Source organism: Coregonus lavaretus (assembly GCF_964263955.1).
Source record: "Coregonus lavaretus genome assembly, chromosome: 21".
Taxonomy (NCBI): domain Eukaryota; kingdom Metazoa; phylum Chordata; class Actinopteri; order Salmoniformes; family Salmonidae; genus Coregonus; species Coregonus lavaretus.
Genome location: NC_140008.1, coordinates 33,666,531 through 33,788,426, shown reverse-complemented (window position 1 = coordinate 33,788,426; position 121,896 = coordinate 33,666,531). Strand labels below are relative to the sequence as shown.

At 42.7% G+C, this 121,896-nt stretch overlaps 1 protein-coding gene across 2 annotated transcripts; it reads right to left on the bottom strand.

Moving 5' to 3' along the window:
* Nucleotides 1–829: 829 nt before the first annotated feature.
* Nucleotides 830–102,545, bottom strand: pbx1b (pre-B-cell leukemia homeobox 1b). Of its 2 annotated transcripts, none has more exons than XM_084185952.1 (9): nt 102,315–102,545; nt 100,908–100,981; nt 13,481–13,728; nt 7,951–8,141; nt 6,470–6,647; nt 5,166–5,325; nt 4,432–4,544; nt 3,892–3,981; nt 830–1,037 (listed from the first exon to the last, which is right to left on the bottom strand). In XM_084185952.1, exons 1-9 carry the CDS (start codon nt 102,497–102,499, stop codon nt 945–947), a joined length of 1,332 nt encoding a protein of 443 aa, XP_084042078.1. In that variant the 5' UTR covers nt 102,500–102,545; the 3' UTR covers nt 830–944. The 2 variants fall into 2 exon arrangements, with proteins under 2 accessions (XP_084042078.1, XP_084042079.1); XM_084185953.1 differs by having other exon boundaries at nt 6,512–6,647.
* Nucleotides 102,546–121,896: the final 19,351 nt, after the last annotated feature.

The following is a 121,896-nucleotide window of genomic DNA, read 5'->3' as shown; positions in this document are numbered from 1 at the left end:
CTGTTACTCTTATAATGTTTGCTTATGCATTGTTGATCACTCATGCTATGTTGCATTCAGTATGAGCAGAAAACATAGGCTACCATTCTTGCAGTACATTTTTTAAATGTCTTATTGCCCATTGTAGAAGATCTTAAACGGAATGCCTAAAATGAGTAGGAAAGGTTGAATCTCCTTTTCAAAGCATCCTGTTGATACGCTACTAACATTAAATGTAATTAAATACAGTAATGAAACATTTTTCATATGAAATGTCAGAGGGATGTTTTTTTTACAAGCACAATTAATATTATTAAAATTAATCTCCTGTGTTGAACCTTGGCACTGGACAATTTTATAGAATGTATTTTATGTTGTGAATAAAGTAATTATGTAGGGTAAAACTTGCCACAAAGGCAAAACTGTCCTAAAAACAAGCCTTGAGACATGACAAGAGGAGATTGGGAGCTACTGTCAATACCAGTAATTACAAAAACAACAACGCTTATTTAGAAGATTGTTGTTTTCTTGTTATTTTCAATAGAGGTAGTGTGAAACGCATTTCAATCTACAAGATATGGGCCATACTGTATATACGTGTTGTAACTGTTTGCCTACTGTGTTATAAGTCAGATGATCACACAGTGAGGCAACACGGATATATGGTGAAGAAAACTGTACAAACAGACAGTGAAGGGGTTGTAGATAGGTGGAGGATAGAGCCCTACTCAAGCTACTGACTGACTAACTGTGTCATGGTTGGTTGTTGGTTGTAAAGAACTATCTGTGGTGGTGATGGTGTTTCATTTTGTAGTCCCCGCCGTAGAGAGAGGTCTCCTGCCCTGTGACGAGACTAGTGTGTCACCTCCAGTCCTGATGGGGGGGGCTGGCTGGGAAGCTGGCTGGATGATCGAGGGTGGAGGTTAGGGCTGTCTGGACGGTGGTGGAGGAAGAGGGTGGAGGGATCAGTTGGACGTGTCCGAGTGAACACTTCCGGGTCCTTCTGTGGGTGATGTCACTGACGAGGGGGTGGTAGCATCCTGCCAGCCTCCGTTTGCCTGAGAGAGAGACAGGAGAGACAGGAGGAGAGATGAAATATGAGCACAGGTATAGGACACTAATTATAGCCATAACATAGGTTTTCTATGTCTTTGCTTCTTCTTTTTCTCTTCTCTTTCAGAGTACATATTCATTATACAGTTCAATAGGTTTATAATATCATCTTATCTGCAGTATTGAATGCCGTATCTGTGAAGTCCTGAGGACACATGTAGTAGCTACGGTATGAGCTTTACTAATGCTAGAACGACCCTTAAACAACGAAACCTACATTCCACTAAAGCCTCAAGCCAAATTGGAAGAACATCTGATTCACTCAAATTACAGTAACCTAGACCTCATATTTCAGAACAGAATTGTCACAAAAATGCTACTTGTTTGAAGCAACTGAAAATTCTGTAAACCACACATATACCTTTCAGATCACATGCAGTATGCTCAAATTTCTATAATGAAGACAATTTTGTCTTCACTTCAAAACCAATACTGCATTCTTGTATCACTGGGGTTGAGATAAATGCCTGTTACATTCAATGACACACATAATAACAGTGGCAACGTCTTAAAAGGACCTTAAAACCAAAGTCACGAAACAGTCATAAAAGGAATCAATGGTCGCCAATTGTGACATTGGGAGATTGAATGAAAACACAATGAGAGACGCGTAAGCCATTTCCAATCCCGGAGACAGGCCTGCTAAAGAGCTTTGGGATATTAATAGCAAATTTCATGCCATCAGAAAAACTGGAAATGGTCCTTGACAGCCTTTCATTTCAAAGCCTGTTATTTCAGCCAGAAGAAAGTCTGTAATCAAAAATGGAGGAAAAAGAAACATCTTAAAATGTCTGACTTTGGTGACACTCTCTCTGTCTTTTCCAAACTGTAATTACTGCCCTAGCCTACCAGAAAACCCATTATGTAACTGCTCAGTCATTATCAACACAGAGAGACGGGAGTCTTCTCATCGTTTCACAGATAGGACATACTCGTTGATACACTGTTTCTAAGCAGACAGCTTTCCTGGGCTTTGCTTTGTGAATAGGTTTGATACTGGGGTATCAAATTTCACAATCTTTCAACTTCATATTCATCATCTCCAGCACCACCCCAACATCAACATATGTGAAAATTGCACGTTTCTATGTTTTGTATTAAAAAAGATAGAGGAAGATAAGTGTTTCCAATGACATCATCGGTGTGCATCGTGTGATGTTAGCCAATTATGAGTAGGCATTGCCTACTAATTGCCTATTAATTGATTGATGATGTCATTGGAAACACTTATCTTCCTCTATCTTTTTTAATACAAAACATAGAAACGCGCAATTTTCACATATGTTGATGTTGGGGTGGTGCTGGAGATGATGAATATGAAGTAAACAAATTGTGAAATTTCTAACAAATACTATTGCAGTAAAATGCTGCAGAGGCAAGGAAATAAACTAGTAATCAACCCCACTCCAGAATACTAAAATGTAGAAATTATTTCTGTAAGATATGATTACATGTATTATATCTCCCCGAATCCTACATTAAAAATGGGGAACCATATTTGTATGTGATATTGTATAGATTTTTTTTAACGGAAAACAATGTAGGCCTTGTCTGCTCTTACATTTTTATTCCAAACATCACTGGTTATAACAGCTTACCATACAGATAACATTATATCCTTCTCTTATTATGCAGTAAGAGGGTTCTTTAAAAGCTATGAAAGAGAATATTGTGGCATTTTAGGACGTGGTACAGCAAGCAAGGGGTCCAAGGATAACCATATCCATGAGGTCAGAGTGCTGTCTAAGAACAGGGATTGAACACGTTAGTAGTGCTCTCTCAGGGTTATCACAGCCTGTTCTGTGGGAGGGAGATGAGTGGAGAGCAAGCCGGGAAAGGAGGGGGGATTTGAATACACACTACATACCCCAACATTTTTTACAGGAGGCATTTCATCTCATTATCATATGGCCATTGATGCACGACGAGCGAGGCGTAGGGACGGGAGAGGAAGCCAGAAGCCTAGCCGTGTGGCTGTGTGTGACTGTGACCGTCCTCTCTCGTCGTAGCTCTCACCGACCCACACTGCCTCGGCTCGCTGTCAGGGCCATTAGTGTGGCGGGAGCATGATCTGAGCAATGCGCTTGGATTGCTGTCCCAAGTCCACACTCCGCTCTCCTTGTGTCTGTCTTATTGATTTTCCCTTTTACGACACGGCTTGTCGCTGTGAATTTCCCTGCTGTTTGCAGCCGCCAGCTAACCCCCCCCCCATCCTCCCCTCCTCTCCCCTCACCCAAAACAAACACACATTCCCCCAAACCCAAACCCCCCACCCCCATCCCCTATAAAATAAGAAAAAAATATAACATGGTGGAAATACGCCCCCATGTTATGCCCCTCAGTGCTCTATCTAGGGGCTAGCAGTTTGGCTAGTTTTATTTTTAATGTGACTCTACTCTGGGGTTGTTCTGATAGGGTTTTAACAGGGCCTTGCGATCCGCTGTGATAATAAGGGTCAGGTGGTTAGTGGGGGTGTTGGGGGCGTCCGATCCACGCGTCAAAGGATGTGTCACCTGTTTGTGCCATTCCTGCACGGCCTTATGGCCGTGATTGGCTGCAGGTGCTACGGGAGAGCTGATTGGACATGACAGGCTCAGGCGGCCACTCCGTGTGTGTGTGTGGCCGGCCCCACGCCGTTCTGGCGTTCTGCCTGTGGCGCGACCGATACAGAAGCAATCAACTAGGTGACTGTGTTGGAGCTGAGACAAGTCCTACTAAGTGGCATTCTGAGCCCTATGGCTTTGAAATAATTGGTAGGGGAAGAGAAAGCAAAAAAAGCTTGTGGTTTTCTCTCCTTACATTGATGCCCTGCGGACTGTACATCTGGCTGGCTGTGAGGCCCTCACTGTATCCGCCTGTCTGACTGATAACATGGCGAAGGGTATCCACCTGAAAACACAACAGAGGAACACAAACAAAGCAAGGTCAGAGAACAGAAGATAAACACTGCAAGACAAAAACAAGAAGGAAGAACTATACAGTAAAGGCAGAGAAAACACACAGGAAATACATCCAGCCATGGACAATAAAAAGCAAGATAAGCAAAACATGTTATTACGTATTTAGAAGACTGTCGAAAGGATGAATTAATAATAGCTGCAGAGAGCACTGAATTATTTCATCATTACACTCACTGTAATGTTTTAGTAACAATGGTGGAAAACGATACTTTTGAAAACCCTATGGTGTGGTGCTATTATCGGCCCATGGGGATGTAGACACTGGAGGAGTACTGAGATGCCTCTGGTGCGTTTAGGATAGATTACAAGGCCTATTCTTAGGGAGGTGGGTCTGTTCCTATAGTAGTATCTTCTGCACTGCTTAGTTATAGGGCCCTACCTGTGACTGCACGTTGGCTCCCACCTGAGCCCCTTGGTACGAGTCCCCATTGAGAGACTGCACGCTCATGAACAAGTCACCGGAGTTTGACATGTTAAAAGATCCAGCAGAACCTGGAAGAGGAGAGAGGGAGCACTGGAATCACAGAGCAGAGAGAAATAGGAGCAAGCAGAGCAGGATTCAGCCACTTGGCCCCGTCCAGGGTTAGACCCGGAGAAGCACCATGCAAAGTGTTAGCAGCCAAACAAATGCAGTTAGCGCTAGAGAAAATGTTAGAAATAGAGCTAGAGTTAGGGTTAGGGCCAGAGCGAGCAGACAGATTACAGAATGGCAGCATAAAGCTGTGGGAAGTCGAGTACAGCCGTCAGATGTGCTGTTGTGCCTATTTGTCAACATGAAAGTAGAATGATAGTATGGTTCTACAGTCAAAGTATTAATGAAGATTAATGAATTCAGTAAATTCAACTGGTACAACACAAATAAAATGTTCTGTATTGAGATAAAGTACAAGAAAATGTGTGTTAATTGAAAAGAAGACAACAGGGAAGAAAGCACTGGGAGACTTGATATGGGGTCCTGGTATCCTACTCTTGGACAAAGCCATTTTTCATTTTTTCCTTTTGACTTGAGCATAGAAAAATGCCCTTGACTGATATAGAGTGTATTCAGAGCCTTCCAAATATTGTAGCCTATCTGTAAAAGGGTAACCCATTGGTATTGTTCTTTAGTCTCACCTGCAGAATTTGGAGTGGAGGGTGAGTTAGCCTGGCTTCCGTGTGAGGAAACGTTGGTCGCGTTCACGGCAGTTTTGGCAGCGTACATGTTGGCTTCTTCCTGGAACTTTCCAATGTTTTTCTTGTATCTGATTCGTTTGTTTCCGAACCAGTTGGAAACCTGTACAAACAACGTGCAAATTGTAAATGCTTACACAATGTTAATGTTACACAAATCATTTCCCACATTTCTAATGAGCAAATTGTGAGTGTGAAATCAGAATCAGAATGAGTTCTGCATGCATGGCCCTCCACTGTCTGGCATATCCTATCTGACACTGAAGAAAGACTTTTTTCTGCGTCCCAAATGGCACCCTATTCCCATTGTAGTGCACTACTTTTAACCAGAGCCCTATGGGCCCTGGTCAAAGGTAGTGCAGTACATAGGGAATAGGGTGCCATTTGGGACACAGCCTTTGAGGTAGTAGTGAGCGCTACCACTCGCTACATAGACCGGTGCTGTGAATCCACATTAGTGGCAGAAGGGAATGATTGCCAACAACAGTCTCATTATGTCAGTATGACTGCAGCTATCATCAGAGCTCACGCTAGCACCAATCAGTCAACATCCGCTATCTAACACCCATTACAGCTAATGGACTCCCCGATGAAGCTACCAGGATAAGCCAGCTAGTGCTAATGATAAACAATATTAAAATAAAAACGAAATCAATCCTGTTGCTAAGTTTGAACAAATGCAGAGAGAAGGTAGGTAAACATGTTATCTTATTATAGACCCAGGAACGCATAGGATGAGTCCCAAATGCCACTCCATTCTCTACGGGAGCTGGTCAAAAAGGGCTCTGGTCAAAAGTAGCGAACTATATAGGGAAAAGGGTGCAATTTGGGGCACAGACAGATGCTCAACTAATCATTCAGACACTGAAGCCCGTTGTTTTCATCAATCAACGCCCAGATGCATCCTCAAAATAATTTGGTATAAACTTAATGAAACCGTTTGAGGAGATGATGGACGTGAAACACATGACATTACTGCTGTTTACCTTTATTGTTAGTGCATTCTTAATAACATTATCAATCATCATATTACACTATTAATTTAGTCCCTGCGATGTAGCCTATGAATGAAGAAAATAATGTAATCTTCATATCTTGAAGGCCCAGTGCAGTCAAAAACCTGATTTTCCAGTTTTGAATATATCTTTCCACACTATGAGGTTGGAATAATACTGTGAAATTGTGAAAATGATAACAATGCCCTTTTACATTATCCACTACTGCCTCTAGTCCTGTTCTACATGTACTGTGGCCTTCCTGAAGACAGGTGGCACTGTACTATACTGTACCTGTGAAACTGTGATGGAGCACTTCTTGGCCAGCTCTTCCTTGGCCTCTTCACTAGGGTAGGGGTTAGACAGGTGTGAGTAGAAGTACTCATTCAGGATCTCTGTCGCCTGTTTGTTGAAGTTCCTTCTTTTCCGTCTGCAAGGAGAATTATATAAATTGGTTAGTTAGGACCAGAATAAACACTATGTAAAATAGATACAGTTAATACCGCCCGGTCAAAGCATATACAAATCTGAAGCCTACATAGAGTAAATGTGTCAAAGCCACTTGCGGTAAACAGGCAAAACTGGGGCACCTCATAAAGTAACAATACAACTACCACCCAATTCGATCCAATACCTTCCATACAACTGCCACCCCATTCAATACAGCTGCCTAAGCTGGTATGAAATATGTTTTCTTTGTGGAGGTTCACTAATAGAAATGAACACTGCCTGCAAATCCTGACAAACAACAGAACACTGCCCTTCCTTATTAAAGGATAGAAAACGTGCTGTAAGCATGCGCTGATGCTAGTTCAGTTCACTGACCCCTCCATCTCTTCCTCCTTCCCCATCTCCACCCTCTATCAGGTTAAGTCTGCATGTGCCACAACTCATGAGAGGGCTTTACATAAGCTAGGTAGGGAACCCTGTAAAATGCTTGCTTCCATGCATCGTATCGATTGACTGGTGAAAGAGATTTGTGCTGAAATCTTCGTCCCGCACTCCAAAAGCCTGCTTGAGAATATGTAAATGTGCACAGCATGGTGCTAGGGCAGGCTGCAGAGTAATCAGTAAAGCTGAGACTGGTTGGGAGGCAGTCTCTCTCTCTCTCTCTCTCTCTCTCTCTCTCTCTCTCTCTCTCTCTCTCTCTCTCTCTCTCTCTCTCTCTCTCTCTCTCTCTCACTCTAACTGAAAGCCCTTCCCTCCTTCCCCTGCCTCCCTCCCTGCACCACAGCCACAATCATTTGCAAAATAATAGAGGGGGAGCTTTGTGAGAAGAGCACAAGCCTAATTTAAATGTTATGCTTCCGACTCAGAGTGAGATTTATCCTCAGAGAAATGTATGCAAATCCAAAACATGCATCAAAAGGAACAAGGGATTATATTAAAAAAGGGAAATATTTAGCGTTATGGAGCCTGGAGAGAGGAGAGAATTGTCAGTGGCCAAGCAGCCATGTATGTGCTGGTCCAAATGGCACCCATAGATGTACTGTATGTAGGCACAAAGCTTTGGTTGATTTTGGAAGATCAGTTTTGATGATGTTGTATAGAATGGTGGTAAGCTGTAGAGTAACATGCTGTGAACATGACTGTAAAAGCACCTTATGTGAATAATGCAGTTACAGGTAGGCAAATACTGTAGCTAGCTATGCAAGTCAACAAAACATTGCAGTGGTACAGTGACTTTGTATATGGTAATTTGTACCGCTGTAGGCACACACACAGACACACACCTGGCGTCGAGGAAGCGTGAGCGCAGGATCATGACGGCTTCGCAGGTGCTCTGTTTGAGCTGCATCTGGATGGAGCTGAACTTGCGGTGGATGATCCCCACCATGCGTTCTATCTCCTTGGGAGAGATGGGCCGCGTGCGACTCTGCTCCCTCAGCAGGTTCATCACATGGGTAGTGAACTCGTTACAAGCCTGCAGAGGGGGGGAAAACAGACAAAGACAGAGAAGGGGATCAGATAGATAGAGCAATCTGGTTTGTTACATTTACATTTTAGTCATTTAGCAGACACTCTTATCCAGAGTGACATCAGTTTTCATCAATCTTGATGACAAAATAAATGTTGTTGGTGAGAGTTTTGATAGCAGCCACACCATGATGATGGTGACATACTATATGGCTATTGCCAGGCTGGGTGGTGTCCTCTAGCATTAGACTAAAGCAGTGTTTGCGTACAGCGCAAAAATATACTGTATGGTACTCTATATCAATCAAGGTCTTGCACAAAGACAGAAAGGAAAAATTAGATGCAAATCAAGAGGTGTTTAATGTATTTAGTTCTGGGAATGCTTCCATGTTGTGAAGCCAAGGAGGAAAATAAGTGGTGATATTTTTTATATTAAACAGAAGTGGCAATGGCAACTGTAAGTGTCGTTTTTCAGAAAGGAGACATGGAGAAATGACAGCTGCTAGTCCCTGCTGACGAGCAGCAAACCTTCTCTTCTCACCGCAGTAGAGTCGCAGCTGAGCGGGTTGAGAGATCAACATGCCATGATGATACACTCACCCTCCTGTGTGGCACCAGGCGTGAACCTGACATGATATTACAGTATGCCTCTGTCTCTCTCCCTCTTTCTCTCCCCATCTTTTTCTCTTCCTCTCGAACTCTTTCTTGTTCTCTCTCTCCCTCTTTCCCTGTCTCTCTCCCAGTATTTTCTTGTTCTCTTTCTCCTTCTAATTCTCTCACTCACTTTCTCTTTCTCTCTCTCCCTGTCACTTCAATATGTCTGTCATATTCACACGCATCTCAAAGGGCCTTTACTGACATGAAAGCAATAGTTATCAAAGCAGAAGGATGTGAATGAAGAGAGACAGTAACAAGACAAAGGACAACAATACAAAAATGTTTGTACAACGAATGTAAATGACAGTGAATAGGTGGGGATGATATGAGAGGTAAGGTGCAGAGTGGTCATGCGGTTAGTGTCATACAGTGATGCATGGGGATGACAGTGAAGCCATCTGGTACAGCCCCAGATAGACTATAGACATAATGTCATCATAACAACATTGGTTAACACACACACACAGACCAAGCACAGAAACGTATATCCTGGTTCTTGTGTATGTGGGCCTTATCTGAAACAAAATACATGCAAACATGGTATAGTGCAATGTACTGCTTATGATTCTACTGGAAGCATCTAAAGCGAGCAGACATAGCATAAATTACAAATGAACATATATACATAATTAAATATATAGAAAAATTATAAATAAAAAACCTGTTAAATCACTACTAAATTGTGGTAATAAATTATAAGTGAGTTATAGTATTTTTTCTCCGTAAGCAACACTACTGCTTTAAAAGACTGGGTTGCCATCCAGTTCCTAATCCTGAACCTGACAGTGAAGGTCTGTTCCCTATCACTGAGATTGTAAGGGAGGGAAGCGTGGTATAAAATGCTGGGTTTGAAAGCTCTGGGTTGTAAATAAAAACACTGGAGCCAAGTTCACATTAGATTTAGTTACTAACCAAGCTTTATAAATACTCGTCAGATGTGAGAAATGTCCTTGATTCAACACATCCCAAAGTGTGTCTATTTGTTAAACAACCTAACCAAAGTAAAATAATGTTATTAACTAATGATATTATGACTATAAAATATATTATCTCTCTATATAGTGTATGGTAGGGCAGTGGTCTGCAGTGGAGGAGTACCTTGTTTCCGTTGCCATGACTCCCTGTGTAACTCTCCCCCCTCCATCCGCACTGGGATACCATCTTAAATACAGTATATTACATATATATTACATATTATATATAATTATATAGCACATTGTCAGCATGTAATGGTGGCATAGTCACAGGACTGTTTTCCACACTACTCCCGACTGCTACAGCCCTGCCAATTGTATATGGCTCCGGGGTGAAGTTTCCCCTAGGTACAGATCTAGGATCAGCTTCCCCTTCTCCAATCCTAAACTTAACCATTAGTGGGAACAATGCAAAACCGACCCAAGATCAGCGTCTAGAGGCAACTTTACCCTACTCCACTGTATGTGTGTTTCAGGATGGCAACCCTGTCTACAGACTAGACTAACATCACAACACTGAACCATGTCTACAGACTAGACTAACATCACAACACTGAACCCTGTCTACAGACTAGACTAACATCACAACACTGGCTTTGCTTTTTTATATAAACAAAAATGTAAGCAATGTCTGGGACTATACGGAAAATACATTTGCATTTCATCAAACAGGGCATGCATTCATTCCAGCCAGTCAGGGCCTTAAAATTTGACTGTGTGTATATTGGTTAGAAAGTAGACAACGTTATGCAGTAAAATCCACTCTGATTTATTGGCATGGTAGATAATGACATGGAGGAGAAGAGAAGGAAACTGCACATTACATAGGGATGCAATGGAGATGAGAGAAAATCAGTCAAATATTTTTTTCACATCTTTAGATGGATGCCATAAATGTAGAAAGTCTCCTTCCATTGGTATGTAAATCTAAAAAAATATATGGCTCAGTTGTTAGAGCATGATGCTTGTATGCCAGGATCGTGGGTTTGATTCCCAGGACCACCCATATGTAAAATGTATGTCGTTTTGGATAAAAGTGTCTGCTAAATGGCATATACAGTGAGGGAAAAAAGTATTTGATCCCCTGCTGATTGTGTACATTTGCCCACTGACAAAGACATGATCAGTCTATAATTTTAATGGTAGGTTTATTTGAACAGTGAGAGACAGAATAACAACACAAAAATCCAGAAAAACGCATGTCAGAAATGTTATAAATTGATTTGCATTTTAATGAGGGAAATAAGTATTTGACCCCCTCTCAACCAGAAAGATTTCTGGCTCCCAGGTGTCTTTTATACAGGTACCGAGCTGAGATTAGGAGCACACTCGTAAAGGGAGTGCTCCTAATCTCAGCTTGTTACCTATATAAAAGACACCTGTCCACAGAAGCAATCAATCAGATTCGAAACTCTCCACCATGGCCAAGACCAAAGAGCTCTCCAAGGATGTCAGGGACAAGATTGTAGACCTACACAAGGCTGGAATGGGCTACAAGACCATCGCCAAGCAGCTTGGTGAGAAGGTGACAACAGTTGGTGTGATTATTCGCAAATGGAAGAAACAAAAAATAACTGTCAATCTCCCTCGGCCTGGGGCTCCATGCAAGATCTCACCTCGTGGAGTTGCAATGATCATGAGAACGGTGAGGAATCAGCCCAGAACTACACGGGAGTATCTTGTCAATGATCTCAAGGCAGCTGACACCATAGTTACCAAGAAAACAATTGGTAACACACCACGCCGTGAAGGACTGAAATCCTGCAGCGCCCGCAAGGTCCCCCTGCTCAAGAAAGCACATATACAGGCCCGTCTGAACTTTGCCAATGAACATCTGAATGATTCAGAGGAGAACTGGGTGAAAGTGTTGTGGTCAGATGAGACCAAAATCGAGCTCTTTGCCATCAACTCAACTCGCCGTGTTTGGAGGAGGAGGAATGCTGCCTATGACCTCAAGAACACCATCCCCACCATCAAACATGGAGGTGGAAACATTATGCTTTGGGGGTGTTTTTCTGCTAAGGGGACAGGACAACTTCACCGCATCAAAGGGACGATGGACGAGGCCATGTACCATCAAATATTGGGTGAAACCTCCTTCCCTCAGCCAGGGCATTGAAAATGGGTCGTGGATGGGTATTCCAGCATGACAATGACCCAAAACACACGGCCAAGGCAACAAAGGAGTGGCTCAAGAAGAAGCACCAGTCTCCAGACCTTAATCCCATAGAAAATCTGTGGAGGCAGCTGAAGGTTCGAGTTGCCAAACGTCAGCCTCGAAACCTTAATTACTTGGAGTAGATCTGCAAAGAGGAGTGGGACAAAATCCCTCCTGAGATGTGTGCAAACCTGGTGGCTCCTGAGTGGCGCAGTGGTCTAGAGATCCTGGTTCGAATCCAGGCTCTGTCGTAGCTGGCCACGACCGGGAGACCCATGGGGTGGCGCACAATTGGTCCAGGGTAGGGGAGGGAATGGCCGGCAGGGATGTAGCTCAGTTGGTAGAGCATGGCGTTTGCAACGCCAGGGTTGTGGGTTCGATTCCCACGGGGGGCCTGTATGTAAAACATAATGTATGCACTCACTAACTGTAAGTCGCTCTGGATAAGAGCGTCTGCTAAATGACTTAAATGTAAATGGTGGCCAACTACAAGAAACGTCTGAACTCTGTGATAGCCAACAAGGGTTTTGCCACCAAGTACTAAGTCATGTTTTGCAGAGGGGTCAAATACTTATTTCCCTCATTAAAATGCAAATCAATTTATAACATTTTTACATACATTTTTCTGGATTTTGTTGTTGTTATTCTGTCTCTCACTGTTCAAATAAACCTACCATTAAAATTATAGACTGATCATGTCTTTGTCAGTGGGCAAACGTACAAAATCATCAGGGGATCAAATACTTTTTTCCCTCACTGTACAGTGAGCTTCAAAGGTATTGGGACAGTGACATATTATTATTATGTTTGGCTCTGTATTCCAGCACTTTGGATTTGAAATGATACAATGACTATGAGGTTAAATTGCAGACTGTCCACTTTAATTGGAGGGTATTTTCATCCATATCGGGTGAACCGTTGCGAAATAACAGCCCTTTTTGTACATAGTCCCCCGCATTTTAGAGGACCAAAAGTATTGGGACAAATTCACTTGTATGTGTATTAAAGTAGTCAAAAGTTAAGTATTTGGTCCCATATTCATAGCACCTAGTGATTACATCAAGCTTGTGACTACACATTTGTTGGATGCATTTGCTGTTTGTTTTGGTTGTGTTTCAGATTATTTTGAGCCCAATAGAAATTAATGGTAAATAATGTACTGTGTCACTTTGGAGTCACTTTTATTGTAAATAAGAATAGAATATGTTTCTAAACACTTCTACATGAATGTGGATGCTACCATGATTACGGATCAATTCTGAATAAACCCTGAATAATGATAAGTGAGAAAGTTACAGGCGCACAAAAATGCTAACCTCCCCTGTTAATGTAATTGTGAGAGGTTTAACATGTCTTGGGGGTATGATATTTGTGCATCTGTAACTTTCTCACTCATCATTATCCAGGTAGTCATAGTTTAATAAATAATCACTGTGATGGGAATGGTGATGGGTGGAGCTGGTGCGTTTGGGTTAAAGGGTTAGAGTATGTGATTATGGTAAAAGGCACCAAAGACAGTAGTTCTCTGAGGGGTGACTATATCCTGTCCATTCTTACCTGTTCGTATTTCTCCAGCTCTGTGTGGTAGATCTGTCTGATCTGAGAGAGCTTGGCTCTGTAGTCCGAGTGTTCCGCTGAGTTATCCACTCCTGCCCCACCTCCTGAGGCTGCAGCTGCAGCCGCAGCCGCTGCAGAACCGCCCCCTTTCTCGGGTCCAGACACGCCCTCCGCCAGCAACATGTTGTCCAATCGCATGAGCTGGGCATCTGGAGGCTCCTCCTCCTGGGCGCCACGGATACTCAGCACTACAAACGACAGGAAGGGTCAGAGGTTAGAGGTCAGTCATGCAGGTCACCAATCCCAGCGTCATGACGCCATAGGTCACTCAAACACAGCGCTGTGATACCGTAACAAGCTGTCGGCTGTAGGCAGCGCCCCACGTCTTGCCTGACTCCACGCCTGACACACACAACACACACACCATGCCTAACACATACACACACACACCACGCCTGACACACACAACACACACACCATGCCTAACACACACACACACACCGCCTAACACGTCCTCCTCCTCTGGTCTGGAGAGCAACGGTGCAGCAGAATTGTTTTCTTTTCACCACGGTAACACTTGATGGTGCATCCATGTGGACCGTAAAAGCCAGCAGTATGTGTGGAAACAAGTAACGACCAGGCTCAGATTGAGACTACTAGAGTACAGTGTGTAGTGTAAATGGCAGTGGTAGTACATAGTGTAGTGTAGCTGGCAGTAGGACCTCCCTGTCTGGACGGGGATCATCCAGTTGATAAATCACTTGCCTCTTTATTGTCTCTTTGCCAGAATAAAGGCTACAGCGCTAGACTCTTGCAAGACTACACTATAATAAAACTCAATTTATATAATTAACTTAAAATGCAACTTCAATAATAACTACCAGAGCATTGGCCAGGACTGTTTGGTATTCAACACGTATGTCATAAAGCAATTTGTGATATTGGAGGAATAAATAAACAAATACTATAAATGGGGGTTACACCCTGATAATGAATGAGGCATAGTCTCTGAGGAGTCAGTTAGCATCCCAAATGGCACCCTATTCACTTTATAGTGCACGACTTTTGACTATGGCCCATAGGGTTTTGGTCAAAAGTAGTGCACTATATAGGGAATAGGGTGCCATGTGGGACACACACTCAGTGACATCATTGGTGTCTTAGATGCCTTATGTCAGTATTGGGACACATTGAACTATGGATAATGGTGGTTTTGTACTTCAGTGATTTCCAATTCAGTATGTAAATGTAACCTCCATGCACTCACACAGAAAACACACACTGATTGTTGCTCTTACAGTGGTGCTTGGTTACTATTCTTACAATGCCCTAACAGTGCTGGTTCTTAAAGCGTAAGGATCTGGGCAACAACTGAAGCCTGTCATTGAGCGATAGTGCACATTGTGAGGTCAGAAACAGAGCACTGGACTTGGCAGTGTGTGTGCAGTGGCAGAGCAAAGGTATTCATGCTGTTCCCTTTCCTTCCTCTAGAGGTCTCCCTCGCTGTTCTTTAGGGTAGACAATGCCGACCTTCCATTTTCTGAAATAACACACACTCACAGATGCTACCTCCTCCTGCTATCCAAGAGCAATGAGTCTATCCATTCCAATTACAAACACCTTCTCCCACTGTCCATGAATTCAAACTGATAACATCAAATGTAGCATACACAATGTAATTACTTTAAAGGCTACAGCCACTTATGCAGTGTCTAAATATGACTTACTGACTTTAAGGCCAATGTTTGTCGATTGCTATTTAAAATGTTAACACTCCTCACATGTCTCATTGTCTCTGAACGAAATGGAACAGGCAGGGAACACTTCATTAATCCAGAGACAATGGGAGTAGCTTGGTGCATTAACCCCAGACTAGACCGCTGCCCCAGCCATGGAATGGGATGGCTGGGGTGGGGTGATTAGGGTGGGGGTGGCTGGGCTGGGTGGGGGGTCAGCGGGATGAGAAAGAGGCAGGCTGTACGGCCAGAGGGAGGGTACCCCTGCTGCTCTCCCCTGTGTCATTATAGAACGTCCTTCATCACACTGAAAAGGTAGGGATAAGGTGGAGAGAGGGGAATCCCCCTGGGTGTGTCAGGAAGGACACCCTATTCCCTATATAGTGCACTCCTTGCCCTGGTCAGAAACAGTGCACTATATAGGGAATATGGTACCATTTCGGACACAGCACTTGTCTTTTACAGCCACTACGTTTCTCTATCTCCTGGCTAGACTACGTCTGCCTGGTGCATTTTTAAACACAAATGGTGTCATCAATTTTAATAAGCCTGTCCACACTATATACACCCCCCTATGTATTTATTTGGACAGTGAAGCTAAAACATTTAATTTGACTCTATACTCCAACATTTTGGATTTTAGATAAAATGTTCCATGTGAGGTGAAAGTACAGAATGTCACCTTTAATTGTAGGGTATTTTCATACATATCTGTTTTACCTTTTAGAAATGAAAGCACTTTATGTATCTAGTCCCGCCATTTGAAAGTGTCAAGTATTTTCAGTGCATTAAAGTAGTCAAAAGTTTAGTATTTGGTCCCATATTCCTAGCATGCAATGATTACATCAAGGTTGTGACTCTACAAACTTTTAAGATGCATTTGCAGTTTGTTTTGGTTGTGTTTCGGATTATGTTGTGTCCAATAGAAATTAATGGTAAATAATAAATTGTGATATTTTGGAGTCACTTTTATTGTAAATATTAATAGAATATGTTTCTGAACACTTCTACATTAATGTGGATGCTACCATGATAACAGATAATCATTAATGAATCGTGAATAATGTGAAAAAGTTATATACAGTTGAAGTCGGAAGTTTACATACACTTAGGTTGGAGTCATTAAAACTCGTTTTTCAACCACTCCACAAATTTCTTGTTAACAAACTATAGTTTTGGCAAGTCGGTTAGGACATCTACTTTGTGCATGACACAAGTAATTTTTTCCAACAATTGTTTACAGACAAATGATTTCACTTATAATTCACTGTATCACAATTCCAGTGGGTCAGAAGTTTACATACACTAAGTTGACTGTGCCTTTAAACAGCTTGGAAAATTCCAGAAAATGATGTCATGGCTTTAGAAGCTTCTGATAAGCTAATTGACATCATTTGAGTCAATTGGAGGTGTACCTGTGGATGTATTTCAAAGCCTACCTTCAAACTCAGTGCCTATTTGCTTGACATCATGGGAAAATCAAAAGAAATCAGCCAAGACCTCAGAAAAAAATGGTAGACCTCCACAAGCCTGGTTCATCCTTGGGAGCAATTTCCAAACGCCTGAAGGTACCACGTTCATCTGTACAAACAATAGTACGCAAGTATAAACACCATGGGACCACGCAGCCATCATACCGCTCAGGAAGGAGACGCGTTCTGTCTCCTAGAGATGAACGTACTTTAGTGCGAAAGTGCAAATCAATCCCAGAACAACAGCAAAGGACCTTGTGAAGATGCTGGATGAAACAGGTACAAAAGTTTCTATATCCACAGTAAAACAAGTCCTATATCGACATAACCTGAAAGACCGCTCAGCAAGGAAGAAGCCACTGCTCCAAAACCGCCATAGAAAAGCCAGACTACGGTTTGCAACTGCACATGGGGACTAAGAACTTACTTTTTGGAGAAATGTCTTCTGGTCTGATGAAACAAAAATATAACTGTTTGGCTATAATGACCATCGTTATGTTTGTCGGAAAAAGGGGGTCGCTTGCAAGCCGAAGAACACCATCCCAACCACAGGGGGTGGCAGCATCATGCTGTGGGGGTGCTTTGCTGCAGGAGGGACTGGTGCACTTCACAAAATAGATAGCATCATGAAGAAGGAAAATGATGTGGATATATTGAAGCAACATCTCAAGACATCAGTCAGGAAGTTAAAGCTTGGTCGCAAATGGGTCTTCCAAATGGACAATGACCCCAAAAATACTTCCAAATTTGTGCCAAAATGGCTTAAGCACAACAAAGTCAAGGTATTGGAGTGGCCATCACAAAGCCCTGACCTCAATCCTATAGAAAATGTGTGGGCAGAACTGAAAAAGTGTGTGCGAGCAAGGAGGCCTACAAACCTGACTCTGTTACACCAGTTCTGTCAGGAGGAATGGGCCAAAATTCACCCAACTTATTGTAGGAAGCTTGTGGAAGGCTACCCGAAATGTTTGACCCAAGTTGAACAATTTAAAGGCAATGCTACCAAATAGTAATTGAGTGTATGTAAACTTCTGTCCCACTGGGAATGTGATGAAAGAAATAAAAGCTGAAATAAATCAATCTCTCTAACTATTATTCTGACATTTCACATTCTTAAAATAAAGTGGTGATCCTAACTTACCTAAGACAGGGAATATTTACTAGGATTAAATGTCAGGAATTGTAAAAAACTGAGTTTAAATGTATTTGGCTAAGGTGTATGTAAACTTCCGACTTCAACTGTATATAAATATCATACCCCCCAAAAAATGCTAACCTCCCCTGTTATTAGTAATGGCGAGAGTTTAGCATGTTTTGGGAGTATGGTCTTTGTGCCTCTATAACTTTCTGGAATATGGGACCAAATACTAAATCTTTGACTACTTTAATACACTAACACGTTAATTTGTCCAAATACTTATGACACCTTAAAACAGTAAGAACCTCATACCAACAGTCAAGCATGGTGGTGGTAGTGTGATGGTTTGGGGATGCTTTGCTGCCTCAGGACCTGGACGACTTGCCTTAATAGAAGGAACCATGAATTCTGCTCTGTATCAGATAATTCTACAGGAGAATATCAAGCCATCTGACTGTGAGCTAAAGCTGAAGCACAGCTGGGTCATACAGCAGGACAATGATCCAAAACACACAATCAAGTCTACATGAAAATGGTTAAAAAGCAACAAATTTGAAGTTTTCGAATGGCCTAGTCAAAGTCCAGACCTAATCCCAATTGAGATGTTGTGGCAGGACTTGAAACAAGCATTTCATGCTTGAAAACCCACAAATGTTGTTGAGTTAAAGCAGTTCTGCATGCAAGAGTGGGCCAAAATTACTCTACAGCAATGTGAGAGACTGATCAACAACTACAGGAAGCATGTGGTTGCAGTCATTGCAGCTAAAGGTGGCACAACAAGTTATTGAGTGTAAGGGGGCAATACATTTTTCACACAGGGGAATTGGGCGTTGCATAACTTTGTTAATTAAATGAATAAAATAAGTATCCATTCCCTTTATCTAATATTAGGTTTTGGTTAAATCTGATAACATTCAGTATCAAAAATATGCAAAAATAAAGAAAATCAGAAATGGGGCAAAAACTTTTTCACGGCACTATATACAGTGGGGAGAACAAGTATTTGATACACTGCCGATTTTGCAGGTTTTCCTACTTACAAATCATGTAGAGGTCTGTAAATCACATTGTATGATTTTTAAGTAATTCATTTGCATTTTATTGCATGACATAAGTATTTGATACATCAGAAAAGCAGAACTTAATATTTGGTACAGAAACCTTTGTTTGCAATTACAGAGATCATATGTTTCCTGTAGGTCTTGACCAGGTTTGCACACACTGCAGCAGGGATTTTGGCCCACTCCTCCATACAGACCTTCTCCAGATCCTTCAGGTTTCGGGGCTGTCGCTGGGCAATACGGACTTTCAGCACCCTCCAAAGATTTTCTATTGGGTTCAGGTCTGGAGACTGGCTAGGCCACTCCAGGAACTTGAGATGCTTCTTACGGAGCCACTCCTTAGTTGCCCTGGCTGTGTGTTTCGGGTCGTTGTCATGCTGGAAGACCCAGCCATGACCCATCTTCAATGCTCTTACTGAGGGAAGGAGGTTGTTGGCCAAGATCTCGCGATACATGGCCCCATCCATCCTCTCCTCAATATGGTGCAGTCGTCCTGTCCCCTTTGCAGAAAAGCATCCCCAAAGAATGATGCTTCACGGTGGGATGGTGTTCCCAACCATGCTTCACGGTTGGGATGGTGTTCTTGGGGTTGTACTCATCCTTCTTCTTCCTCCAAACACCGCGAGTGGAGTTTAGACCAAAAAATATATATTTTTGTCTCATCAGACCACATGACCTTCTCCCATTCCTCCTCTGGATCATCCAGATGGTCATTGGCAAACTTCAGACCGGCCTGGACATGCGCTGGCTTGAGCAGGGGGACCTTGCATGCGCTGCAGGATTTTAATCCATGACGGCGTAGTGTGTTACTAATGGTTTTCTTTGAGACTGTGGTCCCAGCTCGCTTAAGGTCATTGACCAGGTCCTGCTGTGTAGTTCTGGGCTGATCCCTCACCTTCCTCATGATCATTGAGGCCCCACGAGGTGAGATCTTGCATGGAGCCCCAGACCGAGGGTGATTAACCGTCATCTTGAACTTCTTCCATTTTCTAATAATTGTACCAACAGTTGTTGCCTTCTCACCAAGCTGCTTGCCTATTGTCCTGTAGCCCATCCCAGCCTTGTGCAGGTCTACAATTTTATCCCTGATGTCCTTACACAGCTCTCTGGTCTTGGCCATTGTGGAGAGGTTGGAGTCTGTTTGAATGAGTGTGTGGACAGGTGTCTTTTATGCAGGTAACGAGTTCAAACAGGTGCAGTTAATACGGGTAATGAGTGGAGAACAGGAGGGCTTCTTAAAGAAAAACGAACAGGTCTGTGAGAGCCGGAATTCTTACTTGTTGGTAGGTGATCAAATACTTATGTCATGCAATAAAATGCAAATTAATTACTTAAAAATCATACAATGTGATTTTCTGGATTTTTGTTTTAGATTCCGTCTCTCACAGTTGAAGAGTACCTATGATAAAAATTACAGACCTCTAAATGCTTTGTAAGTAGGAAAACCTGCAAAATCGGCAGTGTATCAAATACTTGTTCTCCCCACTGTATGTGAAAATACCCTCAAATAAAAGTTGACATTCTGTCCTGTCAGCTCATATGAAACATTTGATCTCAAATCCAAAATGCTGGAGTATAGAGCCAAATTAAACATTTTAACTTTACTGTCCAAATAAATATGTAGGGGAGTGTGTCTGTAGAGGCCCTGCTCCCCTACCACAGTAACACTGAGGAATGTGGTATAGCAACACGTTTCCTGTGGTTACAACCTCATAAATACCTCATGGGTAAACTGGGTGTGAAACAGGGGTGAAAGCATAAAATAAGACAGGAAAATAACCTCTCCCTCAATGTCAACAAAACAAAGTTGCTGATCGGGGACTACAGGAGACAGCAGAGAGAACACGCCCCCATCCATATCGACGAGGCCGCAGTGGAGAAGGTCAAAAGCTTCAAGTTCCTCTGTGTGCACATCAATGACAACCTGAAATTTGATTTGATTTGATTTGAAATGGTCCCATCACACAGACAGTGTGGTGAAGAAGGTGAAACAGCGCCTCTTCAACCTCAGGAGGCTGAAGAAATTCGGCTTGGCCCCTAAGATCCTCACAAACTTCTACACGTGCACCATTGACAGCATCCTGTCTGACTGTATCACCGCCTGGTACGGCAATTGCAACGTCCGCAACCGCAGGGCTCTCCAGAGGGTGCTGCGGTCAGCCCAATGCATCACCGGGGCCACACTGCCTGCCCTCCAGGACATCTACAGCACCCGGTGTCACAGGAAGGCCAAGAAGATCATCAAGGACCTCAGCCACTGGAGCCACGGCCTGTTCACCCCGCTACCATCTAGAAGGTGGAGACAGTACAGATGCATCAAAGCTGGGACCGAGAGACTGAGAAACAGCTTCTATCTCCAGGTCATCTGACTGTTAAATAGTCACCACTAGCCGGGCCTCTGCCCAGTACCCTGCCCTGAACCTTAGTCACTGTTCTAGCCGGCTACCACCTTGCTCTCTACCCTACACCTTAGAGACTGCTGCCCAATTTACATAGAGTCATTGAACACAGGTCACTTTAATAATGTTTACATACTGTTTCACCCATTTTATATGTACAGTTGAAGTCGGAAGTTTACATACACCTTAGCCAAATACATTTAAACTCAGTTTTTCACAATTCCTGATATTTAATCGTAGTAAAAATTCCCTGTCTTAGGTCAGTTAGGATCACCATTTTATTTTAAGAATGTGAAATGTCAGAATAATAGTAGAGAGTATGATTTATTTCAGCTTGTATTTCTTTCATCACATTCCCAGTGGGACAGAAGTTTACATACACTCAATTAGTATTTGGTAGCATTGCCTTTAAATTGTTTAACTTGGGTCAAACGTTTCGTGTTGCCTTCCACAAGCTTCCCACAATAAGTTGGGTGAATTTTGGCACATTCCGCCTGACATAGCTGGTGTAACTGAGTCAGGTTTGTAGGCCTCCTTGCTCGCACACACTTTTTCAGTTCTGCCCACAAATGTTCTATAGGATTGAGGTCAGGGCTTTGTGATGGCCACTCCAATACCTTGACTTTGTTGTCCTTCAGCCATTTTGCCACAACTTTGGAAGTATGCTTGGGGTCATTGTCCATTTGGAAGACCCATTTGTGACCAAGCTTTAACTTCCTGACTGATGTCTTGAGATGTTGCTTCAATATATCCACATAATTTTCCTTCCTCACGATGCCATCTATCTTGTGAAGTGCACCAGTCCCTCCTGCAGCAAAGTACCCCCACAGCATGATGCTGCCACCCCCGTGCTTCACGGTTGGGATGGTGTTCTTCGGCTTGCAAGCAACCCTCTTTTTCCTCCAAACATATCGATGGTCATTATGGCCAAACAGTTCTATTTTTGTTTCATCAGACCAGAGGACATTTCTCCAAAAAGTACGATCTTTGTCCCCATGTGCAGTTGCAAACCGTAGTCTGGCTTTTTTATGGCGGTTTTGGAGCAGTGGCTTCTTCATTGCTGAGCGTCCTTTCAGGTTATGTCGATATAGGACTCGTATTACTGTGGATATAGATACTTTTGTACCTGCTTCCTTCAGCGTCTTCACAAGGTCCTTTGCTGTTGTTCTGGGATTGATTTGCACTTTTCACACCAAAGTACGTTAATCTCTAGGAGACAGAACGCGTCTCTTTCCTGAGCGGTATGACGGCTGCGTGGTCCCATGGTGTATATACTTGAGTACTATTGTTTGTACAGATGAACGTGGTACCTTCAGGTGTTTGGAAATTGCTCCAAAGGATGAACCAGACTTGTGGAGGTCTACAATTTTTTTTCTGAGGTCTTGGCTGATTTCTTTTGATTTTACCATGATGTCAAGCAAAAAGGCACTGTGTTTGAAGGTAGGCCTTGAAATACATCCACAAGTACACCTCCAATTGACCCAAATGATGTCAATTAGCCTATCAGAAGCTTCTAAAGCCATGACATCATTTTCTGGAATTTTCCAAGCTGTTTAAAGGCACAGTCAACTTAGTGTTTGTAAACTTCTGACCCACTGGAATTGTGATACAGTGAATTCTAAGTGAAATAATCTGTCTGTAAACAATTGTTGGAAAAATTACTTGTGTCATGCACAAAGTAGATGTCCTAACTGACTTGCCAAAACTATAGTTTGTTAGCAAGAAATGTGTGGAGTGGTTGAAAAATGAGTTTTAATGACTCCAACCTAAGTGTTTGTAAACGTACGACTTCAACTGTATGTACTGTACTCTAGTCATGGCTCATAGTATATATATTTAAAAAAAACTATGGATTATGTGTGTATTGTTATTTTTATTGCTAGGTATTATACTGCCATGTTGGAGCTAGAAACACAAGCATTTCACTGCATCTGCGATAACATCTGCAAATCTGTGTACCCGACCAATAAACGTTGATTTGATTTGAAAATAGTATAACCCTGTGTAAAGAATTTTGAACAATATCGTTATCACCTATAATTCTTTATAGGATAATCCCACAGGAATACATTTCTAAAATAGTGGGAATTAAATACTTAATGATACTGGGGACAGATAGCTAGCTGTATGCAAGTTAAACTACATGTTGGACTTTGAGTCAACCTGGATGATTAAACCAAGTCAATTGTTTACTGCAAGTTCACATTATCTTTCCTGTCCCTTGGTTAAAGGGCAGGGATAAGGACTTCCCACTAAATCTCACAGTTAACTGAATTTTGGGACTCAAAGAGCACACAAAAGCTAGGGAGGACGCTCTTCTCCTCTTTACAGCTGTTTGCAGCTGAAAACTGAGGCTCACAGATTTCTTCCCAAAGTCATAAAATGTCTAGACTGTCAAATGAAAATGGAACATAAAGGGTATGTCCCAAATGACACTCTATTCTCTTTATAATGCAGTACTTTTGTAGTGCAAAAGTAGTGCACTCTATAGGGAATAGGAGGCCATTTGGGACGCCTCCAAAAAAAAAACTCCTACGTTCATGTAATGATTTGATACTCATCTGCCAATTCTCTGAAAAGTTCAGAAATTGCTGGAGTACGTCTTTAACATTCACAAAGTGCTTATTTTACTTGGCCTGAAGTACCTCCCCCATCAGTCTTATAAGGTCAGAGCTTATAAGATCTTTCTCAGAGAGAAAAACAGAGAGGGAAAATATTTGATCCACATTTAGATAGTGAACTAAGAACAAATGTGCCAGAAAAATGAAAGATTTACTTGATACTGTAGTTAGTAGAAAGTAGTTATTTGTGGAAGGCTAGGGATACAGGAATACTACAATTTTTTATGAATAATACAAAATGTGTCATTTAGTTAGCATAATCTGAACATTCCCAGCGTTTCCCAACGTTTTCATACGTGATGCAAATATACAATTGTTTTCTGAGCAATAGCTACAAGAAACTGTCACTGTTCAAGCCCTTAATTCCTCCCTGTATCCTGGTTTTACTGTGGAGTTATTTGGGCATTTGGTTTACACAGACGGGACCCCCAGAGGAGCATTATCAGGTCGTATGAGAGACAGAACCAAAGGACCTGCTGCAGTGTGTATCTGCCTCCAAGGATATTGGAGTATATCATTTAGGTATGTACAGTATATTGTATAATATAATTTATATTTACAATATTGGAGTTATTTGGCTATTTGGTTTCCACAGACTGGAACCCCTTACGAGCAGCCGGCAGAACTAGGGAGCTGGGACCTGCGTGTGTCTGGCTGCCTCTGCCTGGTCTGGAGGCGATGCTGCCCTGATGGAGGCAAATTATGATTTATTTATTCCGCCCTGAACCTAAAGCACATAATTAAAACCACGGAACGGATTATCTTAAACAAATACAATGAATAAAGAAAAGAAAGAAAGGAGGGGGGAACAATGTGCCTCTTTAAAACAGTCTTTGCTGTGGGTCATAATTACACGAGTCATTGAGGGCCACTTTAGTGGCTAATGGCAGGCTAATTGATTCATCCTAATGTTTCCCAGCCTTGGGTTTGTTTTGCTCCAGACCTGGGTTCAAATACTATTTGAAATAATTTCAAATACTTTAGCTGGGCTTGATTGAGCTTGCCTGTCGCAATGGACACATAGAATAGTCACACAACTCTGGCCATCTGGCACTCCAGGCAGGCTAAAGCAAACACTTAAAGTATTTGACAGACCTCGAATAGTGTTTGAACCCAGGTCTGTTCTGCTCTGTTCTCCCTGTCCAATAGTGCTGGTGAACTTACTTAACCACCCTCAGACAAATATTGAGGGTTCTCACAGGGATAAACAATTATCTGTGTGGGATGTTAACTCCTTCCCCTCCCCCCTACTATCTCCCCCTTATCCTATCTCCCTTCCTCCTCCTCCTGTCTACTCCTCTTCCTTTTATCTCCCCCTCCGATCTATCTCCCCCTTCTCCTCCGTCTCTCCCTTCGCCAACGAACATCACGTTTGCTGTAACAGAGTCTCTAATGGACTCTGTTTCCCTTTCCCTTTCATTGATGGCTTGTTGTCTGTCTGTGTGCGTATGTGTGTGTGTGTGTGCGCGTGTGCGTAATGCCTTCATTTTCGGAGTCCCCCATCACTGACATGTAATTCCCACTAGGTATAGGCCATAAGCCAACCTTTATTCCTGCACAATACTGTATATTATTGTGCCATAGCAGGCTGATAAGTTTATTGATACCACCCAGCATCTCTCTCGCTCTCTTTCTGGAGAGATAGAAAAGTGTCTGAGAAAACAGTGAGAGCAGTGTTTAGGCCTAATCGACTCCCTCTTGGTAGGTAGTCTCTTTGTTTGCCTATATAGACAGTGAGCGGGCAGGCATCAGTGTGGATGGATGCATACTGTTCGCAGTGCAGGGTCAATGGATCAAGCAACAAAGGCCAGACTGACGACAACCATTAGTTGGTTTCGTCGTCACTGCAAACACACAATCCAGGCATCCAGGAAAAATGTCACCCACTGAAAATAAATTAAAACTAAACCAATGGGAGATCATGACATTAATTCAACACTGGCCTTTTATAAATCAAATCTATATTTCATTAAAAAAATAAACCTGGGGGCACATGGCTTTTGGATAAGTGAATTTTTAACTGTCTGGTCGTTTATAGGAGAATATTTATTTCCTTTCCAAGAAGCCGCTCAGGAAACAGCCATGTTCTTTGAGGATAAACTGGGAATATTAGGCATTGTGATGATTTACAGCTCTATTTGGAGAGGTCTGCTTCCCTAAGCCCTCTCTCTCGCTCTCGCTCTCGCTCTCTCTCTCTCTCTCTCTCTCTCTCTCTCTCGCTCTCGCTCTCGCTCTCGCTCTCTCTCTCTCTCTCTCTCTCTCTCTCTCTCTCTCTCTCTCTCTCTCTCCCCCTCTCTCTCTCTCTCTCTCTCCCCCTCACTCTCTCCCCCCCTCACTCTCTCCCCCCCTCACTCTCTCCCCCCCTCACTCTCTCTCTATGTCCCTCTGTCTCTCTGACGTTCTTCCCCTTGTTTTAAACAGTGGTATGTGTAACATTCTTTCCATCTCCCTGTATTTTCCATTTACCAATCACCCAGCTACAGGCTCATGGCTGGCTGTGAGGGCAACATCATTGGATGTTGAAATATGAATTAAACTGCTAGAACCGAGCGGTAGATCATTTCAGCTTAACCCTGAGTTTGGGGCGAGCCTTAATTGAACAAGGACAAGGGACACATCTCCCTCCTCTCTCTGAGAGAGACTGAAGCGTGTCAGAGAGGAGGAGAAGAAGAGAGGAGGGGAACGGTTGTGGGAGACAACATATGCAGACAGTGGCAGGGTATAACCAGCTAATAAAGGAAGGAAAATATTCACTTGACTCTATAGGCCACGGTAGTAATTGACAAAATAAAGGAATATCCTCCACAGGCACTGGAATACCAGTCACAAGCCTGTTTTATCCCAGTTACAACAATACTGGATAAACAAAAACATCCAAAATAGTTGGATTGAAAAACATAAACGAACTGGGGGAATATAATAAACAATACAACAGAATAATAGAGGATCTATCTTCCACCTTCCCAAAATATACCAGCTTTGTGTCTGTCTGTCTGTGTTTGGACAGCAGTGACAATATTTGATAGTGTATCAAATCAAATCAAATTTTATTTGTCACATGCGCCGAATACAACAGGTACCTTACCGTGAAATTCTTACTTACAAGCCCTTAACCAACAATGCAGTTAAGAAAATATTTACTAAATAAACTAAAGTTTAAAAAAAAAGAACACTATAAAATAACAATAACGAGGCTATATAAATGGGGTGCCGGTATCGAGTCAATGTGCGGGGGTACAGGTTAGTCGATGTAATTGAGGTAATATGTACATGTAGGTAGGGGTAAAGTGACTTTGCATAGATGAAAACCGGCAAGTAGTCCGGGTAGCCATTTGATTAACTGTTAAGGAGCCTTTTGGACGAACACTTGGCGCTCTGGTAACGCTTGCTGTGCGGTAGCAGAGAGAACAGTCTATAACTAGGGTGGCTGGAGTCATAGACACATTTTAGGGCCTTCCTCTGACACCGCCTGGTATAGAGGTCCTGGATGGCAGGAAGCTTGGCCCCAGTGATGTACTGGGCCGTACGCACTACCCTCTGTAGCGCCTTGCGGTCGGATGATGAGCAGTTACCATACCAGGTGGTGATAAAACGAGTCAGGATGCTCTCGTTGGTGCAGCTGTAGAACATTTTGAGGATCTGTGGACCCATGACAAATCTTTTCAGTCTCCTGAGGGGGAATAAGTGTTGAGGTGCCCTCTTCATGACTGTCTTGGTGTGTTTGGACCATGATAGTTTATTGGTGATGTGGACACCAAGGAACTTTAAGGTCTCGACCTGCTCCACTACAGCCCTGTCGATGTGAATGGGGGCGTGCTCTGCCCTCCTTTTCCTGTAGTCCATGATCGTTGAGGGTCTCTGACCTCCTCCCTAATTGCTGTCTCATCATTGTCGGTGATCAGGCCTACCAACGTTCTGTCGTCGGCAAACTTAATGATGGTGTTGGAGTCGTGCTTGGCCACGCAGTCGAGGGTGAACAGGGAGTACAGGAGGGGACTAAGCACGCACCTGAGGGGCCCCCGTGTTGAGGATCAGCGTGGCAGATGTGTTGTTTTCCTACTCTTACCACCTGGGGGCGGCCCGTCAGGAAGTCCAGGATCCAGTTGCAGAGGTGTTTAGTCCCAGGGTCCTTAGCTTAGTGATGAGCTTTGAGGGCACTATGGAGTTGAATGCTGAGCTGTAGTCAACGAACAGCATTCTCACGTAGGTGTTCCTTTTGTCCAGGTCAGAAAGGGCAGTGTGGAGTGCAATAGAGATTGCGTAATCTGTGGATCTGTTGGGGTGGTATGCGAATTGGAGTGGGTCTAGGGTTTCTGGGATGATGGTTTTGATGTGAGCCATGACCAGCCTTTCTACTCACATCGGCTACGGAGAGCGTGATCACACAGTTATCCGGAACAGCTGGTGCTCTCATGCATGCTTCAGTGTTGCTTGCCTCAAAGCGTGCATAGAAGTAATTTAGCTCACCTGGTAGGCTCGTGTCACTGGGCAGCTCGTGGCTGGCTTCCCTTTGTAGTCTGTAATAGTTAGCAAGCCCTGCCACATCTGACAAGCGTCAAAACCGGTGTAGTAGGATTCAATCTTAGTCCTGTATTGACGCTTTGCCTGTTTGATGGTTCGTCGGAGGGCATCATAGCGGGATTTCTTATAAGCGTCCAGGTTAGTGTCCCTCTCCTTGAAAGCAGCAGCTCTACCCTCTAGCTCAGTGCGGATGTTGCCTGTAATCCATGGCTTCTGGTTGGGGTATGTACGTACGGTCACTGTGGGGACGACATCATCGATGCACTTATTGATAAAGCCGGTGACTGATGTGGTGTACTCCTCAATGCTATCGGATGAATCCCGGAACATATTCCAGTCAGTGCTAGCAAAACAGTCCTGTAGCTTAGTATCTTGCTCATCTGACCACTTCTGTATTGAGCGAGTCACTGATTCTTCCTGCTTTAGTTTTTGATTGTAAGCAGGAATGAGGAGGATAGAATTATGGTCAGATTTGCCAAATGGAGAGCGAGGGAGAGCTTTGTATGTGTCTCTGTGTGTGGAGTAAAGGTGGTCTAGAGTTTTTTTTTCCTCTGGTTGAACATGTGACATGCTGGTAGAAATGAGGTAAAACGGATGTAAGTTTTCCTGCATTAAAGTCCCCAGCCACAAGGGGCGCCCACCTCTGGATAAGCTTTTATTTTTTGCTTATGGCCTTATACAGCTCATTGAGGGCGGTCTTAGTGCCAGCATCGGTTTGTGGTGGTAAAAAGACAGCTACGAAAAATATAGCCTAGATGAAAACTCTCTTGGTAAAAAGTGTGGTCTACAGCTTATCATGAGGTACTCTACCTCAGGCGAGCAAAACCTTGAGACTTCTTTAATATTAGATTTCGTGCACCAGCTGTTATTGACAAATAGACACAGACCACCACCCGTCATCTTACCGGAGGTAGCTGTTCTGTCTTGCCGATGCATGGAAAACCCAGCCAACTGTATATTATCAATTTCGTCGTTCAGCCACGCCTCAGTGAAACATAAGATATTACATTTTTTTTTGTCCCGTTGCTAGGATAGTCTCGGATGGAGATCATTCAGTTTATTCTCCAATGATTGCACGTTGGCCAATAGGATAGATGGTAGAGGCGGGTAACCCACTCGCTGACTAATTCTCACAAGGCACCCGGATCTACGTCCCCTGTATCGGCATCTCCTCTTCAGGCGAATGACGGGGATTTGTTCATGGTCCGGGAGCAGCAGTAAATCCTTCAGTTCGGACTCGTTAAAGATAATATCTTTGTCCAGTTCAAGGTGAGTAATCGCTGTTCTGATATCCAGAAGCTTTTTTCAGTCATAAGAGACGGTGGCAAAAACATTATGTACAAAATAAGTTACAAACAACGCAAAAAAACCACACAAAATAGCACAATTGGTTAGGACCCCGTAAAACGGCAGCCATCCCCTCCGGCGCCATTCTGTTCAAAGCCTTCGGGAAGGGGAGCTATAGCTAGCTCTCTTCCAGGACACCGCCTGCCCGCCTGCCCGCCTGCCCGCCTGGCTGCCTGTCTGCCTGCTTGTGTTCCTTTTCCAAGTGGTTCAGCTCTTTTTAAAGTAACTGTCCAGTGTATCAAGATTTCTATGAAATATGACCTATAATTCATTACAATATGAGTGAAATAGTTTTCCTTCCAAAAAAATTGAAATTAAGTATAAAATGTTATGTGTTGGAATGGTGTGGGCGTACCCCACAACAGAATGGTGTGGGCGTATACCGGTCATAAAAAAGTTTTATATCCTCAGGAGAATTACATCATCCTCTGTGAGGAAATAGCAAGCATTTTTTAAACGGTCTGTTTGAGATACAAGTTTGAGGTGGGGTTCTTTAAAAGTTTTTTCTCTAATTTATGCTTTGGCCACAAATACGTGTATAGGATGAGTCAACAACATAATCTGGGTATGAATTAACAGAATATTAACTTTTAAAAGTGAGATTTTCACTGGACAGGTAATTTAAATGGCATAACAATATCAGGCCCTGATAGTTACAGCACAGTACACCCCGTACCCACCACCCTCCACGGTCCAGATATCTTATCCTATCGGGTTAGGGGAGGGAGGCAAACCAACACCAACGACAACGAGTGGGGCTGTCAAAAGCTATTACCATATGTAATCCCAAACTAGATTTCTCCGACATGTCGACAGGGAATTTCTGCGTGGACGCTCGCCATGGCAGTCTGATGATAGGGGAAACCCTGATGTTTAATTAATGATGTTTGGTCGTTCTGTTAGAGACATGTATGATCAAGGTGTGTGTATGTCTGTGTCTGTGTCTGTGTCTGTGTGTGTGTGTGTGTGTGTGTGTGTGTGTGTGTGTGTGTGTGTGTGTGTGTGTGTGTGTGTGTGTGTGTGTGTGTGTGTGTGTGTGTGTCGGAGGAGGGTGGTGGTAGGAGCTAGTAAGTGTGCATGGTGTCTAGTAAGGGACTGGCCCCGCCCTGCCGACCCTGACGTAACACAGCAGATCACGTTACAGCATCGCTATGCAAAATGGAGAGGATCCAAAGGTGTCTGTCTGTCAGCCCACGCAGCTTGAGACCGCAGCACAGCGACCCATCTTCTCTGTTAGACGCACCCTGGGCTGGGGGGCCCCCTCTGTCACACGCACACACACACACACACACACACACACACACACACACACCAGTGTAGGCTGGTGGGAAGAGCTATAGGGGGACGGGTTCATTTTAATGTCTGGAATGGAATTAATGGAACGGTATCAAACACATCAAACATATGGAAACCACATGTTTGACTCCGTTCTATAAATAACATTCCAGCCATTACAATGATCCCATCCTCCAATAGCTCTTCCCACCAGCCTACACTGGTGTGTGTGTGTCTGCCTCTGACAGAGAAGATGGGTCGCTGTGCTACGGTCTCACGCACAGGACACACACACACACACACACACACACTAGTCTGGTCTGAATAATGATTAGGACTGAGTAGGGCACAGGGTCTGACATTATAGTTAGCATACGTACTGTAGTGCTAAGGGTAGCATTATGAAAACAGGGTTAGGTTAGTTGTGTTAACTAGCAGTTAGGGAAAAGGTATGGTGGTCATGTTCACTAGAGTAATACACAAAAATGATTTGAGTAAATCTATTTTTTTTTTTGAAAAATATTTTGTTTAAAAGAGATAAGATCAAAAAATATAAAATATCTCAGCATAATTTAGAAAGAAACATGTATGATCAGATGAAAACATTTAATAATTCAAATAATTATATTGATAGGCATAATGTATATGGTTCCTAATGTTGTTCTCCCTCCCGAAGACAACTCAACTATAAAAAACCAACAACAACCCAGTTAGCACATACTGTTCTGAGAACCATATGTTTCTTAGAGCTTGGTGAGAGCGTGGTTGTCCTATGGTTATTTTGCATACAACCTTCCCACAACTTTCTGGAATGGTGAAGGATAGTTGCTTGACTTTCAAATCAAATCAAATTTGGAACATTCTCAACACATTTAAGGAACTTCACAAAAACAGACAGTTTCCTAAAAGTTCAAAGATTGTTACATTTAATTTCAATTTTGTTAATGTTCTAGGAATGTTCTCCAACTGGTTTGACATTGGGAATGTTACCAAATAGTTTAGAGAATGTTAAGAAACAACATTCTTCTGTGGGAATTTCAGCTTCATCATAATGTTTCCTTACAGGTTTCCTCATAGTTCTATTTAAATTCATGTTCTCAAATTGTTCCGAGAATGGTAAGAAAACTTTTCAGAAAAACCACTAGAAAACTTTAGTAATGTTCAGAGAATGTTCTAAGAATGTTATTTGATAACATATACATTCCGTTCTCAGAATCAACAAAACTCTCTCTAGCCTCTATCTTGTTAAGTGTGTTCAGGTGTGTTGGCCGCGCCCACTAATTGGCCACACTTGATCTTAATGAGTGCTTGTTTCCTTTTAAATGGGGTATGTTTGAATAAACAAAAATGAACAACTTTGTATGAGCTAAAAAATCAATGCATGCTAGCTCCATCCTGGTGGCGCAGTGGACTAATTCCATGGAAAGAGAATAGAGGTTCATAAGATCAAATCTCACTGATGCCATGCCACACTGAAACATCAATGTGTTTGCATGATTAATGCCTAAGCAAATTAATTTCCATGTGTTCTATCTGCGCTTGGAGTTCAAAACAGTTAACCTAAGCTAGCAGTGTTATTAAGTCTTATTGAACAATGTTCTCTGAACATTATTTAATTACCTTACAATAACCAACATTTCTGTTCTCAGAACATTAACCTTTTCACACGTGAGTTACAAATATCTATTTTCACAGCGTGAGTTGTTTTATGCACATGATGTCAGAATGCACTCACTGTTCCAAAATGTGATTGTTATGCAACAGGACAGTTAGCACCTGCTGCCTGCTAATTATCTATAGCCTATGTTTCAACTTGTCAATTTCAATGTATTTTCTAACAACAGTTTGAATTGAGGTGTGTTCCGCCTCCTCATTCATTTACTGAGCCGGACAAACTTCTCTCTTCGAGGAGAGCCCAAGCACGTCTTCACCAATGTTTCCGCAGATCAAGTATGCAGACATTTGCGCAGTCTTGCACGAATTGGAAAATTTTCTGGCTGGCGCTCGCATTGCCTTCCTTGTTGTTTTCCTTACAAATAATAACTTTGGGCATGTGTTCATTCCTATCGAAGTAAGTGCCTTATTTTCTATATATCGCGTTGTCGTTTCTACTGTAGCATACAGTTTGTATGTATGTACACTACCATTCAAAAGTTTGGGGTCACTTAGAAATGTCCTTGTTTTCGAAAGAAAAGTCCATTAAAATAACATCAAATTGATCAGAAATACAGTTTTTAATGGAATATCTACATAGGCGTACAGAGGCCCATCATCAGCAACCATCAGTCCTCTGTTCCAATGGCACATTGTGGTTGCTAATCTAAGTTTATCATTTTAAAAGGCTAATTGATCATTAGAAAACCTTTTTGCAATTATGTTAGCACAGCTGAAAACTGTTGTGCTGATTAAAGAAGCAATAAAACTGGCCTTCTTGAGACTAGTTGAGTATCTGGAGCATCAGCAATTGTTGGTTCAATTACAGGCAAAACAACAGTCTCAACGTCAACAGTGAAGAGGCGACTCTGGGATGCTGACCTTCTAGGCAGAGTTGCAAAGAAAAAGCCATATCTCAGACTGGCCAATAAAAATAAAAGATTAAGATAGGCAGTCTGAGATATGGCTTTTTCTTTGCAACTCTGCCTAGAAGGTCAGCATCCCGGTGTCGCCTCTTCACTGTTGACGTTGAGACTGGTGTTTTGTGGGTACTATTTAATGAAGCTGCCAGTTGAGGACCTGTGAGGCGCCTGTTTCTCAAACTAGACACTCTAATGTACTTGTCCTCTTGCTCAGATGTGCACCGGGGCCTCCCACTCCTCTTTCTATTCTGGTTAGAGACAGTTTGCGCTGTTCTGTGAAGGGAGTAGTACACAGCGTTGTATGAGAGCTTCAGTTTCTTGGCAATTTCTCGCATGGAATAGCCTTCATTTCTCAGAACAAGAATAGACTGAAGAAAGTTATTTGTTTCTGGCCATTTTGAGCCTGTAATCGAACCCACAATTGCTGATGCTCCAGATACTCAACTAGTCTCAAGAAGGCCAGTTTTATTTCTTCTTTAATCAGCACAACAGTTTTCAGCTATACTAACATAATTGCAAAAGGGTTTTCTAATTATCAATTAGCCTTTTAAAATGATAAACTTGGATTAGCAAACACAACGTGCCATTGGAACACAGGACTGATTGTTGCTGATAATGGGCCTCTGTACGCCTATGTAGATATTCCATTAAAAATCAGCCGGTTCCAGCTACAATAGCCATTTACAACATTAACAATGTCTACACTGTATTTCTGATCAATTTGATGTTATTTTAAATGGACAAAAAAATTGCTTTTCTTTCGAACGGTAGCGTATGTACAGTTGAAGTCGGAAGTTTACATACACCTTAGCCAAATACATTTAAACTCAGTTTTTCACAATTCCTGACATTTAATCCTAGTACAAATTCCCTGTTTTAGGTCAGTTAGGATTACCACTTCATTTTAAGAATGTGAAATGTCAGAATAATAGTAGAGAGAATGATTTATTTTAGCTTTTATTTCTTTCATCACATTCCCAGTGGGTCAGAAGTTTACATACACTCAATTAGTATTTGGTAGCATTGCCTTTAAATTGTTTAACGTTTCGGGTAGCCTTCCACAAGCTTCCCATAATAAGTTGGGTGAATTTTGGCCCATTCCTCCTGACAGAGCTGGTGTAACTGAGTCAGGTTTGTAGGCCTCCTTGCTCGCACACGGTTTTTCAGTTCCGCCCACAAATTCTCTATAGGATTGAGGTCAGGGCTTTGTGATGGCCACTTCAATACCTTGACTTTGTTGTCCTTAAGCCATTTTGCCACAACTTTGGAAGTATGCTTGGGGTCATTGTCCATTTGGAAGACCCATTTGCGACCAAGCTTTAACTTCCTGACTGATGTCTTGAGATGTTGCTTCAATATATCCACATACATTTCCTTCCTCATGATGCCATCTATTTTGTGAAGTAAACCAGTCCCTCCTGCAGCAAAGCACCCCCACAGCATGATGCTGCCACCCCCGTGCTTCACGGTTGGGATGGTATTCTTCGGCTTGCAAGCAACCCCCTTTTTCCTCCAAACATAACGATGGTCATTATGGCCAAAAAGTTATATTTTTGTTTCATCAGACCAGAAGACATTTCTCCAAAAAGTACGATCTTTGTCCCCATGTGCAGTTGCAAACCGTAGTCTGGCTTTTTTATGGCGGTTTTGGAGCAGTGGCTTCTTCCTTGCTGAGCGGCCTTTCAGGTTATGTCGATATAGGACTCGTTTTACTGTGGACCTGTTTCCTCCAGCATCTTCACAAGGTCCTTTGCTGTTGTTCTGGGATTGATTTGCACTTTTCTCACCAAAGTACGTTCATCTCTAGGAGACAGAACGCGTCTCCTTCCTGAGCGGTATGACGGCTGCGTGGTCCAATGGTGTTTATACTTGCGTACTATTGTTTGTACTGATGAACGTGGTACCTTCAGGCGTTTGGAAATTGCTCCCAAAGATGAACCAGAGTTGTGGAGGTCTACAATTTTTTTTCTGAGGTCCTGGCTGATTTCTTTTGATTTTCCCATGATGTCAAGCAAAGAGGCACTGAGATTGAAGCTAGGCCTTGAAATACATCCACAGGTACACCTCCAATTGACTCAAATGATGTCAATTAGCCTATCAGAAGCTTCTAAAGCCATGACATCATTTTCTGGAATTTTCCAAGCTGTTTAAAGGCACGGTCAACTTAGTGTATGTAAACTTCTGACCCACTGGAATTGTGATACAGTGAATTATAAGTGAAATAATCTGTCAGTAAACAATTGTTGGAAAAATTACTTGTGTCATGCACAAAGTATATGTCGTAACTGACTTGCCAAAACTATAGTTTGTTAACAAGAAATTTGTGGAGTGGTTGAAAAACGAGTTTTAATGACTCCAACCTAAGTGTATGTAAACTTCCAACTTCAACTGTATGTATGGATGTTTTGTACAGTGGGGAGAACAAGTATTTGATACACTGCTGGTTTTGCAGGTTTTCCTACTTACAAAGCATGTAGAGGTCTGTAATTTTTATCATAGGTACACTTCAACTGTGAGAGACGGAATCTAAAACAAAAATCCAGAAAATCACATTGTATGATTTTTAAGTAATTAATTTGCATTTTATTGCATGACACAAGTATTTGATCACCTACCAACCAGTAAGAATTCCGGCTCTCACAGACCTGTTAGTTTTTCTTTAAGAAGCCCTCCTGTTCTTCACTCATTACCTGTATTAACTGCACCTGTTTGAACCCGTTACCTGTATAAAAGACACCTGTCCACACACTCAATCAAACAGACTCCAACCTCTCCACAATGGCCAAGACCAGAGAGCTGTGTAAGGACATCAGGGATAAAAATGTAGACCTGCACAAGGCTGGGATGGGCTACAGGACAATAAGCAAGCAGCTTGGTGAGAAGGCAACAACTGTTGGCGCAATTATTAGAAAATGGAAGAAGTTCAAGATGACGGTCAATCACCCTCAGTCTGGGGCTCCATGCATGATCTCACCTCGTGGGGCATCAATGATCATGAGGAAGGTGAGGGATCAGCCCAGAACTAAATGGCAGGACCTGGTCAATGACCTGAAGCGAGCTGGGACCACAGTCTCAAAGAAAACCATTAGTAACACACTACGCCATCATGGATTAAAATCCTGCAGCGCACGCAAGGTCCCCCTGCTCAAGCCAGCGCATGTCCAGGCCCGTCTGAAGTTTGCCAATGACCATCTGGATTATCCAGAGGAGGAATGGGAGAAGGTCATGTGGTCTGATGAGACAAAAATCGAGCTTTTTGGTCAAAACTCCACTCGCCGTGTTTGGAGGAAGAAGAACGATGAGTACAACCCCAAGAACACCATCCCAACCGTGAAGCATGGAGGTGGAAACATCATTCTTTGGGGATGCTTTTCTCCAAAGGGGACAGGATGACTGCACCATATTGAGGGGCGGATGGATGGGGTCATGTATCGCGAGATCTTGGCCAACAACCTCCTTCCCTCAGTAAGAGCATTGAAGATGGGTCGTGGCTGGGTCTCCAGCATGACAACGACCCGAAACACACAGCCAGGGCAACTAAGGAGTGGCTCCGTAAGAAGCATCTGAAGGTCCTGGAGTGGCCTAGCCAGTCTCCAGATCTGAACACAATAGAACATCTTTGGAGAGAGCTGAAAGTCCGTATTGCCCAGCGACAGCCCCGAAACCTGAAGGATCTGGAGAAGGTCTGTATGGAGGAGTGGGCCAAAATCCCTGCTGCAGTGTGTGCAAACCTGGTTCAGACCTACAGGAAACATATGATCTCTGTAATTGCAAACAAAGGTTTCTGTACCAAATATTAAGTTCTGCTTTTCTGATGTATCAAATACTTATGTCATGCAATAAAAGGCAAATGAATTACTTAAAAATCATACAATGTGATTTTCTGGATTTTTGTTTTAGATTCCGTCTCTCACAGTTGAAGTGTACCTATGATAAAAATTACAGACCTCTACATGCTTTGTAAGTAGGAAAACCTGCAAAATCGGCAGTGTATCAAATACTTGTTCTCCCCACTGTATGTGTGGAGCATAATGTATTTACAGTTTTATTCACGTTTTCAAGTACTGGTGACAAATAATGCATTCCGATTATTGCATAGATTGTAATGGACACCTATGATGTGTGTAAAATACTTTTTTGAAGGTTCTACTGATTATAATGAGCTAATGCTAAGCTATTTGCCAGCTATGTGTGGCGCCATGTTTGTTGACATTATACAATGCATTCTGGTTGTCACGTAAATGTCTGTCAGACCAAATATGTTATAATGAGGTGAAGGGTAAACTTCCGGAAGTGAATGAAGGAAAGTGAATGATCGTAGACGACACACCCACTTCAACATACATACTGCTAACAGACCAAACTCATCTTGTCTCCTCTTATTATCTTTGGTAGACGTGAAAAAACGAACATGGTGGCGTGCACAAACTACCAATCGTCTGATTACCTTCGATTTCTAGAAAGCATTTTACTCAATTATTTCAATCAAAGGTGAGCTCACCTGTGATGTGATGAATTATAAATAGTAATTGCTATTAGCTAATTCATATTGTGGTTTCTGACAGCCGAGAGTTATCTAAATATGACTGCTTGTGTTACGTCAATCTTTCCTCAGTTAGCGCTATGACTAATAAAATATAAAATAAAGGGAACACTTAAACAACACAATGTAACTCCAAGTCAATCACACTTCTGTGAAATCAAACTGTCCACTTAGGAAGCAACACTGATTGACAATACATTTCACATGCTGTTGTGCAAATGGAATAGACAACAGGTGGAAATTATAGGCAATTAGCAAGACACCCCCAATAAAGGACTGGTTTTGCAGGTGGTGACCACAGACCACATCTCAGTTCCTATGCTTCCTGGCTGATGTTTTGGTCACTTTTGAATGTTGGCGGTGCTTTCACTCTAGTGGTAGCATGAGACGGAGTCTACAACCCACACAAGTGGCTCAGGTAGTGCAGCTCATCCAGGATGGCAGATCAATGCGAGCTGTGACAAGAAGGTTTGCTGTGTCTGTCAGCGTAGTGTCCAGAGCATGGAGGCGCTACCAGGAGACAGGCCAGTACATCAGGTGACGTGGAGGAGGCCAAAGGAGGGCAACAATCCAGCAGCAGGACTGCTACCTCCGCCTTTGTGCAAGGAGGAGCAGGAGGAGCACTGTCAGAGCCCTGCAAAATGACCTCCAGCAGGCCACAAATGTGCATGTGTCTGCTCAAATGGTCAGAAACAGACTCCATGAGGGTGGTATGAGGGCCCGACGTCCACAGGTGGGGGTTGTGCTTACAGCCCAACACCGTGTAGGACGTTTGGCATTTGCCAGAGAACACCAAGATTGGCAAATTCGCCACTGGCGCCCTGTGCTCTTCACAGATGAAAGCAGGTTCACACGTAGCACATGTGACAGACGTGACAGAGTCTGGAGACGCCGTGGAGAACGTTCTGCTGCCTGCAACATCCTCCAGCATGACCAGTTTGGCGGTGGGTCAGTCATGGTGTGGGGTGGCATTTCTTTGGGGGGCCGGGAGGAGATCCCTCAGGAGACCATCCGCCACCTCATCAGGAGCATGCCCAGGCATTGTAGGGAGGTCATACATGCACGTGGAGGCCACACACACTACTGAGCCTCATTTTGACTTGTTTTAAGGACATTACATCAAAGTTGGATCAGCCTGTAGTGTGGTTTTCCACTTTAATTTTGAGGGTGACTCCAAATCCAGACCTCCATGGGTTGATACATTTGATTTCCATTGATCATTTTTGTGTGATTTTGTTGTCAGCACATTCAACTATGTAAAGAAAAAAGTATTTAATAAGATTATTTCATTCATTCAGATCTAGGATGTGTTATTTTAGTGTTCCCTTTATTTTTTTGAGCAGTGTATATGCTGTCGCTACTTCTGTGAATGTCTGAACATTGCATCCAAAAAATAAACTGGTCACATTCAGGAAATAACTTTGTAAGGACTGGGTTTGTGCAAAATGTTTCTGTGAAAAAACAGTGTGGCTAGCTCAAATGCTGACTGTTGCGTCAATCGAAACTGGACGTTCTAAATAAGCATTCTAATCACACCGGTTTGAGCGTATGCTGCAGGGACCACTGTAGAATGATCACACACGTTTTTCTTATTTTTATTTTTTATTTTTTGGGGGGGTAGATCAGCTTTAATATTGTAGATAGATTGTAACTTCCATCAATGTAATTGTCTGCATCACTTCCAATCCCCCATATATATTTTTTCTCTCGCATATATATACACATACATACACATATATATATATACACATACATACATATATACAGTGGGGAAAAAAGGTATTTAGTCAGCCACCAATTGTGCAAGTTCTCCCACTTAAAAAGATGAGAGAGGCCTGTAATTTTCATCATAGGTACACGTCAACTATGACAGACAAATTGAGGGGAAAAAAATCCAGAAAATCACATTGTAGGATTTTTAATGAATTTATTTGCAAATTATGGTGGAAAATAAGTATTTGGTCACCTACAAACAAGCAACATTTCTGGCTCTCACAGACCTGTAACTTCTTCTTTAAGAGGCTCCTCTGTCCTCCTCTCGTTACCTGTATTAATGGCACCTGTTTGAACTTGTTATCAGTATAAAAGACACCTGTCCACAACCTCAAACAGTCACACTCCAAACTCCACTATGGCCAAGACCAAAGAGCTGTCAAAGGACACCAGAAACAAAATTGTAGACCTGCACCAGGCTGGGAAGACTGAATCTGCAATAGGTAAGCAGCTTGGTTTGAAGAAATCAACTGTGGGAGCAATTATTAGGAAATGGAAGACATACAAGACCACTGATAATCTCCCTCGATCTGGGGCTCCATGCAATATCTCACCCGTGGGGTCAAAATGATCACAAGAACGGTGAGCTAAAATCCCAGAACCACACAGGGGGACCTAGTGAATGACCTGCAGAGAGCTGGGACCAAAGTAACAAAGCCTACCATCAGTAACACACTACGCCGCCAGGGACTCAAATCCTGCAGTGCCAGACGTGTCCCCCTGCTTAAGCCAGTACATGTCCAGGCCCGTCTGAAGTTTGCTAGAGTGTATTTGGATGATCCAGAAGAGGATTGGGAGAATGTCATATGGTCAGATGAAACCAAAATATAACTTTTTGGTAAAAACTCAACTCGTCGTGTTTGGAGGACAAAGAATGCTGAGTTGCATTCAAAGAACACCATACCTACTGTGAAGCATGGGGTGGAAACATCATGCTTTGGGGCTGTTTTTCTGCAAAGGGACCAGGACGACTGATCCGTGTAAAGGAAAGAATGAATGGGGCCATGTATCGTGAGATTTTGAGTGAAAACCTCCTTCCATCAGCAAGGGCATTGAAGATGAAACGTGGCTGGGTCTTTCAGCATGACAATGATCCCAAACACACTGCCCGGGCAACGAAGGAGTGGCTTCGTAAGAAGCATTTCATGGTCCTGGAGTGGCCTAGACAGTCTCCAGATCTCAACCCCATAGAAAATCTTTGGAGGGAGTTGAAAGTCCGTGTTGCCCAGCGACAGCCCCAAAACATCACTGCTCTAGAGGAGATCTGCATGGAGGAATGGGCCAAAATACCAGCAACAGTGTGTGAAAACCTTGTGAAGACTTACAGAAAATGTTTGACCTGTGTCATTGCCAACAAAGGGTATATACCAAAGTATTGAGAAACTTTTGTTATTGACCAAATATTATTTTCCACCATAATTTGCAAATAAATTCATTAAAAATCCTACAATGTGATTTTCTGGAAAAAAAAATCTCATTTTGTCTGTCATAGTTGACTTGTACCTATGATGAAAATTACAGGCCTCTCTCATCTTTTTAAGTGGGAGAACTTGCACAATTGGTGGCTGACTAAATACTTTTTTCCCCCACTGTATATACATACATATCCTTTAAAATATATATATATTTCCCTTTATTACTTTCCAACCCCACCATCCCCTCCCTAATTGGAGTAAACTAGTGAACAACAATGCTTAGGCCTCTACTTCATGCTTATACATTCTATATACATTTTATGGACACAGTCAATAATTATATTTTGTTTGTTTTTACTCCTGAACTTCCTCCGATCATTTTCGCATGTCTTACACTAGTTATCTTGTTGTTATTAGTTGTTGTTATTAGTCCCATCCTTCAGCTCCATTCAACACCTCCCATCTATATCTTAACACCATCCATATTGGATTTCTATTTGCCATATATTTTTCAACTGTACTGTGATGTTTTACAAAAGTTCTGAACCTTTCTATTCTCATAGTTTCTACAGTTTGTGAATTGAAAATAAACATCTTTGCTAAAAGTATTATTATATTATTGATCGGTTGACTATGACTTTTCAGATCACCCAGTAGTGTTATCGGCAGGGTCAGCTCCATGCAAATATTGCAATCATTCAGCCATTCCTGGACCTGTGTCGAGAAACAAGCTACAAATGGACAGTACCAAAACAAATGATCAAATGATTCTGTCTCTTCACAGCCAAATCTGCAGAGCTGGGAAAATTGTATCCCCTATACAAATAACATTCTATTGGTAGCAAGAATTTTATATAATAATTTAAATTGACAAATTCTAAGTTTTGAATCCGACGTCGTTTTGCGTATCAGTTCATAAACACTATTCCATGGAATCAGTACGTCAAAAATCTCTTCCCAACTATTTTGCAATCTATATATATATATATATTTTTTTAGTCATTTAGCTGACACTCTTATCCAGAGCGACTTACAGGAGCAATTAGGGTTAAGTGCCTTGCTCAAGGGCACATCGACAGATTTTTCACCTAGTCGGCTCGGGGATTAGAACCAGCGACCTTTCGGTTACTGGCACAACGCTCTTAACCACTAAGCTACCTGCCGCTGTCAATCTTTTGGTCCTTAAATTAAACTGGTAAACTTTTTTATTTATCACAATTTTCTTTAACCAATTATGTTCTTTAATGCAAGGCCGACAGACAAGTTCCTTACTTTTTCCTCCTTCCACTTTCCTCTTCCATTTTTGCGGTAATGCTGCAATTATTTGGTTGTAATTTTGGGTAGAGCAGACATTTCCATATGTTTTTGTTAGCTGCATGTGCGACATAACTCCACCATTCCTATCGATAATATCATTTACGAAGAATATACCTTTTTTTTTTTTTTTCTCAAAAAAGAACGTTTTTTTATCAATTAGTATATTTGAGTTTAACCACAATATTTGTTGCAATATTTGTTCTGTCATTTCTGGAGGATTAAATTGAAATTGCAACCAACTTTCTATGGCTTATTTTAGAAATAGTGATATTTGGGAGATTATTTCCATTTCAAATACCTGAAAGTGAGGGGTTGTAATCTGAATAAAGGGAAAAAGTCCCTTCTTGAACATTGGGTGAGACAATCTTACTAGTTTGCTAGAGAACCAGTTCGGATTTAAGTATAATTTTTGTATGACTGAAGCTTTTAGTGATAGGTCTAATGCTTAAATATTTAATAATTTCTGTCCTCCTAATTCATATTCATTATATAAATAGGCCCGTTTAATATTGTCTGGCTTGCCGTTCCAAATAAAATTGAATATTTTTTTCTCATATAATTAAAAAAACTGTTCACTAGGCGTAGGCAAGACCATAAGCAAATAGGTAAACTGGGATAATACTAAAGAGTTAATCAGGGTGAATTTTTCACAAATTTACAGGTATTTACCTTTCCATGGTAGCAAGATCTTATCTATTTTTGATAACGTTTGTTGGTACGTGTGAAAAGTTGAATAAACCTCCCAAGAAAACATTCAGGGAACCATAGTAAAACATTATCAGAACCTCCCTGCAACCTTATAACTAAAGGAAATGTATGTCTTTATTCCCAGAACCAATAGGAAAACAAAAACGTACATTCCCACAACTTCCAAGAAACAAAATGTGCTTGCTGGGAACATTGTGGTGTGTGTGGCTAAGCCAAAGTCTTTTGCATAATTAATTCTGGTTGGGGGGTTGTAGTGGGCTTGTCTAGATTAATTTACAGTGACACCACTGGCCCTATTTGTTGGCATTGGTGATTCAGTGGGCACACTTCATTGTGGCTTTAGAAGTTAATAAATCACAGTGGCCCCCTCTCTCTCCCAAAGCCAGTGAGGAGTGTGTGCCGCGGTGGTCATGTCTCAAGGCAGGCAGCAGAGCCGAAGCGACAGCTACATGCTAATTCAAAATCGGCATAATTCATTATACAGTCGCGAGGGTAGTGGAACGGAAAGGGAACCAACACACACCGGGAGGATGACGACAGGCATCAAATTGTTAAAACCAGGCCAGGTCAGTCCTTTAGTACTGTTGTCTGTTCCCTCTCTGTGCCTTTATAAAAGCTGAAGCATGTAAACTGAGCCAGTTATCAGAGGTGAGGCTGCAGCTAATGGGTGATGATGAAAATAATCTATAAAACATATAATTAAGACAGAATACATCCATGAAAAATACAAATATACAGACATATAAAACATTTATGATCGTAATCATGATCAATTATGTTTACAGTCAATAGCATTTTGTTTTTACTGGTCTGACATTTTATTTCCTAAGGATGATTTCAAATTGATAAAGGCCTACCATTTTTTAAATTGTAAACACAGAGGGCTCTGGCCTAGTGTAACAGCAGTGAGAGAAGGGAGCCTACTCATGCCATTTAAATGCCCATTAGTTACATCGAGGAAGATACTAGAGCAGACACACAAAAGGTACAATAGATGAAGGCTATTAACCTAAAGGAGATATTAACAATAAGATAACATGTCAATTAAGAGAATAATCCCCTGTGCTCTTCAGAAGGTGACAGGGGGCAGGAGAGGAGCTGACATGCGTTGCATTAACCATTAGCCTGCTTTGGTGGCTTCTTGTCATTTACGCGGTCCCACAAGTTTGTGACCAGCAGTTCCAAAGTGAGCAGATCCCAGCGAGCGCGAGCTACACTTTGTGTGTGTCCCAAATGGCACCAGAGGGCTCTGGCCAAAGGTCATGCACTATATAGGGAATAGGGTGCCATTTGGGACGCAGCCTACATTTTGTTTGTGGTTTGATCTCACCCTCTTTCACTGCAGCCCAGCCACCTCTAACATTGACAATTATAATCAGTACAAGCCGTAGCCAGGCCTACGGGCTGGTAGTTATGATGCAGTCCCTGCTGCAGTGGAGAAACGCCCGGTCCACCGCTCCTACGAGCAGGGATCTTAAGTGAAAGGCATTCAAAGGAGAGACAATATATTGGGCCTCCAGTCAAATACATTTATTCTGTCTAGCTCCTCTTTCTTTTATGAAGAAGCTTTCAATATATGATTTGAGATGCTTGATCTGATCACATTTGAGTTCATGGTGTAAGATACCATTAATGCAATAAGAAGAAGCCTTAGGCTTCATGGAAGTTCGTGCTGTATTAACATCTATGAAGCAATGTTAAAGAAACAACGGAATATCAAGTAGTCACTCTATTCTATCCATCCGATTGACTGATTTTTAATGAGTAACAAATAAAGGCTGATCAATAGACTTTAATAAGGGCTGTTTAAAACATCAAGGAATATATATTTCATTACTCATTAGAGCTGATATTGACTGCTGATCTGATACAATTGCTGCAAATCTCTTCTATATGTGAACATAACCCAGTTTCCAGTCAATAGAAGAGCCAGTCAACTCTGTAGTGTGGTCTAAGTTAGCGTCCAGGCAGCATGCACCAGACTGGGGGATGTGTTGACTGGGACTGGGCCATGTCATTAACATTGGCCTCCCACTCCTCCCTACCTCCTCCCCTTATTAAAGCCATTCCTTCAGGAGATCAGACGAGCATGTCACTGATGCCTCAAACCAGGCCAGAGAGCTAAAGGTGACTGTGCACACTGCCACCATGACCACTGAGACCAAGCAGAGAGATGAGCACTCACTCAGCCTATGTTTGGTCACTACCAGATCTCTGTGATTCTCTTGTCAGTGTGATTTAATGGCATTCAAGTGGTTCTTTGTCCTCTCTGTCCTTCTGAAGGGTGAGTGGACGGTCAAACAACCTCTCACTGTACGCGACCACCATGGACCACCCAGAATGACAGATTGAAGGGCAGAGACAGATATGCTTTTGAGATCAGCATTCTTTGGGAAAACAAAAACATACACTACCAGTCAAAAGTTTGGACACACCTACTCATTCAAGGGTTTTTCTTTATTTTAACTATTTTCTACATTGTAGAATAATAGTGAAGACATCAAAACTATGAAATAACACATATGGAATCATGTAGTAACCAAGAAAGTGTTAAACAAATCAAAATATATTTTATATTTAAGATTCTTCAAATAGCCACCCTTTGCCTTACATTTACATTTTAGTCATTTAGCAGACGCTCTTATCCAGAGCGATTTACAGGAGCAATTAAGGTTAAGTGCCTTGCTCAAGGGCACATCGACAGATTTTTTTTTTTTCACCTAGTCGGCTCGGGGATTAGAACCAGCGACCTTTCGGTTACTGGCACAACGCTCTTACCCACTAAGCTACCTGCCTTGATGACAGCTTTGCACAGTCTTGGCATTCCATCAACCAGCTTCACCTGGAATGGGGTCTTTTAGATGTCACTGGAGTGTGAGTGGAGTGCTCATTGGTAAAGTGGATAGACAACATCCCACGCTGACTCTCTGTAAACCCCAGCAGCATGGAGAGCATGGCTGCCTCTCTTCCTCCCTTTCCACTCCATCCCCCGATCTATCTGACTGTTTTAACTTGGGCGGTATTTCTCATTCAGCACAGCTCTCCTACTGCCAACCAGTTTATGTAAAAGTGATTAACAGTAATTAATCCTTAATCACCATGATTAGCCAAGTCGCAGTAAATTAGTCCACATCTGGAGCAGATGAGGGCCTGTGATTGAAGTAGAGTGAGAGAGTAGAGGCTGGGATAGTGTCTGAGTTTGGCTAGCCTGCAGCCTATACTGAACTGAAGCCTACCTGGTACTGGAAGTGTTGCTATGTTTGGATGAACTACTGTTCATAATTTTGTGCATATAATGGGGTTGTTACTGTATATGGGGTGTGTAATGTCTTTAATCAGCTGGAGAAAAGTCCTTTAAGCTATATGCTCAAACACAAATAGATCACACATTGCTTTGCCATTAGGTCATCTCCTTGTCTTGCTAGCTATATAAAGGCTGTACATACATCACATTATGAAATTGTGTGCTAAGAAAGCATATCTCCAGAGATTCCAAAGTGAGAACACTCCAGAGATTCCGTCAACTTTTCTCAACCTTACCCAACAAGTAAATCTTATTTTAAAGTGCAAACAAGCCATTTGCCACAAGGGCCTGCCATCATTCACTTTGAACTGGACTTCAGATCATTAGAACGCATTCGGCAAAAGCCACAAAATACACTTGAATGGATTTCTGCAAATATGTAGCTAAATACCATGGGAGTCCTCTTACATTTGGGAACTTTACAGTCCTATTGATCAAACAACCATAAAAAGGTCGCTATCTTTCCCTATATGCACATCAACAACAACACGATCAACAACTAATGCTAGCCAGAGCAAGATTAACTAAAATCTAATGAAGGAACATTAGATAAACCCTCTCAAACTTTTTCAGCTAGTTGGCCGTCAAAATTGCACTGATAAACGTTGGGGAATATCTTGCTCGTCCTTCTGCAGCTTGCCAATGCATGCGTCCCAACCAAGCACCCAAGCTAACTGGCTAAAGTTGGCTAGCTTGCTAGCTAGCTTCTTCCAGACACAAATGAGAGAACACCTCACTGACCATTTTACTCGCCCTAGCAGAGCAGGTTAGGCTGTTTACATGTTATATAGAGTGTTCGTGACTAACTATTTTGCGCGTTCGTAAATTCATCAGTTATTCTGTGCTCTGGCACACTCAGACAAGAGTGCTCTGAAATCGGAGTAGATAGCTAGCCAGAGTGAATTTGCGAACGCAAGAGATATGATAACTGGATAACAGTCATTTAGCATAGCTAGCTAGCAAAGCGATTCACATTTCTTGCTAGCTAACCAAATGACACATTCATCTCTAGCTGTGTAGCCACCGAAAAACAATACAAGGGGAAAAAGTCAGTCACTCACCCACTCCTCCAATTACATTACACCCTCCTAGAAGCTAGCTAGCTATCTAGCTAATGTTAGGCTCTGCGTTTTTAGATTGCTACATAAATAGATACGCTAGCATATTAGCAACATTATTACTGACTTGTGATCATTGCCCTTGCTAGTTTGATTGTATTGACATTCGCAGCCTTAGATACATTCGTCCGTTTTTGTCCAAAATATTGAGTCATTGAAACAGAAACAGTGCATCCCGAATGGAGGCAGCAAACAATGTACCAGGCCAGCTGTGATTTATAACCTGATTTAGATTTTTTGGGCTACTTATATTAATCATGCATTGAACTGCATCCATCTATTCTGCCAATAATGCCTTAGTGTATGTCATGGAACGTTGAGTCAAATATAACCTGTTTTTAAAACCTCTTATGAAGTTGATTTTGTAGCATAAACTGGGAATTTGATATTTTTGACTGATATTATGATCTTCTGTTTGTTTCATATCTGCAAAGTAGTTAAATCGCTGTCAGTTCCACTTTAAATCCATATCCACATTAGAAATGTTATCCAAGATATACTGACCTCAGCATGCATTACAAACAGACACACCAAAGCATGTTCCCCCATTGAACAAGGACACACACAAACACACACATGCATTCACACACAGACTTTCAAACACACCCCTCACCCTCTGCACTCTAGTACACATGCTGCATTCTTGATTGTCTGTGATGCCTGAAGATGTCTCTGTACATGCCGCACCAAAGTCCCCAAAAGAACACCATGGGAGCTATAGTTATTAATAATTAATAATATAGTGCATTACCTCCTGAGTGGCGCAGTGGTCTAAGGCACTGCATCGCAGTGCTAACTGTGCCACTAGAGATCCTGGTTCGAATCCAGGCTCTGTCGCAGCCGGCCGTGACCGGGAGACTCATGGGCGGCGCACAATTGGCCCAGGGTCGTCCAGGGTAGGGGAGGGAATGGCCGGCAGGGATGTAGCTCAGTTGATAGAGCATGGCGTTTGCAACGCCAGGGTTGTGGGTTTGTTTCCCACGGGGGGCCAGTATAAAAAAAATATGTATTCACCTAACTGTAAGTCGCTCTGGATAAGAGCGTCTGCTAAATGACGTAAATGTATATTTATCTCTCTCTCTCATTCTCTTTCTCTATCTATTTATATTCTTCCATTGAGACATTAATGATGCATCAGACATGGTTGTGTTGCTGTGGAGGCTGGCTCCCTCATAGTGGGGGGTGTTGTATCTCTCTCCCCCCTTCCCTCTCGTCCTACTCCCCTTATGGTGCGCCCCAGTCTATCCCTGTTACACACAAGGGGCCAGGGTTCCGGTCTAGAAGCATGGTTTCAACTGCTCCTACAGTCTTGCTTCGGTACTGCAATTTAACTGACACCCGGCCCAGGAAGACTTATTTATATTTGAACATATTTGAACATTCCTAATAAGTCATATTTTAACATTCCTAATAAGATACTTTAGTCATCACATTTGTGCACAAAATATGTGCACAAAATATCCACTGAATTATTCTAACAATTGTCGCTGAGGCCCAATTTTGTTTTCATCACTCAGCTGAAGATATGAACATTTTATATTCCCCCAATGTCTGCCATGTTTTTGGATGATGTGATGATGTCGACAATGCTTACGCTGCATCCTGTGTGCACTGAGTGCTAAAGCGCATGTGAAGTTGGTCCGTGCAAACCGGATGCAACCCGGTTATACACGGTCCATGAATTGGCGTATGCGAACGTGAGTAGATTATGTTATTTTATACCTTAGTGGTTACACAGCTCCCTCTTCCTCCTCCTGCTCCCCCTGTTCCCCCCCTCCTCCTCTTCCTCCCTCTCCTGCTCCCCTGGAGAGTACAACTCCAGCTCCCTCCCTAGCTCCCTGTCCCCTGGTGAGCCTCCCTCCCTGCCGCCTCCCCTCTCTGTTTCTCCCCTGGGGTGCCCCAGTCTCTCCCTGTTACATGGCCACGGATTAATTACACACTTTAATGAGCTGCATTATTAATGGGGCTCTTACTTGGCAGTTTAAGAAAGCGCAGCGGAGAGAGAACTCAGTGTTGAGCGTCACATCGCCACGGCAACAGGGCCTTCCAGACAGCTCTCTCTTCTCTCTCTTTCTCTCTTTCTCATTTAAACATCACAATGCCGCTGGGAACCCTACCTGTTATTTAGCCAGAGAAATAATAGGTTTTGTGGTACTTTACATCACAGTGAATACAGTACAGTATATACTGTAAACAGTAATGGATCCAATACAGTCCACTGCAGGGGACTGTTCATGACATGGGCTGCATCCCAAATGGCACCCTATTCCCTATATAGTGCATTACTTTTGACCAGAGCCCAGTGCACTATATAGGGAATAAGGAGCCATTTGGAATGCAGACAATGTCATTATGATTGCAGGCCCATTCAGCCAGGGAAAATGAAAGCGCGTTCAGTACAGCCGCTGGAAAAGGCTCCCCAGCTGATGGTTCATAGCAGATAGGAACATATTGTCTGAAATGAAATGGAGTGGACTAGAAAATGGATGAACGAAAAGAAACAATAATTTCAAGGAGAATGTGGCAGTGTTAAAAAATACATTTGCAGTGTTACAGTGTATTATTAGTTTAAAGCTTGTGACAAAGGCGCAGAAATCAGCCATTTGCAGTGCACAGGTTGTCTGTCTGCGTTTGTTAAAATCCAGGAGAGAGAGAGAGAGAGAGAGAGAGAGAGAGAGAGAGAGAGAGAGAGAGAGAGAAAGAGAGAGTTCAGTGAGGGTTTAATAATTAAAGTTATAGGGTTTTGTACACTTGGTGACACTAATACTATCCAGCTCTAAGACGGCAGACTATAAGTAGTGAAGATTTACTGTGAGTGGCTGAGTGAACTGGCTCATTACAGGAGGGTGGGAGAAGGGAGAGGAGGGGAGGGGAAGGGAGACGAGGACAGGAGAGCCCTATCTGGGTCACGGAGCAGATGCAAATTTAGGTCTAGACGAACCCCTGTTGTCAATCAAGAGACAAAAAAAGAAAGGAGTGGAAGAGAGGAGTAGCGGAGGGGTGGAGGGAGGGAGGGAGGTAAGTTAGAGTGAGAGAAAGAGAGAGGGTTGGAGGAAGAGGGGGAGGGAGAGGGGGTCAGGGGAGGGAGAAAAGAGAGAGTGAGAAAGAAAGAAAGAGACTCCCTGGAAAGGGTGAGAGATCAGGCCTGCTGCACATCACAGCCTGTCCCTCCCAGAGGAGAGGTGTACAAAATAATATTAAATGATGAAGCAGGGTGAGAGGGGGATTGGGAGGGTAGTGGTGGCACTGATAGGGACGGTTCACAGGTTGAATGAGGAAACCTAACACAGCATGAGACTCATGCTTTGTGGGGCTTTGACTTCCATTACCCTTTAGTGAGTGAAAATCTTTTTTTAAATTATTATTATTATAGTAATAGTTAAAACTATGATTTCCAATAATATTTTAATATTATCAGTAATTATTGGCTAATATTGGGTAAATATATATAAAAGACCCTGATGGGTTTTGAAGAGGAGATATTTTGTTTAACTTCTGTGACGCTAAGCTCTCAGAATCTAACATGGTTCACAATAACATCCAGCTGATGCTGGTATTTTGAGACATGCTTTTTATTTGAGGAGCTCGCTGTATCATAGTGTTTTCACAATCAGGTTTGCTTTTCACTATTGGTTTGTTGAGCCCTTTCCTCTCCTCTGCATACTGTAGAGCACTGGCTGGATGATAAAAGCAGTAGTCTGACCTACATGCTACAGACCCTCCTGAGACTCCTGCCTGCATCCAGTCCCTCTCTCTCAGCTCCTCTCTCTCTGCTCCTCTCTCTCAGTTCCTCTCTCTCAGCTCCTCTCTCTCTGCTCCTCTCTCTCTCTGCTCCTCTCTCTCTGCTCCTCTCTCTCTGTTCCTCTCTCTCTGTTAATCTCTCTCTGCTCCTCTCTCTGCTCCTCTCTCTCTGTTCCTCTCTCTCTGCTCCTCTCTCTCTGTTCCTCTCTCTGCTCCTCTCTCTCTGCTCCTCTCTCTCTCTGCTCCTCTCTCTCTACTCCTCTCTCTCTGCTCCTCTCTCTCTGCCCCTCTCTCTCTTCTCTCTCTCTGTTCCTTTCTCTTTGCTCATCTCTCTCTGCTCCTCTCTCTCTCCACCTCTCTCTTTGCTCCTCTCTCTATGTTCCTCTCTCTCTGCTCCTCTCTCTCTGCTCCTCTCTCTCTGCTCCTCTCTCTCTGCACCTCTCTCTCTGCTCCTCTCTCTGCTCCTCTTTCTCTGCTCCTCTCTCTCTGCTCCTCTCTCTCTGTTCCTCTCTCTCTGTTCCTCTCTCTATGCTCCTCTCTCTCTGTTCCTCTCTCTCTGCTCCTCTCCCTCTTCTCCTCTCTCTCTGCTCCTCTCTCTCTGTTCCTCTCTCTCTGCTCCTCTCTCTCTGCTCCTCTCTCTCTGCTCCTCTCTGTTCCTCTCTCTCTGTTCCTCTCTCTCTGCTCCTCTCTACTCCTCTTTGTCCTCATCTCCTCTATGCTGCACTACACAGGCCTGTCTTGGCCACCGCATCTAGCTGAGAATGACTTCACCCTGCAGAAGGAGCAGCTGTTGTCATGTGAAGTGAACTTACCAATAGTTGGAATCATCTTGAATTTTTTACATATTTCTGAAGAATGAGGCATCTAATTGTTTATTTCAATGGACTTTAAGTGAACGATCACATGCCAGATGTAAAAAAAGAAAAAAGAAAAAAAAAGATTAGCAGTTCAGCATTTTTAGGCAATTCAAACTCTTCACCAACTTCCCAAAGTCTTGACTGAAGTCACAGTCTTTACCCCCCTTGTCCGCCCACTCCTGATAACCCCACTAGCTCACACTGTGCTCTGATGCAGAGGGAACTGCTAAAGGCTTGACACTTACGTGAATAATGGTATGCTAACGCTTCAGGCTACCTGTATTTACCCCTAAGTGCAGAAAAAACTCTGTTGATTGCGGGAAAGCAATTTTCCTGAAAGTGGGAGAGCGAGAGAGAGAGAGCAGGCAGGAAAGAGCGATTGAACGAGAGCGGTACGAACGAAAGGTATTCTTTAAGCTACAGGAAAAGTACAGGCAATTTATAGAGGATGACAATTTTCCTCCCCTGCCTCTGAAAGGAGGGCTTTAAAATCGTGCTGAGGCAGAGACGTCATGAGTTGGGTTTTGGGTATACCAGGCAGATACACTTTACCAAAGCAGCCTCAGAAGAAGTACAAACACAAAGATTCACATTAAATCGATAGTATGATCAAGTTAACCAAGGAAAATTATCTCCACTCTCTGTTAAAGTTAACTAAGGAAAATAATCTCCACTGCATCTCAAGAGTTTTGTATCGCCCAGTAAGTATTAATAAGTTGCATTGCTTAAAAGCATACTTAAAGGCCCAATGCAGCCATTTTATATCAATATTTAAAAAATGTTGGGTAACAATTAAGTACCTTACTGTAATAGATTCCCATTAAAATGGGAGGAAAAAAAACTATTTCTCAGGCAATAATTTTACTAGGACTGACTGGGAGTGGTCTGAGTGGGGAGGGGAAAACTGAAAATGTTAATTGGCAGAGAGGTTTGGAACTCTCTTTGTTATTGGTCTATTAACCTGTTTGTGATGTCACCACGGAAAGCCGAAACTCCCGCCCATGCAAACCTGCTGATTAGAAGGTACTGTGTAGATTGTATTTTCAACAAGCAACTATCAGGAAATAACACTGAACACATCTTTTCACACTTTTACAGTGTTAGTTTCATCAGCTGTTGTACAATATGATACAAAACACAGGAACATTTTTATTTTGACTGCACTGGGCCTTTAAATATGGCACAGTAACCATTTCATTGTTCTTCACTGCCGGTCTTATATAACCTCAAACTTCCTAGTCTTTAGTTTCAGACAAACCTGTACTGCTGCACTCCCACCATTCATTATTTACCAACTTGTAAACAAAAGCCCCAATGACGAATGCGAACATGGTCCTTTTAATTTGTCTGTCTGCCGGTCTCCATGTTGCCTCTAAAGGCAGATGTAGAAATTGATTGCTCTTTCCGGCAGTGTGTCTAAGGGGGACAGGGCTTCTAAAAATAACCGTGCAGTAGAACCGTGTGTGCGTGCGTGTGCGTGTGCATGCGTGAGTGTATGTGCGGTGCCAGATTGGGGCTCGGTGTTGTGTTGTACTCTGCCCTGCTCGTCTCGCTCTGGCTCTGCCTTTATCTGGCTGTGTGATAAAGCTGCTAACAGGCCTTTATCGGGTAGCTGAGGGGAAATATGCTGCTGCCAGATTAGGCCCCAGACTCTGCCAAGGTTATAAACAGCCTGTTATCTCAGGCCCTAACACAGTAATCCACGCTCTATCAGCAGCCAAACATATGGGCCACACAGAGCACAGATAGCTCTCTGATGGGGACACACACACACACGCACAGCACAGATAGCCCCTGACGGACACTTCCCTTGAATTGCAACAAGAGCCACCAGAGCAGAGCATCCTGGGTAAAAAATAAAATAAAATAAAAACCCAAAAGAGAGAGGGAATGCAGCCCTGTTTCAAACCAGCCCAGGCTCACAGAGACCTACCTTTGACCTTTCTGCTGTACTGTCCCTGTTCCTCCTAGATATCATGACTGGGCAGAGCAGGACCACTTCAACGTTACACCTCCTCCTGGCACCAATTATAGTACCATGGGTTTGTTTGTTCTTGTCTGCATTTCCTCTGGTGTCAGTTTCATGTCTGTCTGTTTGTTTTGTTATCTGCATGGTCAATTAGATGGGGAGGCCACTGTGAGTATCCATGGCTTACATCAGGCTGGTGATGATATGATGGGAGATCTTTGGCTGTTAGCAGAGCTGCGTCTAGACAGATGCCTCTTACTCAGATGCCTCACTTCACCGAAACAACAGCTAGGATTCTCTCTCAGACGCTCTCTCTGTCTCGCTAATCAATACCAACTCTAACGTCCACAGAGCCAGGCTGGGTAAACAACATTAACTCAGACACACTCTCAGACACACTCTCAAAACAAAAACAACTTTGTGCTTCTCAGACAGACACATTAAAAGTCTTGCTGAAGTGAGAGGAAGTAGACAGGTAGAGAGGTACAGGGATCCCATAAGGTGAACAGGTTCAGACTATTGTAGCATAAACAATGTCTGCGTAGCATAGCAGGTGACTTGACAACACTCCCAATGGTGAACTTAGCAAAGAGGCACAAAACTATGTTGTCAAGATGTACAGTATTCATTCATGTAAGGTCTGCAAAATACCAAACATCTGTGAAATGATTTGGAGAAAATGAATCTGTAATTCACATATGGGAGATGATTCAGTGAAGAAACACACGTACTGCATCTTGTCAAAAACCTATTTCTGTCCCTGTGAAAACACTGTGGAGTTTTGACTAAGAAAATCTTGATCAAAGATGCCTTTGACAGCCCCAGAGGTGAGTGTAGCTGGGGCTGCAGCAGCCCTGCACTAGATTCGTGGGATGGTGTAGGCTCTGGGCTTCAATAGGATCCTGTAATAAAAGCATCTCCCCAAAGATTAATGATCTTGGGGGAAAACAGACTTTACCTGAGAACAGCACATGTTACACACTAGACTAGAGGTCAGCCACACACACATTTAATATACTTTGACAGTGAGACAGTCAAGTTTATCATTCTGGTTTCTAAAAAGGTAAAATAATGATCCTATGTTATGTATCATTGTCCACATAAGTAGTGGTTTTAATGAGATGTTTGGTTGTAATTCAACATACCCTCCCGACTATACTTTTTGCTAACCCTCAGAAAGTGTTCAAGGTATCATCTAAAATTCACACAGACCCAAGACGAGCTAGGCAGTAAAAAGGGACTGGTACGTTAATGAGTTCTGAGGTAAATCTGAGGTAGATGTAGGCCCTCTCCCACTACTCTGTCTCCTTATATACCTGTAATCAGCAGGCCTCTTTGTCTCTCTCTCTCTCTCTCTCTCTCTCTCTCTCTCTCTCTCTCTCTCTCTCTCTCTCTCTCTCTCTCTCTCTCTCTCTCTCTCTCTCTCTCTCTCTCTCTCTCCCTCTCTCTCTCTCACCTTATTGACTTCCTCCTACCTTCCTTTCCCCACAGGGCAGAGCCTCAGCCTACCTACCTATATACCAAGCTCCTTTTAGATTCTCCTCTCGACCGTAGCTGAGGCAGATGCACACCTGCCTCACGATCACACAGCCATCTTAGCAAAGGGATTCTATACCTGCTCCTCCCAGCTACCAACACAATATGTGCTGAAGAACTACAGTGCATTCGGAAAGTATTCAGACCCCTTTACTTTTTCCACATTTTGTTACGTTACAGTCTTATTCTAAATTGATCATCATTGATCTACACATAACACCCCAAAATGACAAAGCAAAAACAGTTGGGTTTTTTAAGTTGCAAAAATAAATTTCTGAAATATCACATTTACATAAGTATTCAGACCCTTTACTCAGTACTTTGTTGAACCACCTTTGGCAGCGATTAGAGCCCCCGAGTCTTCTTGGGTATGACGCTACAAGCTTGGCACACGTGTATTTGGGGAGTTTCTCCCATTCTTCTCTGCAGATCCTCTCAAGTTCTGTCATGTTGGATGGGCCACTCAAGGATATTCAGAGACTTGTCCGAAGCCACTCCTGCGTTGTCTTGGCTGTGTACTTAGTCGTTGTCCTGTTGGAAGGTGAACCTTCACCCCAGTCTGAGGTCCTGAGCACTCTGGAGCAGGTTTTCATCAAGGATCTCTCTGTACTTTGCTCCGTTCATCTTTCCCTCGATCCTGACTAGTCTTCCAGTCCCTGCCGCTGAAAAACATTCCCACAACATGATGCTGCCACCACCATGCTTCACCGTAGGGATGGTAACAGGTTTCCTCCAAACGTGACACTTAGCATTCAGGTCAAAGAGTTCAATCTTGGTTTCATCAGACCAGAGAATCTTGTTTTTCATGTTCCGAGAGTCCTTTGTTTCAATTTTCGCCTAAAATGACATACCCAAATCTAACTGCCTGTAGCTCAAGACCTGAAGCAAGGATATGCATATTCTTGATATCATTTGAAAGGAAACACTTTGAAGTTTGTGGAATTGTGAAATTAATGTAGGAGAATATAACACATTAGATCTGGTAGAAGATAATACTATTTTTTTTATTTATAATACTTTTTTTTTTTTTTTATCATCTTTGAAATGCAAGAGAAAGGCCAGACAGTGATGTCGGATTCTATGTGTAATTTAGATGTTGTCCACAAGATGGCAGCAGTGTGTGTGTGCAACGTTTCAGACTGATCCAGTGAAGAATTACATCACTACACAATCTTTTTTTCATCAAATCTGCCAGGATTTTTCCCAAATGAGCCGAATTGGTAAATGTATACATTTTCATGTACATAACTATAGAGAACATACAAAAATGCTATGGTAATACAAAATTAAAGTTTACACACTCCCAGGAATGTCATACATGATGGATCATTAGCTTCCCTACAGAAAAGAGCTAACCTTCACACCTCTAGATGGCCGCTGTTTTTTCCCAAACAAAACTACACTACATTTTATCTCTGGGATCCTCAGGATTACAAATCAGAGCAAGATTACTGAATGTAAGTACATTATTTACCTTCAGAGGTGAATGTATCAAACCAGTTGCCGTGATATAAGTTTTTTGTTGTTGTGCACTATCCTCAAACAATAGCATGGTATTTTTTTTGCTGTAATAGCTACTGTAAATTGGACACTGCAGTTAGATGAACAAGAATGTAAGCTTTCTGCCCATATAAGATTGAAGTGGAGTCCATATTCAGAGACTCAGAGATTCAGTGTTTAATAGTCACATGTACACAAGTGACATCAATAAGGGATCATAGCTTTCACCTGGATTCACCTGGTCAGTCTATGTCACGGAAAGAGCAGGTGTTCTTAATGTTTTGTACACTCAGTGTATATCATGTTTGGTTTGTTTCAGCAGCTGTCTGGGAAATACTATTTATATTTACAGCCTGTAGTGCTGAATGAATTACTCATTAGAACATTAGATAGACACACAGACTGGGGTTGCAACCCAAATGGCACCATATTCCACATTTAGTGCACTACCCTATGGGTCTTGATCAAAAGTAGTGCACTAGGTAGGGAATAGGATACCATTTGGGACGTAAACTGAGTTCAGCTGGTTGCGTCTACAACACAATCGTTCAATCACCATGCAGTCTACACATACAGGGCACAAAATGAAATAAATTCCTCAATTCATATACTTCCTCCAGATTTCAAAGTCTTGTCCAATAAAGTTTTAAATGTCACAGAGGGGTTGTAACATAAACAGTGTAAACCTGCGCCTGGAAAACCATACTGCACACTGTCACCTGTCCCCCTCCTTTTACCCAATAAAGTTTTATATCTTTGAATCATCTATAAAATGGTTTGAAAACGGTCGACTGAGGAATAATTGGAGCTGTTTTACTGTTATCATTATAGGTCTCAGGAAACTGTTCTCTATGCTCCGATCTGGCTCAGTCGGACACCTTCGAGGAAACCCCAAAGTTGTAGAGTCGCTTTCTAAATATGATACATTATGATATATTACTGATCTACACTTTTTCCTCAGAATGCAATCCACACTGTAGGAACTGGGAGGACATCGTTTTTTAAATTGATCATTATTACATAGATTTCGGATTAAGCTGATATTTCTGACATTTACCAAGCAATACCTTAAAGAAATATTATTGATATATGATCAATGAAAAATGTAGACTAGGGTTCGGTCAGGTTCAGTCAAGAAAAGTCTGGTTTAATATGAACAAAGCATGATAAAAAACGTTCCGTCATGGTTATCCTTGACCCTAAAAAGCGACACTATCCCTCTTTTCAGGATTTCCATTTTGTGACACTCTGATGGAACAAACAAAAGCAGACCAGCATCTCTAAGGTGCTGCATTTCACACTTGGGTAGAGGCAGAGGACGGCCCTTTAATGACACACTGTCCCCCCAGTCACCTAGAATGAGAAGCAGTGCTGGAAATAGACCGGAAACTCTGCCAGCCTCCACACTGCCTCCTCTCAGCCCAGGAACCAATCCAGCGACAACTTACTCCCTGCCTGCCTGCCTGCCTGTCTGGCTGCCTGCCTGCCTGTCTGTCTGGCTGCCTGCCTGCCTTCCCCTCACAAAGGCATAATAGAGAGATACTAAGACAGTAGACATCACATGAACTAAATGCTATCATAACATAGTGTATCATACTTGTATATTGTAAATATCACATAATTTACAGTACGATACTATATTTGTGCATGGTTACATCGAGTGAGACTGTAGGCTATCTGTATTAAGCTAAGTGGCCAGCGATGTGTGAGCGCACAGTGCATGGCAAAATGCCCATTCCAGGCTTTTCCACCCAGTAAAATCTATACATTTAGAGAGTTCAGTCTACTCTCACATATGCGAGCAGATTACATTGGGGCTTACAGGATTCATAGATATACTGTATGTATAACACAGACTCATACACATACATCTCAACAGTAATGTCACTCACCCATGCTTCCCTCATGTACCCACCACCTCATTCCTATAAGTTGTGCGTAGGCAGTGACCTTTCTAGTGCCCTTGGCAAACCAAGACAGGTACAGGGAGGGAGTCACAGGACTCATACTAACGCTGCAGCTAGCACTGTGGGCTCTACACACAGGAGTAAACACAGACAGGTTGCATGTGGAGTAATAACTATAGACTATTCTTATTCCACATATTTAATATGACAACTTGGTCACTGGCACAATATACACTAATCATTGAATGTCTTCATATTGATTATATTTCCCCATTAATGTATAAAACATATACAGTGCAGATATAGTGGTAACTTAAATCTTTCTGACATTAACTATACACCTGTACCTTAATGTACTTATCCTACAGTCCATCACAAATTGAAAACACTGACTTCCCAGTTCTTCCATTCTAAATTCCATGCCTTCTATTCACCTGCAGTGACAAAGGCACCAGTACAGTGAATGCATACATTATTGTATGTATGTGACTCCTGGAGGAACTGAACCTACGACCTTTGTGTTGCTTGCTCCACACGCTTACCAATTGAGCCACAGAGGACCACAGTCATCCCAGTCTATGGCTGTTGGCCAAATGGTACCTTATACACTACATAGTGCACTACTTTTGACCAGGGCCCATATGGGTATCCGCGGTATCTAATGAGCTCCTCTGTTCCAGTACGTTGCATAAACCCATTACCTCCCTGCACATTACTTCATTCATTTCGTATATGTGGATGGCTCCCCCTCTCTCAGGACAGAGGATGTTATGGAAGCTTCAAGACACGGCTCATGGTACACACACGCACAAATCCACGCACACACAGGCACACACATCCACGCAGGTGGGCAGGCACACACAGAAACACACACACACACACCTCCCCTCCCCCTCGGTTGTTCTATAGATCACAGTTAACACTCTGACAGTAAGAGTCTATAATGTTTCTATTCCACAAAGCCATCGAGTCGACCCTGAGACATCACGCTAAGATGGAGGAAAATAAAAAAAATAAAAACCCTGGCTGCTGGCGGGAGATACATAATTCAGAGAGAAGGAGAGAGAGAGAGAGAGAGAGAGAGAGAGAGAGAGAGAGAGAGAGAGAGAGAGAGAGAGAGAGAGAGAGAGATAAGAAAAAACAGAGGCCTCTCCTTTTGAGCAAAGAATTTCCTCAGAAATTCCTTCATACATTTTAGCATGCAGCCACTGACTGTCAATGCCCCATGTGGCAGATGTTCACGCATTCTTGGGGATCTCACAAGCCGAGGCCTATGCAACAACAATACATTCAGCAAAAATAATAGTCGTTCTCATAAAACTAGTGGAGGCAAGACAGATCAAGAATACTGGACTCACAGACAGTACATAGAATCTCTTAGTACCAGAATTCCAGAACTCTGGGAATCGGAATTTAGAACATATTATTTTGGATGACACCCATGTGGATAATGTATGACAATCAAATACATATGTTTCTTTCAAACAGCAAAACCACTTCAGAGTTCTGTGTTGATTGATTGCGGATGAAGCTGAATAAATCTAACTGTGTCTGTGAATCAATTATCCACTGCTAATCCTGTGTCTGTCTTTTGTCTGAACGAGGGAAATCTTATTTATGTCTGTTGGGATGAGGAAATGACTCTCACTTTCACGGCACTGAACAACTGTTTCCTATACACGTCTCCAAACATCAACATGCATGTTCGCTTTTACTTACAGAAGGATTCAAATTTATTGACAGCTTGGTGGGACAACGAAGGAACATGAATTTCAATTTGGCGTTTGAACACTTTAGTTTGTCACCGTAAATCACAAGTCAAGAGAAAACAATGGGCCTATTATTCAAGCTAAAAGCTTATTCCTTTCTGACTCCAGCTCAGGCTGTGCCCCAAATGTAGTCCATTCCCTATAGTGCACTACTTTTGACCAGATCCCTATGGGCTAACCCTGAGCACTGGTCAAAAGTAGTGCACTATAGGAAATAGGGTGCCATTTGGGAGTGTGATGTCTGTGACTCTGAATAAACTGCTCAATATGGGACGTGTGTTTACATGGATATCAATATTTAATTGCAGTTTTGAGACAGCAACAATTCAGACAGACAATGGATGGAGTTTATAAAAAATAATATTGTTGCCTGAAGCCAGAAGACTTCTCCGTCGGGTCTACTTCAATACTTGAATGAAAAAGTAAACCATCACATCAAGGCTCTAACACAGCCAATATATAACTGAATCCTCCTCATATTACAAATTATGACTGGAATAATGTGGAATCCTGTCTCATGCTTTGTTTGTTTATTGTTAATTTCACTCATTTCTCTCACTACCATAGTCTGTATCCTAAATGGCACATATTCCCTATATAGTGCACTACTTTGACCTGAGCCCCAAGAGGGAATAGGGTGTCATTTGGGACGGAGAAAATAGGGTGCCATTTGTACTGAGGATACAATGACGTCTGTTGTTAGTGTTAGTGTTTGTCAGAGAGAAGTCAATAACAAACGTTGCAATCACTACCATTTGGACTTCATTAGGGTTAAAACCACAGCCCTAACACATCAATCACAGAAAACATCATGACCAAATGTGTCCCTGCTATAATTGTTTGCATACAGCCCTTTTGTCTCTGCAGTGATGGAAAACTGCAACGCAACCCACAATACATAATTCTGTTTGAAGAGGGAAACGTCTGAAATATGAAATCCCTATGAATGTTTCACAACCCGCTCCAAGTTTCCAACAAAAATATGATTTCCTAATAGACAGAAACTGAGTGAATGGAAAAGGATCACTATCTCACTCTTTTTCTTTTCTCTCAGGTTCTGGGGAGAGGGGGATCAAACTGAGGCTTGGCTGGGGCTACTGTCCTATGCATGTGTCTCCTTTCTCCTCTGTCCTCTGTTTTAGTGTCAGAACCCAGGCTTTCTTTAATAATTGAAGGAGTGACTGCAGCAGAGAGGAGAGCTGGGTTCTCTCCTTAGGCCTTGTTGATGCAATGTGGAGGAAAGCTTGAATAGATGCATGGATGTTTCCCTGGGGGGGATGTGTAGAGGGCTGCACAACACTCAGAGCTCAGGCTCTGCGCTGTACGCTCTAAAGGAAGATGACCTGAACAAGGCTCTGAGGACCATTATTCTACCGCAGAGGGCGGTTGAGTTGGCCATGATTCTGATCGTATACAGATTGTCAATATTACTTTTCCCATAATCAATTACATTTACTTCTAATGCAAATAATTTGACTGCATGATGCTCTTATTCAGAGCGACTTCCAAGACTGGCATAGCGTTGCGCAATCTACTGAGTGCAGGCCATAGAAAGAGGATAGGTAAACAATAATATACAAAACATTAGGAACACCTTCATAATATTGAGTTGCACCCCCGTTTGCCCTCAGAACAGCTTTCAATCGTCGGGGCATGGACTCTACAAGGTGTCGAAAGTTTTCCAGAGGGATGCTGGCCCATGTTGACTCCAATGCTTCCCACAGTGTCAAGTTAGCTGGATGTCCTTTGGGTGGTGGACCATTGTGGATACACATGGGAAACTGTTGAGCATGAAAACCCCAGCAGCTCTGCAGTTCTTGACACAGTCAACCTGTTGCGCCTGGCACCTACTACCATACCCCGTTCAAAGGTACTTCAATCTTTTGTCTTTCCCATTCACCCTATGAATGGCACACATACACAATTCATGTCTCAATTGTCTCAAGGCTTGAAAATCCTTCTTTAACCTGTCTCCTCCCCTTCATCTACACTGATTGAAGTGGATTTAACAAGTGACATCAATAAGGGATCATAGCTTTCACCTGGATTTACCTGGTCAGTCTATGTCATGGAAAGAGCAGTGTTTATAGATACAGACTCAGCATTTACTATGATAGGAGTTCCAGCAAACACTAAATGTGCCCAGCACATTTAAGGGAAAACAAAGTCAGACACGTCCTTTGCAGTTAACTATCCTTCCAGCCTCCTGTTAGTGTTTCACTTGATCTTGGCTGCAAGGCTGTGCCTTTCAAATGTAATCTCTGACTCAGATGTATCGGTTTTCCTCACCCCACCATTAAGGCTCGGACCTAAATTATTGATCCCCCGCCTTCATCAGCATAGCAGTCACGTCCGAGTGAAGGGAGAGGAGGGAGCACTGGGGATCCAGCTTCACACACACAGACACACGCACACAAACACACGTACGCACGCACGCACTAATGCCCGCACGCACACAGCCAGGATCGTTTCTGATCAAAGCCTGAGGCTGGGTCTAAAGATGACAGGCCTTACAAGCCACAGAAACACACCCAGTACGTTGCACACACGCACACATAGCGCACTGTGGACACACACCACAAACACAGACACACACACAAACTTTGGCCATGGACACACAGCTATGCACAAATAATACAAGACAGATCGAGGGAGAGACAGAGATAAAGTGAGAGAGAGAGAGAGCAAACGATGCATAAACAAAGATGTAGCTCAGCTCCAGCAGATTAGTAATGAATTGTGAAGGTTGGGATCAATAACATCAGCACATAGCCTTGGAGAGTATTAATATGATGGGAGAAAAGGAGCTTCTCCAAATATATCTAAACTAAACATAGCAGCGTGAATTAGAGCATTCCCTGCTCATCTCCCTTTTATTTCTGCTAGGCAGGCATCCACATGGGGCCTCATAGTCCCAGGGTGATACCAGTCAGATGCACAACGCTTTGTGGATGTTTCAGCTGGATCAGATATATACCTGGAATTCACCAGAGGTGGGCTTGAAGAGGAACATCACTGCAGCACCATGGGAGCTATAGTTATTAATATGCATGTGTGTATTTATGTCTCTCCCTGTGTTTCTCTCTCTGTGTCTCTCTCTTGCTACTCTCTTTCTCTGTTTCTCTCACCCTTTAACATAGGAGGCCCCAACGAAGGTATGAGTGAGAGGTGTCAGAACCTATGACTGGATACTTTACAAATGTGTCCTGTACATCCCAAACACAAACGAGATGTGTGGAGGTACCAACTGAATAATTATACAGTTGTAATGAACATTACCGCCAAGATTTGATGTTTCACGATGCATTTTGTTTATCACATTGTGCTTTCTCAGTTCCTCTACAATCCTCACCTCATGCTGCGATGAGACTCCTGAGTTTCCTGACGAGCTTGTTGCTGCTGCTGCTGTTGCCGCTAAAGCCACACCCCTCGTTAGTGGGGAGGGTTCATTATGCAAATGATGCTGCTGGAGCGGTATCAACGAGACGCACTCTCTGTTATCGCTTTCTGCCGCCGGGGCTCTTCCACTCCCCGATCGCTCACACGGAATCATGGCCTAATAGCAAACCATTAACATAATTGCCAGCACAACTAGTGTTCCGTGTCTCAGAGCCACTCCGCTGCTCCATCAGGCGAACGAGAATGTGGAGAGAGGGAAAGGGGGGATGAGGGGGGGAGAGAAAATGTAATTAAGCCAAAGCAAAGGGAGAGACCCTCCCACCACCCGTAAATGTGTCTCTTTTTTTCCCGTTCGGAGTGCGAGAGAGGGAGTGGGAGAGCTTTTTGTATTTAGGGAGACCTTGAGATGCTCCCCCAGCTCCTGTCAAAGCGAAGCAGCATGCATCAAGCAGAAAGCCACGATGCTCAACATTTCTCTGATGATCTCACAGCAGACGCCAGGCAGCATCCCATCTACTGCTCTACACACCCAGCCCAGCCTGCCAGCCAGGCAAATTGAAATCCCCATTATTTTTTAATTAATCCTTAATTAAAATGTATTATGCCGCTGATTCCGCAAATCTCTCTTAATGTGCAAATGCAGCTCATTGAAGGATATTTACATTTCTTTAATTAAAGCTGTGCATTCTTTCAGTCTAACAAGCTGATGGGAGGGCCAAGGTGATCCACCACGGCACCAATGTACTCTGGGTAATATGGTGAGGGGACCGCTGTCAGAGTCAGAGACTTTCAAAATCACTCACACCTATACTGGAGCCTCATTCTGGAAAGCTCAGCAGATGTGTAGCCAATGGCTTCTATGGGTCAGTGCTATTGACTGTGCTTCTTGAGTATCAAGTGTTGTTGTGCAGAGGGGTACCTCATTGAGGACAGGGGCAGGACCTACTCACAGACACAGGAGGAGGACAATATAATGGTCATGTCATTTAAGCTCTGTGTTTGTCCTGCCCTCAAAGACATGGCCGACCCATCTTCAGATCAGATACAACTGGTGAAGTCAGTGATGATGATCACAGTCATAACATTGCAAGTAATCACTCTAAATAAGGGCTCTCCCACCCTGTTCCTGGAGAGCTACCCTCCTGTAGGTTTTCACTCCAACCCTAATCTAGCGCACCTGATTCTAATAATTAGCTGGTTGATAAGCTGAGTCAGGTTAGTTACAACGGAGGTTGGAGTGAAAACCTACAGGAGGGTATCTCTCCAGAAACAGGGTTGGAGAGCCCTACTCTAAATCATTATCACTTACAAGGGAAAATAGTTATTTCCCCAATCCCACATTTATCATCAGTCTTAGATGATGGATTGGTTTTTGAGGTGATATTTGGGGTGGTCTTTCCCATGGTCTAGTCTGCAGACCAGGCAGTTACTATCTGCACCTCCTATGACAACCTCCACACAGCACAGATACATTATCCTCACCACACCCCCAGCTCTCCTCCCAGTCCCAGTCCCAGTCCCAGTCCCAGTCCCAGTCCCAGTCCCAGTAGAGACAGAGACAGAGGCACGCTGCTTTGGTGAATTGATAGACACCATTTTCCATCTGCTGGCGCTGTCAGAGAGAGAGACACATAGGAATGCCTTCTCCTCCTCCTCAGATGGCCCAGTAGCGGTCATTTCTGATGGGTACTCAGTCCACTGGGAAATGCACATAATTAGACATCACAGAGCTAGCCTCACTTAGCGATCAGAGATGTTTATAGAGTAGCTCAAGCCTGGTGCACCCCGAACACTAGTGATATCATGAATAGCAAGTGGTACCTGGTATTGTAACAATAGCTAGCCCTATCCCAAACAGACTACCCTCATGTACTGTACAAAGCACTTGCAACCTTCCAATATGCAACCCTATTCTGTAGTAGGTAGTCCCAGCCAGAGAAACCATGCTACCGCTACGGTTGTCCCAGGCAGCTCACAGCTCAATAACACATGTCTACCCTCGTTACCCTTATAACATTGACAACTAAATAAGCACAATTAGCAATCACCAAGACGCTCTCGATGCTGAAGATTTCATATACGGGATTATCTGAGAGACACAAATGTTGGGTGCAACTCCCTGCTTTCATCATTATATAACGGATGGTAAGCACAGAGGGAAAAATAAAGGGAAAGTTCAAACAGAAAGTCAATATCTGAACCATATGTCATGGCAGGAGCCTCTGACAACAAACTCGTGCCATCATTGATGTAGATAAATTCACTCACGTCATTTAACTTCTGCTGTAAGATTTTTGTCTTTGTCCAAGTACACAGCTATAATCTTTCATTTCAGCTGTCTTCCTGACCACTGTGCACATACAGTATATTTGCCTCTCTCACCAACTCACTGGTCAGCAGGCTTCAGCCATTCATTCATTGTTACTGGCTGTGGTCGGGAGAGGTTGTGTTTTCTCTAGCAGGAGGTAAGCTTGGCTTATATGGTGTTGAGTAAGCTTAAACCATGTATTTAGATCGTAGGTAGGTAGTTGTAGTTAGGTATTGTAGGTAGTTTATTTAGGTAGTTATTTAGGTAGTTATTGTAGGTTTCCGTAGGTAATTATTGTAGGTAAGTATTGTTTACGGCGGAGCCCGGCGAAGCACGGGGCTAGCTAGCTAGCGGGTAGCTACTGGTAACGTTTAGCAACGGTGGAGAGTTGTTTCCAATGTTATTTCACGCTTAAGAGTACCTGTAATTAAGCCAGCTAGTTACCTACCATTCAGCCGTTTTTCTAACCTCATTATCTGAGCCATCAACGTTAGGTAGTTAGTAGCTACTGTACTTAATTACACCTACTGATTGCAGAAGACAAATGTTAGCTGGCGTCGGGTAAGTTTGGCGTTATACATAGCGTGGGCTTTGTCGAGCAAGGCTTAATTATGTATTTTGATTGTAGTTAGGTATTGTAGATAGGCCCGCAGCACGAAGCTAGCTAGCTAGCCGTTTTTTCAAACAAAGTCAACACAGTAGCCACTGCTAGCTAGCCAACACGACCAGCTAACTGTACTGCAGTAGCTAAATACAATATATTTGTGCTAGCTAGCCAACGTTAAATTTTTGCTGCGTTATGAAAGGAACTAGACACGGACACGAATGATCTGTTTAGTGTGTTAACACACTATTGGTAGTTTGTTGTAACCAAGTATTGGTGCTAAACTGTGTGTTATTGGATGCCAGCATGCTAGTTAGCTATGGCGTCATAGTTAGGCATCGTGGGCTGTTGTGGGTAGTTATTGTAGGTTAGCTTTGTTTTCGGCGGTGCCGGGTGTAGCACGAAGCTAGCTAGCTAGCCGTTTTTCAAACAAAGTCAACACAGTAGCCATTGCTAGCTAGCCTACACGACCAGCTAACTGTACTGTAGTAGCTAAATACAATATACTTGTGCTAGCTAGCCAACGGTTAATTATTGCTGCGTTATGAAAGGAACTAGACACGGACACGAATTATCTGTTTAGTGTGTTAACACACTATTGGTAGTTTGTTGTAACCAAGTATTGGTGCTAAACTGTGTGTTATTGGATGCTAGCATGCTAGTTAGCTATGGTGTCATAGTTAGGCATCGTGGGCTGTTGTGGGTAGTTATTGTAGGTTAGCATTGTTTTTCGGCGGTGCCGGGTGTAGCACGAAGCTAGCTAGCTAGCCGTTTTTTCGAACAGAGTCAACACAGTAGCCATTGTGTGCTGTACTGTGGCAGCTAAATACAATTTATTTGTGCTAGCTAGCCAACGTTTAATTATTGTATGAAAGGAACTAGACACGGACACAAATTATCTGTTTAGTGTGTTAACACACTATTGGTGGTTTGTTGTGACCAAGTGTTGGTGCTAAACTGTGTGTTATTGGATGCTAGCATGCTAGTTAGCTATGGTGTCATAGTTAGCTAGCTGAATAAAGTGGGTTGAGTCTATTCCTTGAAACATTGAACCGCTGTGGTTCACAACAATTCTGATTTCTAAAGGTGGAAGTTGGGAGAGTTTTTGTTCGGGTGGTTCAGTGAAACAATTATAGTTTCTGAGGTGGAAGTTTTGGTGAGGGAGGCCCTGCTCTCTCCTCTCCCAGATGTTTAGTTCATTTCATTCCGATCTCCTCTGCATTATTGTAGCCATTTGCTACAGCCTGTCAACTATGCCTCTGCCTATCCCTGTTCTCTCCTCTCTGCACAGGCTACACAAACGCCTCACACCGCGTGGCTGCTGCCTCTCTAACCTGGTGGTCCCTGCACGCACCCCACACCTGGAGTTCCAGGTCTCAGGCAGCCTCTGGAACTGCCGTTCTGCTGCCAACAAAGCTGACTTCATCCCAGCCTATGCTAACCTCCAGTCCCTCGACTTCCTGGCGCTGACGGAAACATGGATTACCACTGAAAACACTGCTACTCCTACTGCTCTCTCCTCGTCTGACCATGTGTTCTCGCATACCCCGAGAGCATCTGGTCAGAGGGGTGGTGGCACAGGAATCCTCATCTCTCCCAAGTGGACATTCTAAATTTTTCCCCTAACCCATCTGTCTATCTCCTCATTTGAATTCCATGCTGTCACAGTCACTAGCCCATTTAAGCTTAATATCCTTGTCATCTATCGCCCTCCAGGTTCCCTTGGAGAGTTCATCAATGAGCTTGACGCCTTGATAAGTTCCTTTCCTGAGGATGGCTCACCCCTCACAGTTTTGGGGGATTTCAACCTCCCTACGTCCACATTTGACTCATTTCTCTCTGCCTCCTTCTTTCCACTCCTCTCCTCTTTTGACCTCACCCTCTCACCGTCCCCCCCTACTCACAAGGCAGGCAATACGCTTGACCTCATCTTTACTAGATGCTGCTCTTCAACTAATCTCACTGCAACTCCCCTCCATGTCTCCGACCACTACTTTGTTTCCTTTTCTCTCTCGCTCTCCTCCAACACTACTCACTCTGCCCCTACACAGATGGTAATGCGCCGCCGCAACCTTCGCTCTCTCTCTCCCACTACTCTCTCCTCTTCCATCCTATCATCTCTTCCCTCTGCTCAATCCTTCTCCCTCCAATCTCCTGATTCTGCCTCCTCAACCCTCCTCTCCTCCCTTTCTGCATCCTTTGACTCTCTGTGTCCCCTATCCTCCCGGCCGGCTCGGTCCTCCCCTCCAGCTCCGTGGCTTGATGACTCATTGCGAGCTCACAGAACAGAGCTCCGGGCAGCGGAGCGGAAATGGAAGAAAACTAAATTCCCTGCCGACCTGGCATCTTTTCACTCCCTCTTCTCTACATTTTCTTCATCTGTTTCTGCTGCTAAGGCCACATAAATAAAATAAAAAATAAAATAAAAAGTGTAAAGTGGTTTTCCCACTGGCTCCAGGGTGAATGCACCAATTTGTAAGTCGCTCTGGATAAGAGCGTCTGCTAAATGACGTAAATGTGCCCTTGAGCAAGGCACTTAACCCTAATTGCTCCTATAAGTCGCTCTGGATAAGAGCGTCTGCTAAATGACTAAAATGTAAATGTAATTAATCCAAATCCTAACCCCTGGACAAGAGTTGGTTCAAAAACATTGGGTGTAAAATACAAGCATACAGTTGAAGTCGGATGTTTACATACACTTAGGTTGGAGTCATTAAAACTCGTTTTTCAACCACTCCACAAATGTCTTGTTAACACACTATAGTTTTGGCAAGTCGGTTAGGACATCTACTTTGTGCATGACACAAATAATTTTTCCAACAATTGTTTACAGACAGATTATTTCACGTACAATTCACTGTATCACAATTCCAGTGGGTCAGAAGTTTACATACACTAAGTTGACTGTGCCTTTAAACAGCTTGGAAAATTCCAGAAAATGATGTCATGGCTTTAGAAGCTTCTGATAGGCTAATTGACATCATTTGAGTCAATTGGAGGTGTACCTGTGGATGTATTTCAAGACCTACCTTCAAACTCAGTGCCTCTTTGCTTGACATCATGGGAAAATCAAAAGAAATCAGCCAAGAACTCAGAAGAAAAATTGTAGACTTCCACAAGTCTGGTTCATCCTTGGGAGCAATTTCCAAATGCCTGAAGGTACCACGTTCATCTGTACAAACAATAGTACGCAAGTATAAACACCATGGGACCACGCAGCCATCATACCACTCAGGAAGGAGACGCGTTCTGTCTCCTAGAGATGAACATACTTTGGTGCGAAAAGTGCAAATCAATCCCAGAACAACAGCAAATAACCTTGTGAAGATGCTGGAGGAAACAGGTACAAAAGTATCTATAGCCACAGTAAAATGAGTCCTATATCGACATAACCTGAAAGGCCGGTTTGCAACTGCACATGTGGACAAAGATCATACTTTTTGGAGAAATGTCCTCTGGTCTGATGAAACCAAAATATTTAACTTTTTGGCCATAATGACCATCATTATGTTTGGAGGAAAAAGGGGGTTGCTGAAGAACACCATCCCAACCGTGAAGCACGGGGTTGGCAGCATCATGCTGTGGGGGCATCATGAGGAAGGAAAATTATGTGGATATATTGAAGCAACATCTCAAGACATCAGTCAGGTAGTTAAAGCTTGGTCACGAGGCTTATATGGCTTATATACATAGTTTGGGCTTTGTTGAGTAAAGCTTAAACTATGTATTTAGATTGTAGTTAGGTATTGTAGGTAGTTATCGTGGGTTGTTGTATGTAATTGTTGTAGGTTAGTATTGTATTCGGCTGAGCCCGGTGAAGCACGAAGCTAGGTAACCCACTACCTGGACTAGTTAGTGGGTAGCTACTGGTAACTATTAGCAACTGTGGATAGTTGTTTCATGCCTGAGAGTACCTGTAATTACGCCAGCTAGCTGCCTACAATAATTACATACAATAATGCCTACCATTCAGCTGTTTTTCTAACCTCATTGTCTGAAGCGTTAACATTAGGTAGTAAGTGGCTACTGTGCTTGAAATTTAGCTAGCTTGTTGCTACCTGGATGGCTACTAAACAATAGCTGGAACAACCTAGCGAACAGACGCGAACTGGCTGAGTCAATTCAGTGGCTAGCTTTGCACTTGGCTAGCTAACAGTAGCTGCTAGGGGTAAGTTATAACCTACATTTGTGTTTTGTTTTTACATACTGGTAGCCAGAGTCGTTCAAGGGAATTCGGGACATGGGTGACTAGTTAACGTTAGCTTTGCTCTCTCTGTGTGTTCGTGCCGTGGGAGGAGGGGTTTCTTTGTTGTCTGAAAGCAATGGCTAGCTAGTATGCTAACTATTCTAGCTAACTAACTGGCTGAATAAGTTGACGACGGACTCGCTCAAGCTGTCCGGACTAACCCACAACGTTAGACACGGACACGAATGATCTGCTTGGCGTGTTGACACACTGGTGGTTTGTTGTGGCCGAGTATTGGTGCTAAACCGTGTTGTTGGAGTCCGGCATGCTAGTTGGCTGTGGTGTCATATGAATAGGTGCCCTGGACGATTTTCACGGAAGAACACTGTACCAAGTTAGCTAGCTGAATAAACTAAGTTAGTCTATTCCTAGAAAACATTGAACCGCTGTAGTTTACAACAATTATAGTTTCTGAGGTGGAAGTTGGGAGAGTTATATTTGGGTGTTTCAGTGAAACGTAAGTGAGTGAGGCCCCGCTCTCTCCTTTCCCAGATGTTTAGTTCATTTTATTCCGATCTCCTTTGCATTATTGTAGCCATTTTCTGTAGCCTGTCAACTATGCCTCTGTCTATCCCTGTTCTCTCCTCTCCGCAAAGGCTATACAAACGCCTCACACCGCGTGGCTGCTGCCTCTCTAACCTGGTGGTCCCTGCACGCACCCCACACCTGGAGTTCCAGGTCTCAGGCAGCCTCTGGAACTGCCGTTCTGCGGCCAACAAGGCAGAGTTCATCTCAGCCTATGCTACCCTCCAGTCCCTCGACTTCTTGGCGCTGACGGAAACATGGATTACCACTGAAAACACTGCTACTCCTACTGCTCTCTCCTCGTCTGACCATGTGTTCTCGCATACCCCGAGAGCATCTGGTCAGCGGGGTGGTGGCACAGGAATCCTCATCTCTCCCAAGTGGACATTCTCTCTTTTTCCCCTGACCCATCTGTCTATCTCCTCATTTGAATTCCATGCTGTCACATTCACTAGCCCATTCAAGCTTAACATCCTTGTCATTTATCGCCCTCCAGGTTCCCTTGGAGAGTTCATCAATGAGCTTGACGCCTTGATAAGTTCCTTTCCTGAGGATGGCTCACCCCTCACAGTTCTGGGTGACTTCAACCTCCCTATGTCTACCTTTGACTCATTTCTCTCTGCCTCCTTCTTTCCGCTCCTCTCCTCTTTTGACCTCACCCTCTCACCGTCCCCCCCTACTCACAAGGCAGGCAATACGCTTGACCTCATCTTTACTAGATGCTGTTCTTCTACTAATCTCACTGCAACTCCCCTCCATGTCTCCGACCACTACTTTGTATCCTTTTCTCTCTCGCTCTCCTCCAACACTACTCACTCTGCCCCTACTCAGATGGTAATGCACCGTCGCAACCTTCGCTCTCTCTCTCCCGCTACTCTCTCCTCTTCCATCCTATCATCTCTTCCCTCTGCTCAATCCTTCTCCCTCCAATCTCCTGATTCTGCCTCCTCAACCCTCCTCTCCTCCCTTTCTGCATCCTTTGACTCTCTATGTCCCCTATCCTCCCGGCCGGCTCGGTCCTCCCCTCCTGCTCCGTGGCTTGATGACTCATTGCGAGCTCACAGAACAGGGCTCCGGGCAGCCGAGCGGAAATGGAGGAAAACTAGATTCCCTGCGGACCTTGGCATCTTTTCACTCCCTCCTCTCTACATTTTCTTCATCTGTTTCTGCTGCTAAAGCCACTTTCTACCACTCTAAATTCCAAGCATCTGCCTCTAACCCTAGGAAGCTCTTTGCCACCTTCTCCTCCCTAATGAATCCCCCCCCCCTCCCTCTCTGTGGATGACTTCGTCAACCATTTTGCAAAGAAGGTTGACGACATCCGATCCTTGTTTGTTAAGTCAAATGACACTGCTGGTCCTGCTCACACTGCCCTACCCTATGCTTTGCATTCTTTCCCCCCTCTCTCTCCAGATAAAATCTTGCGACTTGTGACGGCCGGCCGCCCAACAACCTGCCCGCTTGACCCTATCCCATCCTCTCTTCTCCAGACCATCTCCGGTGACCTTCTCCCTTACCCCTACAACTCATCCAGAATGCCGCAGCCCGTCTGGTGTTCAACCTTCCCAAGTTCTCTCACGTCACCCCGCTCCTCCGCACACTCCACTGGCTTCCAGTTGAAGCTTGCATCTGCTACTAGACCATGGTGCTTGCCTACGGAGCTGTGAGGGGAACAGCACCTCCGTACCTTCAGGCTCTGATCAGTCCCTACACCCAAACGAGGGCATTGCGTTCATCCACCTCTGGCCTGCTGGTCCCCCTACCTCTGCGGAAGCACAGTTCCCGCTCAGCCCAGTCAAAACTGTTCGCTGCTCTGGCACCCCAATGGTGGAACAAGCTCCCTCATGATGCCAGGACAGCGGAGACACTTGAAACCCCACCTCTTTAAGGAATACCTGGGATAGGATAAAGTAATCCTTCTACCCCCCCTTACCCCACTCCCCCACAAAAAAAAAAAAAAAAACATATTGTAAGGTGAATGCACCCATTTGTAAGTCGCTCTGGATAGGAGCGTCTGCTAAATGACGTAAATGTAAAAGTAATGTCACAAATGGGTCTTCCAAATGGACAATGACCCCAAGCATACTTCCAAAGTTGTGACAAAATGGCTTAAGGACAACAACGTCAAGGTATTGGAGTGGCCATCACAAAGCCCTGACCTCAATCCTATAGAACATTTGTGGGCAGAACTGAAAAAGCGTGTGCGAGCAAGGAGGCCTACAAACCTGACTCAGTTACAGCAGCTCTGTCAGGAGGAATGGGCCAAAATTCACCCAACTTATTGTGGGAAGCTTGTGGAAGGCTACCCAAAATATTTGACCCAAGTTAAACAATTTAAAGGCAATGCTACCAAATACTAATTGAGTGTATGTAAACTTCTGACCCACTGGGAATGTGATGAAAGAAATACAAGCTGAAATAAATCATTCTCTCTACTATTATTCTTACATTTCACATTCTTAAAATAAAGTGGTGATCCTAACTGACCTAAGACAGGATTAAATGTCAGGAATTGTGAAAAACTGAGTTTAAATGTATTTGGCTAAGGTGTATGTAAACCTCCGACTGTAACTGTACATACACACACGCTAATATTCACATGTGAACCAACACACACACACTACTCTCCCTCGCTCTCCCTCTCTCTTTCTTTCTCTCTCTCCCTCTCTTTTCCCAGGCTGTTTTAATTTGTCACCTTGAGCCTGGGTAACGAGCTGGCGTGGTGGTGGTGGTGGTGGTGGGGAGCAGCCGCAGTGGAATTCATTAGGAGCAGCCCCTACAGGGTACCTGCTCCTCCTCTCTCCCCTCCGCTCCACCCCCCCCCCCCCCCCCCCCCCCCCCCCCCCCCCCACTGCTCTTCCTCGCTCCCCGCGTTAATGACATGGGAAAATAGGGAAAGGAGACAGCCCAGGCAGACGCAGGATGAAATAAACATGAGGTCTGTCAGTCTCTGACAGCAGCAGCTAAGGGGACAGAGTCATTTGAGCCGAAGACCTTCAGACCTTAGGTCCCAAAGATCAAAGCAAACGGCATTAGGACCCAAACAATACATTCTTGGGGGATTTTCCTCTTCTTAGGCCCTTAAATATTAGTGATGGGGAAAAAAAATATATAGTTACATATCGCAATATTTTTTGGGACAATTTTATATTCATTCTTTGACTCCAAGTATCGATTTGTAAAATGTACAAAACATATAGATAGCGTTAGCTAGCGATTGTCAGCTGCACCTGCACCAAAACTCCTATAGCTTGTTATCCATCGTCTTTTTGAATAGTGAACCAAAATGTTTTCAGCACTTTTATTTCCATGACTGATCAAAACTCATTTTCTCATGCTCTCGCTTGTCTCTCTACAGCAGACATATAGCTGAGAGCAATATGTTTGGAACATCAAAATGGCAATAAAATCGCAGTATCGAATCGCAATACATATAGAATCGTGAGAATCGCAATACATATTGTATCGGCACCTAAGTATTGTGATAGTATCATATCATGAGGTCCCTGGCAATTCCCAGCCCTAAACTTTGAGCGGTTCTGGACTGGTTCCAACCGATATTTATGTGTACAGCACGCTCTGTGAATGGCGCAACATCAATTGCTTTACACTTCCTAAAAGCGCTGGTTGTTCCGATTCATATGCTCTATTGCAAGCGCAGCTGTGAGGTTCACAAGTCACTATTTGCATAGGGAGCGACGCGTCACATTTTCTGGCCTATCCAGACAAAGGAATGATTTCCTGAGCCTGTGAACCTTGTAGCTGCGCTTGCAATAGTGCATTTATGAAATGTGAGAGTCTAGTGGATGCAACAATAGCAGTTTCATCTCACTGTGATGTTCTCAGATGGATTCATAGCTCTCAACAGTAAAACATAAAAAATCATTTAGTAGAATTGAAAGAAGAACCCTTTCTCTTGGTCACATAACTTAAAGCTGAAGTTGTACACATTTGAATGGTGTCTCTGCGTCGCTCAGAGGACGTTTGGCAGAAAGGTTGCCAATATTGTACTGTTGTACTATTGTATTGTCAATTAGTAAATTATAATCATATTGATTTTACAGTTTTAAGAAAGATCAAATCTTATAGTAAGTCATTTATCATTTCATTGTTACTATATTGAAAAGCATTTCAGTCATTTCAAGCCCCATTTTTGTTGAATAGGAAAAAATATTATTTTTTATTTTTTCATAATATTTGTAATATGTACTTGAGCTTGTGTCCTCAAATGTGAGTACACCTCATCCATTTATAACTATTTTTACCAGAAAATCCAGCATTTCCAGTTATTGAGATGGCCATCTCATGAAAAATTATTACTTATAGATGGAAATCTATTTAGGTGGAAATCTAAATTTCCCCCTAACTTTCAAGAGGTACAGATTGTGGTGGTGTATGTGGGGATGACGGTATGTGTGCGCGCGTGTGTGTTTGCATGATTGTATGCATGTATGTTTGTTTGTGTGTACGTGCATGTGCGTGTGTGTGTGTTTGAGCTAACACATGTTGTCGTTGATCCAAATCAGCCTTCACTCTTCATTTATATCATAAAAAATATAACTTTGCTCTCCCCACTGTAAAAATAGAAAGACTCAAAACACCACGTTGTATAATGAAACCATGAAAAGTAGTGCACCTAACCTGAGATCTGGAGGGTGTTTGAATGTAAACCCCATGTAAGTGTTATGATACACAGAAAGTGTTTTAAAACAGAATAGAAGTACTCTGAAACACCCAAAGTGTTTTTTCCATCTGAATATTGGTGTTTTTAAGAGTGTTGTGAAAACACTTTAGGGGGTTTCAGTGCATGTAAAAGGCAGCATCAAAACACACAGACAAAAAAACGATTTGCAGACTGTATCTCTCATACAATCAATGGTTTAGAAATGGAAATGGTTCATAGCCTAAATATTGATTGATGAAAAGGGCCTTTTTGTGGAATTCCACCTTTTTCAATGATTTATTTAGACAGATAAAAAAAAAGAAGGAGACAGAGACAGGTGGAAGCGGGAATTGAACACCTGACTTCCGGGGCAGTAAAAAATTAATCTGGGGTGAATTGAAACTGACTTAAAAAAAAAATATATATATATACTTATTAGAAATAAATGCAAGTCATTTAAATTATTATTTAATTTAATTCTACCAAAAAATTTAAGAATAAATCCAATTGAATATGTTTCTCAAAATGTAAGTATCTTTTATGAGGATAACCAAAGATAGAGAAGATTGAGTGATAGAATTCATTGGAGGTCTGGTTTAAATCTCCTTGCACTTCCTATCTTGCCATATGGCTGTTTTTAGAGGATTGTGGGTAATTCATATATTTTTTAACTTTCTTATACACAATGTTGTATGCACGTTTGAAGAAAATGTTTACTTCTATATTAGTATTAATCAGCTTGTTGTGCCATGAGGTATAATGGATCATGATGAACAGATATAAAAACCGTCAGTCAAAATGACATTCAATAATGACAATTCATACCCACATTTCCAAGTACAGTATACTGTAATGCTTGCTGTAAAACCTCCACTGCTGGTGGATTGAGCTCTGTGCTCAACAATGTCTGCCAAAATGGGTTAAACTGACAAATGATCATATATAAACCAATGTTGAACATTAAAATACTCCAGAAGAAGTGATCTAATTCTGTACTAGACAGGATTTGAAAGACGATAATAGTGTTTAGAAGCTATAGAGAGAAGAAACGGCACCAAAAGAGAAGGTACAGTGAGGGAAAAAAGTATTTGATCCCCTGCTGATTTTGTACGTTTGCCCACTGACAAAGACATGATCAGTCTATAATTTTAATGTTAGGTTTATTTGAACAGTGAGAGACAGAATAACAACAAAAAAATCCAGAAAAAAGCATGTCAAAAATGTTATAAATGTATTTGCATTTTAATGAGGGAAATAAGTATTTGACCCCTCTGCAAAACATGACTTAGTACTTGGTGGCAAAACCCTTGTTGGCAATCACAGAGGTCAGACGTTTCTTGTAGTTGGCCACCAGGTTTGCACACATCTCAGGAGGGACTTTGTCCCACTTATCTTTGCAGATCTTCTCCAAGTCAGACGTTTGGCAACTCAAACCTTCAGCTCCCTCCACAGATTTTCTATGGGATTAAGGTCTGGAGACTGGCTAGGCCACTCCAGGACCTTAATGTGCTTCTTCTTGAGCCACTCCTTTGTTGCCTTGGCCGTGTGTTTTGGGTCTTTGTCATGCTGGAATACCCATCCATGACCCATTTTCAATGCCCTGGCTGAGTGAAGGAGGTTCTCACCCAAGATTTGACGGTACATGGCCCCGTCATCATCCCTTTGATGCGGTGAAGTTGTCCTGTCCCCTTAGCATAAAAACACCCCCAAAGCATAATGTTTCTACCTCCATGTTTGACGGTGGGGATGGTGTTCTTGGGGTCATAGGCAGCATTCCTCCTCCTCCAAACACGGCGAGTTGAGTTGATGCCAAAGAGCTCGATTTTGGTCTCATCTGACCACAACACTTTCACCCAGTTCTCCTCTGAATCATTCAGATGTTCATTGGCAGACTTCAGACGGGCCTGTATATGTGCTTTCTTGAGCATGGGGACCTTGCGGGCACTGCAGGATTTCAGTCCTTCACGGCGTAGTGTGTTACCAATAGTTTTCTTGGTGACTATGGTCCCAGCTGCCTTGAGATCATTGACAAGATCCTCCCGTGTAGTTCTGGGCTGATTCCTCACCGTTCTCATGATCATTGCAACTCCACGAGGTGAGATCTTGCATGGAGCCCCAGGCCGAGGGAGATCGACAGTTCTTTTATGTTTCTTCCATTTGCGAATAATCGCACCAACTGTTGTCACCTTCTCACCAAGCTGCTTGGCGATGGTCTTGTAGCCTATTCCAGCCTTGTGTAGGTCTACAATCTTGTCCCTGACATCCTTGGAGAGCTCTTTGGTCTTGGCCATGGTGGAGAGTTTGGAATCTGATTGATTGATTGCTTCTGTGGACAGGTGTCTTTTATACAGGTAACAAGCTGAGATTAGGAGCACTCCCTTTAAGAGTGTGCTCCTAATCTCAGCTCGTTACCTGTATAAAAGACACCTGGGAGCCAGAAATCTTTCTGATTGAGAGGGGGTCAAATACTTATTTCCCTCATTAAAATGCAAATCAATTTATAACATTTTGTACATGCATTTTTCTGGATTTTGTTGTTATTCTGTCTCTCACTGTTCAAATAAACCTACCATTAAAATTATAGACTGATCATGTCTTTGTCAGTGGGCAAACTTACAAAATAAGCAGGGGATCAAATACTTTTTTCCCTCACTGTATCTAATTCTGCACTAAACAGAACTCGGAACACCAAAATAGTGTTTTCATCCATTTCCGATAGTGCAAGATGTTGCACAAGACTTGATTAAGTGGTGTTACAACACACCATGTAATGTTTCAAAACATCTCAGGATGATGTGTTTCAATACTCCAGCAAAGTTAAGGTTTCGTCAAGTTGGTGGCAGCTCAGTTGCCACTAGTTTTAGTGTTACAAAGCACTTCATTTTAACAGTGCAGCAGCATTCAGATACACAGCTGGAACTAAATTATTAATGTCACAGCATTCCCTATTCAACTGACAGCTCTCAACGTGCCTGCCTGGTGAAATACATTAAATATATAGGAATCATTCAAATGACAACAAAAATAATACGTGGAGAGTTAAGGGGACCACTAGCCACAAAATAAGGAGATGTGAGACTATTCTGCGTCCTAAATGGCACCCTTTTCCCATATAGTGTACTACTTTTGACCAGGGCCCATAGGGCTCTGGTCAATTATGCACTATATATGGACTAGTGTGCAATTTGGGACGCAGTTTGTGAGAAAGGGGTGGAGGAGGGGAATAGCATTAGTAATTTTGGCTTCCACTATTTCATGTCACCTCTTTGAATAAAAGTGTCAGGTACTAGCAGATGGAACAGCAGGGAGATGTGGATGAAATTGCCTCTAAAATGCTGGACCCTTTTAGCTGTGTTTTTTTTTCCTTCCTCACAAAAATGCAAAGTACATTAAAAAAGAAATCTACATCCAAGCACTAGGTCTAGGAGTTCATCGGATTCTGCAAACTATTACCAAAGAGTTTCTAAACCCAGAGGCGCAACATCGTGAGACTTCCGGGAACGCTTGCAAAGCAGACCAAGCAGACCAGGCCAGGGTTTGGGGTTTGAGAAATCAATGAGAGAAGCTGTTAATTTTCTCTAAATCTAAAGGCACAACCTTTTTTTTTTAGGGCGTAGATCAGCTTTAATATTGCAGATAGATTGTAACTTCCATCAATGTAATTGTCTGCATCACTTCCAATCCCCCATATGTTTTTTTTATTCTCGCAAATATATATATATATATATATACATACATACATACATATATATATATACATACATATATATATATATATATATATATATATATATATATATATATATATATCTATATATATATATATATATACATACATATAAATACACATACATAAATATATTTCCCTTTATTACTTTCCAACCCCACCACCCCTTCCCTAATTGGAGTAAACTAGTGAACAACAATGCTTAGGCCTCTACTTCCAGCTTATACATACTATATACATTTTATGGACACAGTCAATTTTACAATAATTCTATTTTGTTTGTTTTTACTCATGAACTTCCTCTACCCTCAACCTCTCCGATCATTTTCATGATGTCCATCTGGTTTGCTTTCTAACTGTGCTCTTTCACAAAAGCTCTCAACCTATAACCTATATACTTATTATGGACAAAGTATGCTTTACATTAGTTATCTTGTTGTTATTAGTTGTTGTTAGTTGTTATTAGTCCCATCCTTCAACTTCATTCAACATCACCCATCTATCTCTTAACACCATCCATATTGGATTTCTATTTGCCATATATTTCTCAACTCTAAAGGCACAACCTAGATTCGAAACAATGTCTTAAGTAGTTGAACATGTTATTACTCCAACCTCGTGAAAGTGACAAACTGACACATTTTCATTTTCATCATAAACAACTTTATATCGAAGGAGTGCCTTTGATTTGACGGCCTGCACGTGCGAAGTTCAGCGCGAAACGACCGTCAGACTCGATGATGTGTTTCTGCTCATGAGCATAGCTAGCCAACGTCGCCATGACATCGCCAACAAGCGGGATTGGGGATTTCTATCGGAGAAGCAGTTTCTGCATATCTTCATACTGTACTGTCTTTGCTATTACTGCCTCCTGAGCCTTCGGTGTCATTTGTTTGGCTCTTTCCCACAGTGCTGATCTCCACGGGCAGTGTCTGAATGTGTCCCTAATGGCACCCAATTCCCTATATAGTGCACTATTTTTTACCAGGACCCATAAGGGTGTAGTGCACTATGTAGGAAATAGGGTGCCGATTCTATGTCTGGGAGAAGGAAACAGCGTCAGAGTGTTCCTAGGAAATATTGTGTGTGGGATTACTGTGTTGCTGTAAAATAATAAATAAAGCCAATAAACAGAGGAAGGAAAATGAGTTAACGAGGTGTATCCTCCTCTCTTATCGTTAATGTGTGGACGGGTCTTCCTCTCTCTCCTCTCTGCTAATGATGATGTGTAGCACAGGTAGCTGTCAGCAAGCTATGATTAATTAAAAGGAAAACTGGGCCACTTTGTCATCTTCCTGTGACTGTGTGGCCGGTCAGAGAGGAAGACAAGTGGCAGCGCCTCCCCTCTGCACCGCGCTGCCGATATCTCTACGCCACCCAAACATATTCCCTATATTGTGCACTACTTTTGAAGAAGTGTATTCCCATTGCAATACTGTGTGCCATGATCAAATATCCTCTATGCAATCCATTCAGGTGTTAAAAGGCATCCCATTCACTAGGAGTGACTAAATAATTAATGCCACTAACACAATTTGTGGATTACCAAGCATCAAGCATTATTATGCATTTCTAACCACACCTTTGCTAAAAACAAAACCTCATTCCTTTTCCTCTGTCAAAACGCATCAATGAAAAACCAAATGGATGGCATTACATCTGAATATATTGACTGAAACTACATCACTATATCACCTCCATCCATATAACTCTATCCCTCAACCTTTGTGCATGTCTCTGTGATATTATGTACATTCAAATTGAAATGATAAATTAATGGGATTGGGATGGCAACCTCTGGTTTGTCCATTTAGCCAGACCAGCAGACAGATACAGATATGACTTGTGGCAACAAAAATCATTGTTCTGTTCCAGTCCCTCGTATTAGAGCAGAAAAGCCTCGGAACAAACCAACGCTCCTCTCTAGGGCTGCGTCCCAAATGGCACCCTATTCCCTATATAGTGCACTACGGGCCCTGGTCAAAATTAGCGGACTATATAGGGAATAGGGTGCCATTTTGGACGCATAATAGGATTTGGGAAGCCCATCATTTGATTGACAGCTCCCTCTTTATAGGAAGCCATCATCCAACAAAACAGCAGACACCAGAGGCCATGCCCTAAACCCGCCCACAGGGCCCAAAGTGCTCTGGGAGGCCAGTTATGAACCAGAGAGATAAAATAGAGACGCTGAATCAATCATCAGCATGAGCAGATACTGTAAATCTACAAAAGTCCAACCTCCCTCACAGACACTCAGGATACGTCCCAAATGGCTCCCTATTCCCTACATAGTGCCCATAGGGCCTTTGGTCAAAAGTAGTGCACTATATAAATAGGGTGTCTGGGCATAGGGTGTCATTTGGGACGCAGACTCAGCTTAAACTGACGCTTTGTACAATACAATTCTTCAAACATCCACAAGCATTGAGCACCACCACCATCCTATATTTTGTGGTGTAATATCTTCCTTGTTATAAGCTTGTTGCCTATCATGCATGCTCAAATTTTAATTGGGCCTATATATTTGTTTATCATGGCTATTAAAGGTTATGTGTATATTAATAATATGTCGAATACCATCTGTTCAACACTATCCCATAATGGAGACGTTTTAACAACTACCAGCCACACATATAGATGTGAGCAGTGGTGTTTCTAAAAGGGTCTGTTGTTATCCTTTCTCATAAAAGCATAAATACTGAGATTATAAAAGTCCCAATAAACACCTATCCTAAATCACAAATGGCCACAAATAGGAAATAATTAGGGCTCATATTATGTATTCATCAGATTGGTGTAAATATACTGTAAGTGATGAAATATGGTGTTTAACTGGAGATAGCATTAGCTGAGTCTTTGTTCAACTGGTTACTGACTGGATGTTGTATAATGACAAAGGACAAGCTAACACATTTAAATATGTTGATGAAGCTTATTATGAAGGAGCATTGGAATATTTCACCAAGAAAAGCTAAACAACTGAAGTGAGTCCACATTTTGAAGGATACATAACATGCAACGTCTTACCACTGAACAGATACAATGTAGAAAAAGATAAGTGCCTTCAGAAAGTATTCACACCCCTTGACTTTTTCCACATGTTGTTGTGTTACAATGTGGGATTAAAATGGATTTATTACACAAAATACTCTGTAATGTCAAAGTGGAAGAAAAATTCTAACATACAGTACCAGTCAAAGGTTTGGACACACCTACTCATTCCAGGGTTTTTCTTTATTTGTACTATTTTCTACATTGTAGAATAATAGTGAAGACATCAAAACTATGAAATAACACGTATGGAATCATATAGTAACCAAAAGAGTGTTAAACAAATCAAAATATATTTGACATTCTTCAAATAGCCACCCTTTGCCTTGATGACAACTTTGCACAGTCTTGGCATTCCATCAACCAGCTTCATGAGGTAGTCACCTGGAATGCATTTCAATTAACAGGTGTGCCTTCTTAAAAGTTAATTTGTGGAATTTAATGCGCTTGAGTCAATCAGTTGTGTTGTGACAGAAGATAGCCCTATTTGGTCAAATACCAAGTCCATATTATGGCAAGAACAGCTTAAATAAGCAAAGGGAAACGACAGTCCATCATTACTTTAAGACATGAAAGTCAGTCAATACGGACAATTTCAAGAACTTTGAAAGTTTCTTCAAGTGCAGTCGCAAAAACCATGAAGCGCTATGATGAAACTGGATCTCCTGAGGACTGTGACAGGAATGGAAGACCCAGAGTTACCTCTGCTGCAGAGCATAAGTTCATTAGAGTTACCAGCCTCAGAAATTGCAGCCTAAATAAATGCTTCACAGAGTTCAAGTAACAGACACATCTCAACATCAACTGTTCAGAGGGGACAGTGTGAATCAGGCCGTCATGGTCGAATTGCTGCAAAGAAACCACTACTAAAGGACACCAATAATAAGAAGAGACCTGCTTGGGCCAAGAAACAAGAGCAATGGACATTAGACCGGTGGAAATTTGTCCTTTGGTCTGGAGTCCAAATTTGAGATTTTTGGTTGCAACAGCCGTGTCTTTGTGAGACACGGTGTGGGTGAATGGATGATCTCCGCATGTGTATTTCCCACCGTAAAGCATGGAGGAGGAGGTGTTATGGTGTGGGGTTGCTTTGCTGGTGACACTGTCTATGATTTATTTAGAATTCAAGGCACACTTAACCAGCATGGCTACCACAGCATTCTACAAGCGATACGTCATCCCATCTGGTTTGGGCTTAGTGGGACTATCATTTGTTTTTCAACAGGACAATGACCCAACACCCCTCCAGGCTGTGTAAGGGCTATTTTACCAAGAAGGAGAGTGATGGAGTGCTGCATCAGATGACGTGGCCTCCACAATCCCCCGACCTCAACCCAATTGAGATGGCTTGGGATGAGTCGGACCGCAGAGTGAAGGAAAAACAGCCAACAAGTGCTCAGTATATGTGGGAACCCCTCCAAGACTGTTGGAAAAGCATTGCAGGTGAAGCTGGTTGAGAGAATGCCAAGAGTGTGCAAAGCTGTCATCAAGGCAAAGGGTGGCTATTTGAAGATTCTCAAATATAAGAATATACTTAGTTTAACACTTTTTTGTTTACTACATGATTCCATACGTGTTATTTCGTATGTTTTGATGTCTTCACTATTATTCTACAATGTAAAAAATAGTAAAAATAAAGAAAAACCCTTGAATGAGTTGGTGTGTCCAGACTTTTGACTGGTAGTGTACATATTTGTATGGAAAATAAAACACTAATATATCTTGATTGGATAAGTATTCAACCCCCTGAGTCAATACATGTTAGAATCACCTTTGGCAGCGATTACAGCTGTGAGTCTTTCTAGGTAAGTCTCTAAGAGCTTTACACACATGGATTGTACAATATTTGCCCATATTATTATTTTTTAATTATTATTCAGGCTCTGTCAAGTTGGTTGTTGAGTGATACTCAGTGATGTGTTGTGTTGGATTTGCCCCAAACATAATGCTTTGTATACAGGAAAAAAAGTTAATTTCTTTGCCACATTTTTTGCAGTATTACTTTAATGCTTTATTGCAAACAGGATGCATGTTTTGGAATATATTTATTCTGTACAGGCTTCCTTCTTTTCACTCTGTCATTTATGTTAGTATTGTGGAGTAACTACAATGTTGTTGATCCATATTCTCAATTATCTCTTATCACAGCCATTCAACTCTGTAACTGTTTTAAAATCATCATTGGCCTCATGGTGAACTTCCTGAGTGGTTTCCTTCCTCTCTGGCAACTGAGTTAGGAAGGGAGCCTGTATCTTTATAGTGACTGGGTGTATTGATACACCACACAAAGTGTAATTAACAACTGCACCATGCTCAAAGGGATATTCAATATCTGCTTTTTTTTACCCATTTACCAATAGGTGCCCTTCTTTGCGAACCATTGGAAAACCTCCCAGTCTTTGTGGTTGAATCTGTGCTTGAAATTCACTGCTCAACTGAGGACCCTTTCAGATAATTGTAAGTATGGGGTACAGAGATGGGGTTGTCATTTAAAAATCATGTTAAACACTATTATTGCACACAGAGTGAGTCCATGAAACGTATTATGTGACTTGTCAGGCACATTTTTACTCCTGAACTTATTTAGGATAACAACAAAAGGGTAGAATACTTATTGACTCAAGACATTTCAGCTTTCATTTTTTATTAATTTGTAAACATTTCTAAAAACATAATTCCACTTTGACATTATGGAGTATTGTGTGTAGATCATTGACACAAAATCTCAATTTAATCAATTTTAAATTCAGGCTGTAGCACAACAAAATGTGGAAAAAGTCAAGGGGTGTAAATACTTTCTGAAGGCACTGTACATATATGCAGTTTCAAAACAGATGAACACACAAGTAACTGTGCCACAGCTTGTGCTGACACTGTTAAAAATGAAGAGCAATGTGGCGATGTAAAATCCTCTACATGCTGTTAATATTTTATAAGTAGCCACTCTGACACTGTGCAGTATAGCTCTAATTTGTATGGCAAGGCAAGGCAGGATAGAAAAAGAGGGGGAACAAGGGGAGAGAAAGACAGAATGGTGGGGGAGGGAGAAAAAGGGGGGAGAGAAGACAGAACCAAAGCTAGAGAAATGGAGGCAGCGAGAGAGAGAGAGAGAGAGAGGGCGATAAAGGATAAAAGAGAGTGAAGGGTAAGAGAGAAAGAGATGGAAAAAACACTTGAGCATGCACTGAATTGGATGGTGGTACATTTGGAAGTCAGCATGGTACACAGAACATTTGAAATGGCCCATTTAACAGCACTGTACTGTACTCCCATCCGTTCCCATCCCATGGTTTCATTTGCATATTTCATAACGGATGAAGATAGATGGAGAAAATCTGTGTTATCTCGCCTTTGTTGACAGAATATAAAGCTATCAACACAATCGCTTCATAGCAGAGGGAAATAAGAAAACACTGGAGCGGTGTGAATTTCAGAGGAGCAAGCAACCAATTACAATGTTATCAATGTACACTTGCATACAATTGAGTAAAACAACATTGATACAAACAGGACAGGGGTGATTGTATCACACAATCAAATTCCAATGATCCTACCTATAACAGCAAAATCCACAACATATCACATACAGTACCTATAAAAACATCATTCACCAACACCAAGTCTACATCCCTGACCTGCTATCTAGTTCACATGTATGTCAAATTAAATGTTTAGTGTACACACTTTTCTGCAGCAGTTGCATACAGTACAGTATATAGACAGTCCACACTGTCCCCAAGGACAGAGAGCAGTATTTTCCATTGTGTGTGTGATTAGACCTTCTGCCATTGTATGTGCTATAGCTGTAGTGCTACACTTCCTCCATTTCAGAGTAAACCCTCTGCCTGCACTTCCACCTTTAGTTCAGGCCACACTACAGTACCAGTCATAAAAATGCCATGCCAGCTATAGCTCTGGAACAAAGGGGCGAGGGCCACAGGAGTGAGACTCAGAATGCATCCCAAATGGCAACCTATTCCCTATATAGTGCACTATGTATGAACAGGGCCCTTAGGGAATAATGTGCTATTTGGGATGCAGACTCTGTTCTAACAGGAATCACACGCTCAAGGGCACATGCCCGGGGAAAAGAGGTGAGGGCCGAGGAGGTCGCAATTTGGAGATGTGCCAACTGACAATAGTCTCTATATAAACCTGTCTATCGTCACAGTCACACCATCCCAACCCTTCCCACAAGAAAGTGTGTTTCCCAAATGGCATGCTATTCCCTACATTGCACTATTTTTATCCAGGGCCTATAGAGACAAACACTGAATATGACTTCAGTCATCAATCGAATCATACATCCAATTTATTTGTCTTTCTCCTTCCGAGCCGAAGGTGCTGGTGTGTATTACTGCACAGTACCACTGAATGGAAATGATAGCCATTTATAGAACACTAAGAGGACTTCAGTAAGAATAACTACTACTGTACAAGGCCCTCTATGGATAACAAAGACCTGTCAAATAATCTAACAGGTCCAAGGTTTGCTTATAATAACATCTCATGTTCAGAAAAATGCAACACGACAAAAGCTTTCAACACAAAGCCGAGTTTACACCAACCCTAATCACAGCCTTGAGTAAAAATTGAAAATTCTAAATTATATTGCAGAAAATTGCTTTGCTATTGTTTGTTTTGTCATTAAATGTATAGGGACTCTGACATAAAATGCAATATCTGTTTAACAAGCAATCATTACTCCTCAGCACTGGGAGAAATATACTGCAGAAAGGTACAGTAAACAAAGCATTGGATGGGTTGTAATGTAGCTAATGTAATAGTCTCTAAAAAGCCCTGAGGCTTCTATAAGGCTATAATGTTCACAGTCAAAGTCTTCAGGTTCAAATATGTACGCAGAAATCATATTTAGTACAATTTTGTGTGTTGTTATACATTTGCATGACATGCATAAGTTATTCAAAATAAAATTGTTTAGCCATCTGAAATATCCAAATACCTAAAACACTTCCTCTCATCAGTAAGCTTTATGATTACATTATAAATTACATTAGCTACATATCCTAACACACTCCTAACTCACCAACCTCCTTTACCACACTACCCTGTCCTCCACTGAAACAGCAGCATTCCCACTCCCCCTCTTCCTCCCCCTCTCCTCCCTTCCTCCTCCTCCCCCTCTTCCCGTGCTAAAAGTTACCCAAGATGTCACTTGTGTCTGTATACCGGGAAGCTGTCCAAAACCACCGCAGCGCTGCGTTTCTGCTACGGAACATTTGTTTCCTTTCAGGGCGCACAAGGTCCAACACAATCTATCTACATTTACACACACACACACACACACACACAGACACACACACACACAATCCCCTGCCAAGCGGCCATGCCATGAAGCTGGCTGATCTATTCTGATTGGCACCTGAGACAGTGCATGTCCCAAATGGCACCCTATTCCCTATATATAGTAGTGCACTACTTTTGACCAGGGCCCATAGAGTGTGTAGTCATAAAGAGCTGACAAAGCTCTTGGTTGGTGTCTCTTCAAGGATGCCAGTTGGTGGCACAACAATGACTATGGTTGTATTCAATCATATAAAGACAGTTGAGAGTGTGTATGTTGTATGGTGGGTGGAATACAGTATGTAAAGGATAGATACCAGCACACTGTCGGAAATATGGAAACAATCCAAAATGGAGGCTCAGATATAATTGTTTTGTTAAACTTGTTTTGTAATCAAAGGATAAGTAGGAAAATAAAATGTAACTCTGGTGTACTATTAGCCTTAATTGATTTTGATTCATTTCTGTTGTATTGGGAATCCAGCATATTTAGACTAAAATGTAGAGATACAATGTTCCTCCTGAGCATGTTTTCCAGTGATACAGTGGGGAGACAGGAAGATATAATGAGCACCAGCAGCTGATTACTGCCATCCATTAGACTGTCTAATTATGAGAGATTTGCATAACGTTAGACGGGTGGGTTCTACCAAGGATATTTAGGTTGTTCTGTGAAACAGAGGAATCGCTTCATCTTCGCTCCGCATTATGGGTGTGAACGTTTAAACGTTAAACTAAATTGGTAGCGTTAACGTTAAGAAAAAAATCCCTAACTGAAAAACTACGTTTTTTGTTTTGTAAATGTAAATCACAGTGCAGTTTTCACAAAACTACCACTAACAGGTCCCGATCATCATCATAAAGGGAACAGTTTAAAATAAACAAATACCTAACGCAACAATGCTATAACGTTAGTAGGATATACTGTATGCATCTTTCAAATTATTTGCCACGGATATAAAGCACTCCGCACGTCATCGTCGTTAACAGTTGGAGAAATGGAAAGGTAAGCAATAGCAGTGAAGTTCTGTATGGCATCACTTTGAGAAGTTAAATGAGAAGGTGGTGAAATGTACAATTTGCGAGGTGGAATTGAGGTACAGTAATGGTAGTACAGGTGCAATGCTTAACCATCTGAAAGAGATGCAACGTGAGACCCAAACCATCGCTAACAGTTGGAGAAATGGAAAGGCAAGCAATAGCAGTGAAGTTCTGTATGGCAACACGTTGAGAAGTTAAACGAGAAGGTGGTGAAATGTAAAAAAAAATGTAAAATTTGCGAGGTGGAATTGAGGTACAGTAATGGTAGTTCAGGTGCAATGCTTAACCATCTGAAAGAGATGCAACGTGAGACCCAAACCGTTGCTGGCAGCAGCGCAGGCCGCCAACCAGGACTGTGGGCAGCTGGTACGCAGCCACTTCTCAGAATGGTGCTCTTTAATAAAGTTTAGATTAAAGTTGAATCAATATGTCTCACAAGATCACTTAATGATTCATTAGTATTCTACATAACAAACCGAATAGAATAGCCTAGTATAACGTTAGGCTCTACACCACACAATTAGGCTACTTATTACTTTTTTGTTCTAATGTTGCCGTAACTCAACAGCACGTGCCACTAGGCTAAATACTGTAGGGTCCTAGGGGGTAACTAGCCTCCTGGGGGGTACCCCCCCCCCCCCCCCCCCCCCTGTAATTCACAATAAGACCACAAGATGTCACCAAATTATTTTCCTAACACTTTCCCTGGCTGCCACTGCTCTTGCTCAGCGAAAAATGTTTTTGAGATATTTCAACAAAACGATGTTGTGGTAAGTTGATCAAAATGTTTTACATTTTGAAAAAGTTGTAGATATATTCCAATTGTTTTTTAAATATACAGGTAGGAAAGCCTTAAGATTTGTATGAATTAAAAACAACTATTGAAAATATTTTGCTCCTGAATGTCATTTTAAAGACTGCTGGGATTTAAAATCTTGCATTATTTAAATAATATTTAGTGCAATTGTACAAGTATTGTTTGGAAAAGGAACAACAAAGAAAGAACAATGAACATTTATGTGCAGGTGAGTTAAAAAGGGGGACTTTACATGAAATCTCCTCATAGCGCGGATATTAATGGTGACATGTGCAACACCATTTCCCCCCCATAAATATTTCAATAATTAAAATAAGACAACTAGACTTAGCTTTTAAGTATTACTTACTAAAGAATTTGTAAATAAAACTCATTAAATGGATTTTAACACACTTGTGTGAAACCCTATGCCATAATCTTCTACAGGGGTAACTGGCAGTTACCCCAGTATAAACAAATAAAAATAACGCCCATTTTCTAAAAACAACATTTGTTGGAATTATATAAATCTTTAGTATCGTTTTAACAGAAAACTGAAAAACTTTTAAACATTAAGAAAATGATACTTTTGTCACATCCCTACTCTGCATGAACACAGATGAAACAGTAACAATATAATCAGTACAATGATCAATGACACAAGTGATGTGAAATGTAGTAATCTAATGAATGTTAAAATAATCAATAATCTTACAATAATTCAATTTTAGTCAAACACGATAGATCGTTGGTCTAGGTCTGCATACTGTATATACAATATGTAGTACAACAGAATTGTGGGCAACACTAGAATGAAAGACAGCATCACAACCTGATAACTTCACAGAAATGGATATTATGTTTCTTTGAAATAAGGACGCAAATATACACAGGAGATTGCCTTGTCGAAGGAAATACAAGCCCTATTGGGAGAGAAAGAGGAGCTCAGTTTCCTAATCATGGGCCATCCACAGACATAATGCTGCTTTAAGGAAAACCCACTCAGATATGTCCATAATGCATACACACAACACAACACACATCTTGTTAGTGATAATTCAATGTGAGATTTATGACACATAATGCCACAGATTGCTCAGAATACAAAATATGCTCAGATACACAAATACACACACACACACACCCACACCCACAACCATACACAGTCCACACACACCTCCCATATTGTGAAGTGCCAGAGCAACTGCTTTAAAGTGTTAAATATCAGATGCAAATGAAAAGAGAAAATCTATCATGACTGTAATGTGTCCTGATGGGAGGGGGCGATCTCCCCTGCGCGGAGCCAGGCCGGGGGGCGGGAAGGAGGGAGGGAGCAGAGTGATGTATGAAGGAGCTGGATTGGAGGTGAAAAGCGTAGCAAGACGGACGGGGGAAGGCGAAGGGGGGGAGAGGGGGTAGGAGGAGAGGGGGGTTGGGTGGAGGGGGGTTAACACAGTCCTGCTTCAAGACTCCTGAGGGCCCAGGGCAAAAGTGGAATAAATGTTGATTAGTGTTGATTTTGTCCAACGAGCACTCGGCAACTGACAGTGGGACTAAGCTGCCGCGAAAGGCAACCATTAATCTTAGTCTGGTTTAAGTAGTGTATATTAATTTGTGTCATTTCCACTACGTGGAGAGAGGTGTCTTCCTCTCTCTCTCTCTCTCTCTCTCTCTCTCTCTCTCTCTCTCTCTCTCTCTCTCTCTCTCTCTCTCTCTCTCTCTCTCTCTATCTGCTCTCCCTCACTCTTGCTCTCTCTCTCTCTCCCTCTCTCACCCCCTCTCTCTCCATCTCTCTCTATAACAGCTCCAGTGTTTGAAGGCTGTGATGGTAGACCGGGGCTCTGTCAGCGGTACAGTGGAAGCCTTGAGGTAGCGCCTGCTCGGAGCAGCTCCTAGCAGCAGGGGAGAGTGTAAGAAATGAGATTCCGAGCCCTGAATGAAGGAAAATGAACTCCTGGGGGGTTGGTATGGCAACCGCATTCGAAAGTGCCGTTGCATGTTCAATTTAATGTACATAACAAATTTGTGGATTTGATTAAATTCAGAACATGTTAGAGGAGCCATGGCAGACCAAACCTTCATAGAACATTATTGAAAACAGCTCTTTTAAAAGGAGTCAAAAAAAGCAAGCAGAGTCAGATTTAAGCTACCATATACCCATCTTAAAAGCAGTGGATACTGTGGTCTGTTAATTCAGTCTGGTGAGGCATGAGGGCTAAATCCAACCAAATAGCTATCCATTTTATACATTTCATTCACCACCCTGACTGGAATATGCTTTCTTTTGGAGATCACAAGCGCATAATCTGCATTTTTAATGAATAGCATTTAGCATTGCCCCTGATGCTATAACAGGAACAAATTACAGTACTTTTAGTAGCTAGCTCACCAGCCTATCAAAAAGGAGTTTGACTTACGTCAGTCTTTCCTCTTGTGTTTCTTTTTTCTCAGTCCTCTCTTTATCTTTCTGTCTTAGCTACTCTCTTTCATACATAACATGGAAGCTTGCTCCCTGTCTTCATCACTGGGATAACATCACAAAAAAACATTGAGGGGAAAAACAACAAATCAACGTGAAACAGCTAGATCAATTTCACAGTCACCACCATTGTGATGCCCAATCACATCACACTAATATTTATATGATTAAGCTCCTTAATATGATTAACATGTATCAGTTAGGCCACTGATAATTTCCAAAATTGATAAGGTAACTAAATGATGCCGTAAGAATGGAGAAAAAAACACAAACCTAAAATAACAGGGGACTCAATAATACGACCAATCCTTTTAACTGTGATCCCTTCATACTGTATTCATAATTATGCTACTAATAAAAAGAGGTGAAGAGCGAAGCTATTTGAAGGCTTCTCTAAAAACACGCATTGTCACATTTTCCTACTTTGCCTCTGCCTGTGTTTCTGTGACTCTGTGAGCAGTAGAATTAGAGCATCAGCTGGATGGATGATTAAACAGAGAGATAGGAGGGAAACAGCTGTGGAGGAGAGTACTGCTTTGTGTTTCTGTTTCTCCTGTGAATGCTGCAGTACACACACACACACACACACACTGAATTATGCAGCATCAACATAGAAGAGCAGGCTGGATAAAAGGGAGACAAAAGCTGCTGCACGTATTAGCAACACTCCCAGTCAGTCCGCTAACAGACAGGCATGGGAGGGGGACGCATATCACCGTGACACAACACTCTGAGTAGACATTTATATCCTCCTGCATTGATAGGATAGAAAATAAACTGTTACAGGCTGCTAGTTTACATTACCTCTGAACAGGCCCTGGCCTAGCCTATGTCAGCATCCCAAATGGCACCCTATAGGGCCCCAGAGGGCCCTGGTCAAAAGTAGTGCACTATAGAGGGAATAGGGTGCATTTGGGACACACACTTTACTTCCCAAAGTGACACCAGGGCGATAGAGAGAGAACTGATATGTCAACATTAACCTTTCAACTACCATCAGTTTGGCATTGGCAATAGACTTAGATACACACTCAAAATACACCATTGTGCTAATCAAAAAAATAATACTTTATATACAGTCACATTTTTACCCCTATGAGTTTCTATACCACATTGGTTTTCGAAGCTAAAATTCATAACAGATTTTCTTCTGCGGATCATGACGGCTGACATAAATTGTTGATATGACGATGGTGTGCTGTAGTGTGTAGGGTTCTGACTGGACTCTATGTTCTATAGTAAAAATAGGCAGATGCCAAGCCATCTGAATGGACTGACAACTCAATGTCATGTACTGTACAATACACCTCTCTGTAATCACATCTCTGGCTCATTTCACCCACATCAAATATTACTCCGATGCCCTCTGTAAAACACCCAATTTTCACTCTTCAAAAAATAACATTACATCACTCCACTAGTCATTTTTATAAATGGAGCATCCCCCGGGCGTGAAACCTTACACTATTCAAACACGGCCACCAGAAAACTAGCCTTTTGTTGAGGTTGAGAGGGAAAAAACTAAACAGCCAGTCAGAGCAGTAGGGATGTGTCTCAAATAGCACCCTATTCCATATATATAGTGTACTACTTTTAGTAGTCGGGCACTGATGTTGGGCGTGCCATTTGGGACACTCTAGGTTTACTGAGCAAGCATCTCAGTCACAGAGAGGTTGTTTGACACTGGTGGAGATTTATGACGTTGCTGAGGTGTTTACAGAAGTCAATTCGTTTTAGAAGAATTTCTAAAGCACAATTTTGGATGTCAGCAGTTTGCTTTTCAAAAGGAGAAGGAAGGTTCTTTAGATCAGTTCCTAAAGCAATCTGTGGATTTTTTTTAAAAACATGATTGAAATATATATATTTGCAGTCCTCTACATCCAGGTTTTGTGATTAATTAATTTTGTGTTTAAGATCGGAAATTAATGACACTGACAAAATGTCAAAACCATGATGTTAGATTGAGTTGTGTTACATTTGTATATGTTATAATGCGTTGAGTTTGCAGAAGGTTAAGGTTTCATGGCACAATAGCATTGGAGTGAACATTTTTGGCTGCATTTTTGGAAAGCACCCTGTGCCAAAACCTCTTATAACATTATTCTTGGTGGGTATTGCACGGACATGTAGCCTACTGTCACAGACAAGACCCTAACACTGATTTCAACTTCTCTTCCTTACTCTGACTATACTCCAAAGGGACCATAGGGGTAAGTGTTCAAACAATGTTTAATTCTAAGGATCCATGAAAGTAAATTAGACATTTTCGTGTCTCTTTTTATTATGTATTACACACAGAGACACACACACAGACACACACGGTATGCCTTTTAATGAAAAGTAACATTCCTTTCAGTTGAGAAAGACAACCAAAACATGCTCGTAATGAAACTAAGCAGTCAAGGAGGGAAAAAATAAACCAGTGTCTGTGAGAATAAAAAAAAAGAAAAAGAAAGAAGTCTGCCAGGGGTTGAAATAAAGTGTTCCTTCACCTTCTCCTTTCCTCTGGGGTGTGAGCTGAGCACAGCATTGCGCTTGTTTATAGTGAGCAGTCATTCTGCTAGGCACCGTTCGCTCACCACACACACCACACCGCAATATCCCAGTACAAATACACAGAGTGGGTCAGGAGTTCAGGTACTGGCTTCCTCAGCGCTGCCTGCCTGTCCTGCCTCCCTGAGCATGGCATTTTATTCTGTCCTGACTCCTGCAGGTGATGTCAGTTGCTCTGGTACTGGGGGCAGTCAGAGGCATAAAACGCGTAGCGGAGATGGAGGGGAAAGACAATCCCATTTGCTGAAACCAAATTCCAGAAATATTGATATATTCGTTAAAAAAAGACACTGTGATTGAAGGTTTTGACAAAAAACTAAGCCACTTTTCCTTTAATTAAAACATGTAAAATGTAATGTGCTATATGCAGTTATATCAATTATTAGCGCTCAAATTTTGCTATGACAAAATTATACAAATAAATACAAATGCCAAATGATACACTACAGTCTTTTCAGAAATAAAAACGACATGTTACAATAAGATATTAATGTGAAATTCATGTGTTGTAAAAACCAGACTACAAAATAGCCTTGCTAATGCATCTGGTGCATTCATACATATTTAATGGTTAAAAACAAGACAGATTCCAGAGCTGCAGCAGCAGAGGTCTGTGCAGTCAGTAGGTTCTGCGCTGAGCTTTACTTACTTTAAGACCTAACAGTAACACCGACCAACCGGCTCAACTCAACACAGCCTCACTAGGGCTAGTCTGTAGTCTGTACTGTGGCAGGCAGAGTTGTAATAATGTTTAAAAAACAGGTAGGCTCTTTTTACATGGATAACACTTTGGCACCCAGCCAAGAGGACCCAGTTGAGATATACTCCAGGCTTCAGCAGCAGACATTTTTCAAAAATATTTTCAAAACTACTGGTGACAATTTAATTCTAACACCTTATACAGCAACACTAGGAAGCAGATGAGACAATGTCTCACACAGTATATGAAAGAGTAGAGATGTACAAAACCATATATCTTGTACATCCATATATCTATATTCACTTGATGTAATGAACCCTAATGTTCTCCAACCACAGCGGGTATGTGTAACTAAACCTCCTCTGAGAAGAGGAGAGGGTCAGACTCAGAGACATTCTCTTTCAGGAGAAACAGAAACCTGGGCTATTGGGTTGTTGGGGTCGTAGCCGGCTTAGAGAGAGACTGAGAGAAAATAAGCACAGGGTGCACAGCACTCCCAGCCAGGACCAGATCCAAGTTACTTTGTGTCCCATGCGGAGATGAACTTTGGATGAACTCGAAGAAACGCCAGGGAGTAAAACACTATGCATTACTGTGCCACTTACTCCCCCTCCAAAACCCTACCGAGAGAACAGAGAAAGGAGAGAGAGTCAGCAGGCCTCAAAAGGCCCCCTGCTCTCCTGAGACACTGGCCAGATTGAGAGTGAGCTACATGGGGCAGGAGGACTGGGTTGGTGGGAGGGTGGAGGTGGAGGGTGGTGGCCTCTATCTATCTATCTATCTATCTATCTATCTATCTATCTATCTATCTATCTATCTATCTATCTATCTATCTATCTATCTATCTATCTATCTATCTATCTATCTATCTATCTATCTATCTATCTATCTATCCAATTTTATTTAATGCACTAATGACAGTGAACACAGTGGAGATGCTTCCATATTAAACCCACACAGTGCAAATTTAAAGGAGTCTCCATTCCACGCCAGGTCTTATGTAACAGTGTTGCTTCCGTCCCTCTCCTCGCCCCTACCTGGGCTTGAACCAGGGTCCCGCTGCACACATCGACAACAGTCACCCTCGAAGCACCGTTACCCGTCGCTCCACAAAAGCCGCGGCCCTTGCAGAGCAAGGGAAACAACTACTTCAAGGTCTCAGAGCGAGTGACGTCACCGATTGAAACGCTACTAGTGCGCACCGCTAACTAGCTAGCCATTTCACACCGGTTACACTTAGAAAGGGAAAATAATGGACAAGATACAGTGCCTATAGAAAGTCTACACCCCCTATTGTATTGTGTTACAAAGTGGGATTCAAATGGTTTTAATTGTCATTTGTTGTCAACGATCTACACAAAATGTAATGTCATTTATTTTTTATGTAAAATTAATGAAACATAAAACCCCAATATTCCTTTGCCATGTTTTTTTGCAGTATTAATTTAGTGCCTCGTTGCATACATACAGTGTATGCATGTTTTGGAATATTTTTTATTATGTATATTTGTATCCTTCTTTTCACTCTGTCGTTTAGGTCATTATTGTGGAGAGACTACAATGTTGTTGATCCATCCTCAGTTTTCTTCCATCACAGCCATTGAACTCCATAGCTGTTTTAAAGTCACCAATGGCCTCATGGTGACTTCCCTAAGAAGTTTCCTTCCAGTCCTGCAGCTCAGTTCAGAAGTACGACTGCATCTTTGATGTGTCTTGGTGGTTAAATACATCATCCACAGCATAATTATTAAATTGACCATGTTTAAAGATATATTCAATGTCTGCCAATCACAGCCCTTCTTTCAAGAAGCTCCCTGGTCTTTGGAGTTGAATCTGTGTTTGAATTTCAATACTTGACTGAGGTTCCTTACAGATGCTATATGTTTTGGGGACAGAGGAAGGGGTAGTCATTCAAAAATCATATCAACCAGTGGTGGTTCCTCAGAGGAGGAAGGGGGGACCATCCTACTCAGTGAATTTCATTTTTGTTATATATAGTGAAACATTAAAAAAGTTATCCTTTTTAGATAAAACTATACAAAATATATTCACGTCACCAAATAACTGATTAAAACACACTGTTTTGCAATGAAGGTATACAGTAGACGCAACAGCACCCTCTTGGGTAGCACCATGGGGTAGCCGGAGGACATCCTCCTGTGGGTATATTGACTTCAATAAAAAACCTAGGCGGCTCATGATTCTCACCCCCTTCCATAGACTTAAACAGTAATTATGACGACTTGCGGAGGACGTCCTCCAAACTATTAGAGGTCTTGCAACATGAAATGACATTTTGTCCATCCAATCAAAGGATCAGATAATGAATCTAGTACTGAAAGTATAAGCTACAGCTAGCTAGCACTGCAGTGTATAAAGTGTGGTAAGTAGTTGACTCAAAGAGAGAGAAAGATAATAGTTGAACAGTTTTGAACAAATTAGTTTCTTAAAAAATGAAGGAGAAGCAGCAGAGAGAGAAAGAGAGAGAGAAATAGCTAGCTATATTTTGTTGTATATATTTTTTTCTTCTTACTTTACCTTTCACTTAGCCTACTCAACAACCTGACTCAAACAGCGAGGAATGCTATGCATGTTAGCTAGCTGGCTAAGGCTATCCAACATTGCAACTCTTCTAAGTCAAGGTACGCTTTCGGTTTTAATAATTTATTGCCACCGGGGCCCACCGGTGTAACTGTTAAACTGCTTGCTGTACACTGTACTGTGTGACTGTACACATGGATTGGATTGTGGGTTTACTAACGTGTTAGTTCTAGTTTGTTGACTATGATGTTAGCTAAAATGGTGACAATGATGTAGGTTGTGTAGTGGTTAGCGGTTATGGCATGATGAAGGTTTGGCTTGGAGAAGTTTTCACGCCTGGTCACAGACAGCTGTTGTGTTGTGCACTGAAGTCCACAAGCAAAGGGAAAAGGTGAGAGGATAAGAGCGTGTAGCTGCGAGAAGGAATTATATAACGAGCAAAGTGATGATGCTGTAGGCCTATTTGGCTGCTATGAAAGTGTGAGGGAGAAAACAGAACGAAATGAGGATGGACCAAAGGGATCTTTTTTTTTATAGTGAATTTGTCCAATAGAAACTCATTTTAGTTTCGGTTTTGCAACAGTTTGGACTAATGATTACACCCCAGATCAGTTAGATGCAGGCAAGAGTGTGCATGGCAGTATTGAATGTGTTACTGTCACTGAACCAATTTGGTTCTCGACCTGCATACCTACGTTATAAACTTTCATTTGTAGGCTAGGTTGTAGCAACCTCGTGATGGGTATAGTGCAAATTCGAGTATCATGTAGTAGCCTAAACCTATCGATGTTACATTGAGCTGGGTGAATGGAATATGAATGACAGTCATCCAATATGATGTAATAGAAATATGGCCATGCTCATAAAAATACATAATATCCTCCCTAATCTTAAACGCCACTGACCGCCACTGATGTCAACCCCTATTATTTCACACAGAGTGAGTCCATCTAACTTATTATGTGATTTGTTATGCCAAATTTGACTTCTGAACTGATGTAGGTTGCCTAAACAAAGGGGGTGAATACTTATGCAACGACTATATTTTATTTTCACTTTGACATTATGGAGTATTTTTGGCAGATCAATTACAAAAATGTACAATTAAATATATTTCAATTCCACTTTGTAACTCAACAAAATGTTAAAACAGTTCAAGGGGGTGTAGACTTTCTATAGGCACTGTACTGTATATACACACCACTGCTCCTAAACAGCGCTGAATTCTATCTGTGCCAATTTCAAAAATGTCAAGGGAAAAGGGGTTTGTATTCTGGAAAGACGATTTATGTTATGCCTCTCCCTAAGCCTAATGTCATTGCATCTGCTCTTAGTGCAATTATTTTGGCGACATGGAAAGACGGACACAAGTGAATTAAATGAGACACACTCAGCAGAGAGACTTGACAGCTAACACACAAGGGGGAAACATTATGATGCAGATGGTAATTTAGCTCTCAGATGTTTGACACTATAATTGATAAGGATTTTCAATGTAGTAGCACTGACTCTAGGCCTACGTCTTGTGTAACAGCGCAAAATGGATTGCACGACAACACAGGGCAAAGGGTAAAAACACAGGTATAATAAATAATCCCATTTGTATACCTTATATGTAATTCAAAGTACATTGAAAAACAATGGTGCATGTCCTGCAACAAGTTTGTGGATAGGAATGGCTGTGAATTGTAAAACGCGCTTTCTCTGAAGACATTTATGAGTCCTATGCATGCATCAGAGCGCATATAATATATCCCCTTTACGTGGGCTTCTGTAGCCTATAGTATAAATAGTTTTCCCTTCAAATTATGTAGGCTAGGTCTATATTTGATGTGCGTTCAATACCTTACCAGTAGATAACTTTATTAAACGCATTGGGCCTACCTGTTTTTTCTTTGATTTCACACAAGACGTTGAAGAGAGCAGGCTTCATCCTGTGGCAATTCAAGGCGTGTTTCCTAAAACAAAACAAAGTACCTTCAAAAATTATCTTAATAACATAGTTAGGCTATAACGGGTTTATTGAAGCATGTGCCGCAAATTATGGAGACAGGCAAATGTGTGATACAATTGCGCATTACATCAACCTTTTTTATTAATAGCCTGCTGTATTTTTTATATACATGCTTAGTCTCAAAAGTAAAATAGCATATGTAATATTTAAAAAATGACATGTTAATATGTATAGGCCTATTATTTATATTATTATTATTATTATTATTATTATTATTATTATCGGAAGTAAGTAAAGAAAGTAAACTGGAATATATGGCTACTTGTAACTGCCTAAAAATATCATGCAAAAAATCATGCTGAGTTCTGGACTGATTGAGCAACAATACCAACAATAATTTATACAACAGTTTTGAAGATGTAATTTTTTGTTTAGAAAGGTAAAGTATTATCAACAATTATTACATGTCTTGTTTGTTGTTGACTTTGTATAAATTACAGTCATGTATATCGCAGTGAAACACAGGACTGTGGAAAAGGTTGTCCAAAGAGCTTCATGGCATTTTGACAGATTCCTCTCTGCTGCCCGCCCTCCACGATGTAGACTAAACACATAGCCTACGCGCACCATGCACGTCTGAGTACTTCTCTTTAGCGTCTGAGTCAACAAAATATCTAATAACTGGATGCAAATTATTTTCTGCAATTACTACCAATAGCCCATTGTATTGCCCATGTAAATAACAAATGATAGCCTAATAGCCTAGTCTCGATTTATTTTAGATTTAGGCTGTGCCTTATCAGTTATATTTTGCCTGGAGTGACTGAGAGAGCTGTGTTTGCACAAAAGTTAATCAAAATGATGATGTTGTCAATCAATGTGATGCTGGTTATTTTGATGACAGATCGCATCCACAAACTTGAGATGTCAAATTTGCGAGTCATTATTGATTTGTCAGTAGTGTGAAAACACTTTGAATCTATAGTTGCAGCCTGTAGGCTAAACTGCTGCAATTTTACGGTCTATAATTTCTGGAAAGTCAGGAGAAAATTATCTGTTTTCTAAATATTAATAATAATAGAACTTCCAAAGTGTATTTTCAGTAACTGGTGCACTTTGGATGTCATTATTTTACCAAATGCGCGCTCGCCCGCTTATCATTATTGTAGGCTGTTGGGCGCGAATACCTAATTATTTTCAATTCATCAATATAATATTTTTCACAAAAAATCTGACGGGCTTGAAATGTCTTATTATCCATCGATATTGAATGCATAGAGTAGTTTGCCATAATGATTCGCTGCCCATTTTGACAAGGTAGGTCCCTAGCACCTTACCTAGCTTGAGCTTCATCCAGACTTTGATCTGTGATGGTCATTATTTGCTGTAAAATGTCTCCAATGTCCTGTTTTCTCCCATCGCCGTCTGTTCCTCCGGTGCCTTCCATGTGTTGAGACAGGCCGGGATGCCCTGCCATCCCTACTCCCGCATGAGAGTGCATCAACCGCGGTTGCTCGTCCATCTCTTACGATCTATTTGCTCTCACCTCCGTGTCAATCTCGCAAAAGAGAATCCTTAACAAATTCCGACGGACCTTTTATCGTGCCTACCCAGGTTCAGGGTTCCACGCTGTGGTTTGCTTTCTTGCGCTCCTGAGTTCTCCAAGACCCAGAGTCGGAGGGGAAGAGAAACAAGCCTTCTCTCTCCCTCTCTCTGCTCTCCCAGCTGGTCAGAACTGAATGTGAAATCTGATATGAAATGCTCCCTTTAGCAGATCAGACTGTGTGTTAGTAGATCAGACTGTGCGTGGAAAAGATAAACTGGCTTCAACTACAACATTTGAATCTGTATGCGTCTTCCTTTCGTGTGTCAGAGCCTGTGTCTTCCCGAAACACAACCCCTTTTTCTCCGAGAGACTGTCGTATCGAAGGAGGGTTTTGGAAACCTGAAGTGCAAGCTATTTCGACTTATTCCACCCGCTTGCTTTTGTTGCGTAGCCTACAGTACCGTACCGCAGCACATAGCGAGAGTATGAAAGTCAGACTCCGCCTACGCGAAATTATTGGGAATAGAGACCATTTAGCCCCACCTTGAGGTGCCTCTCGTGAAACGTCAATCATAGCGCTGTGTGAAGGAGGGATGCAGGAGATGTTGACTGGGACAGTTCAGAGCAAAATGGTCTCAGAGAATTTCGTATTATTCTGTACATAAATCCGAGACACTGTACATAAATCCGAGACACTGTACATAAATCCGAGACACACAATTAGTATGATATGTTACGAATTGCAATTTGTACAATATGTTTAGAATTTCCAAAACATATGACATGTTACGAATTCCAATTTGTTGTGTCTAACATTAGCCAGGTGGCTAGGTGGAAAACGCTAACGTTAGCTAGCCGGCTAATGTTAGCTAGGCTAGCGGTTATGGTTAGAAGTTAGGGTTAAGGTTAATGTTAGGAGTTAGGGTAAAAGGTTAAGGTTAGGGTTAGGGGAAAGGTTAGCTGAAAGGGTTAAGGTTAGGGGAAGGGTTAGCTAACATGCTATGTAGTTGCAAAGTAGCTAAAAAAGTAGTAAGTAGTTGCAAAGTTGCTAAAATGCTAAAGTTGTCCGTGATGAGATTCGAACACACAACCTTTCGGTTACTAGACGTTTGCGTTATACACCCGAACAACCATCATCCCTTAGTTTTTGCCTTAAGTAACCTTCTGTCTTATGTAACCATACCAAATATAACATGTCATACCAATAAATAAATCAACTTTGAGTGTCCCGAATATACGTCTAGTCTATGAGACCAGGCTGTTCAAAGTGGCAACCATGTGATGGATAGAACCTGAACTACAAATAAATAATAGTGGTTGACACAAGAGGTCTGCTGTAGTTTTCCCCTCTGATCACAGACCTGTCTCCATTTTCTCTCCACACCAGTCCATTTAATTTCCCCTGCCTGTTGCCAAGGTAGTCTAAACTAATCAAAACAATCGACAATACCCATCATTTAGAAAAATTATTGGATAGTATCAGGTGTCAAATGTGCAGCGGTAGGACGGAGTCAGGCGCAGGACACAGAACTGAGTACACAACGTACTCGGAAAAAACTAACACTAATTTCCACGGAAAAGACACCAGCTCACAAAAGCGTATGACACAACACAACGAACAAACACGCACAAAACCATGTGGGAACCAGAGGGTTAAATAGGGAAATAATCATCATACAATGGAAACCAGGTGTATACAAACAAGACAAAACAAATGGAAAACAGAAACGTAGATCGGTGGCAGCTAGAAAGCCGGTGACGATGACCGCCGATAGCCACCCGCACAAGGAGAGGCACCAACTTCGGTGGAAGTCGTGACAGTACCCCCCCCCCTTGACGCGCGGCTCCAGCAGCGTGCCTACACCGGCCTCAGGGACGACCCGGAGGACGAGGCGCAGGACGATCCGGGTGGAGACGGTCAAATTCCTGCAGTAAGGAAGGGTCCAGGATGTCCTCCACCGGCATCCAGCATCTCTCATCTGGACCGTACCCCTCCCACTCCACGAGGTACTGAAGGCCCCTCGCCCGACATCTTGAGTCCATGATGGCTCGTACAGTATACGCCGGGGAACCTCCCGCACCTCAAACTGCTGGAGCGGACCTGCTACCACCGGCCTGAGGAGAGACACATAGAACGAGGGGTTAATACAGTAATCAGGGGGGAGTTGTAACCTATAACATACCTTGTTCAGTCTCCTCAGGACTTTAAATGGCCCCACAAACCGCGGATCCAGCATCCGGCAGGGCAGGCGAAGGGGCAGGTTTTGTGTCGGCGCTCGCCTTCTGTCGCCTGATGGCCTGTTGCAGGCGCACATGGGCAGCGTCCCAGGTCTCCTCAGAGCGCCTAAACCAGGGGTGTCAAACGTCTGGCCCGCGGGCCGGATCAGGCCCGCAAACGGGTTTAATCCGGCCCGCGAGATGATTTTGTAAAGTATAAAAATGCGCTGCAATTTTTCAATAAAATAAACTGCTGTTCCAATTGCGTCCACTGGATGGCGCAATAGCAATTGTGTTAAGCAAGCAAACTGTTTATACCGGGGCAGAGCAAGTAGGTCAAGTCTGTGTTTACTCACAGCCGAGACATCAGTGACGCTGCAGTGAAAGCTAGCTACCTCATTGCTAATGAAATCGCAGTGGCTTCAAAACCATTTAGTGAGGGTGAATTTGTAAAAACATGCATGATGAAGGCAGCGGAGATTGTGTGCCCTGAAAAGCGTCAGGCTGACAAGAAACACAGTTGCAGACAGGATTTCCGATCTTTCAGTGGATTTGGACAGCCAGTTGAAGCAAAAAGTAAAGTAATTTATTGCGTTTTCGGTTGCAATTGATGAAAGCACGGACATTACAGATGTTGCACAACTTGCCATTTTCATCCGCGGAGTTGATGACACATTGACCGTCACCGAGGAGTTCGTGGAGTTGGTGCCGATGACAGATACAACGACAGCAGCTGATATTTTTACCGCACTCGTCGGCGCGCTGGACAGGGTCGGAGTGGACTCGTCCCGCGCTGTCAGCCTGGCTACAGATGGTGCGCCCTCAATGATCGGGAAAAAAAGCAGCCGTTGTGACAAAGTTCAGAGAGAAAGTGCAATCTGCAAATGGAGGACGTGATTTTTTGACTTTTCACTGTATTTTGCACCAGGAGGCTTTGTGTTGCAAGTCATTAAAGATGGATAACGTCATGAAGGTGGTCATCCAAACTGTTAATTTCATCCGATCCAGAAGCCTGAATCACCGTCAGTTTGACAGCCTTCTCAGAGAGAAAGACCACATCTATGGCCTGCCATACCACACTGAGGTAAGATGGTTAAGCCGAGGTGCTGAGGCGTTTCTTTGATTTACGAGAAGAAATTGAACAGTTCATGGAAGAAAAGGGCAAACCAGTGTTAGAATTCCATTCCGCAGAATGGATGCAGGACCTTGCATTTATGGTGGATGTTACAGAGCACCTGAATAACTTTAACAAACAGCTGCAAGGGCGCAACAAAGTTGTCACGCAGTATTATGACAGCATACGTTCTTTCAAGTTGAAGCTGTCATTGTGGGAGACGCAACTTGCCGGTGGTGATGCAGCTCACTTCCCCTGTCTGAAAAATGTGTGCGCGACCCAACATGTGGCAGACATGAAGCGGTTCAAATATAAAATAACGGGACTGTTACGGGAGTTTGAGCAACACTTTCAGATTTTTGGTGAACTGGAGAAAGACTTCAACGTTTTTTGCTCGCCAATCACCGTGAATCCCTCTGATCTGCCCGTCAGCATCCAACTTGAAATAATAGACTTGCAGTGTGACTCGGATTTGTAGGGCAAATTTGCTGCAGCTGGCTTGGACACATTTAATCAGAATCTCTTGCCAGGTTACCCCAACTTGACAGCCCTCGCTGCAAAACTGTTGTGCATGTTTGGAACCACATATCTTTGTGAGCAAGTTTTCTCTGTAATGACCATAAATAAAACAAAGCTGTGCTCAAGGCTCACGCACAAGCACTTGAATCACATCCTGAAGTTGGCTGCCACTCAGGATGTGACGCCTGATATTGATGCGCTGGTGAAAGCTAAAAGATGCCAGGTATCAGGAGTCAAATAAACTATGCAACCCCACTTAAAGTGCTACATGAGACACCCTGATATAGTTCTGTGATCTGTGATATACTTCTGTGAATCACTGAGGCATTGTGTGTTTGTGTGTTCTTTGTCCTCAGAACTTTCAAATAACTTGAGGTGTTTTATGATTAATAGTGATGTTGTGCTTTTGGACACACTGTCCTCAGGCTCCAGCTTTATGTTTATATGTTTTTATGTTGATGTGCTATTGTTTTTAATTGATTTTATTTTATTTGTATATTTAACCTATTCTTGACTCTGTGGTTCTTGCACTTGTTTGGGGAACAGGATTTCATTCTTTTTATCTACATTTCTGCCTGAGAAATGACCCCCTGATATAGTTCTGTGATCTGTGAAACAGTTCTGTTAATCACTGAGGCATTGTGTGTTTGTGTTCTTTTTCTTTTTCTTTAGAATTTTCAAATAAACTTGACGTGTTTTATGATTAATAGTGATGTTGTGCTTGTACTATTTTGGACACACTGTCCTCAGGCTCCAGCTTTATGTTGTATGTTGATCGTATTAAAACAAAGAAAACAATCTGAAGTTGTTGTTTTTAAGTTATATATACCATGATTTTTCCGGTCCGGCCCACTTGGGAATAGATTTTCCTCCATGTGGCCCCTGAGCTAAAATGAGTTTGACACCCCTGGCCTAAACCATTCATCCACCGCAGGTGCCTCGATCTGGCTATTATGCCACGGTGCCAGGACCGGCTGATAACCTAGTACACACTGAAACGGAGACATGTTAGTGGAGGAGTGGCGGAGGAAGTTTTGGGCCATCTCTGCCCAGGGGATGAAAGCCGCCCACTCCCCCGGCCGGTCCTGGCAATAGGACCGCAGAAACCTACCCACATCCTGGTTAACTCTCTCCACCTGCCCATTACTCTCTGGGTGAAAACCTGAGGTCAGTCTGACCGAGACCCCCAGACGTTCCATGAACGCCCTCCATACCCTCGATGTGAACTGGGGACAATGATCAGACACTATAACCTCAGGCACCCCGTAGTGCTGGAAGTCGTGGGTAAACAGAGCCTCCGCAGTCTGCAGGGCCGTAGGGAGACCGGGCAAAGGAAGGAGACGGCAGGACTTAGAAAACCGATCCACAGCGACCAGGATTGTGGTGTTACCTCGTGACGGAGGAAGATCCGTCACGAAGTCCACCGATAGGTGTGACCACGGCCGTTGTGGAACGGGTAGGGGTTGTAATTTCCCTCTGGACAGGTGTCTAGGTGCCTTGCACTGGGCGCACACCGAGCAGGAGGAAACATAAACCCTCACATCCTTAGCTAAAGTGGGCCACCAGTACTTCCCACTAAGACAGCACACTGTCCGACCGATGCCAGGATGACCAGAGGAGGGTGACGTGTGAGCCCAACAGATCAATCGATCGCGAACATCAACCGGAATGTACAGACGCCCAACTGGACACTGGGTGGGAGTGGGCTCCGTACGTAACGCCTGCTCGATGTCCGCGTCAACCTCCCATACCACCGGTGCCACCAGGCAAGAAGCCGGAAGTATGGGAGTGGGTTCCGTGGACCGCTCCTCTGTGTCATACATCCAGGACAGTGCGTCTGCCTTAGCGTTCTGGGAACCTGGTCTGTAGGATAGGGTGAAAACAAAATGGGTGAAAAACATGGCCCACCTTGCCTGGCGAGGGGTCAGTCTCCTCACTGCCCGGATGTACTCCAGATTGCGGTGGTCAGTCCAAATGAGGAAAGGGTGTTTAGCCCCCTCAAGCCAATGCCTCCACGCCTTCAGAGCCCTGACAACAGCTAACAGCTCCCGGTCCCCCACATTATAGTTTCGCTCTGCCGGGCTGAGCTTCTTCAAAAAGAAAGCACAGGGGCGGAGCTTTTGTGGCGTACCCGAACGCTGAGACAGCACAGCTCCTATCCCAGCATCGGACGCGTCCACCTCTACTATGAATGCCAAGGAAGGATCAGGATGAGCCAGCACAGTAGCCAAGGTAAACAGAGCCTTCAGGTGACCAAAAGCCCTGTCCGCCCCAGCTGACCACTGCAGTCGCACCGGTCCCCCCTTCAGCAAGGAGGTAATGGGAGCCGCTACCTGACCAAAGCCCCGGATAAACCTCCGGTAGTAGTTGGCAAACCCTAAGAACCGCTGCACCTCCTTTACCGTGGTTGGAGTCGGCCAATTAAGCACGGCTGAAATGCAGTCATTCTCCATCTCCACCCCTGACGCGGACAGGCGGTACCCTAGGAAGGAGATGGACTGTTGGAAGAACAGACATTTCTCAGCCTTGACGTACAGGTCATGCTCCAACAGTCGACCAAGCACCTTGCGCACCAGTGACACATGCTCGGCGCGTGTAGCGGAGTATATTAGAATGTCATCTATATACACCACTACACCCTTCCCATGCAGGTCCCTGAAAATGTTGTCTATAAAGTATTGGAAGACTGATGGAGCATTCATCAACCCGTACGACACGACGAGGTACTCATAGTGACCAGAGGTGGTACTAAATGCCATCTTCCACTCATCCCCCTCCCGGATACGCGCCAGGTTGTAAGCGCTCCTGAGATCCAATTTGGTGAAGAAGCGCGCCCCGTGCAATGACTCTGTCACACTGGCTATGAGAGGCAGTGGGTAACTGTACTTCACAGTGATCTGATTTAGCCCACGATAGTCAATGCACGGGCGTAACCCTCCATCCTTCTTCTTCACAAAAAAGAAACTTGAGGAGGCAGGTGAAGTGGAAGGCCGAATGTATCCCTGTCCCAGAGATTCGGAGACATATGTTTCCATAGCCGCCGTCTCCTCCTGAGACAGAGGATACATGTGACTCCTGGGAAGTGCTGCGCCTACCTGGATATTTATCGCACAATCCCCCTGTCAATGGGGTGGTAGTTGAGTCGCCTTCTTTTCCAGAAGGCGAGAGCCAAATCAGCATATTTGGGGGGAATGTGCATAGTGGAGACCTGGTTTGGACTCTCCACTGTAGTTGCACCTATAGAAACACCTACGCACCTCCCTGAGCACTGACGTGACCATCCCTTGAGAGCACTCTGTTGCCACAAAATAGTGGGGTCATGAGAGGCCAACCAGGGAAGCCCCAACACCACAGGAAACGCAGGAGAATCGATCAGGAAGAGACTAACTCTCTCCTCATGACCCTCCTGCGTTTGCATCCATAGTGGAGCTGTGACCTCCCTAATCAGGCCCGACCCTAAAGGACGACTATCTAAGGCATGTACAGGGAAGGGCACATCAACAGGACCAATAAGGATCCCTAATCTACGTGCAAATGAACTGTCAATAAAGTTCCCAGCTGTGCCTGAATCGACTAGCGCCTTATGCTGAGAATGCGGGGAAAACTCAGGATATTCTATACAAATATACATGTGTGCAACAGGGAGCCCTGGGTAAGTCAGGTGCCTACTCACCTGGGATGATCCACCAGTGCCCTGCCTGCTGCCTCGACTCCCTGGGGAACCTCCCCAGCACCGACCAGCAGTGTGCCCTCTGCGGCCACACTTGGTGCAGGAACCGGCCCCCCTCCGGTCACCCTAGGAGCAGCACCTCCAAGCTCCATAGGGGTAGGGTCAGAGGTGCTGGGGGATGGAAGGGACGGACCCTGATCCGGACGTTCGCGGGTGGCCAACAGGTTATCCAGCCGTATAGATAGATCCACCAGCTGGTCGAGGGTAAGGGTGGTGTCCCTGCAAGCCAGCTCCCGACGAACGTCCTCACGTAGACTACACCGGTAATGGTCGATCAGGGCCCTCTCATTCCATCCCGTGCTGGCCGCCAAGGTCCGGAAGTCCAGTGCGAAGTCCTGTGTGCTCCTCTTCCCCTGTCTGAGGTGGAACAAGCGGTCCCCCGCCACTCTCTCCTCCGGTGGATGATCGAAAACCGCCCGGAAGCGGCGGGTGAAATCCTCATAGCGAACCAACGCTGCGTCTATTCCTCCCCATTCGGCGTTGGCCCACTCAAGCGCTCTCCCAGACAGACAGGAGATGAGGGCGGACACGCTCTCATATCCCAAGGGAGCCGGGTGGATGGTCGCCAGGTAGAGCTCCACCTGGAGCAGGAACCCCTGGCACCCGGCAGCTGTCCCATCATATGCCCTCGGGAGCGAGAGCCGAATCCCACTGGGTCCAGGTGACGGAGGGGTGGACATCGGTGTGGGTTGACCTGAAGTTGCTGGGGTTGTGGGAAAATCCCCTCTCTCCCATCGCTCCATGGTCTGCAACACGCGATCCATCGCAGTGCCCAGATTCTGGAGCATCGTCGCGTGCTGCTGGACGCGCTCCTCCACGGGTACCGGAGGACTGGCTGCACCTGCTGACTCCATATTAGGTGCGTGTTTCTGTCAGGTGTCAAAAGTGCAGCGGTAGGACGGAGTCAGGCGCAGGACACAGAACTGAGTACACAACGTACTTTACTCGGAAAAACCAAACACTAATTTCCACGCAGGGAAAACACACCAGCTCACAAAAGCGTATGACACAGCACAACGAACAAACATGCACAAAACCATGTGGGAACCAGAGGGTTAAATAGGGAAATAATCATCATACAATGGGAACCAGGTGTGTAAAAACAAGACAAAACAAATGGAAAACAGAAACGTAGATCAGTGGCAGCTAGAAAGCCGGTGACAACGCCTGCCGATAGCCGCCCGCACAAGGAGAGGCACCAACTTCGGTGGAAGTCGTGACAGATAGGTAAGGTAGGCCTACTTATTTAAAGATTAATGCCAGAGAAGAAGAATGCACCTACTGAGTAGAATGATCACACTGAAATACACTAGAGGCAACATTTTAATAACAACATTACAAAATGTTATTCATATTTAGTTTGATACAATGTAACATTTTATTTAGAATAGACTATAACCATGCTTGTATCTGTGCAAATTTACACTTGAATTGTGGTGCACTGAGACTGCATACTGCCCTCACATTGTTTATTAGTATTTCAGATAGGTAGGCCTACAGTACTGCCTGTATGTTGGAGGGCTCCGAATGCCTGGGTTTGGCTGGGCGCTCCTAATGTAAGCCGGTGACCTATGGTGCGCAGCCAAGCATTAAGGCCCGCATGTGTCTGGCCAGGCTGAAAAGTGCCCTTAAGGCCCAGGCAGCACAGCACAGGGCTTTGTCCCAAATGGCACCCTATTCCCTACATAATGCACTACTTTTGACCAGAATCCTATGGGGAATAGGGGGCCATTTGGGCCGCAACCCACAGCACAGCCTTCAGTCCTATAGTACCCCTGCTCCTGCTGCTGTAGTGGGCATACACAGCTAAGGGAGGGTGCTAGGAGGGCGAGCCAAAGCTCTCTAGTGTGGAAGTAAAGTATAAACAATGCTGTACTATTCAGAAAGCTAGATTTGCACTCAGGTTAAAAAGGGAGATTTTTGGAAATGGAATAGAATGGAATAGAATACTCATGTAGGCGAAAATTGTGTAGAGCAACAATGCACTTAATTTTTCAATCAAATCAGACATGTTCCCTAAAACCCAACAATGTTCTAAGCTGAATGTGCTATATCACATATTTTTCTTGACTATCATCAGGCAAGGGGGTTTATTTTTATAACAAGAATAACATATACAGTACATTCAAAAATATACAAATGAGCTGAGCCCATTGGAATACAGCTGTTTAGCATATCAAGTTTGAGCTGTACTGACAGTGACATGTCAGACTCTCTTCTCCCACAGTCCCAGGTGAAGCCAGCAAGCTGCAGCTGTATCCTTGAGCTTGTGTGCACACACCTACACCTACACACACACACATCTACACACACACACACACACACACACACACACACACACACACACACACACACACCTGTGTACGCCTGCCTCAGCTGCCTGTGAGTCAGTGGCTATGTAAATGTAGTCAGAATATGTATGATGTAGAAGGGGTAAGTGTAGCAAGTTTCCCTGCCATCTGCTAAGTGAGAGAATAATGAGAATACCTGAGGGGCTGTGTGGTGCTGCAGCACCAGACATACTTACACCAAGTAACATCTGCTGAGCTTTCTTATCAGCCAAGACATTTAGCTAGCTAAACATATGCTGATGTTATTCTATTCTATTCTATGCATGGCCACAATACACATTAACCAATAACAAATTCTTATTTAATCAAATCAATTATTTAAAGTGTGTTATACAGATTATCTATTGATCCACCAAATAGGTAAAACCACAGTCTCGAAACCATAAGGAAGAACACATGATCGTTCATGCACAAACCAATTGAAATACAATACAAAATGCTAATAAACCAAATGGCGACATTATTTGCAGTAGTGATCAGTGATTGTCTTGCCAATGTATTTGTTCATTTCATATGAGACAATATTGCCCTGGCTAATATGATTCTCTGTAATATAATCCCAGTTATTAAAAGTTACGACGGCAGCAGCTTCTAACAGTCCTGTCAAATATAACACCATGGTGGTGGTGGGGAGCAGCAGCCCAAGCTCATCACACCTACATATAGAACTTCAGTGGCTTTGCTTTGCTTCTTCTGTCGATAACATAAAATGTGTAATCTCTTTTGCAAGAGAGCTGACTTTTTAACTCTAGATTGTGTTCAGAAAAACATAACATAATGTATTTTCTATGTAGAAAGTGTAATCCAAAGAATCTATCAAATGAATCCGCATTCTGTGGCTTTATTTGAGTCATACCATTACCGATAGTATATCACTCTCATGATTACTTAAAGATGCACATCGGGATCTTAAGCACAAGAAATCCGAACACAAAAAAAATGGGGACCCATTTATGCTCGTGACCACCGCTTTTAAAACTACAGGCTGAAATTATACAAAAGTTATGAATGAGGTATCATGCGGTATCAGTTCTCTTTGATAAAACATGAAGAGAGGCACCTGACAGGTAGCTATTGCAAAATATTGACTTTAACAGTACTATCGCTGAATTTCAGTAGACATGAATTAATGCCATGCCTTATATCATGTTTCTCATCTATGAAAGAGCCTCAGTGTTAATCACGCCAGAGAGACAACACAATGCAACAGCAAACACACTCTCTACCATGATCAAATCAAATCACATTTTATTTGCCACATGTGCCAAATACAACAGGTGTAGACATTACCGTGAAATGCTTACTTACAGCCCTTAAACAACAATGCATTTATTTCTTAATAAAAAGTACATTAAAACAACAACAACAAAAAAGTGTTGAGAAAAAAAGAGCAGAAGTAAAATAAAATAACAGTAGGGAGGCTATATACAGGGGTGTACCGGTGCAGAGTTAATGTGCAGTGCAAATAGTCCGGGTAGCCATGATTGTTCAGGAGTCTTATGGCTTGGGGGTAGAAGCTGTTAAGGAGTCTTTTGGACCTAGACTTGGCACTCCGGTACCGCTTGCCGTGCGGTAGCAGAGAGAACATCCTATGACTAGGGTAGCTGGAGTCTTTGACAATTTTGTGGGCCATCCTCTACAGCTGCACCATCGAGAGCATCCTGACTGGTTGCATCACTGCCTGGTATGGCAACTGCTCGACCTCCGACCGCAAGGCACTACAGAGGGTAGTGCGTACGGCCCAGTACATCACTGGGCCAAGCTTCCTGCCATCCAGGACCTCTATACCAGGCCTGGTATAGAGGTCCTGGATGGCAGGAAGCTTGGCCCAGTGATGTACTGGGCCGTACGCACTACCCTCTGTAGTGCCTTGCGGTCGGAGGTCGAGCAGTTGCCATACCAGGCAGTGATGCAACCAGTCAGGATGCTCTCGATGGTGCAGCTGTAGAACTTTTTGAGGATCTGAGGACCCATGCCAAATCTTTTCAGTCTCATCAGCCACATATTGTGTGTGTGTGTGTGCGCAGTGCTCACCCCTGTGTGTTAGGCTCAGATAGGGCTGAGAGCAAATGGGAGCTGACAGTGTTGCAGTGTAAGTTTCATTATTTTATTGTCTCATACACCAGATAGGTGCAGTGAAATGTGTTGTTTTTACAGGGTCAGCCATAGTAGTGCAGTGCTCCTGGAGCAAATTAGGGTTGCTCAAGGGCACATCGACAGATTTTTCACCTTGTCGCCTCAGGCATTCGAACCAGCGACCTTTCGGTTACTAGCCCAACACTCTAACCGCTAGGCTACCTGCTGCCCTAGTTCCCTTAGCTAGTGTAGTATAGTTCCCCTAGCTAGTGCCTAGTGCAGGGCTCATCAACTAGATTCAGTAGCGGCCCAATTTTTTCTTGAGCGGATGGTCGGGGCTAGAACATAATTACAAATAATTTGTAGACTGCAAATTGATCGTAATAATAATATGTGACTAAAACATTATCATTTAAAACCATGCATACATTTGTACAGTTGAAGTCGGAAGATTACATACACTTAGGTTGGAGTCATTGAAACTCGTTTTTCAACCACTCCACATATTTCTTGTTAACAATATATCGTTTTGGCAAGTCGGTTAGGACATCTACTTTGTGCATGACACAAGTACTTTTTCCAACAATTGTTTACAGACAGATTATTTCACTTATAATGCACTGTATCACAATTCCAGTGGGTCAGAAGTTTACATACACTAAGTTGACTGTGCCTTTAAACAGCTTGGAAAATTCCAGAAAATGATGTCATGGCTTTAGAAGCTTCTGATAGACTAATTGACATCATTTGTAGACCTCCACAAGTCTGGTTCATTCTTGGGAGCAATTTCCAAATGCCTGAAGGTACCACGTTCATCTGTACAAACAATAGTACGCAAGTATAAACACCATGGGACCATGCAGCCATCATACCGTTCAGGAAGGAGACGCGTTCTGTCTCCTAGAGATTAACGTACTTTGGTGCGAAAAGTGCAAATCAATCCCAGAACAACAGCAAAGGACCTTGTGAAGATGCTGGAGGAAACAGGTACAAAAGTTTCTATATCCACAGTAAAACGAGTCCTATATCGACATAACCTGAAAGGCCGCTCAGCAAGGAAGAAGCCACTGCTCCAAAACCACCATAAAATAGCCAGACTAAGGTTTGCAACTGCACATGGGGACAAAGATCGTACTTTTTTGAGAAATGTCCTCTGGCCTGATGAAACAAAATTAGAACTGTTTGCCCATAATGACCATCGTTATGTTTGGAGGAAAAAGGGGGTCGCTTGCAAGCCGAAGAACACTATCCCAACCATGAAGCACGGGGGTGGCAGCATCATGCTGTGGGGGTGCTTTGCTGCAGGAGTGTCTGGTGCACTTTACAAAATAGATGGCATCATGAGGAAGGAAAATTATGTGGATATATTGAAGCAACATCTCAAGACATCAGTCAGGAAGTTAAACCTTGGTCGCAAATGGGTCTTCCAAATGGACAGTGACCCCAAGCATACTTCCAAAGTTGTGGCAAAATGGCTTAAGGACAACAAAGTCAAGGTATTGGAGTGGCCATCACAAAGCCCTGACCTCAATCCTATAGAAAATTTGTGGGCAGAACTGAAAAAGCGTGTGCGAGCAAGGAGGCCTACAAACCTGACTCAGTTACACCAGCTCTGTCAGGAGGAATGGGCCAAAATTCACCCAACTTATTGTGGGAAGCTTGTGGAAGGCTACCCGAAATGTTTGACCCAAGTTAAACAATTTAAAGGTAATGCTACCAAATACTAATTTAGTGTATTTAAACTTCGGACCCACTGGGAATGTGATGAAAGAAATAAAAGCTGAAATAAATCATTCTCTCTACTATTATTCTGACATTTCACATTCTTAAAATAAAGTGGTGATCCTAACTGACCTAAGACAGGGAATTGTTACTATGATTAAATGTCAGGAATTGTGAAAAACTGAGTTTAAACGTATTTGGCTAAGTTGTATGTAAACTTCCGACTTCTCTATTATTATTATGATCTCTCTATTATGCGTGGGAATACTTTTTGCTCAAAAACATGGGGGGGGGGGGGGGCAAATGAAACCACCCACGGGCCGCCAGTTGGGGAACCCTGGCCTAGTGCATAGTGGCTGAGACACAGCGCTGCTCTCTCCCCTCTGCTCTAGGCTTCAGGTCATCTCATATGATGAGGTTATGTAGATAATTCTTGCTGTCTCACTCTGAATGGCTTTTGGGCTTCCCTTCCCTGCATTTTCATGTTTTACTTTGATTCTTGTGGCTTGCCATGTAGGATATTATAAGGTGAAAAAGGAAGGAAACGTATTGAGATCTCACCCAAAGTATGGAAGAACAGCTTATCAGACAGCATGGAAGAATAGTCACTTAACAATTCTTCAGAGTGATTGGTCCTTCTAATGACATGGGATAGGAGAGAGAGAGTCCATGTGACACAGTGTGAGAATGAGGCATCATCTATTTACTGCTTCTATATTTACTAAGACGACGGACTTAATGCTAGGCGGCAGTCATCTTCTGTCAGACTTGTGACTTTTCTTGTCTGGAATTGTGTACAGAAAAAACATAACATACTGTCCTTATTTCTCAAAACAGTAGATGGTGAGATGAACACATTGATGTCTGCCCTCCCCTAACCCTCCCCTGAGGCAATAACATATATATATATATTGGTACATTATACATTCTTTTACAAGACAGGGATGGGGCTGAGCCTATCAATCGATCAGCAAATAATGGAGTAATTCATCCATCAACAATAACAAGAAATAGAAACAGTGTCATCTTCAGTCAGTGTGAAGGAGACAAATCTACATTATATCCCTGCAGCTACTGCTACTACTGTATGTTCAAGATAGAACTATAGATATCAGACTAATACTGGAACCAATAACCACATCTAACAGTCTGTCACCAGAGACTAATATTGGACAAACAATATCACATCACACAAAACAAATATAAAAACTGCAGCCTATGAGTGATCAGGAAAACTAGATTCATTTTCATGTCATGTGATAGTTTCTGTACATTAATTGCTTTTGATAATTGCATACTGTCAGGAGTCTTGTTGATAACTGCATACTGTCAGGAGTCTTGGGACATACAGCACATCAGTCACATATTGAAGCAGAAAAACAAAGCAAGCAGGGGACCTCCCTTTGAGGAAGTTAAGCCATGTGGGGTCTGTTTTGTGGGGAAGGCTGCTGAGGTGTGAACTGTGAATGAAAATGAAGGAATCATTTAAAAGCTGGTTAGGGGGAGTGAGAGAGAGAAAGAGAGAGAACGAGAGGAGTATATTGGGGAAGGGAGGTCTAAAATGGGAGACAGAAGCTGGTATTGGAGCGGAGTGAGAGAATGAGAGAGAGAACCAGAGTGTGGAGTACATTGGGGAAGGGAGGTCTGAAAGGATCGATACATCATGGAACAAAAGGGAACTGTGCTTGGACAGGGGCCCCAGAACACGACAGGCCCCATTGCTCAACCAGCTCAACCACTGTCACAGTAGTGTATCACAGGCATCTCACATGTACCTTTCACTGCTTAGAGACACTGGTTACACACAATCTGCGTCCCAAATGGCAACCTATTCCCTATATAGTGCACTTTATGATGCCATTTGGGACGCAGTACACAGCCTAGGATGAAGACAGACAACTGTATGAGTGAATAAGCTGTGGAACACACAAGGAAACCTGGGGATGGAGTATTAATGCTGTGGCTTGGTGGTAGCTGAAATGCTGCATCATTGTGACTTTTTATAGCTTAACCACTGAGAGACATTCTCTGTCAGATACGTGTTGTTATAAACCAATATAAACCAATTATATACCAATAGAAACCAGTTATACACAGGGAGAGCCTTTGCTTTCTTTCATTTAGCCATTTAAGTCTGAGGGTGTCTGTACAAACTGCCTGTCACTTATATCATGACGTTGTTTATTTGCAGCGTTGATAGTGTTTCCTTGGTCTGGCCCCAATTGCCGAGAGGGCTTTGTACGAAATATGTGTGACATAGCATCCATTCACATTCTGTAGCTTCCAGCAACACATAGCATTCATGTTGCTGATAGACACAAAGTATAATTTTTTTGAATGGTGGCTACTATTTTTCTTTGACGTAAGCAATAGAAAGTAATCTACACTTTGTGGCTACATCACTGTAGAAAGACCCTTAATAAAATAATATGTCGATTTGAGCTCCATTTGATGGACACATTAACGTTGCTTGCATCCATCCCAAACTTTGCAAAATGTCTCTTAGTTAAAAAAAATATTATTTCATTTCCCGCTTGTGGTGGTAGTAGAGCGGTGGAGCCTTAAATGAAGGTCTAATCAAACCCGGAGATAAATTAAGAGGCAAAAGAACAGTATAGCTGACTCAGCCTTTCGTCTCCCCCGCGATCCATTGACCCTGAGGGGCGGCAGGGAGAAAATTGAGAAATGTTGGTTTTAATGCCTATCCAATATATACGGCATCTACCTCGAGATGGGGCCGGGCAATCAACCACCAATCCATTAGACAGAGATGTTTTTCAAAGATTGACCCATTATTGTACCACTGCCTGCATTGGCTCACGTTCAAGGTTAACCTTTTAGAGACGCCTGATTGTTGCTAGAAGGTTAAACAACACATTAACATGCGTTAAAATATTAAATTATGGCACCATTTACTATACGAGAGGAAAAACAACAACATAAAAAAGGCTTTTAAAATTATGAAGGCAATTGATGAAGTGGATGGCCGGTGGAGTCATTTGCTCTATAGGGGAATGTGTAAGGAGGAGGAGGGGTGTTAGATGGTTTTTGAATGGGCAGACTGGGTGCAGTTTTGGCAGCATGAGGACTTCTTTTATTGTCAGGTTAATGAACTGATGGGGAGGGTCAAGTGTTGAAGCCTTTGCAATTAAGGTGACTCTTCCAACACGAGGTAGCTACGTTCACATCACAATGAAAACAGAGTGAAACACACCCTGTTGGAAAATATGTTTCATAATTTGCACGTGTTGTTACATTTTTGGACATTGGCATGTAACCTAGGTGTACTGTATGCACAGTATGTTCATACAGCCACTGTATTGAAAAAGGTATCTGAAAAAGGTATCTGAACAAAATGTTGACATACCATGAAACTTCAATTAATAGCCTGGTGTTTATTTGCTTCAATCACTGAACACAACCGGCGCTTATTAGAAACAGGCTTCAATTTGAGCCAGTGTCTATTTCCAACAGTAGTGTGCCATCTGACTGAAAACCCATTGCGTTCGAGGAATTTGTCAAGCCAGCCTGCACTAGCTACGAAGTCAAAGGCCCCGCTGTTACTCACGGTGGTGTAGATCTCTTTTGCTTTCACCCTGATCATCTTGCGGGACACCCAGATGCATCAAAGATACAGTCGTCCTTCTGAACGGAGCTGCAGGACAGGAATGAAACTGCTCAAGGATGTCACCATGAGGCCATTGGTGATTTTAATTTAGCTACGGAGTTCAAGGGCTGTGATGGGAGAAAACTGAGGATGGATCAACAACATTGTAGTGACTCCACAATAATGACTTAAATGATATAGTAAAAATAAGAATAGAAAATATACAGAACAAAACACAGCAAATAGATACACGTTTTGGCCTGTATACAAAGCCTCATGATTGGGGCAAATCCAACACAACACATCACTGAGTAACTGCCTCCTTATTTTCAAGCATGGTGGTGGCTGCATCGTGGCATGGGTATGCTTGACATCGGCAAAGACTGGGGTGTTTTTAGGATAAAAAGAAATGGGGTGGAGCTAAGCACAGCCAAAATCCTAGAGGAAAACCTGCTTCAGTCTGCTTTACACCAGAAACTGTGAGAGGAATTCACCTTTCAGCAGGACAATAACCTGCAAGGCCAAATCTACAATGGAGTTGCTTACCAAGAACATAGTGAATGTTCCAGAGTGCCCAAGTTACAGTTTTGACTTAAATCTGCTTGCATTTCTATGGCAACACTTGAACATTGCTGTCTAGCTATGATCACTACCACATTTTCAGAGAGCTTGAAGAATTTTAAAAGAATAATGGGCAAATATTGCACAATTCAGGTGTGCAAAGCTCTTAGAGACCCAAGAAGACTCACAGCTGTAATAGCTGCCAAAGGTGTTTCTGACATGTATTGACTCAGAGGAGTGAATACTTATTTAATCAAGGTATATTAGTGTTTTATTTTTCATAAATCTAAAAATAAAATACAAATCTTCCACTTTGACATTACAGAGTATTTTGTGTAGATCGTCGACATAATATGACAATTAAATCAAGTTTAATCCCACTTTGTAACACAATAAAATCTGAAGAAATCCAAGGGGGGTGAACACTTATGATACCCACTGTACAGTATGTGAATTATTGTAGAAAAGATAACCCCAGCACACATGATATTCTCCATGATTTTTATTATCGTAAAACCTCAATTAATACATCATCCACAGCATAATTATTAACTTGCCCATGCTTAAAGAGATATTCAACGTCTGATTTGTTATTGTTACCCATCTACCAATCACTACCCTTTATGATGCTTTCGAAAAGCTCCCTGGTCTTTGTAGTTGAACTTACAGATGTAGGGACCTTACAGATGTTGTATGTATGGGGGACAGAGGAAGAGGTAGTTATAAAAAAATAATGTCAAACCCTATTATTGTCAACCCCTATTACATCTAACTTATTATGTGATTTGTTAGGCCACATTTTACTCCTGAACTGATTTAGGCTTGCCTAAACAAAATGGGTGAATACTTATGCAACAACTATATTTTAGTTATTTCATTTTTATTAATTTGTAAACATTTGTAGAATTTTAATTTCACTTTGACATTATGGAGTGTCTTGTGTAGATCAATGACAAAAAACATCACCATTAAATCTATTTCAATCCCACTTTGTAAATCAACAAAATGTGAAAAAATCCAAGGGGGGTGAATACTTATGACACCCACTGTACATACAGGTCACCCAGAAATACAGAGAGATTGTGTTGAGAGGCCCCCTGCACTCCCTCCTGTCTGTGTTATTGACAGGGAGAGGCCTCTGATTGAGTGTAGGCCCTGTGTCTCTCTGAGTGAAATACTGCTGCTACCTCGATTGTGCCCCAAATGGCACCCTATTCCTTATGTAGTGCACTACTTTTGACCAAGTGCCCTGGTCAAAAGTAGTGCACTATATAGGGAATAGGGTGTCATTTGGGACTCAGCCCTTGTTTGAGCAGATAACCAATTAACCAATGTGAGCGTTATAGGATAGCTACAGTGGCAGTGCCTGCTCTATCCCCATCTCCTCCATTTAGATAATTGAAGGATTGGAAAAGCTATCCCACTTTAAACCTTAGGAATGGAGAGGAGCAAGCAATCCCATCACGCATGTCTTCG

Coding starts and splice junctions, on each gene's coding strand:
- pbx1b (XM_084185952.1), bottom strand. CDS start 102,499: ATGGACGAGCAACCGCGGTTGATGCACTCTCATGCGGGAGTAGGGATG. Junction 13,729..100,907: donor TGAAATCAAAGAAAAAACAG/GTAGGCCCAATG, acceptor TGTCGTTTGTAG/TGCTGAGTATCCGTGGCGCC. Junction 5,326..6,469: donor CTGTCTTCAGGAAGGCCACA/GTACATGTAGAA, acceptor TTGTTTGTACAG/GTTTCCAACTGGTTCGGAAA.